This window comes from Diadema setosum, chromosome 7 (genome assembly GCF_964275005.1).
Source record: "Diadema setosum chromosome 7, eeDiaSeto1, whole genome shotgun sequence".
In the NCBI taxonomy this organism is placed as follows: domain Eukaryota; kingdom Metazoa; phylum Echinodermata; class Echinoidea; order Diadematoida; family Diadematidae; genus Diadema; species Diadema setosum.
Genome location: NC_092691.1, coordinates 23,588,951 through 23,728,555, shown reverse-complemented (window position 1 = coordinate 23,728,555; position 139,605 = coordinate 23,588,951). Strand labels below are relative to the sequence as shown.

Below are 139,605 nucleotides of genomic sequence, written 5' to 3'. Positions count from 1 at the left end.
TTATGAATATCTCGCAAAACGTTAAAAGCTAAATCCTCACCTCGACCAGAAATGTACACACCTTTTAATCGACTTATGTCTCCTTTTTGATACCATTAGGCCTGTACAATGTTTGCCGCAACATATAAAAATGTTTCACATTGTTGAAGTGAAGGTCGATTTACGTAACTGTATCTATCTATCTACCCGTCTATCTACAATTACAACAAAGACAGCAACGTCACCAACTCAGGATTAAATCAAGACTTTTTGATTTTTTTATAAGAATCATTCATTGATTCACGTCACTTTGAATTCAGCTATATTTGTAATATAGCCAACGTGTGCGTTATTTTTTTAGGTTTTATGTACGAAAGACAGGCAGAGTATAATAGAAGGAGATAGTTAGGAGTAGAGAGATGGAGAGAGAGAGAGAGATGGGGTTTTAAGGATTAGATTCCGCTTTTTATATGAATATTTGCATGAAAACACCCACAATGTCTCCTAGAAATCTTGACTATCCAATGTTTAAAGGCGAAAATGAAATGTTATGACATTCAAAGCGCAACTGCATGCAGTTGGCGTTCCAGATTGCAGTCTCTGATACTTATATCATTATCAATTATTACTGAAGCTGCATTTATATCATCAGAAAGAACGATTTTGTTTAGAAGCTGCAGCATTTTTGTCTTTCACGTCGTGATCTCATCCGATCGGCCTCGTGGCGTCTCATGAGAAATTATGCAAATTAGATAAAGGTCACATCAGAGTCATCTAGTCACAAGTGGGCAATATATAAACTGACTAGCTCAGAAAAATGATGAAACGATACGTCCCTCCCTCTATTGCCATGAATTGAAATAGACAAATTTATCCATCACAAGTATCGTAATCACTGCAGAGCTATACTGATCTTGAGAGATTGCCATTTTAAAATGGAAATTTAAATTTAAATGGGAAATGAAACCCAAATAGTACACACGTGGATTGACTGAATGCCATAGTGGAGCTACACATCAGTGAAGTTTGAGGAGAATTGGAATATCCGTTAAAAATCTATTAATTTTTAACAAAGTTTTGACTTTTGAGTTATCTTTGGATGAGAGAACTGTAGCGGTTCGTGACGTCAGGCATGTACGACAAAATAAAGAAATATAAAGAGAATTCCACAGAATGTCTTATTTTTTCTTCATTGAAAAATACACATTCACTCGACTTGTTACTGACATCATGCTAAGGGTTTGTCATTCTCCGCTGCTTTCTGAAGAGGGAAGCCAAGTGCTCTTTCAATATGCTGACGAAAAATGGAAATGTATTTGAATTCTTGTTATTTATATTTCTTTATATCATTGTCCATGTGTGACATCACGAATTGTAATGTAAGAGTATTCTCATCTAGCTATGGCTGCACGGAAACTTGAAAAATTCAAAGCTTTGAACTAAGTGTCCGAGTTTTCTTAAACTTCGCTGATGTGTTGCAAATTGCTGCACTCCCTCTTTCCGGATATATTTTGAGCTTCATTCTCTCTTAAAGTCTTGATGATATAATTCTGTCTCTGATGTTTTCTATAGACATAATAATTTAAAGGGGATGGAGGCATGATGGCACCCTCCGCTTATTTGATTCGAGTTTGTTATTGTAAATTACATTGCAGCTGTATAAAAAAAAACAAAAAAAAAACAACTTTGATTAGAATAAATGGGTGAAATTGTATACCTTTCCTATTTCTTCGTTATTTCCTAAACATTCCTTATTCCTATTCAGAATTAGAGCACTAAACTTAGAATCTAAAGGGGGTACGTATACGAGACCCTTATATAAATTATTATGTGGAATGAGTGAATGCAGGTAGCACGTGTTGTTTTCGAGAAATAGGACAATCCGATCAAAACATGAATTTGTGAAGTTTCGCTATTGCCATTGCTTGATATGAGAAAACTTCAACAACTTGCGCTGTTACAGTATAGGACATTAACGATATATCGGAAATATAAAGGGAATTCAACATATAATTTTTCTAGCATAATGGAAGTACACTTCTCAAACATTTGTAAAGTTTCAAAAGACTGGGGAGTTATAATATTAACAAGTTAGTGGAAAGTCGTAATGTTGGTATACTTCATAAGTTAAGGTATTATGTCCCTCAGAATATTTTGTTTATGCTATATGACATTCGTTAATATTATCGTACATTTCATATTGCAACATTGTATGGGCAACTTCAAAAAGTCACATTGATAGTATATTACTTCTACAAAAGAAAGCTGTACGTATATGCACCAACTCAGAATATCGAGACCATTCAGATCCTTTATTCGCAGAATTAAAAGCACTTAAGGTAAATGACATTATTTTTTTTTGCAAAACTCACTCTTTATGCTTCGCTTACATAATGGTCAGTTGCCATCTTCTTTCTTCTCACTATTTCAATTAAACAAGGACATACATTCTTATCCCACAAGACAATCTGATAAATTTCATTTATATAATCCTAAAACAGTGATAGCTCTGAAATCTGTCAGACACACCGGACCGGATGTTTTGAATTCTCTTCCTTCTGAAATTCGAAGTTTAAAGTCCATGTACTCTTTTATAGCTGTAAAAACAATGTTGCTTTCTGGATATCAGTAATTTCATTGTCATTGTTAGTGTGTTATACACGATTTTTTTTTCGCAGAAATATCGACGCATTTAATCTCTTACGTAATCATGTCATCGACCATGAACTGTATTGACTGTTCACCTGTACCTCGGTGAGAAAATATTTTGTCATGCCAAGGAGGTTTAAGAGATGGAGTTCCAACTGGCTGTAATCATTCAAACAGTTGTCACTTTTCTATTGATGTACAAAAGAATTCCACAGGTGCATCTGTGCCTTTGGTGGCGGGGTTTGATGCCGCCGTCTTGCTGAGCAATCTGAAGATTCATTTTGAACGTGAACTTAATGTTGGCTATATTTTGCTTGTTTATCTATTAAATGAAACGAAATCTCACTTAATGATAAAGCTCATTAAACAAAGGTCAATCCCTTCAAGAAATATGTGCAAAAGTGTAAATCAGAGCTGTATCATGTGAAAGTGTTTAAAACTGTACCCTCCCGGAAAGCCGATTTTATCACTTTTCCTAAAACTGATATGGAATAATCTTCGAGTATAATTCTATATTAATAGATATATCAGATTAGTGGCCGGGCACGGCCAGTTGAGTAATTTTCATTTTCATTTCATCGTTTTTTGCGCAATTTCTATTCGCACATCCCTGTGTCTTTACCATTATATACCACCTATCTTTTATAAGTAGGGATGGCGAAAAGTAATTACCATCACAAAGACATATTTTCGTTAGAAAGTGGCTGATGATTATGCAATGAGACATGAGTCAATTGTCTTCCTATCTGCCCGGCAGATCCAGTTTGCCACATGCTTCAAATACTTTCGAGTGGCGGCATCAAACGTGACTTCAAAGGAAATACGACAGTTGTGACTCCATTCTCTTGAACCTCCTTGGTCATGCCTTGCTAATCAATGATCAGTGATCAGTGATACAGGTGAACTTACTTTGTGTAAACTTTTAGTTAAAGCAGACAGACCTCTCCTTTCCCTTTCTCCTTTCTACCATCCTATCTCTATGAAAGTCCTCCCTCCCTCCTATTCTCCTTCCGATGTGTATTATGTAAGGGGGATGCACGCAAGTCAAGCCACGCTTATGCTGTAGCCCCACTGTATTATTCATTGTTGTATTACTTATACGTTTTGCTGTACATTGTGTAAAGACAATGAAGAAGAAATATTCTGTGAACAACTTAATATGTTTATGTATGTACATGAATGTGCACGCGCAATGATGATACAGAAATCAATAAATCAAATCAAATCAAAACTTTTCATAACTGATGTAACTGACTGCGGGACATCATGATAATACGAGTAGTCTTCATAGCGTCCACTGATCCTGGCAGTAGCGAAAATTAGAACAAAAAAGAACAAAAACAATCAAGAGATTGTACTCTGTACTAATACTGCTGCGTTCACTCACTGCACATATATTTGGGTTCATTTCCCTTTAATTTTGTTATTGTTCAAGTACCCCCTTTGCCGTTGCTGTATAAAATAACTATATTGCTTGAATGCAGTTTAAGTAGCAATAATATGTATGAACTTCGATAGGTGTGGATGACCGTCCATGATATAAAGTTGATGAGAACTCTCATAATTTTTGTTGGCGTGGACTATGGCAAATAGCAAACTTTTTAGACGGAAACCAAAATAAGACAATGGCAGCAGCAAAATGTGCAGCTGCATGCGTAAATTATTCGCAGGAAGAGCCCGAGCATGTGATCTTATCGTACCGTTCAACGCTTTAGCACAAATACGCTTTAGCACAATTATGAGTCATTAGTTTTTCGCTGCTACTTTCATCTATGGCAGTACTGTAGTACTAGTCTAGTATCTGCATCGACCTCATCTTCCCTGCCTGTACTCGTTATGCTAGACTGAGGATTTTCAGCATAACAAAGCTTTTGTAAAAGGTGCAAACGCGCAATAACGAGATCATCGCCTAATCTAGTTTGCGTTATGTGTTTGTCATCAGTGAAGTGCCACTGTTTCATGAAAAGATGAGAAACTTAAACAGGCCTAAACAGTGCGTTTTTCCCAATTCCAATGACACATTCATTGTTCTGATCAGTTAGACAGATTTTACGGCCCGTGCTTCTCCAACGTCCACTTACCTTGTTCATAATAAGCACATTCTAGACGAGTTGCCACAGACTGTGCATGAAATCAACTAAGTTACCTTAGAATCGGAGTAAATAGAGAGAGAGAGAGAGGGAGAGCCAATCTAAAGTAGGAACCTATCACATTGCTTTGAAACTATTTTTTTTTTCCAAACCAGTTTATTCTTTCTCTGCGTATTGCTGGTCGGCAATATTTCGTTCTTAGATACCACACATGATATGATTCCAATAATCTCCAGTTTGTTTTTTCTCTCGTGTTAGAACATTATTTTTCATATGCCATTCTTATCTGCACCCAGTGGCGTATCTAGGGGGGGGCAAGGGGGGCACGTGCCCCGGGCGCCACTCCTCGGGGGCGCAAAAAAAAACGGGAAAAAAAACGAAGAAGAAAAAAGGAAAAAAAAAAACGAAGAAGAAGAAAAAAGAAAAAGAAAAAGAAAAGAAAAGAAGAAGAACAAGAAAAAAACTCGCCCGGAAGAGGGGGGGGGGGGTGGGGGAAGGGAGAATGGTGGGGGGGGGGGACAGCAAAACCAAATCAAACAAGATAAAAACAAAACATGATGATGACGCGGACAAAATGAGAATGTTTATTATCTGTGTTCACACAAGAATTCCATGTTCTGTAAGCTGAACTACAAAAATTTTCGGCTCCCTCGCTGCGCTCGCTCGCCAAAATTTGTATAAAAAAGAAGGTAAGAACAAAACGTGATGATGACGCGAAGAAAATGACAATGTCTATTGTGCTCACACATGTCATTTTATATTTAGCAGGCAAAATGTTTCACAGAGCAGCGGCTGCAATTTCTTTTGTTCTGAAGCGATCGCCCATTGGATCAAAAGAAGGCGCCAACCGTTTCGAACAAACGGGGGGGGGGGGGCGCAAAAAGACCCTAAATCAAACAACATAAGAACAAAACGTAATGTTGACGCGGAAATATACACAAATTTTGGCTCACTCGCTCGTGCTAATTTAGAGTATTTTTTCAAGTCCTCAGTTTGTTGGTATAAATTGTTATCTATATAATGTCGTCACCATATCTTGATTGAATAAGAAAAAAATGACAAGAATTCCATGTTTTGTAAGCTGATATACAAAATTTTTCGGCTCTCTCGCTGCGCTCGCTCGCCAAAATTTATCAAAAAAAAAAAAAAGGGATAAGAACAAAACTTGATGATGACGCGGAAATATACAAATTTCAGCTCACTCTCGCCTACTAATTTAGAGTATTTTTAAAGTCCTCAGTTTGTTGGTATAAATCGTTATCGTCGTCACTATATCTTTATTAGAATTGTAAGATTTATTAAGCAAAAAAATGACAAGAATTCCATGTTTTGTTAGCTGAAATACAAAATTTTCGGCTCGCTCGCTGCGCTCACTCGCCAAAATTTATCCAAAAAAAAAAGAAAAAAAAAAGAGAGATAAGCACAAATCGTGATGATGCCGCGGAAATACACAAATTTCGGCTCACTCGCGCGTACTAATTTAGAGTATTTTTTCTAAGTCCTCAGTTTGTTGGTATTTCTGTTATCTATAAGGCCGTCAATATATATCTTTATTAGAATTGTAAGATTTGATAAGCAAAAAATGACAAGAATTCCATGTTTTGTAAGCTGAAATACAAAAATTTTCGGCTCGCTCGCTGCGCTCGCTCGCCAAAATGTATCAACACTCTTTACATTTAAATCAATCTCAAAAGATCCCTTTTAAGTGCTTGAAAAAGCATATCATGTGGACTTTGTTTAAAGTCCCTATACCGGGATGGGGTTGGGGTGGAACACTTTGTCAGAAATTAGGGGCGCAATTTTCGCGCTTGCCCCGGGCGCCGTTTTCCCTACATACGCCACTGTCTGCACCCTAAAACAACAACAACAACAACTTAAACCCAAACCGAAACAAAACATACTAAACTAAATACTAAATGTAAATCGCAACCGATCGATGAATTGTCCTACATTGATATAAATCAATTGTCAAGACTCCTGGGCCCCGTCTTGTAAAGACTTGTGATTGATTCAAATCAATCGCAACTTTACGATTGAATGCAAATCCATCTTATAAAAAAGTTATGATTGAAATTAAGACGGAGAAATGCAATCAATCAATCACAGGTTGCGATTGATTGCAGCTTTCAAGAGATTTGTGATTGATTGATTTCTATCACAAGTTTTATAAGACAGGGCCCTGAAGAAGGCATAGGACGCCGAAAATTTGAGTCAAATAAACTCATGCTTTATTGGCAAAAAAATGCATTGCCAGTTTGCTTCTTCAGTAAATATATATATATATATTTATATGTATGTATATATGCACTTTTGCAGTGGTATATCACCTGTTACGATATCCTTTTATTATTTGCTGAGTGGAGGGCGTTTGCTCGAAGTTATAACAACTTTCTTTGCAATCGTATTATGCAGGTCTTGGACACTGGAGGATAAGAGGAGGAAAATCAATCTTCTCCTTCTTCTCTGCCATCTCTGGTACTCAGCAATATCCACCCGAGCTGAAGAAACTTAGGTTGCGTGTGAAGCTGCTGAGTAGTTTTGCGAGGCAATCAAATAAAAAAGTACTTTTAGTATGCAGGCAATCCAAGCAATCACATGTGAGACGAGAACAAAGAAAACGAAAAACACATAGTACAGTGCTGCAGAAAGCTTCGTGATTCGTCCAAGCTTTGACTGACGACATAATTTTATCGACCAATAGCAATCGGTACACATCAAGCAGGTGCGATAAAAAAAAAAAAAAAAAAAAATCGCGTATCGATAGCACTCGATCAAGTTTGGAAAATGGAGGCCAAAGTATGAAACGTTTCCTTGTAGGGACCCAGCTTCCTAAAGAAGTCTTTGTATGATCTGTATGGTATGAGGGTTCCACATTCGATGTTGGTATCATCTCATAATCGTAGCACCCATCCTAGTACCGGTGTGACTGCAACGAGTTCATTACTTACTACGTTACCGGCCCACTACTTACTACCGACCCAGCCAGGCAGGGACTCTAACGTTACCCAGCAGACTGCAAGACTGCCATCTGAGCACACAAGGTCTGTACTAGTATACAAATAATGACTGCTTATGAGGGCACAGTTAAAATTATGGGCCCAAGGTGATGTGAAAACCGTAACTATGCCCGAAGCGAAGCTGAGGGCATGGTTAAAGCCCAAAGAAAGTTCTGGTACCGGTACGCCTGCAAAAGTTGTCAAATTTTGCTCCAAAATGTGAACGTATGCCTAGGAAATGTGCGGAATAACGCTGTAATAACAAGATATTCGATGGGTAACGACGAAAATGGGAAATATTAACCAAAAACGCTCAGTCTCAGAACTTACCCGAACGGGGTCAGGCTAGACTCGGACTCGGGGATAACTCGGCCTCGCTTTGCTTGACGGCAGGATGAGTTGTATTGATTGTCCCTCTGGATTGTACAGCATATTGTATGCATATGGGAGCGGCCTGTATAAACTACATTGTAGCGTTCTGGCTACCCCTAATGGTCCGAGTTGTTACAACGCGCGCATCAAAAACCTCTTTGGCGCGCATGCAAAATTAGTGTGCGCCCCTCAAGCACCTCTAAAAACAATCAAAGACACTTGATAAACAACAACAAAAACTTCAAAGACCGCGCGTCTCAGCAACTGAGGTGATGTGCGTAGATCCTATATGCTTGAGGACCGCGCGCTGTCCATTTGTTTTGTACAGGATTAGCACGCACTTTCCTGTCTGCTCATCAAGGCCTCGTTTGGTACCCGTAACTAACATAGAGCAGATGAACATGGCGATCACGAACTGTGTGTAAATTGTCTGAAATAGGGTCGAGTTTTCCCTGAGACCGAGTTAGTCTGGAGCCTTCTGGAATAAAAGTCGGTCTACCGACTTTTATTATTTTTCTCAAAATACTCCAAAACGACTCATCATTCCGGCAAACCGCGTCAGCCAGGTAAGTTTCTTTGTAGACTCTTTCGATATATTGCAAGCAAATATGAAATGGTGCCAGACGGGTTCTCAGGCCCTTACCAGAACTTTGTTTTCACTTTAAGGTTTTCACATCACCGAGGGCCCATAATTTTAACTGTGACCCGAATGTCAAGCAGTTATTATTTGTTTTATATACCGAAAATATAGATTCCGAAATATAGATACCGAAAATATAGATTCTAGTCTCTTTTACAGCATTCGTAATCAATGCTGATCGAGAGCGCGGCGGTCGTATCACTGGTGCGTACAGTGATGTGTACAGTGTACATTGTTAGGTGTACTACGGGGTTGCGATTGTCTCCAAACCAGTCCGCTAGTCTCTTTTACAGCACGCTGATTGAATGCGTGGCGGTCGTATCATTGGTGCGTACATATGAGCGATCTACGTGTACGGGGTCGCGACTGTCTCCAAAACCTATTTACTAACTGTGCCCGGGCCCCGGTCACAGTAACTCAAAAATAGGGCACAGTTATTTTCATGACTCCCCTTTTAACCAATCAGATGAGAGGATTCTAGAAATGAGGTACCGTGGTATATAATTTAGTCTACAGCCAGGGCCCTGTTGCATAAAGCCTTAACCAGAGTTTTTTTTTTCCAGAAACTCTGGTTAAGAATTTTTAACCAGAGTTTTTCTATTGCATAAAGCTTAACCATAGTTTTTTCTCAGGTTAATGTTCAAGAAAGTTGCTAAATTTCTCTGGTTAGCCCCACTTAACGTTAGTAGGCGACTCGGAGCTTCCAAGGCTGCTATTGTGTCTGTAGGCTACATAATGTGTATACACAAGCAATTGTACCATCTCATCATGCTATCATTTCACGATCACTGCTTTGGTCACTCTATCCTGTCTTTCTCACGGTCAACCTGACACTCCTTTCTCCAGCCACCACCATGCCTCTATTACCTCACTACGACTACAATTATAAACATCGCCTCCTGTTCATCTCACTTCCTCTGCCACCCACCCTCTTCATCCCATGACTGTAAATACAATACGGCACTGTTCTCCACTGGTTAAGTTATATTTAAATCGGCCATACTGGCTGCAATAAACAGATTCCCTCCCAGACCTGCACAGAGCAAGACATGTCTGACTCGTCTCTCTCCAGTTAGTCCTCTCCATTTGATTTATACACATACACAAAAGCTGCCATTCTGGAAACAATTTAGCTGGGAAGATTTCGGTGTAGGAGTCGGAAATGCAGTACAACAGCTAGTAGACTCTACTAGATCTAGGCCTAACAGTTAGATCTAGTTCTCTAATTATAAATTAGTACCCCCCCCCCCCCTGTCTATCTATAATATCACCTTTATCAATGTAGGCCTACTAATCGATCTAACGTTAGATCCAGCTAGGTTCTTACTTCCTAGACTAGTTAGATAGAATCTAACGTTACTCATTAGACACTTTAGTTTTAGACGTATACTAGAACTAGATCTAACGTTAGACTCTAGAACATTCTAGTTCTAAATTCTAGAAGGCCTGACTTTAGAGCCCTAGATACGTGAATGAAGGTAGCACCAAAGAGTTAGATTCAATAGTATTAACGTTATTAGAGGTAACACGTTAGACCTAGGCCTACTGCAAGTAGCTGTAACATAGACTAGATGTAACCGTTGGGTACAAACTGCAACCAGCCCGAACGAAGCTAATGTTACAGTACTAGTATCTGTGTGAAGGAGCGCCCCGGGGTTAGATGTAGCCGTAACAGTTGAGTTAGATCTACATAGGCCTACAGGTACTTACTGTGCCTGTAGATGTGTAGGGTGTTTGCACTTTTGTATCCATGTCGATAGCTCAGCTTCCATAATGTCGTATTGCACCAGAATCACAGATAAATCCCTATAACTCATAACTTATTTCCGAAAACAGATTGGCTGTCGGGAAGCTTGTAGCAGGCTCGCTAGCGGATATACCGCTACTCGTACTAACTGTTACATGTTTGTGTGGCATGGCAGCGACAGCATGCAGCGCGATACAACTGTCATGTACTACAGTACATTGTACATTTAGACAGCGCGTAGCGGTGATCGTTAGCTGCGCGCGGAGCGTAAAACTGAGAAAATCACTAGCACTTCCGCATTTTATCCTCGTCCAAGTTTATTTGACTAAAAGAAAGCCGAAATACCGTAACCTTAGTTTTTTTAACCAGAGAAATTGACTAACCATGAAACTCAGGTAGGCACCCGCCTCTAACCCAAGTTTTTCTCAGGTTATTTGTTGTAGGCAAAGCCCAAGTGTGCAGATTATCAATCCCATGCCCATGGCCTAGCCCTAACGTTAGTTGTGAAGAAGTTACAGGCCCTGGTCCTAGTCCTGGCTCAGCTCAGCAGAGACCTTGTCCTGTCATGTAACAGCAGTTAGGCCCTGAGTTTTGTTGCGTGTAATTAAGTCACTTGTTTTGGCCCCCTATCGGTATGCAGGCCATAAAGTGCTAAATATCTGTGCTGTCACTTTCAAATTGATCATGACAAAGACAGGTCTAACGTTAGATCTAACTGTAACGTTTAAATAGACTGATATACCGCTATGTTGCCTATGGTATCTGTCCCCGCGTTCACATTGGTCCCCGCAACGCGGGGACAGCCACAAGAGATCTTATCTTTTTTACGACTGACCGTTCACATTGGTATCTCATCTGTCCCCGAGCTGTGGGGGCATTTTGGGGCTTGGAGCGAGCTCTGCCACTTGAATCCAGGCATAGCGCATGCGCACATTTGATGACCACAGCTGGACGCTATCAATTGCGCCCCAAGGTCACTCTCCCCTCCAAATCTAGCCTTTAAACAAGGCGACTAGCTCTGCGTGCCCCCGTATAGCGCGTTTACCCCACAAACCTGTTGGCCGGCGAGTGGAGCGAGCCGCCTTTATCCACTCGTTCATCAGGGATGTGTACTTTTGTCGTTGTTGTTGCTTTATATTCTTTGACAAATTTGCGTACAAATTTGACGCAGAAAATACACACGGCACCAAGGCAAGCCGCGCGCGCGTGCTAACAAATTTATATTCTTTGACAAATTTGCGTACAAATTTGTTAGCAAGCGCGCGCGGCTTGCCTTGGTGCCGTGTGTATTTTCTGCGTCAAATTTGTACGCAAATTTGTCAAAGAATATAAAGCAACAACAACGACAAAAGTACACATCCCTGATGAACGAGTGGATAAAGGCGGCTCGCTCCACTCGCCGGCCAACAGGTTTGTGGGGTAAACGCGCTATACGGGGGCACGCAGAGCTAGTCGCCTTGTTTAAAGGCTAGATTTGGAGGGGAGAGTGACCTTGGGGCGCAATTGATAGCGTCCAGCTGTGGTCATCAAATGTGCGCATGCGCTATGCCTGGATTCAAGTGGCAGAGCTCGCTCCAAGCCCCAAAATGCCCCCACAGCTCGGGGACAGATGAGATACCAATGTGAACGGTCAGTCGTAAAAAAGATAAGATCTCTTGTGGCTGTCCCCGCGTTGCGGGGACCAATGTGAACGCGGGGTTACTCTTCACAGTGGGCTTCTATATGTTGGGACATGTATGGTCAGCCCCAGTTCAGATGATGAGCCCTAACGTTAGAACCATCAAATCAAAGCAACATTGATTTTAGCAAGTAGATCTAGACCGTCTAGACTACACCTTGAATGTCCTTTTTGATCTCAACCTACATAGGTTTGTTTTATTGTTATGGCAAGTTTTTATCTTAACGATGCCATCTCTTGGAAAATATTTCAAGATTAAAACTAGAACTAGAATCTAACCGTTAGACTACTAATTACCTCTTCTGCATCCTACATTAGGCCACCTCTATAACAGGGTACAGATTTAATAATACGAAAGTTTGATCCTTTGAATTGTAATCTCAACCTCTGAAACATATAGACCCCTAGAAGCATTGTATTTTTTTAAACAAAAAGTGCTTTTTGACCATTTTTTAAAGGTTGTGCTAATATTCCAGTTGTGATGGAACAAAACTGAATGTAGACTGTCTACTGTTTTTGCATGCCACTATATTCAGCACAATTTCATATTATAATTTCAATTTTGTGTTACACCTAATATTAGACATTCTTTTCTATCTTACATGTATTTTGAAAGAAGTTGAGTCACTCACTTTCATAACAATGCCCAATGCAATTGTTTATGGCATATTTAATAGAGTTCTCTCCCATCTAGAAGAACATGCTAAATGTTTATAGATCACTAGATGAATCTTTGCCAAAAGGAGAGCATAACTTTCAACATAAGGAGAGTACCAGTATTTGTCAGGGAGGCCATTCAGTAACTGGTAGTGCCAGACAAGGCCAAATATTAAAAAAAAAAAAAAAATCTATCTTGCGCATACTAGACACAGCATATGTATTCCACTAACGATCAAACATGCTGGCCTCAAGGTCTAAGTTCTGTAATTCATAATCTAGCTAGGCCTAACAGATGAAGTTACCAAATGGTTTATAAAGTATTGAAAGAAATCCCAAATAGGAAAAACAAGTCTCAATCTAGCTGAAGCCTTATTACTTATTACTCATTCACTAAACAGGCATGTATTATGCTTGATTTTTTACAATTTCGTCACAGCTACCAAGAAATTCAATGCAGCTCATCACTTTATCATGTCAAAAGGATATTACTTAATAAGCAATCAAAATTTAGTATAAAGTTGAATATTCTCTGACATTCTTATTGCTGAACTTTGTAGAAATCTCAAAATATAGCTTCTATGCAATGTCCATGCTTACACCGGTATTTGTTTATTAAATGTGTTTATCAAAATGTTCAGAAGATATTTACATGTATTTCTTTTTTTTTCAGACAAGCTGTCTTGTAGGACTTTAGTAAAGAATGATAAAACACTGTTTATCCAAGGTTTATATGTGAGAGTCAGTTTTCTCTCAGTTGTCAACAGAAGATGCTAACAGATCTAGCAACAAAAAGTAGCAAACAACAAAGACATTTTCAGCATAAGAAATTGACCCATGCTACTCTAGTGCTAATTTTTATCCATAGATTGCATGTGTGGGAAAATTTAGACTTTCACTGAAGAGTTTTCACATCCAAATTTGGAAGTAAGTTGATGTAATGTTCAATGTGTTCATGTACAATGCCACAGACATTTCAAGATTATACATTCAAGAATGTGCTGGGACTAGTGTTCACAGCTTTTATTATCCATTAGACAGTTTTTTTGTTTTTTTTTCAAAGTAGCATGTCTCACTTGTGTGTGTGTTATTTGTTTTTGTTATTTTTACTCCTCTTTGCCTTTTTTTTTTGAACTTGCAGTCATACCTTTTTCAATTCAAGTGATTTTATTTCCACATAAAGTAATACAAAGCATTATACATAACGCTTACATGAGTACATAATATTTCAAGGAACTTTGAATCACATAAGTTTCAACAAAACATGGATACAATTGTAATAGTATCAGCTTTGTTTTTAGATAAATAGACAAGTAAGCAAGCAATTTTATTTTGTAACTCTTGTATGGAAAAGAGGAATTCACAAGAGAAGCATAGCTTGTAAATTTTGTGAATTACTCTAGAAGATGCCATACCTCATACATGTAAGTGTGGCAGAGATATTACATTGATATACCAGGGAGGTGCTAGAGAAGGAGAGGCAACTAAAGCTCTCCTTTAAAGTCATGCGCGGCACCGCCGAGAAGTTATGCGTTCAACTACAGGTGTTACCCATGTGCTTTGACAAAAGAGAGCATCAATAATCGGGACTAGCGCTCTCACATCTAGAAATATTTGCTCCTACTGCAATTCGCTCTCTCTTTCAATGTGATGGCAACAATGAATTTGTGTACCTTGAATTGGAGCAGCGAATCAAAATACAGTGTAAAACTCACAATTTTAACAGCAAATAGTTTAAAAACACGCTGGAACACTCTTTAACGGAGTACTTTATTTTAAAGATCAAAATATCTCCTTATCAACAGATAGAAAATTAACATGCGGAAATGTGCGCATTATAGAAAAAATTAGGTTTTTAAGAGGGCCTAATTTTCATTTCCTTTCGATTTGCGAATTACGAAGAAACTAGAAATACATTTTAATAATATTGAATTCTTTCCTAAACTATTCTAAATCAATTCGAGTATTTCATTTAAAATTTTGCGGTGAAATAAAGCTTGTAATTCAACGAAAGGTGAAATGCGTTCTTCGTCTCCGAACTTCGTCTTGCAACTAGAGCGGTGCCGAGCATGATTTCAAAGCGTAATGGAATGCTAGACATCCCATTGTAACGCCTTGAACCCAAACATGTGTTTGCATGAATTACGAAGAGCTGCCACTCCATCTCTGTAACACCTCCCTGGATATACCAATGATATTGATATGTAAGTGTATTGTAAATAATGCACTTCTGTGTGAAACTGGATTCAAGGTATTATTTCTTTGTGTTTGTATAACATATACCCAACATAACTTTTTTTAAAAACAAATTTGTAATTATACAAAGTGTTATACTTTGATGTAAACAGTTGAAAAATTTGACAAACTTCAGTCAAATGTATACTAGAGTTGATGTGATTACTCTCTTTTCCTAGAAGGGCTGCTCTGTATGTGCGAGACAAAAATTGAAAATAAACTTGGGGAGGGGTATTCAAATGCTATCTCACTGAAATATTTTCTCTCTTGATATATTTGCTGGCAAAGCTTTTAATAAGACTCTGTAGACAGCAGCAGCTGTGAGCTGAAATATTTGCCTCGGACATTTGATATTTGTTTTGCATCCTGAAGACTATTATTACTCTGCTGTGCTTCAAAGTTAAAAAGACCCATTTTGGAAGTCCATTCAGCTTTTATCTTGGAAAGTAAGTGTCATGTATCAATTCTGATAGATTGATTTCCTGTTGTATTGCATCAACCATTTTCTCATTACCCCAACAGGGAAGTTGTGTTTTTAGTTGCTATGGTTTATTTTGTTAATTTGTTTGTTTGTCTGCTTGCAAAATAACTCAAAGTTGCTAATAGATTTTAATGAAATATACAGAAATAGTGGATAGTGACTTAAGGAACAGATCAAATTCTGTCTAGAACCAGGCACTGTTATTTTTACATTTTTTAAGGAATCTCTTTCTTTACATTGGCAAATGGGGCCTACAAACCAGGGAATTCAAGCTGCATGTATTTTATTTTGATGTGCGCACATGCCCACTAATGAATGTGCGCTGGAGGCGAAGCAGGAAGCCATGGTGGAGACACTAGAAAGGATTATCTATCGCTGGGAAAAAGGGCCATTTTTAGTATATTAATTACCGGTATGTGGAAATGAGCTGCTTGGTGGAGGTCTGCACTTGCCAAGTGCTTTTGTCGTTTTATAATCCATCAGTGCTTACTTGATGTCACCATTCACATTCCTCTCAGCTGTATCATTTAGTCTTGACTTTTGTCTGGGACAGCTTCTTTATCATGAGGTGAAATACCGGTGAGTTCATAAGTGTAATTCGAAGACCCTCCAGATGTCACACATGATTCAAGGCATTGAATTTGATACACATTTCCATCAGTGAAATGTAGTTTCAAAATGATATCAGTGAAGTGTAAATTACTCTCTAGAGTTCAGTAATCAAGAAAATGTGTTGTCTGAGTGCTGGAGGTAACACTAGTGTAATTCCAATTCTGCCTTGTTTCCTCCCCTTGTTCCTTTGATGACAGCTATTTTAATTAGCAAAATGTTGCCAGACAGTCGGTGATATTGTTAAACATTCTTCCCCTTCGCATTTACAGAGTACTGCATGGGCGGTCATTTACAACATGTACTTTGCATGGATATTTAAACATCACAAAATATATGAACAGAATACACCTTTGCCGTAACAATGATGCTCACGCTCCACAATAACAGTGTATATTTGATTTCTTGTGCTTGGTATTCACTTGACATCCAAGTCAAGCCTCGAATCCTTCATGCACCAAGTTTACTGAACTTGAACAACAACCACAAATTTTACACTGGGCACAGTTTGTGATGACAATATTTTGAGTTGCTCAATGTGATTGCAGTCTGTACAAGGACTGTTTAGGGAGTGGAAAAGGTTCTATGAATAGGGAAAAAGTATCCCTATGAAATATTTTAGTTGGTGAGTTTGTTTCCTATGCAAGTGAGTGGTACAGATTTATAGTAGTCTGAAAAAAAAAAAGTGATAGGAAAAGAAATGTATCGAGAAAATGTGGATCCAGGGTCTGTTTCATGAAGTGATCCCATAAAAGTCTTTACATAAATCATAGAAAGTCCAAAGTTGCTCATATGCAGCTATGAGAGACTTTCAAAAAGAAGTATAATAAATCATCCATTTCATGAAGTCTCTCAAAGATGTGGTTTATGAGGGAAAAGTCTCTGATAAGACTTTCGTGAAAAGGACCCCTGTTGTGATATGAATTTCGGAACTGTCTGTCTGACTAAACTTGCTACATTTATAACACCTCCTATCTCTCTTCTTTTTGTTTTAATTCCCTAAATCACAATTAAACAGTAAAAATTCAGAGTAGACTGGTTCTTATAAGTACGTTTAAAAGGAGTTTTAATTTGATCTACAATGTAGTCAGCTGGTTTTTCACAAGAGATAGAGTTTATATGTTCCTCTTTTTTTTTTTCTGCTTTAAGAAGTTAACCTTAGATTCAACTCGTTGAGTGAAGATTGGATAGATTCCAGGCAATCCTTCTTGGCTTCCGTTTATCTGCTCTGAGGTTGTAATAGTGACAGGTGTGTGACTCTGATATCTACCTCAGCCATCCATCAAATAGCTTTCAATACCTCACCATGAAGAGCATCAATTCGTTCATTTTTTTGTGTCTTTATTGTTAAGCATGGTGTTGGGGTAGATAGTACAAGTTACCGAACAAGCGGAGATCTGGGGAATGAAATGCAAATATGTTCATGTGGATTGAGTGAATGCAGCAATAATAGTTGAAACTTAGCAAAGTTTGAGGAAAATTGAAAAATCTGTTATGAAAAGTTTTGAATTCTACAAGTTTTGGTGCAGGCATCAATGGATGAGAAGACTAAGTACTACAGTAAATGATGCCATGTATGTACAACGATTATAAAGAAAATATAAAGAGAATTCCACAAGATTTCATTTTTGTAAAATGAAAAGTACACATTCCCTTGACTTGTTGCTGACATATGTTAAGGGTAATATTATTCCCCCTGCTTTCTGAAAGAGGTTATTCAAGTGCTGCTAGAAGAGTGAAAATGTGTTGAATGTTCTTTATATTTTCATTATATTGTTTTCCATACATGAGGTCACAAGTGTTGTACATGTACCTCATCCAGCATCTACATAGCACCAAAACTTTAAAAATTCATAACTTTAAACTGTCTTATTTTCCTCAAACTTTACTGATGTGTTGCACTTATATTGCTGCATTCCCTCAATTCACATATTTAGTTTCATTCTCTTTTAACATATGACCTGAGACAATGTTAAAGGGAATATGAACCCCAAGAACAATGTGGATTGAGTGAAAGTAGCAACATTAGTAGAACACATCAGTGAAAGTTTGAAGAAAATCGGACAATCGATGCAAAAGTTATGAATTTTTAAAGTTTTAGTGTTGGAACCGCTGGATGAGGAGACTACTAGAGGTTATGACGTATGATTGGACTACAATATCAAGAAAATATAAAGAAAATACTACAAAAATCAATTTTTCATGAAAATTACAAATTCCATCAACTTGATATTGACATATGTTAAGGGTAGCAATTATTCCCCCTGCTTTCTGAAAGCGATTGGTCCACTGCTCTTTCATAATTCTAGAAAAGTGAATTTTGTTGAATATCCTTTATATTTTCTTTGTATTGTTGTCCACTCATACGTCATATCCTCTAGTAGTCTCCTCATCCAGCGGTTCCAACACCAAAACTTTAAAAATTCATAACTTTTGCATCGATTGTCCAATTTTTCTCAAACTTTCACTGATGTGTTCTACTAATGTTGCTGCTTTCACTCAATCCACATTGCTCTTTGGGTTTACCTTCCCTTTAATGAGACAACTGTCTTATCAAGTGCCATTGCATTTTGTTCTGGATCTTAGCAGAGTGGATTGTTGCTTGTTAGGGAAGGGGGGTGGCATTGTTAGGTAGATTGGCAGCATTTTCATGATTTATGTGGTGTCTGATAAGGTCACCTGTCTAGACAGTGACAACGAAGAACTTTTTATGGCAAGGCATTCAGAAGGAAATGCCAGAAAACTGAGTTGTATAAACCTCAATTTTCTCATTGTGATCCCCTGTTCTAACTAAGGCAAACCAAAATGTCACACCTTCTGACAAAGCTTTCTTCAGTTCTTTAGGCACCAATAATCATAACAGTATTTTTTCCAGCCTTTGTTTAGAGGTGAGATAATTGATATTGTGTTTTGTTTTGTTTTGTTTGTTTGTTTGTTTGTTTGTTTGTTTTACAGAAAGATGGACATTATGAGTCAATAACGTTTTAACAAAAGGCATCTTTTTTTTTTTTTTTAATAGCAGATCCCTTCTTTGTTAGAAGTGACTTTTTCAAAGCAGCATGAATGTAAACAGTAAACAAAATATGTGTCTTCTTTCACTTTCATCCATTTTTGGCCTTCTTTTTGAATCTCAATGATACATGAGATTTCACAATGATGTTATACTGATATACTTGTATTGCAGATAATGCATTTCTGTTTGAAACTGGCCTATGAATATCATTCCTTTGTCTTTGCATTAATGTTTAACCAACACTAACTTTAATAAATACAGTATTTTGCTGTGAGAAGTTGCCACAAATTTCACGAATTTAAATCAAATGTATGTATCCAGATTTTATGTTATTGTCTTTTCTTGGACGGGCTGTTCTGCTTTTGCAAGACAAGTAGAAAATGAACTTGGGTGTGTCTGTGTGAGTGGGGAGGGGTGGGTGATTGAAATACTATCTTACTGAAATATTTTCTTGTTTCATATGTCTATATTTGCTAGCAAAGATTTTGGTAAGACTTTGTCGACGGCATCACCTGTGAGCCAAATACATGCCAAGACATGTATTTGTTTGCATCTTGCAGAACATTGCCATGTGATTGAGACTGAAAAAAGGGAGAGAGACCTATTTTAGACGCAGCCTCAGCTTTTATCTTGGAACGATGTCATGTATCAGTTGTGATGGATTGATTTCCTGCTGCACTGCATCACTGCTAGTGAAGTAGAAAATTTTCATGAATGGAAAAAAGAGACCTTTTATGAAATGTTTTTGATGGTGACCTTGTTTTCTATGCAAATGAGTTGTAGGGGAACATAGTAGCCTGGAAAAAGGTGATAGTAAAAGACAAATTTCATATAAAAATTGGAATCTGTTCGAGTACAATGATATAAAGTTTGGAACCGACAGACTAAACTTGCTGCAGATGTTAATAACATGCCTTATCACCTCTTTTCTCTTGTCACTAAATCACAGCAAACGTACGGATAAGATTGGCTCTAATAGATGTATCTTTGTGTAAATAAGAGCTTCCCATTGATATAGACTGTAGAATTTTCACAGAAATAGGATTTGCATGTTGTTTTTTCTTTCTTTCTGCTTTAAGAAGTTTACCTCAGATTTAACTTGCTAAGTTGTGATTGGAAACATTTCAGGCAGTCCCGTTTATCTACTCTGAGGTTGTAACAGTAAGAGGTGCAAACTCTGATATCCACCTCTGCCATCCATCAAAAAGCTTTCAATACCTCACCATGAAGAGCATCCATTTGTTCATTTGTTTGCTTTGTTCTTTAAAGGGACTGTACTGTACTGGTTGAGGTGGGGATTCAGGTTTAAAACATTAATAAGTGAGATGAGGAGATACCTCTTCTGAAATATGAAAGAGCATGTAATTTTAAGAAGGATTCAACATTTATTTGATGAAAATTGTTTTTCAAATGGCTGAGATATCCCCCCCCCCCAAAAAAAAGTGATAATAATAAAAGGCGACAGGCCATGCCTTTTATTCGAATCTCTTTGTTTCACCTTGTTTATTGATATCTCAGCCATTTCAGAATCAATTTTCATCAAATAGACTTTTGATACCCCTTAGAATTGCATGCTCTTTGACATTTCATAGAGTGGTTTCTGAATATCTCGCAAAACATTAAAAGCTAAATCCTCACCTCAACCAGAACTGTACACACCCTTTAATTTGTGGCATGATGTGCGGGTGGATATCAGTACAGGTTATAGTGCAAGCTGGGCATCTGTAGTTTAGTAGTTGGGGTGCTATAGGTAGAGCAGCAACTTTTTGTTACCCATGCAAACACGTATTTGGGTTCAGATGCATTGCAATGTAAATGTCTTAACATTTCTATGCAGTTTGAAGTTCTTGTTCCAAGATAAAATTTGAAATTAAGAAATAGTGTCACATTTCATTAGATTACAAGCTGTTTTTCAATGCAATTTTTAAAATGAAATACAAGAATGTATTTTGAAAAGTTAAAGAAAGATTTCAAAGTTATACACTATGTATTTCTGTTCTCATCATAGCATGCAAATTGAAATGAAATGAAAATGAGTTTTTCATAGAAACTATTTTGCCGTGATGCACACATTTGTATAGTTTCCCGTCTTTTAACCTGGCATACTTGATTGTTTAAGTATCAGAAGAATTCTGCACAAGCGCATTCCATCAGTTTTTCCCTATTTTTTGCTTTTAAAAGTGTAATCTTTATACTGAGTTTTGATTTGCTGCTGCAATCCACAGCACACTGTACACCAAAGAATTTCAAAAGATGGAGTCACAACTATCTTTGATATTTCCTTTGAACTCATGTTCCAAGCCACCAGGCAAAATATTTGATGTGCCAAATTGGATCTGCCCCACAGATAGGAAGACAATTGATTCATGTCTCAATGCATTTTGAACAGCCATTCTCAGTCTATATAGGGAAAAAACACAATAGGGCGTCAATAATAAAAGAAGAGTGATACATAATGGTATAGTCATGGACATGTCTCTGCACTAATCTTTATGCTAATTTATAAATAACTATACATAAAGATTATACCATGAAGGTAGAAAAATGATAAAATTGGCTTTCCGAGGGGGTAGAGTTTCAAACATTTTCACAGCATACAGCTCTGATTTACACTTTTGCACATATTTCTGGATGGAATGAACTGTTGTCTCTATGTTTTTAGCATCAAGTGAAATCTTATCTTATTCAACGTATAAAGAAGCAATAGGACCTACATAGCCGATGTCACATTGACGTTCAAATGAATCTTCAGATTCCAAAGAAAGACATTGGCTTCAAACCATGATCATCAAAGGCACAAATGCACCTGGAGAATTTTCCTTAGTATAAAACTGACAGCTGCTCAAATAATTATAACCAGTCGGAAATTCAGCCCTTGAACCTCCTTGCACACACGTTCGTGGTTGGCAGCACATTGAAAGAAAGAGTTAACTGCACCAGAGGGAGACCTTTTTTTTTTTTTCTGTGAGAATGCTAGTCTTGATCACTGGTGCTCTCTTTTGTCAAAGCAGCTAGGCATGAACTGTAGCTTAACTTCTATGAGGTGTTGAGCATGACTTCAAAGGAGAGCAGTAGTTCCTTCTCCATCAAAACACCTCCCTGGTTTGACAAAAGTCAAGTAACAGTGTAAACGAGACGAGCATCTTACTGTATTAAGTGGCTTTGAATTCTTTTTGGGATCAGAGAGGGTGTTGTTGGTTAGGGATAAAGGGGGGGGGGGCAGTTTTGGCAGTTTTGCTGCAAGTTGATGATTTGCGTGATGTCTGATGAGGTTACCTCTCTAGACAATGACAAGGGAGAATTTTTTGAAGGCAGAGTGTGAGAATGTATAAAAAGTACATATATTTCAATATTGTTTTTCAGAGCAGTACTGTCCATGTAATTTTTTTTTCTTGGTGTGATGCAATGTGATGGTGTTATGTAGGAGGTTTTTACTTTTTTGAAATAAATCAGAAAATTCAACTTTTTTTTTTAAGGTTATGTGTAGATTTGTGAAAATAAAATTTAAAAAATCTTTATATTTTCTTTACATTATACATTAATGTAAACAAACTCTATTATTCTTCTAATCAAACAATGGCTGCACAGCAACTTCATAACATTCATAACTTTCCAACTGATATCCTGGTTTTTCAAACTTTGCTAATTCACTCAATCCACATTTTACACTGTATATTTTGGTTTAATTCCCCTTTATACCCATCAGGTCCTGGGAAATTTTGCCTTTTGCAACTCCAACAATGAATACTACAAACCTGATGTGTTTTACTGGTATACAGATACATCACCAAAGACAGAAATGTGATATTTGGGACTTGATAGGTTAAGTTACCAACGTACCGATGTGTTGGCTCAGTGAGTAGAGCGGCTGCCCTCACAATCGGGAGGTCGTGGGTTCAAACCCCGGCCGCGTCGTACCAAAAAGACGTTAAAAGATGGGAGTTGCTGCTACCTTGTTTGCCGTTCAACAGTTGAAAAGGTTAGAGCAACGTCGATCTGGCGCTGCTCAGTGGCTGCCGGGCCCAGATCAATTGGGCAAAATGAATTTCCATTCTTGGACAATAAAATTTGGAGTTTATATCCAAAACAATTATTTATTAAAAAAAAAGAAGTAATTATGATATTCATATGTTCTGCATTCATACCATGTTGATAGCGTGCAATCTTATACCTGGACTGTACTTGAAGCAATCTTGGTGGCAGAAAAATAGAAACAGAATGCAATATGATCATAGAAGTCTCTACAGGAGGTAACAAGTGCACATGACCTGTGACTATTTCATGGTCTGATCAGTAACCCTATTTTCATAGCAATGCTTACGGTTTCATAGAAATGTAGCAAAAAAAGCTGCTGAAAACTGCTTATCCATTAGTGGCGAGCCAAAGGAGTAAAATGGGTCAAAAGGGGCCTGAGCTTATGATCCTAGCAGAATCTTCGTCAGAGGTAAAATGACAAACAGGCAGGGAAAGCAATCACATAAGGACTTCACACAACAAGAACAGTCAGGGACAGGCAATGGATACAGAACAAAGAAAACAAAGGAGAGGGTGGGAGGTCACTGGCAAGGAGCCCAACAGGTAAAGGGAGGGGGATTAGAGCAGGAGGGTGGACAGACAAAAGGCAGAGGAGGGTCAGTAATGATCCTTAGGACAATGGGGGCAACCATTGAAGGAAAAGGATGAATAGGGAGGCAACATCAAACAAGATAAGGAACAACAGAGGGATAAAGAAAGGAAAAGAGTGAAATAGCATCAGTAGGGGGGGGGGGGGTGGCTGAGCAAACAGCAAACAGCAAGGTGTACCAAGAGGAGGCAAAATGAAAGTGAAAGTCGAATGCAACAAATGCAACAAAACAAATGCAAGTAATAAAACATATCACAGTACATATACACAATAATGATAATAATAATAGCAAAAATGATAATGATATTGATAAAAGAAATCAAAATAGTAATAATTAAAGCACATATGAAAAAAAGGGGATGGACACAAAATCCAAGAGAGTTGATAAGCAAGCGTAAATGGGCATAGTAAGCACAAATATGTATAAATATAGACAAAAACAAGTGTGTGTAAGTGTAGGTGGAAAGAGGCTGTATAAAAGAGACTCTGACAAGAGGAAGGAATCAATCGGGAATAGAAGGTTCTGCAATTGGAAAAGGTGCAAAGAAAGAACAAAATAAAATTAAAAATAGAAAAGAAAATGATGATAATGAAAAAATGTAATATATATAAAATAAAGGTAGTTAGTCATTTCCCTCCTGGATATTGAGGCCATGGGGTTGGATGGTGTGAAGTCGTTTCATCCAGAGCTTCTCTTTGCTGGTTCGGACTGTGTCTGGAGGAGTGACTAAAGATTCAGTGCCCTGTAGAGTCATATCAGTGGTGGAATGATTGGAAAGATTGAAATGGTGGCCCACTGGAGTATCGGCCTTGGCTGTGTTGACAGTAGATCTGTGTCCATAGAAACGTCTTTTGAGTGTTGTCTTGGTTTCCCCAACATACTGGATCCTACAAACTGTGTAAGTGATGAAATACACAACATTAGTGGTATCATAAATGAATGAAAACTAGCCAAAATTCCTTTCCACAGAAAGGGTGGATTTAATGCCAACCATCGGACCTACAGCTACTAAAAGTGAATAAATTGACAGGATATGAAATGTGTATTATCATAACAAAAATATCTTAACAGAAAATTGTTTAAAACCTGTAGATAAGTTCATATCTAATGGAGATATAGATTTGTCTTTTTTTTTCCTGGCCTGTTCCATGCTTTAGCTTCATACTGGTTTTAATGGTATTACTCTTTGAGCCCTTGTTACCAATATTTGTAATGTGGTTCAATGGGAATGACATGCAATTTCATATTTGCTTTTCTCAGTAAATCTTAACACAATTTACATTACTTGTCCAATATGTTTGTGAATCAACACCAAGGACACAATAGACATAGTTTTAGGCTGTTTCATTTCTTCCTCCTTGACTGTTAAAGTATGACCATTGAAATCCAACAAACTTGTGCCATGGATACATTATATCTGTGTAATATTATCATGGGGGAAAAGTGCAAACTTAAAGGGAAGGTAAACCCAAAGAGCTATGTGGATTGAGTGAAAGCAGCAACATTAGTAGAACACATCAGTGAAAGTTTGAGGAAAATCGAACAATCGATGCAAAAGTTATGAATTTTTAAAGTTTTGGTGTTGGAACCGCTGGATGAGGAGACTACTAGAGGATATGACGTATGAGTGGACAACAATACAAAGAAAATATAAAGGAAATTCAACAAAAATTCACTTTTCTAGAATTATGAAAGAGCAATGGACCAACCTCTTTCAAAAAGCAGGGGGAATAATTGCTACCCTTTACATATGTCAATATCAAGTTGATGGAATTTGTAATTTTCATGAAAAATGGATTTTTGTAGAATTTTCTTTATGTTTTCTTGGTATTGTTGTCCACTCATACGTCATAACCTCTAGTAGTCTCCTCATCCAGCGGTTCCATCACCAAAACTTTAAAAATTCATAACTTTTGCATTGATTGTCCGATTTTCTTCAAACTTTCACTGATGTGTTCTACTAATGTTGCTGCTTTCACTCAATCCACATTGCTTTTGGGGTTTATCTTCCCTTTAAAGAGGAATGAAACCCCAATACATGATGTGGATTGAGTGAATGCAGCAATATTACCAGGGAGGTGCGTCTTGCACCTCCCTGATATTACTAGTACTAGGACACATCAGGGAAGGTTTAGGAAAATCAGACAATGCGTTGAAATATTGTAAATTTTAAAAGTTTTGATGCAGCCATTGCTGGATGAGGAGACTACTACAGTTTGTGATGTCACATATCCACATTGATGTAAAGAAATATAAAGAGAATTCCACAAAATGGCATTTAAAAAAGAAAGAAAAGTATGCAGTCTCTTGACTTGTTACTGGCTATGTTATACCTGGTATGTAATAATTTGCTGAATTTTCTTTATATTTTCTCTATATTGTTGTCCATACGCAACATTACAAACTGTTGCAGTCTTCTCATCTAGTAATGGCTGCACCTAAACATTAAAAAAAGGTCACAACTTTGAACAGTCCAATTTTCCTCAAGCTTTTAATACTAATGTGTTCAACTAATATTGCTGCATACATTCCCTCAATTCACATGTGTTTGGATTTCATTCTCGTTTAACCCTTTGAGGACGAGTCTCATGTAAACTTGGGCAAGTGTCTATGGAAAATGTATGTTGTAGCAATATCAGCCTGTCCTCGACCGGTTAAAGTCAGGAGTGGAAGGGTTGTGATCACAGTTGGAAAACAATGGGTGCATTCAAGTGCTCTAAAACGAACCAAAGCAAACTGAACCAAAGCGTACTGTACCGAACTGTGCCAGATTTGAAGCGTTTGAAAGCTCTGTTGAGAAAGCGTACCTCATGAGTTATTTTTAGGAAAGGTCACACATTTTTGTAGCAAGAATGTCATTCACCTGGTGCTTGAACTACTTACAGCTGTCCCGAACAAAGAGAATGATGTCTTTGCATTATGATCTATGTGCATGATACATGCATTCTCACCTGCAAACTTTTGGTACGCTTTTGGAGCACATTGGGAAGTGATCCACTTTTGGCTCGGTACAGTACAGTACGGTACACTTTCGGAGCGCGCAAGCGCTCCTCTGGCGTGGGTACAGTTCGGTACAGTTCGCTTTGGCAAAGCGCTCGAATGCACCCAATGACACTTTTTGTAAAGAACATCAGGAGAACTTTGATGGGAGCTTCTTGGAACTGTTTGATCTTGAATTTTCAAACTTAAAAAAACAAATTTAGAACTAGCAGAGCCAGTGTTAAAATGTTGTGGTTAGCAATAAAATGCACACACACACACACACACACACACACACAGACACACTCAAACAAGGGGATGAATTGCACCATATAACCCAAGTGCATGATATGTAAACCTCAGATATGCGCAGCTTGAACTCCTAGGTTCATTGACCCTATCTGCCAAAAGATAAACAAATTCTTCAAAAATCCATTAAAATTCCCAGATCACTACCAAAATTTAATCATCTATTCCTTCTGTCATTATCAACTTTTCCTGCAAGTTTCATTTAATCCATTTACAACTTTTTTGAGTTATTTTGCAAAAAGACAAACAAACAAACCAACATCATTAAAAACATATTGTAAAACAAAGAATGTTCGCATGCATTTTAATTTTCGTGAGAGAGAAAATTCGTGAAATTGAAATGCACGCTAAAGAACTTGTCTGCACTTAGCATTGAATGTCAGAGGCAACTTGCGAAAATTTCATGCTGCGAATGAGGCTGTCGGCTCCCATTCGCGAAAATTTCATGCCGCTAAAATATTGTGTTTTTAAAGTAACCTCCTCCCTTGGCAGAGGTAATTATGCCTCACTGGGCCCCGGTTTAAAGCCCGGCCACCATTGCTCCATAATCAAGTTGACGTCAATGAATAGAGTAAGGTCAGCTTTATTAGAATCAGATATAGAAAAAGAAAATTAATGGGATTCTAAGTTTACCTATTTTGATGATATTGGTCACAACCCCAAATGCAAACTAGAGGAGACAATAACATCTTCTGTTGTTGTAATTGTGCTCCACTCTTTTGGCTTGTCAAAAAAGAAAGAAAGAAAAGAATCAGAAAGAAAAAAAAATTACAACACCCATGAACTTCCAAAGGTTCTGACCTTAGATCCTTCCTGTTTATGGGGAATAACCCTGACCCCTCCCCTTCCTGGAGCCCCCCCCCCCCCTCGAAATCCACCCTGAAAAATGTTCTGTATCCCCTGTAGACCATAGATAGATATGATAAAATATACTGTAGCCAATTACCAGAGTCTCCTTTGCAGTGGCAGGATGTTAAATGTATCAATACATGTCTCCGTAATTATGCAAGGGATGTTCCATTGTGAGTCAAGATATCTGCCATTGTCATGTAAATCTTTGATAGATGGAAATGTCTAAATGAGGGCATCGCAGTCAAATGAATGTTCATTAAAAGGAAAAAGTGCAGTCTTTTATTTTCCACTGCTGATGATAGAAATGAATAATCACCAGAGCCTTAGGCTAGCCCAGAACAAGTTTTCATAACAGAAACTGATCATCAGTTTCTGTTATGAAAACTTGTTCTGGGCTAGCCATCATTTTATTTTGTGTTTTTCAACACGTGGCATGCTTTTCTTGCTGTTTTATCGATTTTCATTGCTTAAGCCTGGCCGGCAGAGGAGCACAACCATTTGTTCAGCGTGTGATTTATTGCTTCATAGATCAGCAGTACAGCATGAAATTTGTAATTGCACTCAAAAGCATCAATAAAAACTAATTTTAGGTGGACAAAGAAGGGCCAACTGCAGCTGTAGTTGCCATCATTTAACTCATACCCCCCCACCATATTTTTATGCCTCCGCCACGAAGTGGTGCCGGAGGCATTATGTTTTCGGGTTGTCCGTCCGTCCGTACGTACGTCCGTACGTACGTCCGTACGTACGTCTGTACGTCCGTACGTCCGTACGTCCGTACGTCCGTCCGCTTTCGTTTACGCGATAACTTGAGTAATATTTACTGGAATTTTACCAAACTTGGTCCAAGTATGAAGTATGATGGGGCAACGATTTGATAAGATTTTGGGTGAAATCGGCTAAAGGTCAAAGGTCAAAGGTCAAGGTCAAATCATGAAATTGTATCCGTTTACGCGATAACTCAAGACTGTATGGAGCAAATTTCACCAAACTTTGTTGGAGGATGATGTATGATGGGACAATTACTTGATTAGTTTTTCAGTGAAATCGGACAGAGGTCAAAGGTCAAAGATCAAGGTCAAATCCTAAAATTTATCTGTTTATGTGATAACTCAAAACTGGATGAAGCGGCTTTCACCAAACTTGGTCCAAGGATGATGTATGATGGGACAATTAGTTGAGTAGATTCTAGTGACATTGACAAGAGGTCAAAGGTCAAAAGGTCAAGGTCAAATGCTAAAAATGTTGCTATTTCCCCCATATCTATGCAATGCCCGCAGTTATTTTCTTGAAACTTAGTGTAGACATGTACTACTGTGTAAGGATTCCCCAGAGAGAGTTTCATGTCATAAGGTCAAAGGTCAAAAGGTCAAAGGTTAGGTGAAAATGTTGCAATATCACTTTTCTCGCAAATGGTTCAATGTATCTTCATGGAACATGGTACATATGCATGTACTGACTGGCAGGGATTATCTAGGGAATTTAGGGGTCATGGGTCAATAGTCAGGGGTTCAAAGGTCAAGGTCAACTCCTCAAAATGTTACTTCTGTATTTCCCTCATACTAGTATATGCAATGATTGCATTATTAGTTTTAAAAGTGTTTAATATATGTACATGTATTACTTGATGGAGATTCTCTTGGAAATTTCCAGCCAGAAGGTCAAAGGTCAAAGGTTAAGGGTCAAAGGTCAGGTTTAAATGAAAAAAAAATATTTTGTACTGTAATTACACTCTTTCTTCATACCTTGAAAATTATACTCAATGCATAAACTTATAATGAGGTCGGTCAGAAGTCAAGTAAAAATTTTCAATTCCCCAAATATGTGTACCTGCACTCTTTAATAGACAATTATAGCAAACCCAGTTCGTGGAAAGTGAACATTCAAGATATTTCTGACAAACCTGTTATTTCAATATTTTGCCAGTTATGTGAAACTGTCATCACACATTGTCAAGACATTGTACTATACACCTATTGGGAGAATCATGCATTATGGCGGAGGCATCAGTCGCCGTAGCGACATTTCTAGTTATGGTTTGGTGCTGTTTATTCTGTTTGCTGCTGTCATCTTTTGTGTTTCACAAGATCTAGTACAAAATTATCTTTTACATATGAGCCCTTTGTTGTTTACATAAATTGTTTTGATTGCAGAAGTTTTAAAATCCTCACGATAGGCATATCTACAACTGATCGCTAAATTGGCATCATATTTAAAAAAAAATGTCAGAAAATTTGTTTCTCTCTCAAGAGTAGCAAAAGGTTATAAATTTCCTTCTGATTTTGTGCAGATTTATTAAATTTTACCCAGTTCCATAAATGATGTTTTGTGATAATAAGGATAGGCAGTAGAATTCAGAGTTGCCAATTTAGTGAGGGCATTATGATATGATTTGCTGCAAAATCTCCCCATGACTTGGTAGGCTAAATGTGTTTTGAAACCTGCAAAGTCTGAGCAGGCCCCCACTTGGCAGCTGCTCAGAAAGGCCGTTGCCCTTCTGTAATCTGTCATTACATCGTGCAGTAATTAGTGTCGTTCTCAGAGTGGAGCTGCTATCAAGGATCGATGTGATTAGTCACTCTGCTTTTTAACCTCACTATAACGTTCCGGCTGGTGCCCACGGTTAACGGTGGCTGATGTAGCATATAATGTGCAGCAGTCTTATTGGTATCATAAGCACATATCTTTAATAGCATCTGGTTGACATGTCCCATTGGCTTTTCGTGGAATTTATCTTGAAGAGCAAATTGTCTTGAATGCAAGCCAGGAAAGCAGGAGAAAAATAATGGTGAACTCTGAGGCAATTTGATGAAGAATTTAGATAGCTATGACCTTGTAGAATTTCTGTTGATTATCATGTCCTGTTGGTTCATAAAAATGTTGTGTCAGTCATGTTACAAATTATGTCACCTCTCATAATGCCCTACATGTCAATTGTATTTCTTTTCATATACTTGTTTACTCTTTTCTCATTAGTTTGGAAGGTAAGGGTGCATTTTTTCCTTTAAAACCAATATTCAGTATTTGACAGTCTAATTATAGAAATTGTCACACTTCCTTGACTGTACAATTATGTTCAAGTGGCTGAAGAAAGACTCAAGCCTACCTAAAAAAGAAATACAGAAGAGAAGAAATATGCTCTGACTGTCAAAATATTTGAAAACAAATATCGGCATGGAAATAAACTTACGAAAAGGTTTATTCTATTGGCACAACCATCTATGAGAAAAAATGGCAATTGCAAATTAAGTTACTTGCAGAATTTCACTTCTTTGAAGCATAGCTTCATTCTCATGAAATCAGAGGTGTTGGTTGCACGTAGGATCATTGCAGCTCAGACTATTCAAACTACAGGAAAATTGCTTGAAAGTGCCTTCAAAAGTGTTCAAACTGAGGTGCTGGTAAAGCAATCATTATCCTTTCATCAGCTCATTAAAATGATTGGCACCATTTTATGGTTCGTCGATCATCTAACAGTGTGTCCCATGAGCTGTAGACATGGTTGTTATGGTGGTGTGACTATGACAACTTGTGCATAGTAGTCTTGTACACACACAAAAAACAAACAAACAAACAAAACACAGTTGGATAATTAGAAATTGCTTAATGAGCGGTTAAGACTTCACTCTTTTATTAGCTTGTTTCATCTGGCTCTCCCATGTCTGTTTTGCTCCGTTACGAAATCTTGCACTAAGCAATCAGTTTTGTTCTGTTCATTATTATTACTATTATTATTTTTTTTAGAACATGGGAGAAAGAAGTCTTGTCATCAAGAATAATTGCAGCCAGAAAGGAAAGAAGCAAGATCAGCAATGGAACAAGTGAGTAGTAAAGATGCGGGTTAAAGGCAGAGAACCCTGGAGTCATGATAAGTCGAAAGTTTAGCAGATGTAGCATAAAGCATGATATCAGAAAACCAGCAGAAAAAACAAATTATTCTTACAGATGTAACATTTCTCTTATAATGATATGACAAATGTTATTCAGATTATTTGTGTGTAGAAAAAAAAAATCACACTTGAAGGTTGGGTTGAGGCCTGAATTTTCATCATCATGTTGCTGAGAATTTATATCTATTTCTTTGCCCTGAAATGCATATAATGACAAAACAGCCATATCAGTGTTGGCATGTTCCAGCCCACAAAATATTGAGTATACTTGAATGATTTTCCCTTTACAAAGTGTACCTGTAGAATAAACCCACATGATCAAGGAGATACACACGTGTAGATAGAGAATCTGTATCCTTTTCAGCACACATAATAGCTATCTTTTCTCATCTTTCACACTACTGTTGTATGAATACCGTACTTCATGGTGGTGTATTTCTTAGTTGGATGTTGACTGAACATGCTAAAAGATTGCCTCTTTATGTTATGAATGTGTTCATCTGTGTTTTCATCATCATTTTCATTATTTTTGTGGGTGAGGAACATCTGACTTCAATGACTTACCCATCACTTTGATATTTAGGGTGCATATTAAGGGTGGGGTATGCAAGAGGTCAGGTTCAATAATGGCTTGTGTGCCCCCATCTCTGTGAACTCAAGACATGTTACTATTGCCAGTAGCCAAACGCTAATGTTTCCTTTTTAATGTCACTTGAATCCACCGGTATAGTTCAGTAATTAGGAACTGATTGTCTCTATTGAATGTTCTTTATTTATGAACTTGTTTTCTAGTGATTAAAACCGTCTAACAACCGTACCTATAACAATACGTTTCAAACAACTGTGGGTCATCACAACGCAACTAACACTACCAATCTCCACATCGGGGGCATTTCATGAAGCATTTTGTCAGATATATATTGACAAACTATTAAGTTACTGAAATCCTTGCATCTGACTGGCTTAGAGCAAATTTGTTATATTAATTTTTGTGGGTTATGGACATAGTAGCTTGATGAGTTACAGTGTATTTTTAAAGATGAGAATCTACTCTATCTGCACTTCATTGTAACCAACTACAAAAATCTTGTCTGGCATTTTTTCAGAGTTGGTTATGGAGGTTCAAATACTGCAAAACAAGGAATGTTCACTCGCATGTAATTTTTTGTATGTGGTGAGAGCCAAGTTTTGCGAAATTAAAATGCACGAAAAAGTTCTGGTCTACCCTATATTGATGCCAGAGGTAATTAAAGCAAAAATGTCATGTTGCGAAGATATCTTGCATGGCAATATATACAGAGTAAGGTTTTGTGGATGCAGGTGCTTAATTATTAACCGAAGTCATGACTTTATTATTATTATTTTTTTTTTTACAAACCTTTAGGAGTTTAACTTTTAACAAACCTTTTAAAAATAGAGTTCATGCAAACTATGCCATATACTTAAATACTTTAATGTGAAGTACAGATAAAAATAAGTAATAAAATAAGGTTAAAAAGATGAGAAGAGAAAGGAAATCAGATGTTGAACAATTTGACCCATAATAGGAACAAACCACAAACCACAAAAACTCAAAGATAGATAGGGCCATTGCAGGAAATCACTTAACGCTTTATCAAATTACACTAACTCTGTGTTCCTGTTCTTAAATCTTTCATTGTCAGTCCTATGTCTGGGTAAAACACAAAACAACTTAAAATTAACAAACCATAGTATTGACTGCATTATAACCAATATACATCATGTACATTAACCCTGGCTTGACCTACCATTGACTTTCTTGACAATACGTCGGACTGTTCAAGCCAGAACAAAGAGTCCTTTTGGAGTGCCAAAAAGCTCATTATTGAGAATTGATGTGTTTAAAATTTCACATAAAATCAGTTCAGTTTTGCAAGCCTGTAGGCAAACTTGAAACATGTTTCTCCCAAACACATTCTCAAATCACATTTTGCTAGTTGATCTGGCTGTGTGTCTGCCAATTGAGTTTTGCTCTATTCTAGGTGTTTATCTTCAATTTGAATGATTTGGCCTCCAAAACATGTTTGAGTAGGCAGAGCTTAGCTGGACTTGACCTTCATTGACATACTTTTGCATGCATTTGTCCTTGGAACTGTATGTCTGATTGACAGGCCATGGACTTTGCAACACAGCTGTCCTATGGAATACTGCTTGTAGTTCCACAGTGGGCAGGGAAACTCCTTTTAGTAGCTGAACGACGGAACAGAATAGACCGCTTTGGTAATGAATTTGATTGTATTTGATTGTATGATTAGTTCACAAAAAAAGTTGTCCGTAAACAACCACAAAGCTTGCTGTAGGCTTGCCCCACCTAGCAACAAGTATGTGAATTCCTGCCTAGGAAGCTTAATTTGAGGGAGCAGGTCAATGAAATGCTATGGTACCAGGCTGTAGGAAAGAAACACTACAGAAACAGTCTATTAAAAACATGTTTTCAATTAGACATTATTACAATTTTTTTTTTTTTTTTTTTTTTTTTTTTTTTTTTTTTTTTTAGTGGAAAAACTGACTGAGACTGGTAAAATTTTGTGGAAGACATCAATAATCTGCAGCTGTATACTTTATGTTTTCAATTAGATGTTATTACAAACAAGTTTTGCAGTCTAAAAACTGACAGACTTTTTAAATGGTAAAATGTTGCGGAAGACATCAATAAACTGCAGCTGTATTCTTTGTTTTCAATTAGATGTTGTTTTAAACAAGTTTTGCAGTCTGAAAACTGACTGAGACTTAATGGTGAAATGTTGTGGAAGACATCAATAATCTGCAGCTGTATACCTTTATGCATTAATGACAGCTGTGACCTTGAGACTTTTAACCCGTTGAGGACGGGCTGATTTTGCTACAACACGCATTTCCCATAGACACTTGCCCGAGTATACTCGGGACTCGTCCTCAATGGGTTAACATATCACCATGGTGTACTACCACCATTTTTACACTGTCCACCTGGAGAATGAGTCCAAAGTGGAGGGAGATCCCATTACTGTTTATGCCATGTGAATAGGGACAACATGACTGCATTTAAACAAACAAAATAGTGGGATAGCAGTCATGATCCAAATATGAATTTTTTTCTTTTTTAGCCCATTCAGATGGACAGAAATATCCCACTAATTGCTGGTTGCGATAGTTCATCAACCAAACTGCACATGCCCGAAATGTACCAGAATGGTGATCTGCGCCCTTGTGTCTGTGCACTATCATGATACGTGTTTGGAATAACTTAAAAAAAAAAAAGAATTGACACGCTCTATTTCAGATTATAGTGATTATGTTCAAATAATTGCAAGAATACTTGGGATATGGATCATGATGCTGACGACACTATTCAGCGGGATTTTCATATCCACACAGGCAAAAGTCTTAACCCATTTGATTTTGCTACGACATGCGTTTTCCATAGACACCTGCCCGAGTATACTCGGGACTTGTCCTCAACGGGTTAGCATTTGGATCACAATGCAAATCTCAAGATATGTAAACCAAACTTGGCAGATAGTGTCCTCAGGGTGATAGGATCTCAAGTTGTTAAAATGGCTGACATGCCCCCCCCCCCTTAATGGCCCCATAGCCCCCAAATTAAAGTAATATTAAAAAATCTTCTGTGGAACCAGAAGTGACAGATCTGTCGTTGCTGTGGTTGAGTACATTAGCAAGTGTAGTTTCAAGTTTGTTCATGGCAGATGGGGGGGGGGGGGATCCTCTTGGGGGCCAGATTTGATTTGGACACGAGAAACCAAAGTGGGGCCAATTTTCACATTTGCATGTCTTCCTTGAGAATACATTGTCAAAATTTCACCAAACTTGGTAGTTACTTTTACAGGTGAAGTTTGTTATTACAAAGATTTGTTAATCTGAAAAAGAAATAATGTTTGTTACTCTGAAGGTCATTATTCTGAAACACACAAAATATACAGAGATGTTAATCCAAAAATGAAAAAAGTGTGCATTAATCCAAATAATTTGTGTGCATTATTTCAAAGGTTCATGATAAGAAAATGAAATAGGGTTTGTTATTCCAAAGGTTCGTTTATCCGAAAATGAAATAAATTTGTTATATATATTCCGATTATTTTGTTATGACTTTGTTAATTCACAAATAATATAAGGTTTATTATTCCGAAAGTTTATCAATACGAAAGTGAAAAGAAGGTGCAGTGTAACGAAACTTCGGTATTACAAACCTGATGTTGTTTTTATGCCTCCACCACGAAGTGTCACCGGAGGCATTATGTTTTCTGGTTGTCCGTCCTTCTGTCCTTCCGTCCGTCTGTAATCAATTTTGTGGGCAGGGTAACTATAAAACCGTTTGAGGTATCCCAATGAAACTTGGCATGTATATGTATGAGTAGGCAAAGTTGTGCCTATCAACTTTTTGGTGCACATGCTCAAGGCCAAAGGTCAAAATTTCAAGGTCATATGCTCAAAATTTCACTCTTTCCCCCATATCTATGTAATGCCAGGAGGTATTTTCTCGAGACTTAGTGTATGCATGTACTACCCAATAAAGATACTCTAGAGAGAGTTTCGGGCTGAGGTCAAAGGTCAAAGGTCAAGTGAATATGTTAAAATTTCACTTTTTTTCTCCATATCTTGGAAGTGGTTCAAGGTACAGTTGTATCTTCATGGAACTTGGTACATATGCATGTACCAACTGGCAGTGATTATCTTGGGAATTTTGGGGTCATGGGGTCAAAGGTCAATGGTCAGAGTTCAAGGTCAACTCCTTGAAATTTCACTATTTCCCTCATATCCATGCAATGCCTGCAAGATTTTTCTTGAAACTTACTGTGTTATACACATATTGCCCAATAGAGATTTGCTGGGAAAGGTTTTTGCCAAAAGATCAAAGGTTAAGTGAGCATGCTAAATTTCAGTTATTCCTCCATATCTCGAAAGTCGCTCAAGGTATCATTATGAAGCTTTGTACATATTTATGCATGTACTGCCTGATGGTGATTTCATGGGAATTTCAGTGTTAAAGGGGTCAAAAGCCAAGAGTCAAATGCAATGTTAAAATACTAAGATTTTACTATGTAATACTGAAATTATACTTTTTCTCCATACCTTGGAAATTACTCAATTCATAAAGGATTAAAAGTCATGTAAAATTCCTCAAAAATCCAAATACCTGCTCTTTTTGATATACAATAGCCATTCATCCAATTAAACCTGGTTTAAGGAAAGTGAACAATCAACACATTTGTGACAAACACATCATTTTGATATTTTCCCAATTATGTGAAACTGTCATCACGCATTGTCAAGACGTACTATAGACCTATTGGGAAAACTGGTGGAGGCATACCAGTCGCCATAGCGACATTTCTAGTTTAATAGATAAACCTTCAGAATGACAAATTTTTTATCATTTTTGGATAAGCAAAGTTTTGAAATAACAAACTTTATTTCATTTTCAGATTGACAGACCTTCAGAATGGCAAACCTTACTTCATTTTTGCAATTATGAACCTTTAGAATAATATATTCAGAAAGACGAACCTTCGGAATAGCAAATGTGTGGAATAAGGAACTGTAACCATTATCGCAATCTGTGCCCTATGACCCCCTTGGGCACCCCCGGCCCCAAAGATGGCAATTGAGGCAATCTTAAAAAAAAAAAAAAAAATGAATCCAGAAGTGATATTGCTAAGTTAATGCACAAGTAAATAAATTGGTGGGTGTAGTTGTAAGTTTGTTGACAGCAGATCCAGGGGCCTAATGGAGGGGGGGGGGGGACCAAAAATGGAAGCCATATATATGTAACATTTTCATCCCCTTCTTGAAAATATATAATCAAATATTTCCCAAAGTCCTCAATTATTATTGCGAGGAATATGGAATTACTATTTACACAAATGAGCACCATGACCCAAGGTGGGCACCCCATCCTTTCTCCCACCCCAGCCTAAGATAGACAATCTTGAAAAAAAAAATAGAAAAATCTTATCTAGTTATTCACCTGAGCTGAATGGCTCAAGTGAGCTATTGATATTGCACAGTGCCCAATGTCCATTTTGCCTCGTCTGTCCTCCATTACTTTTTCACTTTTTCATCCTCTAATTGCAAACTTGTGGTTGGATTTTGACCAAATTTAGTAGGAATCATCAGTGGGGAGAGGGGATCATAAGCCGCATTTACACCTGTTAACAGCACGATTTTTAAAATCGCGATAATTTGGTTCCACCGTTTACACTTGCGCAAAAGCATGCGAAGTTTGAGCTTCACGAAACATCGCGATTTTTTGGTCGGTAGTGCGCATGTGTAATTTACCTCTCTTCAACACGGTAGACGAGTGGAAACGCGGGCTATTCGTATTCACTGCAGTGCACAGTCTATTTTGCTCACAGCTAGCTAGCTAGCTGGTTGGACGTTGAGCCAGGGCTTTTTATCAGTCCAGTGCACACATAAATTTGTGTTTCTCGAGAGTGTAAACTTACGGTATAGCTTGCTATATCAGATCACATACGTAGCGTGTGTGTAAAACTTCAGCTTAGTATGAGAAAGTTGATGAAAATTGCATTCAGGAGGATCATGAAATTTCGCCGATATGACGAAAGTGAGAAGTAGGACTTGAAGTTAGGACTGGTATTTCATCAGGCGACAGCAAGAACTCCCCATTGTTTACCAACACTTGTTACGTACTCCTGTATTCCACAAAGTCAACGTATACCGAGAGCAGTATGGGTAGTGGGCACTCCCAACATCAAAGCATTTCTGGGAGAACATTATTTTGTTAAGTCGTTATGGGGCGATGATGCGTGGTTGGAGAACTTCAGGTTTGTTACTAGTTTTCATATACAATATAGTTTCATCAGGGAGGTGAGAGACCACGAGCCGAGGATCGGCCGTTTACCTGTACAGCATGTACCCTGTACTCTGGCCAGCGGCCGACATACTCTCTACATGTTCCACAGAGTGATCGGGAGCGCGCGTAAACGACCTGTGTAATCCGATACCGAAAGTCACGTGATGAAAAATCGCGATATTTCTGCAGCTTGGGTTTCCATTTGCTAAACTTTGCCTCAAACATCGCTATGTTTCAAAAAATCGCACTCCTGCTGGCGATTTTTCTGGCGATGTTTCGAGGGCGTTTGGGTGTAGTTGCTTAGCAACTTGCACCCAAATGTCGCGATTTTAGAAAAATCACGATTTTTCCAAGCAAGTGTTAATGGGCCTTCAGATTGTAGAAGTGGTGATGGTGCCCCCATGGAGCTGGTGCCCCCAAGGAGCTAGCTCCGTGTGCCCTCACGGGGCTTTGGGGGGGGGGGGGAATCCCAAATACCCACAATTAGAAGGGTGTTGCCCAGAGAGGGCCTTCAGCAATCCCTGAATGTCAAGATTTTTGAAATGGTTTACTTCAGGTGGAGTGCCATGAAGGTGAAGTGCAATGCTCAAGTGTATATGTGGATATTGTGGTCACAGTTCGTTTTATAGCTCACCTGAGCCAAAGGCTCAAGTGAGCTATTGCGATCGCCCTTCGTCTGGCGTCCGTCGTGCATCGTGCGTCATGCGTAAACTTTTTAACATTTTCATCTTCTTCTTGAAAATCCCCAGACCGATTTTCATCAAACTTGGCAGGTAGCATCCCTAGGGGGTTAGGAACTCAATTTGTTAAAATGGGCACCATGCCCCACCCAGGGGGCCCCCAGGGGGCCCAAACCCCCCAAAATTAAGGAATCTGTAAAAATCTTCTTCTCTAAAACCAGAAGTGATAGAGCAAAGTTAATACTATGAGTTATACATTGATGACTGTAGTTTCAAGTTTGTTCATGGCAGAATCAGGGGTGCCCCCCTTGGGACCCAGGGCAGGGGGGTGGGGAGGGGTCCTAATGGGGCCTAAATTGTACATTTTCATCTTCTTCCTGAGAACCCCATGACCCATTTTCACCAAACTTGGCAGGTAGCATCCCTAGGGGGTTAGGATCTCAATTTGTTAAAATGGGCACCATGCCCCACCCAGGGGTCCCCCAGGGGCCCAAACCCCTAAATGAAGGAATCTTTAAAAATCTTCTCTAGAATCAGAAGTTATAGAGCTAAGATAATACTATGAGTAAGTACATTAATGACTGTAGTTTCAAGTTTGTTCATAGCAGATCCAGGGGGTGCCCCTCTTGGGGGTGGGGGGGGGGGGAGGTCCAAATGGGGGCCTGTACATTTTCATCTTCTTCCTGAAAACCTCATGATGGATTTTTGTCAAACTTGGCAGGTAGCATCCCTAGGGGGTCAGGATCTCAATTTATCAAATGGGCACCATGCCCCACCCAGAGGGGCCCAGGGGGCCCCAATCCCCCCAAATTAAGGAATCTTAAAAAATTTGGGCCCTTATTGTACATTTTCATCTTCTACTTGAGAATGCCTGGTCAAATTTTAGTAGAGCTGTGAATAATTTAGATTAGTGACTGCGAGAAAGGTGAACTTGCGATACTCAGGTGAGCGCTAGACCTGCGGGTCTCTTGTTCTGTTTTCCTATTCCTAAGGTTGCATACCTTGTTAATCTACAAACAAAGTAAGGTTCGTTAATAAGGGTCATCTGGAAATGAAAAAAGGTAAGTCCATTGTGCGCGTGGCAGAATGTTGTTAACGTGCTTCCTTGTGCATGCAGAATGTTGTTAACCCTGTGCGCACTCCCACAGCCTAGCGACAATCTGCCATGCGCAGGAAAGCGCATTAACGACCATCTGCCATGCGCACGACGAGTTATTCTGAAGAAATAACAAATAAGAAATCTGTTGACAAAGTATGAGATGAAAATTAAGAAAGTTATGAAATTGTTAAGTTTCGCTATAATTTGCGAAACAGTTCTTGAACAGTCAATATGAATATGCAATTAGTAAATTGGTGATGTCATCCCCTCACAACTTGCACTAAAATTTGTATGTAACATTTTTATATTTCCTTTCTTTTGTTCAAATGCAACTTTCATCAACTCATCTTTTGAACAATGCATTTTATGTTTGAGTTATGTATGTCGTGATTATTACTTTGTAATGCGCAGTAGAGTATATTATTATACTAGCTGCGCAATATAAATATCTTTTGTTATTATCATTTTCTTAAATCCTGATAAATCTGACTGGTCATTATTTTGAAGCTATTCAACCAGAAATAACACTTTGTTTTACACTTTTATATCGGAAAAGTAGATTTTTTTTTTTTCACACAATCAATGTAAAATTGTGAGGTAATGAGATCATTAGCTCACTCATTTACAAAGGGCAATCATATCAACTGTTCAAGAACTGTTTTTGCAAAAATTAGCAAATTTTTGAAATTTCATAGGTCTTTGTTACTCTTATTCTGATTTAGACCCAATTTTCACTGTTGTGCTGGTCATATCTTACTCAATTATTTCCAGACAACTATTAACTGATTCAGAATTTCCCTACTTCATTTACAAATGACTGCTAAAATGAGAGAGTCTGTAAACATAGACTATCACAGCCCAAGCCTGACCTAAAGAAGCTGTACCACTGACCTCGAGAAGGTGATTGCATAATCATCATCCTGGGGCATGTGTTATTGACTGTCTGGACAGTTGGTCAAAGAGTAGTCTACTCTACTAGACCCCATTATTATTATATAAGATTACAGTATCATGAAAGAAAATCCTTTTCCAAGAGAGAGAGAGAGAGAGAGAGAAAGATAGAGGGGTGGGGAAGGGATGGGGGAGGAGGAGGAAGGAGAAAAGTGATAAGGAGAGATGTACTAGAGTTGAGCTACTGGTGCTCATATTTTTTTATTTTTTTATTTTTATTTTTTTATTTAAAAAATAAAATAGACTGTATAATTTGCAATATACCTGTGGGCCCTATATAATTCAATGGCAATGGTTTCCTCAAATGTTCAGGTTATTTTTCATCATCGATAATTGTGATTTAGGCTAATTAATCTTATTAGACTTGGCAACAACTGGCCGTTCACTAAAAAAAAAAGAAAAAAGATGAACAAGGTTATAATGGGACTCGACTGTTGTTTCGAGTCGATACATGATTTTACCTTCTTTTTCCCCATCAGTTTTATGTGGAGGCCACATGTATTGTACTAAGTTGTAGGCCTTAGATAATTTTCTCTGATACTCCCCTATTTTGTTTTTTCAGTTGTTTGCATCTGAGCTTCATATAAGGTGATTTACTTAATCATCTAAGATGCCCTTTTTTGTCACATTTCTCTTTCATTCTGCAGAATGTGCAATGAAACTCTGAAAGTAGGACCTATTGAGTATTGGAGAAGAGAGACGTGGGAGCAACTGCTTCTGCTGCCCCTACCCCACTGACATTCTTATCGCAAAGCTAATTTCTTTGTTAAACATGTCATATCTCTGTAATATCGAGGCACCATTGCAAGCAAACCCCCAGAATGAGAAAATATTTGTTGATCTGGAATAGTCGTATTACTTTGTTCAGAATAGTCCACCCACAGCATTTGGAAATTAATGGGTTTTTTTTTTTTTGGTTCATTTTTGCTCCCAGCTTCTTAATTTTACCAACCATTTGTTCCTTCAATAATCAGAAGCTATTCCGATGTGCTGCATGATTTCAGTATCTACATGACATTCAATGTCTGTCGTGGTTTTGTCGATGTTGTCTTGAGGTAAGACTAACACAAGGTTGTCCTGACCTGTATCCAGACATCTCTTTCTCCTCCACTAAGCCCAGTGACCAACACTGTCTGGCCTGCATTCACTCAAGCGTGTCTTATGTCTGATATATTATTATCCCTTTTTTTTCCCCTCCTAAACCTTATTTTTAGCAGTGGGGTATTATAATACACACAGCAATGGTGAGGGCTGTGTGTGCGCAGTGTGTATGCATGGACAGGAGGGTAGGCAGGGATCCCCGAAGGCAGCCATGCATTCGTGTTGCCATCTGTGCAAGGTCACCTGTATGTGTGTGCAGTCAGCTAGCAGACGGTGCTGCCTAGCAGACGAAGTGTCTGGATGGGGAATGAATGTGCTTTGCGAGCCCGCCCCCGAGATGTCAAGCCCAGCCAATGCACTGCACTGCTGCACTAAATAGCTGCGCCCTCTCTGTGCGGGAACATTAGTGTGTACTGTGTGACATTCGTGCGTCTGGCGTCTCCCTCTCTTCGCAGGGGATGAAGTACATGGCCAGCGATTGTGGATCATCAAGTCCTGATATTGTGGGCTCGAGGCGGCGACATCACAGTCTGTCTGTCGGTTCGTCTGCTGTTTGCTGGCTCTCACCTCTCGACACCGCCTGCTACTCCGTCCTGTTGACGAGAGCGGCTCAACAGACCCCAAGTCAGCTGATTATCACCCTCTCGTCCTCAAGTCTCCCTGGGAAAACAGCTTTCGGCTCTCATTCCATTCCTGCAGTTGTGCGCTCCGTGATCCGTGATCAGCTGATTCTGTGAGCAGGAGAGGAATAATTTATTGATTATTGATTAGACACTACCATGGCACAGTGTGCATTCACTCCAATCAAATGTTATTGATCCTGCTTACAAGTTGACCAGTCAACCATCACCAATCTTGGCACCCGGTCTTTTGTTGCCGTTCCTCTTTGCAGAAACTTGTCGACCCGCAGATTCTTAGTTATCATGTTTTCAGTCTGCCGTGAGTTTTGACGAGCAGAAATCTGAGCGAAAAACGACCTAACCTGTCACTGCTTCTGCCCACGTGTAGTCTTATTAACCCTTTCTCTACGCTGACACAGTAGGCTTTGGAATTTGAGCATCTGTTTGGGCGTGTTCTCTCATTAAATTTTGGATATTGTCAGTCGGACACGATGCGCTTCATACTAGGTTTGCTTCATACAGCACAGACATCTGAGAAGGTGGGTAATTTTACCCTGTTTGTGTTTGCCTTTGTATTTGATACTCACATGATATGTTGTCTTTTACCTAATTCTGTTGGCATTTTAGAAATATGTTCTGAAGAGAGGGAAGACGGTCAAGCCACCCTCCCTTTTTTTTTTTAGAGCAGAAAAGTGCTATACAGACTTAATTGGAATGTTGAAAACATGAATACATGTATATCTTGAAAGAATCTGACTTTGATCAAGATGATTGACTATGTTTAATTTGAAGCCCAATTGTACTCATTGAGGCATCAGGAGTGTGATCAGTTTATTCTTTATATTTTAACTTTTCTAAAATTTTTACCTGACTTAGAGAACAAGCATTACATGACCATCTGGTACAAAACAAGTTTGTTTATTTTTTTCTCAGAATGTATATATTTTTGTGCCCATCCATGACATGACTGCAAAAAGGACAAAGACTTTGTAAAACTCATGAAACCCATGTCATATTTTCATCCACCAATGTTGTTGAAGTACTTTATATTCAGGTTGGATTTGATCTGTTGTAGATTGATGCTGATGATATTAGATCCCGTGTTTAATACATTTAGTAATAGGGTAATGTAGAAAACCAGCAGCTATCACAGCAATAAACACTCCTGCCAAATTCTGCACGCATGAATAGTTGACTATAAGTATGATTGGATTGTACTTGGCACAGAATGACCAAGTTACAAAAAATACCGGGTATTCTTCCTGAATCAGGTGCCTATTTCTTTGATGATGTCTCAGCCAGTGGGGCGGTGAATTCAGAGTGAAGCTTTTTAACTAAGAAAAATCCCTTTTTCTGAAGACTGTTCAAAGGTCAAAGAGTGTGAAGTGATTTCGGTGTCTTGTAAAGATTTACGTGCAAAGTAGAGAACTAGGATACATTAGTTGCATGCAGGGAGATAGCACATGTGTTGTACATAGTGAATGGTGCAAACATCTTTGTGTTCAGCAAGTTAGTAAACAATGAACAGACAAGCTGTTTGTTTCCCAGGTAGCATACCATGAATTCATATTTTTCAGGGGCGGGGCTTCAGACAAGTATAAGAAAAGTTTTGCTTGTAAAACATGTCTGGATTTTTTTTTTTTTCTTTTTTTTTGCTGTGAGGTGAAGCATATTTCACATGAATAAATGATGAAACCAAAATACTCAGCTCATAGTCGACGTGAACATATCATACCTTCATTACAGAGGAACTTTAAAGAGTAGGCCTCTATTTTTAAATTAAAAAAGAAAAAAATTAGCAGAAATGGTACCATATTAGAAATGTAGTCTTCACTTCGCAACAATATTCATGATTTGCTAAATACCCAGTCACTTTGGCTATCACAAGACGACCTCTGCTTTGGTAGACGCCAATTCCATGTGTGCACACATGAATGTCAATGGTGGAACCAGCCATGAGCATGCTGGTGAAAGTTTGAGTTCAGATGTATAGGCCCTACTTCAGAATCAAGCATGTACAAAGGAACGTCTCATGTGGGTTAAAGTTCCTATGATGTGGCTGTTCTACTGCATTCATGTTAAAGGGGAACATCATGCACTAGTGTTAAATCATGAGTCACATTTTTTTTTTTATTATTCACAGAGCTGAGACACAGTGCATTCATATATTTGAAGGGTTTTCCTTTTGAATGGTTAGTATTGCAAGGTTTGAATTGATACGCCTGTGGTAGTAAAATGACATCCATTATACTGCATAGTAAAGATAGCCTTTGAAGAAAATATGATGTTCCCCCCCCCCCTTAGAAAAAATGAAAGTTATCATACTTGTAAAGTCTTGCATTAAGTTTTCACTTAAAAGGTGTATTAGCCAAATGCATAATAGTTGCAAATTAACTGAAATGATGTCATCTGCTCACAATTCTCTCATTGGTTTGCATAGAAAATACCATAATCAAATTCTTAGCACTTAGCAATAATATAGCACCTACATTCCTGTGCCCTGTAAAAGTCATCAATGCTAGGTTGTCACATCAAAACTTTTTTTTTTCTTTTTTTGCGACAGATACAATTTTAATGTATAGGTCTGCCGGTAATGCATCGTCACAGCCAACAGTACACCCAGACAACCCCATAGGGTTGCATACTGTATACGCCATATATTTCGCGAGTCTAAATTTTCGCGAATCGGGAATTCCCGACTATTTCGCAAGTGGTTACATTCACGATCGCTGGAGTCCTGTACTGAACGGAGAAGTGTACACGCGTACGTCACATAACATCGGGATCAGAGTCAATATTTTTGCGTGTCTTTAATTTCGCGAATAGCACCCGACTCGCGAAATTCGCGAAAATAAAAACCTTCAATTTTTTCAGGGTATACAGTATTTGGTACACGGTTTCTTTCATAAAGCAGCTTGCTATTGTTACGACCAAAATCACTCTGAGAATGATCGCACAAAAGAAACAATCAACTGATGTTCAGGCGGTTTATTAACAGTGATATTGTGGGTACAGACTCGTAATCGGTTTTCACATCAGTACAATAATGATCACTATAAACAAATATAAGTCAGTAATGGAATCACTTACTCAATAAATCACGAAATCCCTACAGTTTCCTGGTAGTGTCCAAATACGATGCTTGATGCACAAATGAATGATCCGTGATGCACCGATGAATGATTCCTTCGACGTAAATCCAGAGGCACAGGTTACAATAGTCCGCGTTATAAATCCAGGGTATAGTCCACGATAGATGTTCACGGCGAAACGCGCAGAATCCAAACGTTGTGACGACCACGTCCAGTTGATGCGTTTAATGATGATTCACTTTATAATGTCCAGCGAGGAATCCAGCCCGTCACAGCTTTGCCGTAACAATGTCCGTTGACACTAAAATATGGAGTCTATCTCCAACGTCGGCAAATTAATTCTCTGCAGGCAAAATGTCTCCCAGGCCTTATCTCCACAAACACAGTTTGTATAGCAGGTCAGCAGGTAACACAGGACTGACTGTAACAAGTCGTTTCAGAGCCAGAAGTGACGTAACTCTCAGAGCAGAGGTGTTGGGTACTCTGCCTACCTCAGAATTTCTCCGGCTTATATATTCATTCACCCCTTTCTAGTACATTCTGTAATTTTCTCCAACCTGGGGCTACATACCTGAACATACTAGCAAGTCCAAATTCCAGGAATCCTGGATGACTCACTGCCTAATATGTGCATAACATCATTGCCAAAATTAACTACCAATCACATTGGGTTACAAGGGCAGTGCCTCACTCAGCCAGCACTTCCTAGAATTTTCTGGAATGGGTTAAATCATTCTAGATTGAGTGAGCTATAATGTATTTCCTGTCACATACATACAGGTACTGTAGCTACATTGTATACCACATAGAAAATTCTCCACTGATCTGGTCAGCCTGTATGTACTATCTCTATATCATATAGAATGTTCTCCATTATTCTGGTCACCCTGTGTACATACACATTAAAACAACCATGCATACAGCCTTGATACATGTACATAACTACTTGTGTGTACATTTGTGACACCATCCCCCATGGGAAAAAGAAAGCCTTGCCGTAGCAAGGGTTTCTTTTACCTTCACAATTTCTTATTGTTATTTACAACGAATGTGAGGTAAAATCCAACTCAAACAACCATAATCACATACTATCACATGCCTTTTGAAAAGCTGCATTGATTCCATGTTCTCTTTTCATGGATACTATTTACAATGATATTGCTTGGATTCTCGGAGCTTATACATATACAATCATGTCAAACTGTTTTGCATACATTAATGAATATATGCTAAACACATACACTGTCAGTGATATGCGGTGAAAACTTTTCACCCTTGAATTCTACTGTGCTATCCACTACCTATGTCACACCAACTGACTTTCGGTCATAGCACTCTTTCAACATATTGACATGACACATTCTCTGATCTGTGCTCCTGTCTGGTGTACTGATCACATAGTTCACATCATTGAATTTCTTTTTGACACAGTATGGGCCACTGAACTTGGCTTTCAGTGGTTCACCTTGTATGCCGGGCAGCAGTACAAGAACTTTGTCACCTGGTTTGAAGGTTCGGGCTTTGGCATTTTTGTCTGCCTTTCTCTTCATTGAGTCTTGTGACACTTTCAAGTGTTCCCTAGCTACCTCACAAGCCTTTGAAAGCCTTTCACGAAACTTTGACACATAGTCAAGTAGGTGGACCTCATCATCCTCAGTCATGAATTTCTCTTTGATGAGCTTCAGTGGGCCCCTAACTTCATGACCGTACACCAACTCAAATGGGCTGAAACCCGTCGACTCATTTGGGGAGTCCCTCGTTGCCAACAGCAGGAAAGGGATGCCCTTATCCCAATCCTCGGGATACTCCTCACAAAATGCCCTAATCATTGTCTTTAGGGTCTGGTGGTAGCGCTCCAACGCACCTTGGGATTGGGGATGATAAGCTGACGACTTCAGCTGCTTCACACCCAAACGATACATCACCTCTTGAAATATGCCTGACATGAAATTTGACCCTTGGTCAGACTGCACTTCCTTGGGCAACCCATACCTAGTGAAAAACTGCACTATAGAGCATCTACCACAGTCTTGGCAGTGATATTTCGTAATGGGATAGCCTCTGGGAACCGTGTAGACATATCCATGATTGTCAAGAGGTACTTATGACCCGACCTAGTCCTAGGCAAAGGTCCAACACAGTCAACTAGAACCCGACTGAATGGTTCTTCAAACGCAGGTATCGGAATCAATGGCGCCGGCTTCACTGAATGCTGTGGTTTACCAGCCACCTGACATGTGTGACAAGTCTTACAGAACTCAGCCACATCCACATTCAACCCTGGCCAATAGAAATGCCTCATGATCCGATCCTTTGTCTTTCTGACGCCTAAATGGCCGCCAACAGGTAACTCGTGAGCAATCCTCAAGATCTCACCGCGGTAACTGGGAGGGACAACAACTTGACGGACCACCGTCCAATCCTCATCAGCTGGCCTATGGGGAGGTCTCCACTTCCTCATCAAAATGCCATCTTTGACATAATAGCACTCAGGGACCTTTTCAGCCTCAGCCTCAGAACACGCCGTCTGAGACAAGCCTTTCAACTCAGAGTCTGCCTGCTGTGCTTCAACCAAGGAAGACTTGCTAAACAGCCCATCACTGTTAGCCTCGGAGCCTAATACAGCAACCCCATCGTTCAAATCCTTGAAAAAGGTTTCTACCAACCAAACACCGGAATTCTCCTCCACATCAACAGAATCCACGTCATCTTGAACAGCTCTACGAGCCTGAGACCTAGTCACAACACAATCTGGGAAAATCCCAGGAAACTCCTCCTGCAACTGCTCAGTTTCAGCAACCACCACTGGTTTATCCGAAACAACTGGAGACGCAACCACCTTGTCCCCAGCCAAGTCATTCCCCAACAGGAAGTCAATGCCTACCATGGGCAACTCAGGAACAACTCCAACAGTGACAGGACCAGAAACTAGGTCACACTTCAAATCCACTCTATACAGTGGAACTGACATATAACTGCCATCAACAGTCTGAATCAAGACTTTTGCATTAACTGCACTATCTGGTGGAAAAGTCATACCACCATCCACCATCAACGACTGAGAGGCCCCCGTATCCCGCAGGATGACTACTGGCTTACCTGCCTCACCAGAAGTACATGGGGTCACCTCACCATCAAACAAAAAGCTACGATAGCTCTCATCCACCTGCTTAGTCCTATCTTTGAATTTGGGAGATCGACTTTCAATGGCCTGTGTTTCACTGAACGGGACACTATTTTCGGGTAGGACACTTTTTGACATGACAAATCCCATGTCCTTCTTTGTTTTGTTTTGCAACTTCCAACACTGTGACTTTACGTGCCCTGTCTTGTTACAGTGAAAACATTTGATGACATTTGCACTTGTACTGGACCCTTTGTCAGATTGAGGCTTTGGTGCTGATGAAGTTTCAGAACTCGTGCCTTTTTCAGAACCAGCATTCTTTGGATTGCTCGACTGATTTTTGTCTCTCTTATTTCCAGAGAAATTCCTGAAAGGTGGTCTGTTGTCATTTCTGTGGGTCAGCTCATACTCATCAGCCATCAAGGCTGCTTTATGCAAACTTGTCACTTTGTGATCATCCAAATGTGACCGCACACTGAAAGCAACACTCTTTTTGAATTCTTCCAAGAGAACAACCTCACGTAGGTTATCAAAATCCTGATCCACTTTCAGGGATCTGTACCACCTATCAAACATCATTTCTTTTTCACGAGCAAACTCAACATGTGTCTGGCCTGGTTTGCGGTACGAATTTCTGAACTTATGTCTGTACGCCTCTGGCACCAACTCATAAGCATTCAACACTGCCTTCTTGACTGTAGCATAGTCACGTGATTGCTCTTTTGAGAGAGATGAGTACACATCGGCTGCTTTGCCGACAAACACACTTTGAAGGAGCAAGGGCCAAAATTCCTGTGGCCAGTTCAAACTGTCAGCCACCTTCTCAAATGACACAAAGTATGCATCAACTCTGTTTTCCTCAAATTTTGGCACCAATCGAATGTTCTTGGCCAAATCGAATTCAGGGGGAGCCCTTTCACGATTTTCAACAATCTGTGCATGAGCCAATTCAATCTCACGCAATTTCATTTGGTGCTCCATTTCAAGTTTCTGCATTTCCATTTCCATTTCTCTAGCTCTTTGCTCTCTTTCTATTTCTCTAGCCCTTTCCCTTTCCTTCATTTCCATTTCTAATCTCATCTTCTCTTTCTCCAGTTCTAGTTCCCTTGTTCTTTCTCTCTCCTTGATTTCCAATTTAGCAAGCTCAAGCAGTGTTTGATCTGACATTTGAGCTTGAGCTGGAGTGTCAATTTCTTCTTTGAGCTCCATGTGACCAGCTACCAAGTCAAGAATCTCTGCCTTTCTTACACCTTGTGGAACATCAACATTCAAATGCTGTGCAATAGCAGTCAAATCACATTTGCGTAACCTTTGCAAATCTTTGAGGGACAAATCTGTCCTCTGAACAAATGCCTGAACATCCATTGTACTGATTGACATTGTCACAATGTATACACACAATGTACAATTGAGCAATCAACTCAACCGGTATTTTGTCTATACCAATATTCTGGATTCCGGAACGTTCCAAATTTTAAGTTTTGGCTTTAAATTCACTTCCCGGACAAGCCCCCAATTTTGTTACGACCAAAATCACTCTGAGAATGATCGCACAAAAGAAACAATCAACTGATGTTCAGGCGGTTTATTAACAGTGATATTGTGGGTACAGACTCGTAATCGGTTTTCACATCAGTACAATAATGATCACTATAAACAAATATAAGTCAGTAATGGAATCACTTACTCAATAAATCACGAAATCCCTACAGTTTCCTGGTAGTGTCCAAATACGATGCTTGATGCACAAATGAATGATCCGTGATGCACCGATGAATGATTCCTTCGACGTAAATCCAGAGGCACAGGTTACAATAGTCCGCGTTATAAATCCAGGGTATAGTCCACGATAGATGTTCACGGCGAAACGCGCAGAATCCAAACGTTGTGACGACCACGTCCAGTTGATGCGTTTAATGATGATTCACTTTATAATGTCCAGCGAGGAATCCAGCCCGTCACAGCTTTGCCGTAACAATGTCCGTTGACACTAAAATATGGAGTCTATCTCCAACGTCGGCAAATTAATTCTCTGCAGGCAAAATGTCTCCCAGGCCTTATCTCCACAAACACAGTTTGTATAGCAGGTCAGCAGGTAACACAGGACTGACTGTAACAAGTCGTTTCAGAGCCAGAAGTGACGTAACTCTCAGAGCAGAGGTGTTGGGTACTCTGCCTACCTCAGAATTTCTCCGGCTTATATATTCATTCACCCCTTTCTAGTACATTCTGTAATTTTCTCCAACCTGGGGCTACATACCTGAACATACTAGCAAGTCCAAATTCCAGGAATCCTGGATGACTCACTGCCTAATATGTGCATAACATCATTGCCAAAATTAACTACCAATCACATTGGGTTACAAGGGCAGTGCCTCACTCAGCCAGCACTTCCTAGAATTTTCTGGAATGGGTTAAATCATTCTAGATTGAGTGAGCTATAATGTATTTCCTGTCACATACATACAGGTACTGTAGCTACATTGTATACCACATAGAAAATTCTCCACTGATCTGGTCAGCCTGTATGTACTATCTCTATATCATATAGAATGTTCTCCATTATTCTGGTCACCCTGTGTACATACACATTAAAACAACCATGCATACAGCCTTGATACATGTACATAACTACTTGTGTGTACATTTGTGACACTATCCTTTCTCATTAAAGGCTGGTAGGGAAGAATTTGTTAAAATTATTTAGCTATTCATTTATTTACATATTTTTGTTTTTTGATTCATGATGATAAAAAAGATTAAACTGAAGTAAAAATCATCTAATATGAGAGCCCTAATAGTTAGCCTTATCAAAATAGGTGAACACAACAACCAACACTGTTTAAAGGTCATGACATTACATTGGCAATAAATTGTAAATCTCATACTGTACCATATATTAGCATTATGAATTTTGGCAATTAAGGATCAGATGATTTGATTGACTTCCTGACACTTTATATACAACTGTATAATACAGTAGATATTGGACTGGTAATTAGACACTAGATGATTAAAAGAAAAGAAAAAAAAAAAGTTCCAGAGTGTGTGAACATATTGCTCGAAAGTTGTCAGCTCTTTTATCTTCCCTGTATACCCTCCTGCTAGCTAGCCGGCTAGCTATAAAGCACCAGGGTTGTGCATGACCTTAAGTGACCCTAGATGGTGCTGAACTATAGGACCCTACACATTACAATCACTCTACATGTCAATTTCCCTTGAGGTTCCCATGCATGTTGTTTGAGGCTCGGGCTGTGGTTGCATTGGAAAAGCTCGTTCATCATTCATCACTTCTGTATGTCCACTTAAGACTGTAAATAGTGTCAAGTAGTTTTTCTCTTTGAGCACATCATGCTCTCTAGTTTTTGTTCCTGTAGACTACAAAAGTGGTAGGCTATGAGAAGCATAAGTTATCTATAGATGCTCAATTGCTGCGTGAATGTCTCAGTTAATCTCATGCAGAGCGCGAAAATAAGTGTACCAGTACCTTATGTCAAGTTATGTGTGCCAATGTCTGTTACCCGTTGCCAAAGAAAGCGGCCACTTTGCCAGATACTGGGCCCTGTTTCATAAAAGATGTTAGGATGGCAACTCTTGCTGGAATGACAACTTCCAATAGCAACAGCCAATCAGGAAGCTGGATTCTCATTGTTACCATGACAATTGCCGTTCTAGCAAGAGTTGTTATCATATCAACTTTTTATGAAACGGGGCACTCCAGATGTGATGAACTTTGCAAGCATGCTTTGTCCCTGGTCTTGTGTAGTTACTGTGTGGTTTTCTGTGTCTGCACATTAATAACGAGCTCACTGATATTAATGATGAAGCAGCCAAATATTGTGATCACCATGGAAACCACAAAACAGCACAAATAATGCGTAACTGAAGAAGGGTGAATGGAGATCATCTTGTGGGCTAGTCTATCCAGTTATGATCGTACAAACTTTGTGCAGTGCTGTTCCCCCACCCCCCCCCCCCAAAAAAAAGTCCTCATACACAAGCAAGGGTGATCAAAAATTTTATAAATTTATCTTTACATATTTTTAGCTGATACAGCTTGCCATCTAATGACAGGCGAACAGCATATATTATAGATTCTATTTTGTTTTCTTTTGAAATGACAGCGGGTATTAAAATTGTGCCTTTGTTGATTAATCGTATGGTGATGAGTGCATGCTCATTTACAATGTAGCAACAGCTGCCATCCACCACCGATATCATTACTCAGCTTGCTATAAATGCATGGAAGAGGGCAGGAAAACTATGTTAAAAGCCACATTAATCCTGGTCTTAGGCAATCAGCAAGTTTGCATGCTGCAGTGTAAGGTTCACACACCAAGTTGTCAGAACATTTCCAGAACCATACTTTGGTTACGCGATCACAAGACAACCTATGGCACCAATAATTTTCATAGTCTCTGAAAATATTCAACCCTTCCTAATTGCTATTTTGTTATCCCATACCATATGGCCTACTTGTGTGGTAGCTTATTTTGCTAAGTAGGCTATAGATGCTTTTGCCAATGTTTGCTTGTCTGTCTGTAGCCATTACCACTCAAAAAGTCTGAACAAATTTTTATGAAATTTTCAGGATAGGTTAGTTATTAAGAGACAGGTGATTAGTATGTGGTGGTAATCCGAATCCAGATTTTTATCTTTCATCTTTTTTTTTCTTTTTTTTTTTTGTTAAGGAATGCTTTTACAGTCCTGTGGCATTAGTGACTCTATCATCTGTTTCTCTCCTAGTGCTTCTAGTTTTTCCTTCAATTATTGCTCATGATGAAAGTCCCCAAGACAGTGGAGTGGTTTCTGTGAGTGTTTCTTAATTAGTATTTCTTAATTGCTCATGAATGAAGTCATATAGACAGTGGAAATAAAGACAAGCAAGTAGTAGTCAAACTCCATGTCATTTTAGCCACCTGTATCCTTTTGGTTTACTTCAACCGTAATTGATCCTATCCCCACCCTGTCCCCCCCCCCCCCCAACAAAAAAAAAACAAAAACAAACAAACAAACAAAACAAAACAAAAACAAAAACAACCCCCCCCCCCAAAAAAAAAACAAAAAAAAAAACCCAGAGAGAAAGATAATACAATGTAACTATGGTGTGAGCCTTAAAATGTATACTTCAAGTGTATATATACATGAAGTACATGTATTTCTTGTCAAAATTTTGGGGAAATTCACCCCCAAATAGATCAGTCTTGTCATGGTTGTGTGACTTCGCAGCCCGCTGGTGTGCCGACAAGATGCCGTGTTAGATGATTTTACTGATTTTCATGTGGTGCATTATCTTCAAAATTTAATCAACCTGTATTATTTTTCTCCCCATTTTACATTCAAAGCAACTTTTTAGATGGGTAATTAATTCCTGATATTTTGTTTTACTTGTTGAATATTGTCATAGAAGGATAAGTCTGGAGTTTGCTCTTTTGCATTTGCAGTATTTTGGTGCATTGCTGCCATGCTTATCTGTACTGCTGGGGGAACAGGTACAGTTACTGGTTAAGGGAGTTTCTCATCATGGAAAAAGATGTGATTAGAATTGTTGTCACCATTATAATTTTGCTCATTATCCCTACTCACAATTTGTCATATTTTTACTGTCATCATAGATACTACTAGTAATATTACTCTCTTCTTTGATATTACTGTGTGCTCCTATTATCATTTCATTGTCTGGAACTAAATTTTGCAGGGGTGGCAAAGTCAAATAATGCAGTATCAAACAGTAAATTTAGTTCTCATGTCTACATGTCTACAGCCATGCCTCTGACCAGGGTTTTTTTTTTTTGGGGGGGGGGGGGGTGGAGGAGTAATTAGGTAATCAATCTAATATATCATTGTGTTGTTTATGGTTGATGGCATGATACGCTTCGAGTGTTTTTCCCACCCATGGATCTCTGGTGTGCAGTTACATGACATTCATAAACTTTCTAATATGCAGGTGACAAGACAAGAATAATGAATGGGATGCACATCCCCCCCCCCCCCCCCCCCCGATACCCTAATTTGCTTTATTTGCTAAAAGAGATGGCGTATACAATTTCATGGTCACGCAGTTCATGATATTACATCCATTTCCCTTCTGTCAATGAGAATCGTTTGGTTTGATGTCATGGCGTACTAGTAAATCCCCCTGGCAAATTAGGTCTTATGTTGCTATGCAACTGTCCTGATGAATGCATAGGTGTTAAGTAGGGACTCTTAGATGGTTACCAAAGAGCAAAGTTTGAACATCTCTGTTTCATTGTAGTCGTGACCCAGGGAAAGAATTCTGTGAAATTAACAGGCTTTTCTTCTGCATTTTCTTCTTTTTTCCTTTATTTCTGTTCATTTCCTTCTCTTTATTAGTTTTCTTTTATGCCCATATTTTGATGTAAACGTACGGCTTAATAGAACCATCTGTCTATATCATTTAGGTGGCAGCATTTTTCAGGTGAGATTTTCTACTCTTTTGCGTTGCAGCAATTTTCCTGAGCATAGAAGTAGGGGTGTTTTCTTTTTTTTTTTCCTGCCATATCTCATGAATCAGGAATATTAAGACAATTTCACAAGTGGTTGAATTTGCGATTGAAAACCACAACACTGGAATAAGACAGACAATGTCAGTGGTAACCCACCCTTGTGATGATATACATTGGATTTGTTTGATGAAGGGGGATATTTTGGAGTGCTGTCAATTTACACATATATCGGCAGATTCGTGAAATTTGTTAAAATATAATGACCATGAAATAAGTGGAGCATATGGCAGTTTCAATAATGTTCAAAGTTGCTTTTTTTTTTGGGGGGGGGGGGGGATTTATGCTAAAAGGTTTGACATACAAATTCTCAATACCTTTGAATAATCACAAGGACTCCTAGAGCAAGTGAACGAGAAACCATATGAGTACACTCAACATTTTGTAGGTTAAAACATGGCAACACAGACATGTGTTTTTGTGTGGTTCTTTTCTTTTAAAGGGAAAAATAAAAATGAAAATACATTTGTAGTGTAACACATGGTGATATTTTGCATTCAGTATACACTTTTCAAGTAAAGGTCTGGCCCTTTTCACAATATTGCACTCTATAAGATAGTGTATGGCCATACTGCTTACTGATATTCTTTGTTCATTGAGACACGTATACAAGTATATGCTTTGCAAACTACGGCACATCCTTTCAGTATGCGGGAAATATGATTGAGATTGATACTCAAAGGTGTGAAACTAAGTGGGGAACTGCATAGTTTAATCAAGCAACCTTCATATGAAATCCAACATTAAAGTTATTTATCAGGAGACCTCTCGCTAAATAATTATGTCATTATTTTCTGTGAGCATTGTTGAAAGCTTCCTGCATTCGTCCAAGGTTTCCGGAGAGCTTGCATTCTGTCTGTTGGTTACTGCTACAAATATTATTATGATATGAGTTTATTCACCCAAGTTGGAATTTTATATTTTATGATGGTAGGCCTAATCATAATCAAATTGTGATGTACAGTAGGTTCTCGTTTTAATGGCCTTATTCAGAAGTCGTGACATTGAGTAAAGTGCATTAAAAGACACAATTTCTTGTGTAACTGCTGTTGATAAAAAGCTAAGCTCAAAATTTCCCCCTCAAATGTGTATGTCCAAGGACATTTTATTTCATTATGGTCTTTTTATGTAAGATGTGCTTATCTTTTCTTCTTTAATAAAACATTGATTGACCCAATATAACACAATAATAGTAATAGTAATAATTTACATTATTTGGAAAGCACTTATCACATTAAAATGTTTCTAAGTGCTCAGAAGGAAGAGAAAAAGGAAAGAAGAAAAAACAGTTTCAGAATGTTCAGACATTACAATTACCAGTTGTACATGCTGAGGCATCTTTTTAACATTGATTTGAATTTTTTGAAGAGTCAGTTTGTTTTATACATTCAGGTAGATTATTCCATGGCTGAGGGAATTCTGACAAAAAAAATGTCACTTTCACAGTATGTTGAATGTATGCATACAGCGCCACAATGATCAGCTTAAGACCATGCCTATGGTCAGCATATGTATGCAATGATAGTATCCTATTTGCATCCATGGCTTTGTCCAGAACTGTACTTGAGATCTTTCTTTGCTCAATCAATTGGGGAGAAAATCAAAGGGTGAGCTAAATTTCCAGACAAGCTCACTAAGGGAGTGTGCCCCATAACGAGCCTGCCCCTACCCAAGCACAAGAGGTAATATGGCAGCTGAAACTGACCTCAGCTGAGGTCAGTAGTGGCCTGGACAATGTGCCCTGGACATTGGTATGATGGCTTTGTCCACTGCCCTGCAGGGTCAGGTCACTCTGTAATTGGTCAGCTGCCCAACTGCTAAAAAGCCTGCTGGGAGACCAGAGGACAGACAGCCAAGAATATGGTGGTTTGTGATAGTCTACTTTTCAGACTTTGTCTGGCCTGACTACTCCAAGCATACTGCTTGCAAACTGCTTGCCAAAGGCATCATCCATGCTAATGTACAGTCAGAACAAATCAGGTCTTTGTGAAATATCACATCTATAGCAGTGACAATCTGTATCCGTGTATCACAGTGTACATGCAGTGGTAGACTAAACATTATGCCAAAAATGTTGGTGGATCTGCCATCCAATTTACATTTTATGTTAAAGGCATAATTTACCATTTGCAGATGAAAGCAATAGTGCTTTAAAATAGTTCTAAAATGTGAGTTAGGGATAGAAACAACCACTGTCAAAATTTGAATCCGTATAATCGATGTTAAGTGTTGTTAAATACACAAAATGTGAACAATAGTTATAATAAAAATGTTCCCAGACTAAACTGTATACAGTTACGGTTTACTGAGAAAAACCCTGATATCTCCTTATATTTTAGGTTTTATTGCAAATATTTCATATGGTAGGATGTTTTATGATACAACAGACCTACACATATGCATCAAATGTGATATCTTGAACATTTTTGAAATCACTGCTCCCAAAGGTAAACTGGACCTTTAACTTCCCTGTACTTATTTCTCCTTTAGTCTGAAAAACTAAACTGTGTACTGTTCTGCAAGAATACTGTGCATTGTATATTGTGTTTTATGCAAATTGACCTGATAGAAGGCAGTTGGGGATAGAAATGTTTAATGCAGTAATGAAAAAATAACAGCAGCAAAAGTAGATGCTGGTGGGTACTTACAGGGACTGTACAGTACTGGTTGAGGTGGGGATGCATGTTTTGAACATTCCTAGGTGAGATAATGAGAAACCTTTTGTGAAATGTGAAAGAGCATGTAATTTTAAGAAGGATTCAACGTTTATTTGATGAAAATGGGTTTTCAAATGGCTGAGATATCCAAAAAAGTGATAATGATAAAATGCTACAGGCCACGCCTTTTATTAGGATCTCTTTGTTTTACCTTGTTTTTTGATATCTCAGCCATTTCAAAACCGATTTTCATCAAATAAACTTTTGATACCCTTAGAATTGCACGCTCTGTGACATCTCATAGAGTGGATACTGAATATCTTGCAAAATGTTAAAAGCTAAATCCTCACCTCAACCAGAACTGTACACACCCTTTAATCTTGCATTCTTGTTATTTTGATAAAAAAAGCAGATGAACTTAATGATAGTACGAGGAGTAGATACTGGTTTGGCATATTTCCCATGTTGGATCAATCTTCCATCAATTCTCTGTGTGATAGTATTAATCCACATTTTGGCATTTCACTTTGTGAAAAATGTTCAAAGGTTTTTCATCTTGTCGTACAGAATGCTTCTGCCACCAGAGGGAGTGTGAGTCTACAGTGTATCTGTTTTGTCCACATGCCAGACTTCAGATGCATGCCTTATTACTTTCTTGTTTTTCAATAGTATTTTGTAACAACTTTTGTCAACATCATCATGAAATTTGGTATGAATGGACCAAACACAAATGAGTGGATTAGACTTTGGGTCAGGTCAGCTTGCCAGTAAGCATACTGTACCCCAAGGTAAGCTGTCAAGAACGATTTGCCTCTAACTTGAGGATAGATGTGAGGCTTGAAGGTCAAAGTAAAATTGCTAGCACGCTGCAATTTTTCTCAAGTGTCATGATTCAGGACATGTTTGATGGAGTTTGGTCAAACTTGTTGCAATCATAAACCATGACAGAGGAAATTACTGGTGTGATTTCAGGTGAGAGCCAGGGAAAACAGTCTATAAAGATCTACAAAATATTTGTATTGTCTGGGTTTTTGGTACTGTAAATGTGGACTTTTAAAATTTCATTTTAAGTGAGTTTTCACAATCAGTCAATGAGATTAATTTTGCGCATCTTTGATTTTGCTGATTGGCAACTCTTTGCTTGTGCTGTTTTACATGGAAGTGGATAAAAATCTAGGGAAAAATATTTGCAAGCTTTCAATTATGTGCCAGTGTTAGGTTACACAAAATTTGTCGCGATTTGTATATACCATGGAGCTACAATTGTAGCTCTATGTACATACTGTGAAAAATTCTAGTTTACTGTTTACAACTCAAGTTGATACAAAGACATTTTTCAGTGTAATTTCAATACTGAACAAAATCAAAAGCAAAACCATAGGAAAATATTAGAATTTTAGCATATGGGGCCAACATAATATCAGCATGTGTGACTACACATAGCTGCATGGAGGCAATATAATATTATTGACCTCAGTAGATTTTAGTTTAGATACAGTGAGTGCAGCATGTAGCAGAGGTGTTTCCATGGGCATCATCTTGTGTAATACTATGACTCCTGTGGGTTTCGATGGTAAATGCACTGAAATACACTGCACTTGACGATATGCTTAGATTTAACTTGCCCAAATATGCTGGATTCTGGTACCTTACTTTTGAGTCTTTTGTCTTTGTTTGTTTGTTGTTGTTGTTGTTTTTTTTTTTTGTGTGTATGAATTAGTGTGACTGGCGCAACTACAAAGAACTTCTCCATGGATTCAGGTTAATTGCTCATTGTGTTCATCTATTTCCAATTTCATATTTCTTGTACTATTAGCGCAACAGTTGCTGCAATTATGCGTAACAAGTTGATGTGAAAGTCCATCAGAGAATCTGTGTTGCTTATCAGTAGATCTGCTATGCAATCGGGGCAGACAGTACACTCATGGCGAGTGACGAAATCACTCTGTGATATACCTCAAATATTAATGAAAATACCACGATCCCCTAGTGTCTGTATGTTCAGGGCATCCATCTCACCTCCCCCCATTTCCACCTGGAGTTTGTGTTTGAAGTATCAAATAATGCATGATGTCACTATTCTTTTTGAAAACTTGATAGAGCAGGTGGGGAGGGGGACTGCGGAATAAATACAAACTACAAACTTACATTCAGTTACAAAGAATATCGAGTGCAGTGAACCCTTCAAGTCATGGGAAAATTTTTAATCAAATTTAAATTGCTGCTTCTCTTGTAGAGTTTTGGATTTGAAGTAGGACAAAATTATGTACTTGTGGAAAGCCCAGAGTCTAGTGACTTTCAAATGCCAATATCATAAAATTGATGCTTGGCAGCTTCGTCAGGCTTGTAAATCACATGCATTTGTGAGCTTGGTGCCAGATTTTCCTCACACCGTGTGGCCATTTTTTTCACCATTTCTATGGAGAACCTTTATCTCTCAAGAGGTTATTTTAAAGAAAAGTAAAACCTATCTATGATGGAAATAGAGCAGTGAGATGGGGAGGGGGGAGGGAAGGAGACACACAAACACTGATGCAGTTCATGCGAATTTACGGAGACTATAAGTTAGCCTTACATTTCTCTATCTTCCTTGAGGCATACATCGTATGTTTCCATACATTCAATTAGATTGGCATATGAGACAAAGGTTTCTGGAATAGCTGCCTCTGTCTGATTTTATTTAAACATATCTTCATAGAGAAATAGCTTTACATTGAACAGTACTTTAGCTCAGCCAAGAGTTAAACAGTGCCACTTGCAGCCTCCCTCATTTTTGCTTTTAATGAAGAAAAAAAACCCAACAACAACAAACAAACAAATGGGTCAGCTTTATTAAGGCCTAAACACAACAAAAATTTCACAATTGACAAAAATTTTACAGGCTTCCATAGAGTTGAAAACTTGTACTCAGAACAGTGAGATGACAGATCATTTAAGTCTTAACCTGTTGAAAGCTAGTCCCAAGTATACTCGGACAGACCATCTATAGGAGATGTGTGTTAGTTGTCCTCAATGGGTTAACAGAACAAGTTCTGCCGAAGATTAGATGATAGGCCTATATACAAGGCTTCAGGGACAGGTATAGTTGTACTCCCAGTACAGAACTTTGTAGACATTAAGTGTTTTTGTTGTCTTGACAGTGCTGGCCCACATACAGGTAAAGTGCCTTTACATGATTACCTGATCAAAGGACAGCCTCACAATACTGTCTCCACTGTCTCAATTCACTAGAATCCTCTTACCTTTTTGTCTCTGAGCAATGGCAGTCTACCTCCTTGGAGCTAATGTAAGGCACATAGGCTCCAGTAAACTAAGTAAAGACGTATGAGCCCCTGCTCTTTTGGCATAAGTGTAAACATAGCTGCATCACATGGGTTAACAAACCTACAAGCTTGATTGGTCTGGGCAGGCTAAAACACAAATTGAGTTTTAAGTTAACTATACAGGCATGTGGTTGGTGTTGCCAAGGAGTCGATAACTCCTTGGTTTTGCAAAGGTAATCTGAAAACAACAACATTATTCTCTTCCTCAACAGCATCATCATCATCATCATCATCATCATCATATTACATTCACATTTAACTGAATTATCGGAAGATGTGGTTATTCCATCGCTGTGACATGCTTGCACAAACAGCCACTGCATGTGTCCTCATTGATTTGTGATAGCTGCAAGTGCATGCATTGATCGGGTAGCAAGGACATGTAGCATGCGCAGAGCAGATAGACCATGGTGATTCACTGATATTTCAAACTAGAAGTCGTCACGTTGGCCAGTGCCAGTCATAGACGTCACATCACCCCATGTGCCAGGCCAAGAATGGACCACTCTCACGATGCATTCAAGTCTCATGCATATTTTTGTGATAAGTTCACTCATGAAAACTGCCGGGCTTGCCAGTGATATGCCATGCCGAGCAGCAACTAATGTGCCTTCAGGTGAATTTTGTCAAGAGAACTTCCAATGCATGTAACCAGTATGAAATGGTTGTATAACTTAAGAGAATTTTTTTGAACAAACAAACGTGCACATTTTTGAAGGCGTTATGAAACTCATGGACTGATTGAATTTGATGGATCATAGATGCTATGCTTCCATCACAATGAGAGAGCCATTTTGCATATTCTGCCAAGATTTCACAATTAAAACATTTGCACCAAGTTCACATGCATACATTCATGAAGACAACCCAGAGCGCAGATAACATTCAGGTAGGGTCCTATGAAGTACCATACCCATTTGTAGTTTTAGAATACTGATATCATTTCTGAAGCTTTGGTTCAACCATGGACCTATGTTGTAGGTCCATGGTTCAACTCTTTTACTTCTTGATCTATGGGCACTCTGTATTTGTTCATATGGTCATCCATTCATTCATCCGACAGTCAATCTGTCATTCATCACTCATTCATGCGTCAACTCATTCATTATTCATTCATCCATTTGTCATTTTCTTAGTCATTCAGTCATGCATGCATGCATTCATTCATTCATTGACTAATTCATTCACCGTTCATGCATTCATTATTCATGTATTTTCCACTCATGCATTCTCTAATAGATTGATTGGCTCTCATGTCATCCAAGTCATTCATGCAAGCATTCATGCACTGTTCAATGCAAAGAAGATTGTTTGGTCACACACGTCCAGTATGTTTCTGTTTTTCTGTAAAAACTCATATGGTGCTGACATGGATTGCCTATTCATGTATGCATTCATTCATTCATTGTCTAATGGAGAGAAGATCATTTGATCTCACATGTCCAGTTAGTTTCTGTCTGGCATCAGCTCGGATGGAAATGCTGGATACAAATTGTTTGTGTAGTTATAGGGATGGTATAGTTTTGGTTGAGATGGGGATTCATGTTCTAACTTTTTGCTAGATAATTAGAAACCACTTATATGGAATATTAAAGCACATGCAATTCTAAGAGGAACAAAAGGTTATTTCATGAGAATTGGTTTTGAAATGGTTGAGATAACAAAAAACAAAGCAAAGCAAATTGGTCCTAATAGAAGGTGAACCCCACCTTTTATTAGAACCTCTTTGTTCTTAGATATCTCAACCATTTCATTTTCATCAAATATGTTTTAAATTCCTCCTAGAATTATATGCTCTTTAATATGAATTTAACATAAATGGTTTCTAATCATCTTATAAATCTGAATCCCCGTCTAAACCAGAACCATACCATCCCTTTAAAGCATATATTCAGTAGTTTCGGGACATTTTCTAAAACAATATTCAAGTGCAATTCCATTCTAAGTTCAAGTTGATTGTTGTTAAAAGTGTGCAATCAGATGAATGGAATGATTATTATTTCATCATGAAGACATGGAGTAGGAAACGTATCTATGGAATTTTTACAGATATTTTACTTGATAGAGATATGAGTCTCAACCATATAGGCTATAGGCCAGTTGATTGAGACCATTAGCCTGCACTCAAATCGTCAGTGAACTTCCTTGATAGTGAAGTCAATGCAATACGATCATGTATCCTTTGCTTGAAGTGAATGTAGTTTTTTGATGGCTTGGCAACAATTAGGTCTACTTAGGTACTTGAGTCAATTTCAAAATTTAGTAGAATGTTGTATTTTCCTGCTTTATTTCAAACTTATCATACTGAAGACAGATATGTCTTCTGTGAAGGTAAAGAGGACATGTCACCTATGACCTGACGGTCCTTAAAGATTACTATTGTCATTATCATCATCTTTAAATCAAGTACTGGCAAAAAAAGTAAAAGTAAAATAAAAGTGCATAGAAATTTGTGCTAGTTCGAGGAATATGTGCTACTCACCAAGATTTTCACCCTACCTGCTCTGGACACGCAACACAATCTGTTGCCAAGGTATTTGTTTGTTTTTGCTTCATATGTCATCAGGGGCGTGGGATGTACTATTATTGCATTTTTGAAATACAGTATGTTTCTGAAAATGTAAATGGTGTAGTGGTAGATTTGAACCATGCAACCAAATGAGGTAGGACTCATCCTTGAGGGATAGGAATTTACTGAGCCATGGTTTGTAGATAGTTGTTGATTATCAATGAAGTTTAGCTGACAAGCAAGTGACGAGAGAGACAAGAGGCAGCAGAACATCCTGATTTTTTTGGGGGGGGGGGGGTGGGGAGGGCCGAGGGGGGACGGGTCGAGTGTGAGATACAGGCAGTTGTTTCTCTGAGAAAAGGCATGGAGCCCTCTGCTGCATATTACAAGTTACCAACACAAAACACATTCCTGTAAACTGTGTCAGAGGCCATTAAGGGGTAGTGTAATGAAAGTGTGTCAAAATGAATCATTGCAGCATTTTTAGCAAGTGAAAGTGGCTTTATTTTTCTTTTTCAGCTTTCTTTTTATAGACAAAGCATGACAAGTTTGGCTGGATATTTCTTATTCAGTGCTTATTTTTGGCTATTAATAGGCCAATGTCACACATGCATGTATGTGGGCCTACATATTCATACATGAATACATAAATACTGTATACCCAAAGATATTGTACATGCATACATAATGCATTATATGTGCTGCATGGAATGTACACACTCACACAGATAAACACATTTTCTGGACATTGGTATGTGATAGATCTAGGTTAGTAAGTAGGTGGCACATTAGTTACTACTACATGTACATGAGGTGAAGTTGAGACATGCTTGTAGAAAAACAAAAGGCCAAACGAACCTTATCTGTAACCTACGTTTTGTTCTTGCAGAGAAATAATCATAACCTGAAATTTCTGAGTCACTGTGTAGGCATGTTGAGTTCCGGGCTTAGTTGCTGTGTGGGGAAATTGAGAGAGACAGGCAACCTAATCTGACCCGTCACATACTGTAGACGTGACAGCATTGAGAGGAAAAAGAAGAGAAAGGACTTTGTTTTCATTTCTGAAACTTTTTTTTTCTTCTCCCCCAAACGCTGCTTGATGGTGGGAGTCTGTGCGAGATAAACGGGACCATCAACATTTATGTTCAGATACGTGGAAGCTATCGCGTTTATGTTGATACAAGGCAAGACGGAAAGACAAGGTGCAATTTACACGTTTTAGTAGAGTCTGCTCGATTAGACAAGGTTATCTATACCTCATAATTTTAGTCAATGCTTTGTGGCCTCATATCCAGGCTGTTGGCTTCTTTTTTTTACTCCCTTGCTTTTCATGTGAACATGGATTAAATTTGTATCACTCCCATCTAGACTAAATATGTGACCCGCCACATCAAAAGGATCTGACATTTGGGGACGGCTGAACCAAGAATATCAAGTTTGAAGTGAGATCATCAAAATCAGTCAAAACCATCAAATTTCTGTTTTTGGCATAATTTTGTAGTCAATGTTTCATCTATCATCTGCCGAAATTTGAAGCTAAATGATCAAAGGAAAGGCAAGATTTAGCGTTTTTCTGGGCCATGATTTTCTGACTTTCAACGGAACAGAAATGTGTCCGACGATTTGGATTTAGCACCGCGGATAGACTCCGCCCCTAGCAACGAGGGAGTGTTCTTTTTGGTCAGTGCTTGGCATCCTGGTTACTGATTGGTCATGCGTAGACCGCTGGCACTAAGCTTGAATGAACATTGTGGAGGTTGCTAAGAGTGTGCCTTCTATTGTTAGGAGGTGAAAACTGCGTTACCTCCCTTTGAGCATGAAGGAAAACTGTGAAGGCAGTTTTCTCGAAAATGCTGATTTCCTAGACCACTCGACATGCTTTCATAAAATCACTGATATCTTCGCAACCAAGTACTTTTATGAGTCGTGTTACATGAAATTAAAACCAGAAGAGTAAGGGAATAATGTTGTGTCATTTTCAGGAAATCGACCTCCCCCAACTTTTGGATCCTCTTGCTGTAGCAGGTCACATATGTTTTCCCCTCAGTCATCATTAGTGGTGGATTAGCAGAGGATAAATCTATTTCATCAGTACCACTAGAGAGGAATTATCATTAGTGGAGGATAATATTGTCTCCATAGATTTGTACCTATCTGTGAGATTGCTCAAGATATGGATTTAAGTGAGAGAGATAGAATGTACGAATCAGAAAAAGAAAATAAATGCCTAGACTAGAGGAGGCCAGTCAATGCACGTATATTAGTGCATAATACCAAACCTTGTTGTGTCTAGGTTTTTGTATTGTATTTGTAAATATACTTTCTTCAGTTGATAATACAAGTCTGTGTACGTGCGCATCTGTGTGAAAGGTTATGGATGGGTGAGAAGCGTTGTAGTCAGGGATGATTCAAAACAAGTGAAATGGACTTTGCCTTCTGAAATCACCTGCGCTCATTCAAGATGGTGTGTGGTGTTCCTCAGATCCTGCCATCGTTACAAACCTGCTGCCAATGCCAGCTCTGTCAATTACTTGTGCTGAGCAGAGCCTTTTTAAAACCTATCAAAGGGAGATTTCTTTGAGGTTGCAGACAAATTATGGGAGAAGAAATTCTGAAGTAAAAGTTGCCATTTCCAACAAAAATTTTAGACCATATTAAAGTAACAACTTATTCATGAAAGTTCTAGCAAAATCATAAGTCATTAAAATGTCACTGGAAAATACAGCGGAATGACTCTCTTTGCAGTAAGTAGACCTATTCAGAGTATGGTTTGACTCAATTTCGTCGCCGGTCACACGAACCGACGAATCACTCGATTTTGGGTCAAATTTTCGATTTTGAGATTTTCACTCATTTCGATAGTAGACATTCCAATATTCTGAAATTCTCAGTGTGTAATTCGGTGTAATTTTTACGTAGTTATCACTTTTGTAGAAGTATGTAATTCAATTTGTGAAAATCATTTGTTTTCCCCATAGACGCGTGTGTTAAACAATCAGGCGATTCGACGGTTCGGTGACCGCGCGTACTAGTACGCGCGGTCACCGAACCGACGAATCAGTGCACATTGACTTGCGTGTAGTTTTTGAGATTCAACAGTTCATTGACCGCGCGCACAGTGCGCGTACTATGTAATACATGCGTTGACAATAGCAACGCTCAATGTACATGTACATATGGACACACATGGAAAATGACAACGTTCTTTGCAGACCGAAAATACATGCATGCAGCTCTTTGACGATTTCCCACTTATTTGTTAACAATACAATTCGATAAAAACTTCACAAGTTAGAGCAAGAATTGAAGTCTGATGTACTACAAAAATAATTGGAAATTATAGACATGAAAGTGTAGCAACCTTAAGTCAAAAATGGGTTAACTTCAAATGCGATTTTCTCGAATTGTCATTCTTACGCAAACCTGAGGGATTCGTAGGTTCGTGTGACCGGCGACGATTTTTTAGGAATATGATCCAGCTATGACGGTATTTCCCTCAAAGACAACCGTATTATACACATACTGGGGGGGGGGGGGTTGTAGAATGTCTTATATTTTAGTACATCATTAGGTTATCATGATAGGAGCATTATAATTCATGCATATACCACATTTTATCCTGGTGTTTGTGAATGCAGAAGAATGATGTGATGACTCATGGCTTTGAGCTGTAATGAACCAGAGGCTTGTCTGGTTCATGCTCTAACCAGAAAGGCAGCACGCCTCATTTTAAAGAGGGTTTATCTGAGTAGAAGAGCATGGTGTAGTGTAACTCGACTCTACTAACCCTCCCTGTGCCAGGGATGGCGGACAGTATGTCCAAGGCTGTGGGGTTTTCTGCGCCAGTCAACACTCATAACACACAGAGGGTTAAATCCCAAGCTGCTGATTCCATCAAAGCCGTCATGCTTTGGTATAAGTGTATGGATGCTACTGTACCGCAGAGCCAAATGTCATTTCTGTGGTTCTAAACATTTTTTGTGTAGAAATATGACAATATAGGCCTATGCCTGTGGGTCTGCAATGTAAAATTTTGTCAAACTTGCCATAGTTCCTGTTTAGACAGCAATTATCTACATTTTGTGATCAGGCTTTTGATTTCATCAATTTTCTTTAAATGAGATCCATGCCTGTAAAATGTATCGTCAAAGCCATAGTTTTGAACATTATCATCAAACTTTGCTATCTAAATAATTGCATGTACTTGAAGGGTCTATGTTATGTTTGGGAAATGCACTACATTGACATCAGTGTGCCATTGAAATGATTATCTTGTTTTTAGACCCAAAGTGGCATGTTCCCAATGTCTTCTAAAGTTGTCATAGTACTTTACACTTACAGTTGACTTGGCCTTGAAAGATGTACAGGAGATACTGTGAAGCCAGAAATTTTGTGTGCATGAAACTTTCGTGAATTTTGCAAGGAGGTACAATTCGCAAAAGTAAAATGCATGCAAAAGTTTTTGTCTGCAAAATCTGGTATGCATAGTATAGGCCTACTAGTAATTTTTTTCATGGTTGGCAATTTGCAAAAGTTTCATATGGCAAAAAAAGGTTTTATGCTGTGACTGTTTCCCTACAATATCCATTTTTTTCCAGCTCACCCTTAGCAAAGGCTCAAGTGAGCTATTGTGATCACTCATCATCTGGTGTCCATTGTGCGTTGTCCGTCATGCATAAACTTTTTACATTTTCATCTTCTTCTTGAAAACCCCATGACGGATTTTCACTAAACTTGGCAGGTAGCATCCCTAGGGGGACAGGATCTCAATTTGTTTAAATGGACTTCAAGCCCCCTGGGGAACCCTTAAAGCTGTCCTCACCCGTAAGTTTGCTATGTTCTTTGGTAATAGTCTGCAAGAACGTGTGGAAGGTGAACTTGCGATACTCGGGTGAGTTCAAGACCCCTGGGTCTCTTCTTAATGACAGACATTTATTACTGCAAACATCAAACTGCATTTCTTACATTTTAGCATAACAAATACTAAAATTCAGTAGCTTGGAGTGCAGTTTGGCCATTCTTGTATTTCTCGCTAATCATCTCTTGTTTATGGAGAGTTATATGAAGAGTGGATTGCTTGGTGTATTAGGGACATGAAAAATGGAATCAAGTGTTTGTGCAGAATCACAAGGTTAACTTGCATACGCTGTATATTATGTGGCTGGTTGGTGAAGTGTCATTCCATCTCTTATGGAAAGATGTTCTGGATCAGATTTTGTCTGCATCATAATAGCTATTTACACACAGTCGTTTTGCAGTTGATGGTTATCCTCCCAGCGATGATAGGGGAAATTGTTCCTGTAAATGTGGACCTGCCCACGCATTGCTTTGATGCCTTTGATGCTGTCCGCTTGCCTTTCCACATAGTTTGAGCCCATTTTGATTCTTGCTTCATGATTTGAACGTCACTGCATCCACTACCAGACCAGGTATTCTGATATCATATTATATCATTCATCCTAGAATTAAGGGAAGCATGAAATTTTACATGGACAGTGTCATACATTCCAGTTTCTGTCACTACTGTACTTGCATTAGAGAACAAGGCCTTGCATTACCATTTATACACAAGCTTGAGTTGAGCCAGGTGCATTAGCACGGCCCAAGCTTTGGTGTAAACAGGGTTTTTGTCACAAGTCTCTTTAAGTGGTGGCATATCTAAAGACTCGAGTAGCAGCAGTGCTATTTAATTTCCATAACAATGTATTCACAACACTCTGCCGATGTAAGCTTTATTTGATCATACACGAAAAGCATGGAGCACTATCTCTATCTCCAAATTACCATAGTTTTGTAGATTTTCTCAGCAATTGTTACATGTTTATAAAAGAAATATCAAATGATAAGATCTGAAAATAGCATTTACAATGTTTTGATTCATGATAAAAGAGAAAATTAGATGCAATTTCTGCAAATATTCTCTGCCCGTTCCGGGGTGCACAGTAACTCCACAGTACTGGATGTGCACGAGTGAGCAACGAAAGTATAACCCTGCTTGACTTCCTCATGTTGCACGTGGGTCCATAAGATCACCTCATTCATTTGTAGGTAGCGTACAGCACGCATATCAGGACCCGACTGCTAGACGAAATGTTTTCATATATCTGTGTTAAAGGCCAAGTTTTGGGGTTCAAGTAAATGATCATGACAAAGCATTATTAGTGTTATATTAAGTGCCTGGTCATAAGGGTTAATGTGTACAAAGCCACCACAGTGAGAATCTCCCTGTTAACGGTATGTTTGTTTACTCATATACCAGCCCAACTTCCTCCCAAGTCTTTTCATTCATGATTAAAACAACAAGGACAAAAATAAAACAAATTTACCTTGACCCAAAGACATATTCCCTGTTGAGTCTGCTTCCTCATTCATGGGGTGTTTTCATTTCAAACCCATGAAATGTGGGTTTTCTCACAATTTTTCTAAAAATAAACCCCAAGTTTCCTGCTTTGTTCCCATGTGGTATATTCTAACCAAACATGAGAGCTTTGTGCTGATGATAATGGGCGCTGGCTTATAAAGTGAACTCCCGCTTCACTATCAGAGCACTTTACATATTTTTCTCAGCAGCCACTGATTGCATTCAGTCAGCATTGAGGTGTTTTTGAACCTTTTGTTTTTCATAGTTTCCATGTACATCAATGCTGAGAAAGATAAAAAGGAGGGCTAAAACATTTGAGTATTTACTCTTGGAAAAGAAAATTGTATACAAGGTATATTTCCCACATTTGGCAAGTTGACAATATTATTAAAAAAAAAAAAAAAAACAAATCTTCCAGTGAAACTATTGCCTCTCGAAACACCACTGCTTTTATTTCCAAGGTGGGATATTGCTAACTTTATTGTTGAAAAGGGGCGATTTTTATTTCTCATTCTGCCAGTGTAGTACTTGATCACAAATTCAATCACTTGTGAAATTGCCTTACAAGTCCTCATTCACGAAATATTTGTGTTGTACTCGCAAAATATATGCCACATACATATCGTGCATAGCACCCTGTGTCTTGCATCTGTGATTGCGACACAGCAACTAGCACTGATGATATTCAGTTTGAGAAAGATACATGTACTGCGTAGGGTGACTGGAAACACCCTTCTCAATTATGTGAAGGTCAAATGCTGTATAATTTCACCCACAATATTGGACATTTTCATCAGGAATGATTTCATGGAGAATTCAATGGTCAATGACCCTTCATTTTTGGCAAAACATTAAATGATTCTACCTGCTTTGCAAACATTTACTCGACTTCATTTCCATGCTGCTGAAACATATTCGGCCAGTCATTTGATGAGTCATTTTCTTTTATCTTTAGAAGTGTATGAAATATTTGTAGCCTTTTGATACCACATCATTTCATTCAATAATGTACAGTGTGCATTCTGTAACCCTTTATTTGTACTCCTGTGCATTCATTCACTTATTTCATTCAAACAGTATGATCATTTTTTCTAACAGGATATTCATTTCCACTGTGTTAAAGGGAGGGACTGAATATGTTTCACAGAATGTAAGATATGGTAATTCTTGTTATCTATAGAAATGCATTTAAGGCACATTTTTATCCTGTCAGTGAGAGGATTTAAATACTTATTGTTGTTAATTCCTCCACTTTAACAGTGTTGGAGACATATTTAATTTAGATATTTTTTTTTTTTTTATGGTCAGAAAAATGGAACTTGAGTACTATATGTCACCATGAAAAAACTAATGTGAAGGTGAGTCGCAATGTATACTTCAAACAGAAATATATGTTGAACACCCATCATTTATGTACATGTGAGTGTGTACATGTATTTGTCAATGATAGGATGTGTGTGCACTGTATGTGTGTGTCTTTGAGTGTAATAGGTTGTATGCCATGTTTTAAGATGTCACTGACAGATGGTGCATGTTTTACCATTCTTACAACTATCCCCATGCCACAGAGGCACGTAGACTGCTGCAGCCCACCTCATGTTTGCGTGTTAGTTCACCAGGGTGACAGGAGAATTTTTGCACGAATAATACAGAGGTGTGTATGGTGCAAGATGGAGGGGAAAAAAAGAGGTCTGTCTCCTGGCGCTCTGGTTTCATTTGTGTATCACATGACTGTCGGAGAGAGAACATTCACGAACATGCTCCTCCTGTTTGACACCACCAACCCCCTCCCTTCTGCGATGCCCCTTCCCTCTCCCTCCTTTATTTGCCCCCTCCCCAAGCTCTAAAGATCTGGGCAGCCTCTCTTACATGAATGCCTGAAATGGTATTACTCTTGCCTCAGAACATTTCCTGTTTGATACCACCTCCCCGACTCCTTCCCCACCCTGCTCATTTCAGACTCCCTCCCCCCCCCCCTTTATGCTCTTGACTGAAGCTTCCAGGGCGTTAGCAGCCTCTTTCGCAAAAACGTCCCATTTGCTATGAATTTTCCCTCAAAACATTTACAGAGGTTGCAAGTTGCTAGACTTGTCATGGAGAGTCTCCCAAGATCAGGTAGAATTAATTGAATGCACCATCACACGATCACATTCGAGTTTTTATGCACTTTTATGAACAAAGATTATTTCCTTACAACGTGAAGGCTAACATGTACTTGAGCCTTGACTGGCATAGCAATAGCTAATGCATGGAAAGTATAAGCTGTAGTTAGAATAACAAACATGTTTAATTGCCTGAAATAAGGTTGTTTTTTTTTTTTTTTTTTCTGTTTTTTTTTTTTCTGTTTTTTTTTTTTTTTGTTATAGGATTGGAGATACAGTTGTAGACTTGCCAGAGCCTCAAAGCTTTGAAGACTTGGAGACACATGAACATCCAAGTAGCTCCATATCTACTTGAAATCCTGTATTGTCATATGGAAATGAAAAGCAAAAATACAATACAAAAAAAACAAAAACAACAAAAACTGGCATATGTGTTAAACCATTCATTACTATTCTGTGTTTATATTTAGTGAAGCAAGACCTGTAGACATAATATTTACTTTTCTTCACTCTTTCATATGAAACTTCACATCTAATTATATATCTAGGTCAAATCAAATGTGGCTCCATTTTCCTATTTTCCCCTATTTCCCTTGTATCTGCAACTGGATCAGAAGGTAGTCATGTGATCATTTGGTTGTAAGATCTCGGTGGTGGTGTGATATTGATGACATTGCTGGTTGTATTTCCTCAAAGGTTATTCCATCAATTTTGTATCACTATTCATTTTGCTGAATGCTTATAAGATTGTATTGGTAAGAGACTTTGACCCGAATTTTTAGGTAGTCCATGGACTAAACCCAAAACTTGTGCATTTTAGGTGGACCTTATCTGCCCATGTTTACAAGCAAGTCCTCCTTATTGGATGCCTGTTTTAAGTGTATGTGATGTGTAATGCATATAGCAACAATCAAAATTTGCATTTTTTTTTTTTTTTTTTTTTTTTACTTCTTATTGATTCATTTTAAAGTCCTACATGAATTCTGGCCATTACGTTTGAGTGTACAGACATTTTATGACTTAGTTGATAGAGGACCCTACTGTTTTTCATATAAAATGGTGAGGGAGTACATGTATAAGGGTCTGCCTTTCATGCCTTGACTAATCTAAACTGTTCAAATGCTCTAAATACTGAATCCACAGTATATATGTAAAGATGGCTCCTTTTTAAATTCCTGTATCATTTGCAGAAAATACAGTATAGAAACAGCCTGGTTTCTATAAGAAGAAGATAAGATGATTCTTTGGGTTATGGAATGAGTCAGGTGCATTGCTATGTCAGTGCATAACTTAAAGGTACTGTACAGTTCTGGTTGAGGTGAGGATTTAGCTTTTAAAGTTTTGCGAGATATTGAGAAACCACTCTATTGGGGTGTTGCAAGAAAGTTGCAATCAATTGCAAATAATTGCTAATTTTGAAACAACCATTCTGATTGGCTCAGTGTCTGCCCTATTAAGAAGACATGCATGCAACAATGATTTTTATTGGCCAGTGACATGCATGCAACAATGATTTTTATTGGCCAGTGACAATCAGTTGCAAGTTGCAATTGATTGCAACTTTCTTGCAACACCCCCTATGAGATGTCAAAGAGCATGCAATTCTAAGGGGTATCAAAAGTTTATTTGATGAAAATCGGTTTTGAAATGGCTGAGATATCCCAAAACAAGGTGAAACAAAGAGATCCTAATAAAAGGCGTGGCCTGTCGCCTTTTATTATTATCAGTTTTTTGGATATCTCAGCCATTTGAAAACCAATTTTCATCAAATAAACATTGAATCCTTCTTAGAATTACATGATCTTTCATATTTCATAAGAGGTTTCTCATTATCTAACTTAGGAATGTTATAAACCTGAATCCCCACATCAACCAGTACTGTACAGTCCCTTTAACTATTTTTAGAAATACTGAAGTGCCCAGTTGTGGCTAATATCAAGATCAGCATAGAAGAAACAGCACCCAAATCGAACAGGTCTATATCAAGCAAGGATCTTGCCAGTTTTTTGCTTGCCATGAAGAACCCTTTGTATAAAGGTAGGCATAAACTTCAAATATTTGTTGATAGGCCTATAACCCCAGCACACCTACTGTATTCATTGTAAGATTCTAGTAAATTTTTTGTGAATGTTATTCATATGTTGAAATACTTTTGTGAATCTGGAGGACTGACAGAATTATACACAGATCATGGGACTTGACATCCACAGATATAAAGCATTCTTCCACAGCTATGTGTTGCCATGGCAATGAAAACGCTGATGCCAGGATTTTCCCCAAAGTCTGAAACAAGAGATAAGATTCTTTGACATAAAGGTCCTCTTTATTCCACCTGCAGAGTTGCTTTTAACTGGCTTGTTACACACACACACATACACACACACACGACATTCAAATTTTATGCATTTATCTTTGACACAAAGGTTGCATTTGACAACCAGATACAGGTACAGGTGAATGGACTAGCTCATTAACAGGTCCTTGGAGAGACAATGAAAAGACAGTGAAATTTGATGCAATATTTGGTACCCAGTGGTGCTAAGTAAAACATTTGCCATTTTGTTTAATTGTTTTTTGTTTTTGTTTTTGTTTTTGTTTTTTTCAGTGCCATACCCTGAGTTACCCAAAAAATGTATAAAATAATTTTTAGGATCATTTTTATGCACAAAAATGTTTTCTTGTTTGTGATTATGCAACAATTGGTGCATGCAAATAATAACTAATTAGATCACACAAGTTGACATGGAAGGGAAATTGGCACTGGGATCGTCATCGCCGCACTGATTTATGCTGGCGCTGATGATGACAAAAATGTCATCATGACAGCATTGCATAACTGTATGATAATGGACATGAGATGGTGCTACACAACTCCGTACCCCGGGTTACCGCGTGCCAAAGCATTTGCAGCTTTCAATGATATATGTGATTTTAATGCACAAAAAAAAAAAAAATCATAGATTTGCATACTTTCTCATAAAACTGATACTCGGCATGTCTTTTCACTAAATTACTTAAATTCAAGGTGTTTAGTGGGTCTTCGCATTTTTCACAGTTTATGAATTGCTTTGATTTACAAAAAAAAGACATCAATTTCATTGTACTAGAGCCTATGTATTTCACATTCATCAGTTAACTTTTTGTTAAATTATCTGGGAAGATTTGGTCTATATTTATACTTTGAATAGATTTAAGTAAAATTTGTTATTTGCTTTTCACATTCAACTGGGAAAAAATCAACTTGAATTTACAGTAATACGTACTCTTAAATGGATTGAGACTGTGGTAGTATTACACGTTCAAAGGTTAAGAATAAGTAAACTATACAATGGTGAATAGATACATTAAGTAATACTATGAATCAATATGAAGGTGAAACAAAAAAGACTATAATAAGGCTGAGAATTAAACAAATGTGTGATTACATATCAAAGTGTAGGCTAACAGTATCATTTTAATATCATTTTCATGGTAAATTTTGTAGTCAGACAGACATCAATGACAATGAGCTGAAGTGATCAACACAAATAAAAGTTGTGCAAGAGTTAGTTTTATGATAGTCGAATATAATCTCATGCAGAAAGAGGAAGTATGAGGCGACAGAAGTGAGTGTAGGAAAGTAATACAAATGAAGTTAACACAAGGAGATAAAAAATAAACGTAAAAAAAAGCAATAAAAACTATTGTTAGCATCAGAGGTAACAAAGAAATAAATCTATTCTAGGCACTGTATAGTGTGTATGTATTATTCTCTGCTGTCGTACACTCGTGCTTTGGTCAGAAATACAGGTTTACTGTATAAGTGGTTATTTTCATGAGGATTAAATTTTCACAAATTTCACAAATCAAAGTTGGATCGTGAAGTTAACAACACACGAAAATGTTGCCATACACTAGACTAACAATGCATGCAAGATAACATTAGTGTCAATTCGCAAAAATAACATCTCGCGAAAATGTCTGTGACCTTCTAATTCACGAAAATACCTGTGCGCTAAAATAACAGCTTATACAGTATATAATGTTGCTCGCTGCAAAACCAGTGAACCTACAAAAAGTAACGTATACAGTAGTCGTAGAGCCTTTACTGGCTGGCACCTTTCATACATTTTACATGGTTACAGATTGCTATCGGGGGGGAAAATGAATAAGGAAAAGAGAGAGGGAGAGATGTCGATGGAGTCTTGCACAGTCTATGCGGAAATCGCAAATTGGTCAAGCATGTTTACAATGTGGAACGCCGACTCGCTTTGCATGTGGAAATTTTGCCAGACATGAATGTATGCTGGCCGTTAGTAACCGGGGCATCGCACTATACTTGGGGCGCTTCTGTAGGGCTGGGTGCTTCCGACCATGCAGAGAAATTAGAGTAATGACTTCAGCGAGGAGAGAGACACAGAGAGAAAGAGAGAGAAGAGAAAAACAGAAGGGAAAAAATAAATAAAAAGAAGCGGGGGACGTGTAAAGGGCACATAGTAAAACCAGTTCTCAGATCCCACCTCTTCTCGGCACAGCTATCTTCTTCCGGAGATGCATAAATTGTATGTGGGTCAATTACATTATCAGGTTGTGGCGATACCTTGTCTCAGGTGGGCTCATTTTTCTCCCACTGGTAGACCCATTATGTGTACAGTGACTTAGCCTTACTTCCAGTCATGATATCCGTTTGGTATCGTCTTCTCTGAAACTCGTGTTTTCATGTTGTTGCTCTTCTTTCAGTCTTGAGGTAAGGCTATTCCTCTTAAGATCTCAATGTCTGCTCATGACTTTCTGTTTTAATCAGGTGTATTACCTGGGTAGTCTCTACTAAAGATTTGTGTATTAAAAACCTAGGGGACAAGATTCAGTGGTGGCATGATGTATGGGGGGGGGGGGGGGGAGGTATTAGGGGGAAGGGAGGCTAATCAGGTGAAAATGTACCATGAATTGAATTTGTAAAATCAAAGCAATCAGGTAGAGTTTAGGCAAACTAGAATGTGCTATGAACAAGCTGTAATGTATTTGTGTACATTGACACACTCCCCCTGTGACTTTTTATGATTTTTCCAACTCTTTTCTGTTCAAAGTTGCATTGATCTGCATACTATCTTCTTTCCTCATGTCCATGTCATATGGATTTCTTTTCAGGATTTATAGGGGAATTCCAGACCAGCTAAGATTCAGTCTGAAAAGAGAGAGCAAAATTCTACAAGCACAGAAGTGAAAAATTGACCAAAATCTGATTAAAAGCAAGGAATTATGAAATTTTGAACATACGCTAATTTCTGCAAAGCAGTTCTTAAACAAATGATATGGATTTGTGTATGACTGAGCTGATGCATCACCTCGCAATTTTCCATTAATTGTGTGCAAAAATTCAAGTCTTTTGCTGTCAAAGTGTAACACATTGTCATTCCTGGCTGAATTTAAACTTAATGACCAGTCAGATATATTAGGATTTGAGACTTGTGCAAAATTGCATTTGGACAAAAAACTAGAAATTTTTCAAATTTCTATACAAACTAAATTGCAAGTTGTGAGGCAATGACATCAACTCATTACATATTCACAGCCCCGGTGCTACGGTGCAATTAACTCACTGATAAGAGGCCAAAGCTTTTGAATTCTTAACGGTCATCGAAGCGCTGTGCGGAGGGAAGGACAAAAAATCTCGAAAGTTCACCTCCTCGTATCTCCCTTATTTTACCACCAAATCCCTTGAAACTTCACACATATATCAAATATGAATATATCATCCTTCATATGATTTTTGGGCGAAAACGCTGATGTATCTTTCGAGATATGTGTATTTTTCTGCTTGAGTCGACTGTGGGAAAGGGTTACGATTTTTTCCCGACACAAGTCTGCGCCTGCATGAATATGCATTTGATCAACATATTACTAGTCTGTATACACCAGACTCACTACCTGCGAAGTCTCGTGTTTGTGCAATTAGTAGTTAGGTAAAAATAAGAGCAAAAAGACAACCAACTTTAAGAGAAGATACTGGACATGCACAACTAGATCATCCTCCTGCGCATGCGTTTTCTACTGGTGAGTGCACGCTTAGCCAATCAGCGGTGTCAGGCTCGGCGCAATGCGACAGAGGTCGATTTTCGGTCAGCAGGGTGGTGAGTGGGCAAGAGAGGAACCCTGCTTTGTGCTTCAACTGTTTCAAGCAGCAAAAAAACCAATACATCGGACTGCGTATTCCTTACGCCATGGATTTTACGTGGGTCACAAGTGACAGTGATCTCGATTTTTTCCAGACATAGCTGTGCGCCAAATGATACAGAAAAGATATTTGGAGAGCAGCATGGATATACTACCATAAGTCATATACCGAAGTTTCATTTTTGTGCAATGAAGGAAAATGTGAGAAAATAACACTTGTTTTGAGACCAAATTTTCTGTTTTGGAAGCTAAGTTTCGACATTATTTTCACACGTTTATCCTCAATAAAACCCCAAATAACTAACATTACGAGTTAGAGAATAGTTTCTTCTTCAGTTTGCTGTATAGATTTAATCATTTGATGGCTTTGAGGTGAGATATTGCGATTGTCCTGCAACACTTCCCCAGCGGTTTTACGCACACAAGCTGTCTACTTTTTGCAACTGAGGCTTCGAGGTCATAAGCTTTTGGCGAGTTAATTGCACCCTAGCGCCGCGCCTGTTCATATTATTGACTGTTCAAGGACTGTTTTGTGAAAGTTAGCAAAACATCACAATTCCATATTAAACTTTGGTAATCTTTATCTCATCTTGATCAAATTCTCACTGTTGTGCTTGTAAAATTTTACTCTTTCTTTTCAGACATCTTTTAACTGGTCCATAATTTCCCTCTAAATTTATTCACTCGACATGAATGGCACATGAGAATCCCGTCAAATAGCCAACAACTTGTTTTACATTAAGGTACATGTGATGTACAATGTGTACATGTATATTTTGCATGAAGCATGTCTTGTAAATGTCAAAATGTGGCACTCCCAGGGGACGAGGAATGCTGGTATTCATCCAGAACGGCGGCCAAGGGGGGGGGGGGGGGGCAGCCTACCCAAAATGAGAGTAAAATTGTATGCTCTGTGGTTAGATGAGGTTCTCGTCTGTAATCAGTTTCCACCAAGCTACATTGAAGAGTGTGAATAAATTTGTCACCTTGTTGACGTCCTTTTTGAATGTAGTGTATTAAATCAAACTGGATGCATAGATAAATATCACCTTTGGGAGGGTAAAGGGAATAAAGAAATTAATAAACTAAGAAATCCTTGTACTACATGTATGTTATGAAATGTGAACCTAGCTAATCAGAGGACCCATATTTTTTTCTTTTATTGACTTACCGCAATTTTCTTGTTCATGATTACTTAATTGACACACATGTAGTATTTCACACATATTGATATTGCTATAAAAGTGCTGTAGAGCGAAGACATCAAACATAATATTTCTAAAAACTACTCTTCCTGTGGTATTTGAAATTTCATCTAAAATTCTGTGGATCTGATTTTGATATTCTGCTTTGTATAACAGCCTCCATATTTAAACACCTCAGACACTAATGTGTAGTTTAACCCATAAACTATTGCGGTAGTGTGGGGAGGCTATTGTGAAGGTTGGTCTGACTCAAATATTCTCGTAACGAATTGTGTGTAGCCTTATACTCAGTATGCAGCACAAACATGGCCGTAGAATCTCAACTGGCGTCAAATATTACTGATGAGCATATGCTTCAGTGCACATATTTGCTTACGAGCAATTCTGTTCTAGTAGCAGGCCTATGCTAATCGCAGATTTGGAATGTATCCCAGTGGGCAGTGAGTGAAGATTGATGCAATCGCGTCAACCTTCCCATCACAAAGTCTCCCCCACGCTATCGGGTCTTCATCCGGTTGAGGACGGACTGATTTTGCTACAACACGCATTTCCGATAGACACCTGCCCGAGTATACGCGGGACTCGTCCTCACCGGGTTAACACTGTCACTGAATTTCTCCTGAGATGTACCTGAATTTCACCATGATGCCATTTGATCACATGGTAATGGTTCAGAGCAAATTTGCTGTTTGCTTTGAAATTGACTTTTAAAATGTGAGTTACTGACAGTTTCAGAGCTGAAAAGATATCTTTCAGCTAGCGTGAAGGGCCTGGACAAAAATTGCTCTGTCCAGCTGATGGGAGTATAGTCAGCTATATTGTGTGGCGTTGATCAATCAGATAAAGTCTGTGCATGTTAGGTGTAATATGAAATGAATATCAGTGTATTCATGTTCAGAGAGAATAAAAAAAATGTCGTAATGACAGTGTGCATCAGAGTGAAAACTAGATTAATTTTATTCAGAAAATTAGTTTTCTATGAATAGAAGTAGGAGAAACAGAGGAACAAGACAACTTGTGAGAGTTTGAGCCAATTTTGATCAAAACTGAGAAAATTATGATTTTTTGTTTTAATTGTTATCAAATTGGTAACTCTGTGATGTGGCATGTGAGCTCATCTTACATTTGCCTTCTGTGTGAAATTCCAAATCTCTCTTTCTTCATTATCGATGATTATTAGATTACAAACATGTTTGATGTCAGACAGGGCAAAATATATGAATGCGCATTCTCCTGTCTGTGCTTCATTTCTTGCTTGTGCAAAAAGTGGCAACAGACCATACTGTTGACCTTATAGGAGGCCCTATCTGTACAGCTCCCTGTGAATCCTGTATGCAACCTTATTACTGGAGTCTCCTTCAGTCAGTCACATTAGTGTAAACATCATGTGTTGAATAAACAGTCTGGGCTCTAGCAGTCATCAGTGTACAAACCTGGCTTGCTGCTGCATGTGTTAAGTGTCTTCTGCGATCCCCCCTCCCCATTCAATCTACATACTATTAAAGTTCAAAATCCAAATGTGCACTTAGTGTGGATCCTACTATGACATAAATCTTTGAACGGCAGACAAGAAATACAATTAAAAGAGTGCATCTGATTTACAAGTTGTTTGATTTCCCAGTGCACGTCTGCTTCTCCTAAAGATGATGCAGTATTCAGACGTCAAAAAGGTGATGCTGTAAATGTGTACGTGAGGTGAATGTGTGTCACAGAAATATTGAACGAGTAATGTCAATTGTGTCTGGAGTGCGGAAAATATATTCTTTTATGGTTGGCACAACCGGCTCCGAAGTCACACTCTATGGAAGGGTGAAGCAGACACATTGTCACATTGTATTTGCCATGTTAGTTCAGGCAAACACAAAAAGAGCTATACATCATTTTGTCTCGTATTCTTCTTCCATTTGTCGAGACAATGTTTACTTGATTGACGGGGGCAGTGGTTGGTTAGAATACCTTTGAGCATAGTACATGTAGAAGGAGTTTGTTTGCATGCCTGCTGTGATGCCGGTGCAAAGATCGTCAGATTGTCTGAAGAACTTTAGGTGATACGCCAGACGTCTCCAACTTCTTGAATTCCAGACAGCCTAGCAGGCTGGCAAATCATTTGTTTGTCTGGAGTACGCGATTCGTGGGTGCTGCGTCAAGTGATCTGAGTCATTTTTTATTCACGGAGTTCCCTCCGCGAGACTTGGGTCAGAGTTGATGTGTAGGTTTCTCACCGGGACGTGCACCATCGTCAATCAAAGATAGGAATTAATATGTGAGAACATAACAGGGAGAGTTCTGAATTACTGAAGGCAGATGAATGGTAGCCAGCAATCATAGTGGAACTTGGAATATAGAACAAATAGGAAAAAGTTTTCAAATGGACCAGAATGTGATCAAATTTACAGTTATGCCTTGTGTGGAGGTCATCTGTCATACTATATCCTTTATTTACACTAGATCACTTGAATCTCATGTGAATGTAACCATGATTTCTTTGGCACTCATTAACCATTGTGGCATTTCACTGTAAAGTTGTGGACATGCTGTGTGCTTCTTACAGCTGACACTAGTGACAACATACTCTGGAACATCTGAGAAAGAAGGGGACATATACACTGTATATATCACAATATATTATACTCTTATGATTATGCTGCAGTGCATCAAAGATAATTTTATATCTCAAGCACTTAAATGTTAACAGCTATGGCTATTGCCACTTTTTCATTTACTTGAACATTTTTCTGTGCCTATTATGAATGTGAGATGTGTCTGACCATGTCATTTTCAGCAACATAGGAAATTCCTCAAAAAAAAATCTGCAGTCTGTTATCATCATAGGGAACACAAATATGCAGGAACTGCTGCGTGTAGGATTTTGATTGGCTAATTTATAGAAACATGATAATATCGAAATGCAAAACAGAATCGCTAGAGTTTTGATGCTGCACACATGCATCTTGGCACAGTGACTGTTCAACACAAGTGATGTATGGTTGCTAACTGTTGTATTTCTGTTAGTAAAACAATGTATATTCTCATCCAGGATTGTTTCCAAAGTGAGTCGTTAGTGCCCATATAATCATGTCTCCCCAATTTCAGTTACCATTATCTAAATCATAATTTGATTAAAAAACCGAATTGAAAGTAAAATGATATTATAGTTTTTTATCAATTAATTCAGAAATTGTCTAATTTCTACTTTAAAAAAGTCATCAATTCTAAAATCATAACAAAAAATATGCTTGGGCTTTTTTGTCAAGTACATCTGTAGTTTTTCTGCTTGCTTGATTTTTCTCCACTCGTCTTTGTTGACCATTTAGTGAGATGCCCATCATATGCCTTATTCAACTCACAGCTCTACAGTGAGTTGTAGCTGCAAAGTCAATTTGTGGCAATGCTACATGCAGTTAGAGTTTAGGGCCATAGAAACATTTCTGCCTGCTTGCTCGTAAGTAGTCATATTTCACATTCAAATTTACTTATACATCCTGATAGAAAGGAAGTGTGACAATAATACAAATGAAGTTAGATTGACCCCCCCCCCCCACCTCTTTTCTGTAGCTGAGAACTGTAGATTTGAGTTCTATCTTGTACACTACACTCGAGAGTTGAGTTTCTACAGTGCGGTTTGAAGGTGCAAGAAGACAAGCCCCAAGATGTCAACCACTCTAGTTTTGGGGGCTCAAGGGAGCAAGCATTACTTACATTGTATGGGTTGGAAAACAAACCACCCTCCTTTTGTCTCTGCCAAGATGAATTTCAGGTAGGAGCATCGGTGCCCAAAACCCATTGCTGCTGGCGCGGTGCCACATTTCGCAAATTAATGTCGAGTTCTAGGGCAGACTGTTACAAAATGCCCGGCATCATGCTGAGGTGTGTCACAATGATATTGTTGTTTGATTGGTGAGTTATATTAAAAGAGTAGAGTTTTGATGTGTTTGGTTACCAAAAGGTGTATCAAAGTTGTTTATTGTTCACTGTCAATACCAGTGAACTTGAGTATTAAGGAAATGCAAAAGCAAGAGTTTTTCTTTTTTTTATCATTAAAATATTATTTGGAATATTTTCAAAACACATATAAAACTGTCTTTTTGAAAGTGTATGGACAGGAATAAGAGGTGAACTAATTGCAAAATATGTGAGTAGGAATTCTCATGATCATGAAGGAGATGAATCAGTAGGCGCCTATACACAGTAAAACAGTCACAGGTATCAAATGCTTCATATGGTGAGACATTTTGATTAAAAAAAAATATTCAGTACTGCTTTCTTCCTCCTGAGATCCAATAGATATTTTCCATTTGTTTGCACTCCCTCAAATGAAAGCAACTTTCTTGTAAATACAATAGATTATTCTGAACTACAATGAACGCATATGAATGTCTGGCATTAAAAGACAGTTGGCAGCTGTGTAACTTTTTTTTTATCATGATGTTTGTCAAGCAGTCAAAGTTGGCCGATATTGAGACGGAGAGAGATAAAGAGAGACAGACAGACACGCACACACACGCACAGGTTAGGGGAGAGGGTAAATGTGGCGGTTGATACCAGAGCATGACAGAAATTTAAATTGGTCTGTACTGTGAGTCAAGGAAACTTGTTCTTTGTAGAATCAAGATTAGCAAATAAAATTCTGTTTGCCTCCATTCATTTTTCAGTGTAAAAAAAAAAAATAAAAATAAATAAAAAAATGGGTAAATTTTATAAAGTTACTGCTGGAAATAACAATTCATAACATTGGCTTTTGAGCTTAAACTTTGATCTTTTACTAGTATAGATAACTGCCAATTTCTACCATATACTCCAACTGCCATCACTACTGGACTGGACAGTCCTGGCTGAGGTAATAACTGGAAATGACCGATTATTGCAGAAGTACAGTGACCATTCAACCTTATTTTTTTCATACAAATAGCTAATGCCACCCTGAAGTTAAAGCTGAAACCATGCAAATTTTAGCTAAAGTTCAATGACCTTAACCCGTTGAGGACGAGTCCCGAGTATACTCGGGCAGGTGTCTATGGGAAATGCGTGTTGTAGCAAAATCAAACCGTCCTCAACGGGTTAAACATGACAGGACTTCAGCCAAAATCTATTTTGAGTGCATCTTCACTTCTTTTTGCATGTATCTGGCCCAGGTACCAAGATAATTCATTTTTATAAGTTTTTTTTTTTTTCTTCAATGGTGATAATGAGCTGTGAGAAGGATGAATGGACAATATAATGTGTCCTGCACTCTTTAGAGTAAAGGCATAAAAATAGAATTGTGAAAGTGTCTAGAAGCAAGACTATTATGTACCTGATGCAATAACTAGTAGTCCCTTGTGACCTGATGTCAACGCCCGTACATCACTGATGATTCTATCTGGTAGCTTGATATAAAAGTGTTTTTTCCTTTTAATTGTCTCCGCAGTGGGCCAGCCTAGCACAAGTGAGCACCAATAATAGCTAGCAGTAGCTGCACATGAAACTAAAGTGAAAGATAAATTATTTAAATCCATTACTATGTTACATGTACTTAAATTCAACATCTAAAAAAAGAGAAAGAAAAAAAAAAAGTCTGTCGCAATATTGAGCTCCTAATTTGCCACTTTCAAGCTTAGACTAATACCCCTTTCAGATAATCGCGGTTCAATTATCCGCATCCAAATAATGCGGATGAAGTATTCAAAATCGCGTTCATATATCCCATGAAGTGCGCACTACTTTTACGAGCGCCCGTTCATATAACGGTGCGAAAGACGGGAGTATTTGTCATGGTTACTGCGCCTGCCTCTATAATGACGTAATGTTTCCGGTGCTATATACTCACGTGTATGCACAGCTCTCGCTCAAGCTCAGCAATCAGCGGTTGTGCGGGAAATCGAGTGACCTTTGACCGAACTGTGGAATGTTAGTGCGCATAAGTCGTAAAACGCGTTCATGTATTCTCGATCTACTCCTCATGCTGCAATAATGCGCATAATACCAGCATCAGAATAATGCGCACTTTTTTACTCCTCTCCCGTTCATGTAATCGAAATTTTACGACTTATTGCTCCTATTATCCACATCCACGATTACCTGAAAGGGGTATAAGAAAATGATGGCTTTTATGCTTTTAGGCTTCCAACATAAGATTAAAAGGTGATTCAATGGGTTATGCAATGAGTCAGGTGCATTGTTGTCTCAGTGCATAAATTAACTATTGTTACGCATACTGAAGCCCCTCAGTTACGGCTGATATAGACATTATTAAAACCAGCACCCAAACTGAATCAGTCTATACATTGTAGTTTTAATATTTGCACGTGAGTACTTTCTAGCCCAATTTGCTTTGTGAACTGTATTGATGTCGACTAAAATCGAACGTTTCGCAAGGGTTACTACCGCTGGCTAGAACTGGGACCACAATGCAATTCCATAGATGCAAAGCTGATGCAATGTCTTGTCCAATTGTAACAATTCCCCCCCCCCCCCCCCCCCCCATTCAAGCGAACAGAAATGTGAGTAGACAGACATCGCTTTTAATGATTATCAAGTCTCATCTTGTTGACTCATTACTGTGAAAGTAGACTAATGAACAGCAGGTGATGGGTTCATGAGCAATTTGAAATAGGCTGGAATGGTTCCAATGTCATAGTGTCTGCTTTCAAGAGATTTCAGGTCATTTATTAAGCAAACCTTTGAAAAGAGTGTGTGTATGTGTGTGTGTGTGAGGGAGAGATGAGAGGGAAAGAGACAGAAAGAGCAGTTTGTAATTCAATCCAAAAATAGTTGAATTTGGAGAGAACACATGTTTTCGAGGTGTTGATTGGTGAGTTGGCCTGTTTCTGCAAATGAATGTGAGAGAGCTGAAGAGGATGTACCCATTGGCTGAGGGGATTTCATGCTCGAAGTGTACGACCTCAACCACGTTTCTTGCGAATTGAAGTTGACAACCAAGCAGAATGCTTGACCCATTTCGAGGTGTCTGCATGGCCGCAGCTCTCGAAAAACATCCAAATTTGATTTACCCTGCAAATCGCCGAGTCATTTCGCCACAGAGTACAACAGGAAAACTGTCAGAACTCAATTTAGAGTTTGAATTTGTTAAAGGCACTTTGTGATTGTATGATTATGAAGACATGTATAGGGAATGCTTGTTAAAGTTCTGGCTCAACATCTAATCAGTAATGATGACTGAGGAGAGTATGCTGATGTTGGGGAAGTGTGCGCAACCACAAAATTTAATCATAGAGTTTATGATGCATTACAACAGAAGAAGTTGCTTGAAATCATCAAATGCTGATGAGAGCCAGGTGCTATTTTTGTTGGCAAACTTGTTGAATTCATAAAAATAATCACAAAGAATGTGTTGGGCATTGCATTCTAACCAACTTGAAGTCAGCTTGCCTCGTATAGTAGAAATAAGATATAAAAGTACTCCCCTACTCTTACTGTATGCCGTTTGTTGTTTATTGTTTTTCTCGAGAGAGAGAGGCATACTATGGTGGTCTTGATATTTTAAAACCTGCAACAGATAATGAGAAGTGCAAAGTTTTCTAATGGCTTTGTTACAGAAAAGATTTAGTGGAATAGTTTTATTAGTTTGATAGCACAATGGCAGCTGTGATAGCATTTTTGCAAAACTTAACAATGGTAGTTACCAGTGTTGAATGTCACTATTTCTTAAATCTTTTCCCTCTAGCCCTCAGATCTGGGACATTTGTAAGATTACGAAAGCATGATCGTGTGAGAATGAATGTCGTGCTGACTTAAATGATAATGTCTCGACAATGTGTGTCCAACTTGGTGTTTAATAGTCTTCCTTGTCAGCTTAGTCATATTGTAATATCATCAGCAAGGACCAACCCAACTTAGTCATCATGAAGAAGTGGTCGCTGAGACTGTTTTTTTTTTTTTAAAGGAGACCTCCGGATGATTTTCAGATTTTTACATTTAAACAACTATAAATTAGTTATACTGAGGACAGAGTTTCAGAATTTGTGATAATTGGGATGAAGAATAAGAATATTTTCAAAATCCAGAACAAATTGCAATGAACAAGGATGATGACATGGCAGAGTCACCATAAGAATGCATGAGTTGGGGCTCAAGGAACCAGAACAAAAGAAGAAGGCATGCATAGATTATACACAGGTGAACTCGCAAGCAAGAGGTATTGTAATGGAATTACACTGCTACATTTCTGAAATATGTGAACCTCCTATGTCATCATCCTTGTTCAGTGTAATTTGTTTAAAATTTTTCAAAGTATTGTTTCTCTGCTCAAGAACCACAATAAATTCCACAAATCTATACATGGAGTTGTCGATTTATGTACTACATGATGTGAAATTATGAAAATCATCTGGAATGTCCCTTTAACATCTTTCCTTCTTTAAAGCAATCTGAAGGATTGAGAAGTCTTTCAACTGCCGCAATACCTTTTGCACAAATGCCTTTCCTTATGTCTCAGTGCAGTCATTAGATTTGTGCATCCATATACTTCATTTTTTTTAATGGCTGTAATATAAAGATATAACGAGTGTAAGATAACCATACACACAGACAGACAGACAGACACACACACACATATAATATACAATACTAAATGTAACATCTTAGTCATCTCAAGCTATGAATTTGTGATACATCATGCCAATAGATGTACACGTATGACTCTTTTAGACTGATCTTATCAAAACTTATCTGGAGTGAAGTACTGTCGAGGTCTGCACACTTTAAACAAAGTGACAAATTTTCCTTTGAACATTCCTGACTATAAAAGAAACATGGCCAGTGTTTTGTTAACACTGCATTGGACATGTATGTCAGTTGGTGGTCAAGCCTTTAATGAATCCACTTTATTTATGATATCCTCTCCTTCTGACACACAGGATAGCCCTAACTGGACACAAGGCCAGGAGATGGAGATAAGCAAAGTGTCGTTGAGCAGGAAGGAGGCTGAACAGATCTCATGTTCCCACTTGCCAAGTCCGCACAAGGCGACTGCAGTAAGGAGCGATGGCTGCAGTTCAAATGCGTATGTGCAGACCAGTAGTCAACCATTGCTTTCTGGTCATTCAGACTCTCCTCAGGAAGATAGGTTGCATCTTGAAGAGCCAGGTGAAAGCAGCCACGGAGTTCCTCACAGCATGGACGAAGAGATGGCCCTTCTCCTCCGGGACTTTCCCCATGAGCTGGATGATGGTGGAGTCAGTGACCACCAGGTAGGACAACCCTTGCGAAGATCGAGTGATCCCTGCCACGGTAATGCTGATCCTCAAGTGGCGTCTGTCTCCAAGGGACGATCTTTGTCAGTATCTTCTAGGACAGACCTGTACCACGTTCGGGAAATTTCAGAAGACACCCCAGGACAACGTAGTGTTTGTCGAGATGGCGAAGACGTCTCTGGCTCCCAGCCTCGATGTGCAATCCAACCCGGCAGCCTCATCTTGCCTTCCCCTCCTCACCACTCACACCCCTCTTTGCTGCCCACAAGTGGACACCGAAGTCCTGAAATGGCCAGACTGGAATCCCCACCCTACCATTCCACAACTGCATTCCCTTCTCTTCAAGACACGGCAGGTCCGTGCCATGCAGACAACCCTGTGGTGAGGACCTGTGTCGGTCCAGTGCCTTGCTGCCATGGTGAGCTCAAGGAGCGATTCGTGATAGTGAACGAAACCAACACATTTCTTGCTGGGACAGATTCGTTAAAGCTTGCACAGTTACCCAAGCCATGTGGAAAGCCCGGCATGGACGGAGTGGCATGCATAAGTCTGAACAGGTAAGCATTTAGTAATTTCTTTCCTAGCTTCCACAATCAAGAAATCACCTTTTTCTCTCTTTTGCTCTGGGTTTGTTCCATATAGGTCATTCAGCCCCTTGTTGTGTTTTCCTTCTGCTGTCTTAAAAACAAAAATGATTTCAAAATGTAACAAATACCATTTAGAGCAAGCAATTGATCTCTCTTTTAGAGATGGAATCAATATTGTAAATACTTTTAAATCTTGATGGATGCAAAGTCTGTAAAGCTTTCTTGCCTCCTTAAATATGCTTTAAAATAGTGAAGATGGAGAAAACAAAAATCAACAAGGGTACTCAAAGAATTGTCCATGTGTGCAGCTATTTTTTTTTTTTTTTTTCTTAGCGAGATCTTTTTTGGCATGAGAACTAAATACATTTTGGGTTAGGGATTTTTTTTTTCTCTCCACCATGAAATACTGTATCCACCTTACATAGTTAGCAAGTCTAATTTAAGGGCTTTTTACACTTGCAAATTTTTGGCGAGTGTAAAGAGCTGAAAAAATTGGTACTAACGATAGTCCTGGGTCAAAGAAAGTACGGGGTTAAGAAACACAAGTGTAAAAAGGGCTTTAGAGACTCTAATTCGGAATCCCCAACAAATTTGCTAATTGTTTTTAACATTTGCAGTTATGGTGTAGAGTTATGTCATTTATTATCAATTAGTCTACAGTATACATATGTGCATAGGTAGCCACATTAACCTCTGCTACTGCAACAACAGAATAGCCTAGACTGTGTCTTGACACTGGCATGACCAACGTTTACTAGGTTGGGGGGGGGGGGGGGGACAAAAAACATGCATGCGCATGCACACACAATTCGCATATCAGCAAAGCACGAAGGCAAATAAAGCATGCCAGTAAAGTATACTCTGCCTTAAATGCTCAAAGCATGAACAATCATGTCAAAATGAGGTTCTGAACTCTCACATATATTCTATGCCAAGAGAAAGCTAAAATTTGGTTACAATAAAGGATTTTCTCTTTAATTGCATTCTTGAATTTTTGCTCCATCAAAGTCCGCAGAAATTAGTTATCAATTTTCCTGTTGTGACAATGTGTGCCCCTCTAAACTCATTGTTTAGTATAAGTGCAGTCGTATGACACTCTTTATTCCAAGCCAGTGTCTCGGGTTTTGTTCAATATTTGAAAAAGAAGAAAAAGACTGTTGTTAATTACTGCTGCTGTAATCTGCATGTGGTGATCTAGATTCTTCAGTGAGAATCATGTTGATAGCTGCATGATCTCATTCGCTAGCTTCATGCATGAATATGTCTCAAGGACAAGATGTTTTGCAAGAAAAGATAGCTCCGCATGCGAATGCGTAGGAGAAACTTGTTTGTTCTTTTGTTGTGTTGCATTTCTTTATTCCTTCTTTCTTTTTGCCTGTATCAATACATGCATGATCTCTCTTTTTCTCCATCTAGTTTTATTACAAAGGGCTTTTGGCCAAATCTTTGATAGCATTTATGCTTCAGTGCCCATTCTGATGTGAATACTGGTACTTTGTAGACAGTCTTGAAATGTTCACCATGCTACAGCTATCTTTACTGCAACTGTACGAACATGCTGTGCAAACGGCCATCTAATATCAAAACATTTTTGCACGCAAAAACTTCTTTACTTATAGGTACATCTTTACCAAGTGTTCCTATTCTAGATAAAGAGAGTGAATGCGGTTGGTACATTTTTGGAGAGAAAAACCAACATTTGACCAAAAAAAAAACAAAACTGCAGTTTATGACCAGCCACTGTGTAATAGTGTAGAACTGCAATTCATGAATATGAATGTTCAAAGGAATTTACATTTCCAGTGTGATACCATTAGCAGACATGCTACTGATAGCGATCAATTGCTGACATTCAAGTGATAGATCATATTTGTTCTTCGCTTCTATATGATGACATAAATGGTATCCCGGGGTACGAAATAAAAATCGGCCATTTTGTTGAATAATTTTTTTAAAAAGGTTGTACCCTGGGTGCCAAAATGAGGACATTATTGTGGTGCTGGAGCTAGTGCGCGCTAGCAACTGCACTGCACTGCACTAAAGCACACGCTAGTGGTATCGCAGCTTCCATGCACGCATAGTATAACATGCAAAGGCATGGGAATGACTATGTACACGCACACACAGTGCATGCATTTTTCTCTGGCTGTCCTCGAGTGGACGTGAGGTGGCGCTACACAACACGGTTACCCAGGGTACTACCCGGGGTAACGCATGATGCATCATGTTCACATTGGTATTTCAGCCTTCAATTTATAAAAGAGATTAAAGTACTGTACGAGCAGAATTTTTTTCACGACAGATTTGTTTTTGTGAATTTTGGGAATCGACTCTGAGCCAAACACACAAAGACAACAACATGCTAAAGTGTAATTTCTCAAAACAAAAAAAAAAAAAAAACAAAAAAACAAAAAAAATCAAGCCATGCCAGCTCTGGATTGTGCGCAACTAATATTCACTGTGTGTGGGTCTAGCATACTGCATGGGCCATGATGTCTGGGTCATAACGACATACTGCTAGTGTGCTTTGAATGCAGAACACACTAAACCTACTTGTTTATGTACAGAGAATCACCACGAAAAAAACATTTAGTGCTAGTATTGTTGCTTCTTACTCACTCTTGTCTATTTGAAATTTAAAGAACGATTATTAGACCATCACAACAATGAACTTAACAACACACAAAAATGTCTGACAAGTAGCAATTCGCAGAAAAATCTGTATATGCAAAAATGGCAGCTTGTACAGTATTACCCATTTAGTGCCATTTTGTGTCATAGTAGTCTCTTATTCTAGGGCTCTGTAGCAATTTATGAATTGTTCTAATTGCATTTAAACAGGATGATTACACAACATGGGGCACAATAGCAGGAAGCCCAAGTAAAACAATATGATCTAATGCAAACTTAATGACAACATTTTTGGCTCGAGAGTGAAAGTGTGACTTGGATGGGGGAAAAATACTTGAAAGAGACCTAAACAAACAAATTACTCTGTGTTCAGAAACCGATTCTGTGTGGCACCGCTGCAGGGAGTCTGAATCTGTCACGCCACAGCCATTCATCAGAGCTCTAATTGGACATGAAAATCCAAAGCTCATACACACAAAAAAAAAATAAAAATAGATCTCGTCCACGCGTGATGAGATACAGGCCTTGTTTGTCCAGGGTCTGTCTGGCAGGGATGGGGGGAGGGGGTGAGGGGGGGGGGGGTGGGGTGAGGAATCAATAGCTTGTAGGTCATTCATTCATTGCAAGTGTTGTAGAATCAATTAGAGATGCCTTTATCAGTCTAGCTCACTCTCCCCACTAATAATCTACACTGTTGTTTGAGTGGTATTCTTAATTTCGAGTGAGCTGCATTGTAATTAACCCGTTGAGGACGAGTCCCGAGTAAACTCGGGCAAGTGTCTATGGGAAATGCGTGTTGTAGCAAAATCAATCCGTCCTCAACGGGTTAAAGAGTGCTTAACAGGGAAAGCATCATATAGGTGATGACGAGAGCATTTTAGGATGAATATGCTCTAAAAACGAGCATGTTTAGTAGAAAATATATGTTAAGACATGATGCATATATAGAACAGATGTATGTCAGTTAATCACATGGCATTCTTAGGAAATGCCAAAAAAAGGAAGTTTGTTGAACTCATATTATATTTGATGTCTTTAATGATCCTTACAAGCATAAGAATTGCTTAAAAAAATTGCTTTTGACTGAAATATTCATAATCATAAATAAATTTAATGAATTGTTCTGTAATGAAAATGTTATTGATAAATCATCCTTGTAGTGTACAGATATACATGTATATCTTTGCTTCTTTTGCCACATTTTTACATCAATGTCTGCATATCTTAACTTGAAAACTTATGGAAGGAAATTAGTTCTACACCGAATGCTTTCACAAGCTTCAGAGTGATTTGAATTTTGTGTCAAGTAAAGGTGTATAACTTTCTCAACAATATTTTCATCAACACATGTCAATGTTTTTACCTCTCGGTGGTGTAGAGTATGTGGCAGAGGTAGTTCCAAGAGAAAGTACATCACCTGCTTTTTATATTGTGGGACCAATCTTCAAACACATCCTGTCTCCTGTCTTGAAATCTATAGAAGATGATGATGTAGTATCCAGACAAGAAGAGATAGTGTGAGGCAACAGTCGTGATACACCATGTACCAGAAGCCCTACTTGTTTTGTACAAGCCGTTTACAAATCCTGGGTGTGCCTGTTGTTACAGGTTTATCTTCACTCCGCTGCAGACAAAAAAGTCAATGAAAAGTTTGTTGACACTGTGCAGTGCCCAAACCATCTTTGAACACAAAAGGCTATTATTTTCTGATTCTCAGTGTGCCCAATGCCATCTGCAAAGGAAGGGTCAGTGTATATCAAGTGCAATATCTGTATTTTGAATATGAATTTATACATATTATATACAAATACATGTACATAACGTGTATGGTCCAATCCAGTGTGATTTGTGTGTCAGGAAATTAAGATAGTATACTACGCTTGTCTGATAGAGAAGAAGGCATACAGTTCTTAATTATGTCTATCTCCATGAGTGTAATTAAGGCAGCTTGCAGACAATTCCCACTTGCCTATATGCCTACAACTCGTGCATAAATACATACATGCAGTCCAGCAGGATGTTTGGACAGAGCGAGTCCAGGTTGATTGGGCGGTTGTCTGAGGTCAGGTGCTATTGTGTCTGACTAAGGAGGCCATCTCCATTGATTGGCGCAAGAGCCTGGTGGATTAAGCTCCTGCCCTCCAAATGGGGAGGGCTTCGCCTGGCTTTAGTGTATTGTCTTGTCTGGCAGGCTGTAGCCCAAGGTGTCAGCTGTATAGTCTCCATTCAGACCAATACGCTTTACTGAAAAAAAAAAAAAAAATGTGTTTTACATGGTCTGACAAGTATCACATGGAGATACCTGCACGTTCCATGTGCTCAAACATGTGGCGTGATTGGTGACTCTGATGATATCATCACAGGAATAGAATATATCAAACTGTAATAGAATATATCAAACTGTGATAGAATATATATATAAAACTATATGTATGGCATTATTGTGTGGACAAACAAGACAGACACAAAAGAAATGTAGACATGATTTTTAAATCTTCTGTTTGTGATTTTATTTTTTTTTTTCCTGTTTCAGAATTCTGTTAGGAGGCTCACGCTTCTGGGCATTTACATTGCAAAAAAAAAAAAAAAAAAAAAAAATGATAGAAAATGGAATGGGAGAAAACCTGAATGTTTCAATGTACCTACCATTCACACTGCTAGAAAAACCAGAAACTTGAACTGTATTTTGGCAGGAAATGCACATGCACAAGAAAAACAGGAATATTCTATTTTTTTGGTAAGGAGTGCACACTGATGCGCAACTTGCTGTTTGCTGTCTTTGAATGTAGACAGGTGGGCTGGTATGTAGGAATGTATGGAATGTAGGCAGTTTTCCATGAAGGGGGGGGGGGGGTGATGTATTAACTGGACAAAAATGGAATTAGACTGGTGATGCAAGGAATGAGCATTTATACTAGCAAAAAAAAAAGAAGGGGGGGGGTGAAACTGCAGAGTTTCAAAAAATTCACATCAGAGGAAGGTTTTTGAATTCCAGTTTTCACTCACATACAGGTAGTTGCCTAGCAACTTCCAATGAAAAGAAAATATGTAGAATACAAAAAATAAGTGTTTAAAAAAATTATGGCTTTTCGTTGGCAATGTAAGCACCCCTACTATCATGCTCTTTTGCTTCTACTGCCGCCCCCCCCCCCCTTCCCGAAATTGCAATAGCTTACAGTGTAGTCAGTGGAAGTTGTTACAGCCACAACTTGGATGTTTCAACCTGGTCTGTCTCACATTAAAGGTCGATGCTTATGCATAGCGAGCTGTAATCGGCCGTTTGCCATTTTGTAATGGCACTTATATGCAACCAGTTTGCAGTTTCCATACCGTTTTCTTTCCCTTCCTCTTCATGCTTATCTTTTTCCTCGTTAAACTGTAGACTATATTTGTCTGACCATGAAACCCTGATACTGTTGTCATACATTAATCTCCTAATTTAGGTATTAGTGTGTTCTTCAGACTGTGCAGTGATTTGTCCCTCTTTACATAGAAAACCTTGCACAGAAACTATAAAGAGAGCTACAGTAGCAACCTCATATGAAGAGTTTGAGTGCAAAATGAGCTAACTCCATTTTTGTCTAACTGAGATATTTGCTATTGAACCTGCTAAAAAACAAAGAAAATAAGAAATATTGGATATTTTTTAAGATTACTTCAGGAATACTACTTGTGATCATGTGAGGTACCATTGGAAAGGTTTAAATATTTTGCTCTGTCTGATGGACTAACTTTAAAATGTTTGGAAATGGCATGTATCCCCCAAGGTACACATGCAGCTGACCTTGTATGGTCTGGATTTCACACGATTGTAATCCAGTTGGATGAAACGATTTTTCCATCATTTTTTTTTTTTGAAATATACACTTGCACATGAAATAGGAGGGGAGTGCACCACAATTGTAATGGAAAAAAAAAACAACAACAACAACTGAATGTAGGCATGGCCAAGACCCTGTCAAGACAAATAATTATGTGCATTTTCAAGACTGCTGACTTGAAGAGCAGGCATGGCTACCAAATCACAAATCCACACCGTGTTTTAAAGATAACACCTTTGTACGTTGGTTTGATACACTCCTGGCTGGGTAGTATTTGTACAAGGTCGCGTCATGGAAATAGACACACACTTGATCCAGATTCGGATAATCAAACATCATTATGACCTGATTGATTTCTTGTTAATTGTGCCCTCATTGAACACTCATAATAGATAATTTGCATTTTGAAAGGTTGACTTTTTTGATGTCACAATGGCTTTATCTCACTTTGCATAATAAACTATCATAGCCAATTTGATATTCGAGAGAGCACGGTCGCAGTTGCTGCTCTGTGATGGGAAGCTTCTATCAGGCCCATCTTTTTCCTGTGACCTTGAGGATGGACGTTCAAGGACACATGCTTCCCCCTCTACCAGTTGCTCAATGTGGAAGACAGAAAAAATGACATTCATAAAGATTGTATTGTGTAAGCCTTGATTGGGAAGCTCAGATGGGGTATACGTTTTAACTCTTTAGCAAATAAGGATTCTGTATATAATGGCCTGTTGTTCCCTCGAAGGTACAGCAATATTACTCTCATTTAGACAACTTTCTAGATAATGCAAAATAGCTCACTGCTTGTCCATTATAAGTCATGTTTATTTGAAAGCCTATTAAGACTTCACGAAGGGACTGATATGTCATAGTTCAAGTAATTCTAGCATACTTTTCTTGACCTTTAACCTCTTTCAAATTACGTAATTATGTATTCTATATGAAAACAAAAATGGTAAAGCATGAAACTATTTGAAAAAAAAAAGTGGACGGGCGGTTTCGGGCAGTTCAGTTACTAATGGGTTAAACAGGACCTAGTGATATGGATTCCATCTTGAAGAAAGAATCCAATATAGTCTAGCCTTTAGAGGAGTTATCAGACATAAGGTTTGCAGATGGGAAAATCAATGAATGAAGTGGATGAAAGAGGGCAAGAATGCACCTTTATTTTGCTCTTTACTGAAATTTAGATTAACATTGTGATACGGATGTTAATACTTCCAGGTCTGTCTTCTGACACGAGCATCTCCTTCCCAGAGAGCCAAACATACTGTGCACAAATCCATTACTACTGTACATTCTGTAGAGAGTAAGGTGATAGTGTAAAGTTGAAACTTCAGACTTCATACAGATGTTCATCTGGGTTATTGTTGTGATATTTGACATGCTTAAAGCAGAAATTTATAGGGGGAAATAACCCTTAAAATATTATTCTGTCATTTGATAATATTTTAAGCCTTTTGAACTTAAAAAAATGTAATTAAAAAGTGTCTGCTTCGAATTTATGAGTATTAAATTCTACCATATTTTGGTTCCCAAATCGCCAACTCGAAAGTGCATTTTAGTGTGACGTCACGGGTTGGAAATCGATGGCTCACACGCGACGTGTGCGTGCATGCGAGGTGAGAGAGAAATGCATGTCCATGCCATGACATAGTATACAAGTCTGCCTAAATTCATGTATATTCGATCGTAATTCGTATGAACAGAATCTTGCATCTAGAAATATCTATCAATCTCACATAAACGCCGTTTGGTGGGGCCGCATTCACGAGTAGGACCCTATTATAGGCCCTACTGTGGAAGAAGGCCCCACCGCCGTGATCTAGCGATGAACGCCACACGGTGCAGTGGGGCTGAATTCACGAGTATAAACAGGCGAGCCGCCGTAGTACTATTAGTACGGATACGCAGTGGTGGGGACTATTTCACGAGTATATTCTGTAGAGTCCTATAGAATATTAGATCTAAAAAGTTACCTGTCTGGGATCAAAAACAGGATGAAGTTGTATGAACCAAATCCAACCCATCTGAAGCGATGTGAATCTTGCAGACCCCGCCAGCATCTTCCCGGGCACTTTATGTACCGTAGGCCTACCCGTAAGATGAGTGGTGGTACGTACAGTGCATAACCATACACAGTCTGCCACGGCTATTTCCATTACTTTTCCCCACTTCTGTCTCTCCATCAGCTAGCCTCGAAGGCCCTCCATCATGTCCATCTTCATCCATGATTTTCCTCCGATTTTACCGGGAGAGACGGCAAACAACAGCAAAAACAACTGTGACTAATCTCGTCATAGTCGAGTCGCGTAGCGATCGCTAATAATGTGCGCAATAAATGTAATTCCTCAACGAACATTATTTTACATGTATTATAGATCGGGGTAGTGATCCATGATGATGAGTAATTCGGTCATCACTAACCGCGGATGGATCACAATTGATAACGTTGCATTGTTCCCATGCCCAGCTATCTAGGCCCATACATGCCAGTGCGCGCGCCCGGCCCCCTCTGAGTGAAAGTAAGGTCACACTACAGTGAAACTCTTCAGATATTGTGAAAACCGGGTAAAAGGCACTCTGTATGTGATTTCTTCAATGTTGATATTTATGTTCAAAATTGATTTTAATTGTTTGTTTTGGAGTAGAAAGACAATTTTGTTAGCTTTGCCCTTCCACACCTAATTTCCATTCCCCAACCCCGTTCTTTCGTTTGGTATCCAGTTCCGTTATAACCCCGGCAGAATCCTCCTTTTTCTTCTTTTTTACTTTAAAAATTCTTCTTATTTTTTAATCACAATATAAAGTCCCTGCAAAAGCTAAACTGAAAACGGGCTTAGTTATTTTGACATGTTATTGTGCTTATGTGGGGTCAGAAGATGATTGTTCTGTTTGTTGACCGTGAATGGGAATGTCATTTTATATGATCATACACTGCATACATGCATGCATGGCCGGCAGTGCTCGAGACGGAAGAGCCGGTCATTTCCAACCCATGACATCACGTGAAAAGGCAGTTTTTTGTAGCTATCGTGTGAGTCAGGGCCTGTGAATTCGATGACTTTTCATCTTCAATATTTATTTTAAATTAGTCGGACATCATTTGAAATGCATCCTATCTTTGTATATAGCCTCTAAGCTGTTCATAGATATAAATAAAGCCGTATTTTCGGCCTCTCAATAAATTTCTGCTTTAAAGATTGAAAATGGCAAAAATACAATAGGAAGTATAGAAAAACTGCTTAGATTTTAATTAGAACAAAAAGCAGTATCATCTATTCAAGAATGTTATCATCAGTTTAGGAATTCTTTTTTCACTGCCCATGTTTCTTTCATATATCGTACATTTCCCCCTCAGTTTTAACTCCATGGTCAACGACGCTCCCATGTGCAGGATATGTCATGAGGGAGCCCTCCCAGGCAATGACCTCATAGCACCATGCCGGTGTGCAGGGAGCCTCAGCTACCAACACCGCAAGTGTCTGGAGCAATGGCTGCAGACGACGGGCAGAAGCGCTTGTGAGCTGTGCCACTTCCAATTCGCCACGGAGCGCAAAGGGCAGGCCTTCTCGGAGGTATGGTAACTGGGCTGACCACTTCTTGACCACTGCAGATTTCATGACGTGCTGGTCCATCTCTGTTACCTTCTGACAAATCAGAAAGGGGATTTGTGACCGTGAAAACGGATTTTTCGTTCTCATTTCATTCTGAAACCTTCTTAATCATTGGCAAGACAGAAGTTTTATTTTAAAGCAGTCTCTACCACATCAGGGTGGGTGGTAGCATTGAAGTGCACGTCACAAATTATGTTTTTTCTCTTAGTATGCCTGCATTTATGATAGCTATCCTTGTGAAATGTAATGAAAAAGAAATAATTGCATCCCTTATATTATGCTATTGTGGAGATGTAGTAAGTTTTGCAATGATGACTTCTAAGAGGGAAGAGGTAGTAATTGCAAAGATATTGACCAAAACCACCAATCACCCTTTTTTTTTTCTTTTTTTCTTTTTGAGGGGGGGGGGGGGGGAGTGGAATGGGAACCAATCAGTCAGGTAGTCTTTTAGAGGATGACATTGCTGCAGTGCCTTGGTTGCATTTATGGTGTTATGAGTGATGTGACTGTTTATGAAAACACAAAAACTTTTAAAATCACATTGCTTTCCTAGGGTCCAATTTCATTGAAACTTCTGTCTGTCTGTTTTGTGCATGTTAAAACCCTGTTTAATAAAGTCAACTTTAACATTGAATGCATAATCAAGTTACTGCATTTGAGCATGAGGAATTGAGCTGGATAAAACAGATTATGTTTCCTTTTTTTTTTTTTTTTGCTTTCCTTTGAACATTTGTGACCCGCTGCAACAAAAGGATCCTAAAGTCGCTGACGGGTGAGCCTAGAAAATCAAGTTTGAAGTCAGAAGACCAAAATCTGTCAAAACATTCGGATTTCTGTTTTTACATAATTTTGTAGTCTAATGTATCTTCTATCATCTGCCAAAATTTTGAAGCTAAATGATCAAAGGAAAGGCCAGAAAATAGCATTTTTTCTGGGCCATGCTTGGCTCGCCCGTCAGCGACTTTATGATCCTTTTGTTGTAGCGGGTCACATTTATTAAAGTTTAGTTTCAGCAGACAAAGAAGAATGCTACAGACTTGTGTAAATGATATGAAGCTGGATCCTGTGTGAAGTCACTTACTTCTTCAATGAAACTTTAGTGGGAAACCATGCTCATGAAATGTTCACTTTTCCAGTACAGTCACATAAACATGCAGTCAATGACATAGGAAGGAATCAATTTGTAGATTCTTTGATAGCACATGTTTCATCTTTTATCTTGCGCAATTGGTGTCATGCACAGTTTATCGGGTGATAGTAATGTGTGATTGTTAAGGTTCAACTAGTCATAACGTGAAATCTTGTCAGACCCTTGTAACGCTGTAACACGCTTAAAGTCTGAAGAACTGTTTTTTTTTTTCTTTTGCTCATCATAGATGTGTGTGTGTGTGTCTCTCTTACCCTCTTCTGTCTTTCCTTGTTTTATTGTACCTTTTTACCTCCACCAAGAAGGTTATGTGGTGGTGTTGGTTTGTTTGTCTGTGTGCAAAATAACTCTAAAAGTTGTGAACTGATTTGGATGAAACTTGCAGGAAAAGTTGATAATGACGCAAGAAACAGAGGATTAAATTTGGTAGTTATCACAGAAGTTTTATGAATATATGAAGGAATTTGTGTATTTTGGCAAATAGGGTCAGTAAACTTGGAAGTTCAAGCTGCGCATATTTGAGGTTTGCATATGCATACTAAAGCGCACGCTCTGCTCGAGGAACCGCGCAGCAGGAAGCTGATGAGGTAAAGACCTCTTCTTTTTTTCTATCATTGGAAAATTGGGCGATTTCCACATGGGTGCATGGGTGGAAATGAGCTGCTTGGCAGAGGTCTGCGATCTCTTGAGTGCTTTTCTAGTTTTTAATGTTTTATTGGTACTCTCTCTATGCATGTGTCTGTTCATCTGTTTCCATTTTGGGGTCTTTGCTTCTGTTTTCCAGGATCTTTTTCCTCACTCCTATCTCCTCCCTTTCACTTTCAGGATTTTTTTTTTCTTCTGTTTTCCTGTTTATCTGAATTATCAGTGTAAATGTTTTTCTGCATGTCCATCTGTTGTTAAGTCTCTGCTTGTCTCTATCTTTCACTTTCAACTCTCTCCCTCTCTCTCTCTCTGCCTGACTGTATAACTGACTTCTTTTTCAATTCAATAGTTTATTTATTTCCATCATCACAAAGAAAGAAAAGAAAAAGTTGACATAATCCAAAGTGATACAATTTTTTTTTTTTTTTTGTCTTTGGTCTTTTTTTTTTGGTCTTTGTTTCTAGTTTTGTTTTGTTTTGTTTGTTTGTTTTTTGTTGTTTGTTTGTTTGTTTGTTTGTTTTTTTTTTGGGGGGGGGTTATATAATCACTTCCATCCCTCTCTTTCACTTTCACTTTATCTCTGTCTTTCACACTGTTTTTCCTCATCTCTTGTCCTGCAGTGGATAACCCAGCCGGAGAGGACCAGAGACCGAAGAAACATCCTGACAGATTGCGGATGCTTTGCTCTCCTCACTCCGCTGGTGTGCATCTCCGCCTGGCTGTGTTTGAATGGCGCCTACCACTACTTGAACGTCTACCAAGGGCGTGGCCTGGAGGGCCTGGGCCTGGTTGTCCTGGCAACCATCCTCATCCTCATCTATCTCTTCTGGAGCCTGGTAAGAGACAGGAGAATCATCCCCGTGAAAAGAAAGTAGACATGTGATGTGTTCATGAGATTTGATCGGTAGCCACTGACTGTTGATTCCAAAGTAGCATGCGTCAGGAACAGTATCACAACCATCTACTGTAAAACCAGAAATTTAGCGTGCATGAAACTTTCACAAGGAGCCGAGATTCGCAAAAGTAAAATGCATGTGAAAAATGTTTGTCTGCACAAAGCATTGAATGCCAGTGGCAGTTTGCAAAAGTTTCATGCCATCATGACGAAGGCCATCGGCTCTTAATTCGCAAAAGTTTTATGACACGAAAGTTTCTGGTTTTACAGTACCCTCTCATATTCAGAATGGGTGCATGGCGTCACTTGTTGCTATGCTGGGGTGGTCCTGCCATTGTCCTCCGTGATTCTGGGGGTTTAGCGTGGTAGTAAAGTGGGTCATCGGGATTTCTTTTGGGATCGATGAACAGTATGGCATGGTTACGACTGCAGGACATCTTCCCAAGAAAGTCTGATGTGCTGCCTTGGCGATGAACTTCTTGCAGGTGGCTCGAAGCAGAGTTCTACGCACATTGAGATGGAAAGTGAAAAATATGTTAGTCCTGTCAAACTTTATGATAGCTGAACCTGTCTGCAATGCTAAAGTAGAATACTGAAATGCTCATGGAAGTGAAGTGAGTTTGTACAATGAAGGGACCAGGATACCTTTGAAGAAGTGTCATTTTGATCTGTTTGGTGTCAGAATTTTTTTCCCCTGCTTTAAAGTGAAAACAAAGTTCTGGTAAGCGCCTGAGAACCCGTCTGGCACCATTTCATATTTGCTTGCAATATATCGAAAGAGTCTACAAAGAAACTTACCTGGCTGACGCGGTTTGCCGGAATGATGAGTCATTTTGGAGTATTTTGATAAAAATAATAAAAGTCGGTAGACCGACTTTTATTCCAGAAGGCTCCAGACTAACTCGGTCTCATGGAAAACTCGACCCTATTTCAGACAATTTACAGACAGACAGTTCGTGGTCGCCATGTTCATCAGTACTCTATACTACGGGTACCAAACCAATATGAAACGAGGCCTTGATGAGCAGACAGGAAAGTACGTGCTAATCCTGTACAAAACAAATGGACAGCGCGCGGTCCTCAAGCCTACTATAGTATACGCACATCGATCACCTCAGTTGCTGAGACGCGCGGTCTTTGAAGTTTTTGTTGTTGTTTATCAAGCGTCTATTGTTTTTAGAGGTGCTTGAGAGGCGCACACTAATTTTGCATGCGCGCCAAAGAGGTTTTTGATGCGCGTTGTAACAACTCGGACCATTACTGCGAGTAGCCAGAACGCTACAATGTAGTTTATACAGGCCGCTCCCATATGCATAGTACAACGCTGTACAATCCAGAGGAACAACCAATACAACTCATCCCGCCGTCAAGCAAAGCGAGGCCGAGTTATCCCCGAGTCCGAGTCTAGCCTGACCCCGTTCGGGTAAGTTCTGAGACTGAACGTTTTTGGTTAATATATCCCATTTTCGTTGTTACCCATCGAATATCTTGTTATTACAGCGTTATTCCGCACATTTCACAGGCATACGTTCACATTTTGGAGCAAAATTTGACAACTTTTGCAGGCGTACCAGAACTTTCTTTGGGCTTTAAGTTATTTCTTTTTCTTTTACTCAATTAGGTATAAATCCCAATTTACACTCACTCGTCATTGTCGTCGCAGCATACTCTGTCAGAGCATAGCTTCTCTTACGGCATCATACTGTCATTGTCGGGTATTAACCCGTTGAGGACGAGTCCAGAGTATACATGGGCACGTGTCTATTTGAAATGCGTGTTGTAGCAAAATCAGTCTGTCCTCAACGGATTAATGGTGCCATAATAATGACATGCAGAAAGTGGAAATGCTTTACAGATCAGATTGTCTGAAGCAGCAAATGATTTGCCTGCACCAATTAATCCACTTTGCTGTGCAACACGTCCCTAAATAGAGTTTCAGCATATTGTTTTGAAATTTAGTCACTTCAAATCATGTTCCAGAAGGGGTGTGGCACGTAATATCTCTGAGCAATGTTGCATACATTTCGGAAAAGTGTCAGTGGATGCTCATGCTCTCTCAACAAAAAGTTTTTAAAAATATTTCTGAAAAAGCAAACATTACGTATTTATGGCATGTGTCCTTTGACTGAGAAACACTTTATTGCTATATTGTAAATTTTGTTTGCTGTTCAGTATTGTGTAGTGAATGCGTCTTAATGTCGCACATCCACCCAAAATCAAACCAAAAGTTTCAGAGTAGTCATGACAATGGGCTCTTTGAACGATAAAACACGCACTGGCAATCAAGGTCGCCTCTATCACTTTTGAGACGCCCTCAGCAGATGCTGTGTCAGGAAACCTCTCGACCTGATCATATGCTCATCAGACTGTGTGATTAATGGATCCACAAAATAATTACCTGCCTTATTAGGCAGTTAGATATCGCCACGATGATATTGGAGGCGATAACAGTTGATGACGTTAATGATGCTGGCTGCTTTGCAATCCCTGGCATTGCGTGCTCCCCCGTGCATTGAGGGGTGATAGTGCTTTCAATAGTTGATGGGTAATCTATATTTCTGAGAGGCTCATCTGGAAATGTTTATATCTGTCTGTCCACTGTGTGTATTGTCTGTCTGTGTGTACTGTCTGTCAGTGGTGCCTGTCTGTCTCTGCCTTCTCCTTTTTACCCGGTTTGCATCGTATGTTGGTTCGTCTTGTCTGTGCGTGTGTCTTTCTGTCTGTCAGTTTGTTCTATCAGCCTCTGTCATCCATCTGTTGACTGCGTCACTGTCTATCCCCTGTCTGTATGTCATGTTCCATGTGTCTTGTCGACGTTGTCTACCTGCCCTGGCCCGCCTGTCTGTTCGTCTGCCGCGTCGTGAGCCCTTTTAATGTTATGTGCACAGTACATGTTCTCTGCATGCACAAGAGCCATACTCACACACACACAAACACACACACATAATGTGGAATGCGTGGCGCTCATGGGGGAAACATATTTATGGAATTGGATAGCAATGATGATTATGAGCCCTGATTGTCTGGTTCCCACGGTAACGTCTCTAATAGACCGCATGAATAATGTGTATTTGGGTCGGGGGGGGGGGGGGGATGATTCGGTTGAAACAGATCAAGCAGACCCTGGATGAACAGGAGACAGAAAGCAGGATTGCTTTCTCACAACAATGTAACAATATCTTTGACTCTTTCATATTTTATAATATAAATATATAAACCAGAATTTATGTAAAAGATACATTTTTCCCTCCATCATTTTGTATCCCTCAACTGTGGGTTTCTATCTTCATTGGCAAAGCATTCTTTCCGTTCCATATGTGACGCAGGATAAACGCACTCATAGGCCGAAGTTACGTTTCATCTCTTTTTATTCCGCTCAAAAGTAAATAAAGGAAAAAACCTGTGTTTGGAGTAAACAAACAGCAAAACAAGTAAATGAATATTTACAAGTTATGGAAACACGTTCAACATGAAGAAAGATAAATAACATGTGTTACTGCACCAAAGAGGTAATATGTACTGTGAATAACAAACTGAACGTATGATGTTTACTCAACAATACATCATAGAACGTAACCATGTAAAAGGAAAGAATCATTTCAATGAGTAATTCTCAGCTAAGCCAGCTATCAAACCAAATGCATCACTGCATCAGTCCACATGGAACAGTGTATGTAAAAGACTATCAAACCCATCATTCACTCAACAGAAGTGAAGATAACAAATACAAAGCAAAAAGAATATCATGTCAAATAGACTTCAATATCAGTAAACTGTAAACTAGGCGTTAACACTGTTTACCAATACATTATATTCAATATTCCATAATGATTGTATCTTTGTAGTCTGACCCATCAACTAGTCTCTCCATACTAAACACTATTTCCCATCCATCATAGCTAAATGCAAGTAAAGCGTGAGAAACCATTGAAACAGAAATAATCATAGCTCTGGATTACAGATAATCCGATTGAAACATAGACAAGTATAGAATTATATAAATTCTATTCACTGTCTAGAAAATACATGTTGACACAAACGCATGACCTAAGAAACCAATAAACATCTTTATGAGACTCACCCTGGCTACCTAGCCTGTGCTCATATGGAATATACAGTAACTGGCGAGTGAATGTCCAGTTACAGAATTACAGGAATTCTGCCGGCTCCATGTTTGTAGAACCTAGTAAATTAATAACACAGCATGAAATCATAAACATATGGTCAAACTGTAAGTGGCAAAAAAAAAAACATCAAAACTCTAACTGAAATTAGCTCACAATATACCACTGTTTTGGAGATTATAGTTCCACTTTCATGTGTCGTAAACCAAATAAGTTGTTAAACAATTCAGTTTGACAGAAGAATACACAATAGCATATAGGTTAAGAAATGCTACAAAAAGCCATGAATCTAAGTTCATGCTAATTCTTTTGACCAGAAGCCATGCAACTTGAAATTGCTTCATAAATACATAAATGACTAATCTTATTCTATACTCTTACTAGATGACTGATAATATACAAGTAAGGTACATATGGAATCTAAAACACTAAATGAAACTGGCAAACTAATGTCCAAGAAAGTATTAACATCACCTGTTTACAACTCTACTTCAGTAAGAATGAAGGTAACAAAGTATTCAGCCACACAGTGCATGTGTACAAAGCACACTCCTTCCTTGGCTGTACTGAATCTAATCTCATTGCCATAGTAACAAGAGGAACTGGTCAGCGAGAGTAGGCACACAAAGTCACTGCACTCTGTGCCATTGCACTCTGCATTATCATGTCCTATTACCTTCACATAGCTATATACAATTATGTACAACACCTTCCTACACACACGCTCACTGAGGTATAGCCAATCTCTCTCTCTCTCTCTCTCTCTCTCTCTCCAGTCTCACTCATCCTGTCTCTCCCTCTCCACCTCCATCTCTCTCTCTACCAGCTTGCACTCTCCACACACATCCAAACTTCCATCTAATTTGCATATGCTCGCTTCCATGTAGTAATCAGTAGGCCTAGACATTGCCTATGAGGCAAAACATATACACACTCTCTTTCATACACACAGACACACACACGGCTTAGCATCAAGTACAAACAACTAGTCCTTTGTTTTTGCATCTTAGAGTTCCTTGCAACACAGCATGGTATATGAGACAACTCTTCGAACTCTTCAAAAGTTTCATCAACTACACACGCATACTCTAGCTACAAATATATAAACGTATTAGCATGCATCATATAATTTTGTACTACTATGTAACGCACTACTAATATATATGACTGACACACAAATCCAATTTTGTTAACTTGTTCCCTCCAGTCATATAACATTTAACTATGCACAAGTTATACAGTACATCACTCAAACTTGCATGAGTTGGAAACTTTCATCATCAATACTTGAAATATTACTTTTAAATTAAATTGAACAAGTATGCAACTTTCAGTATTTATACTCTGTGAATGGAACTAACAGAAAATCAATAAAAAGATACAGAAACATACCGTCGGGCTGCAGATTTTCTGGGCCAATTTCAGGTTTGAGATGCTCTGTGTGAGATGTTAACCTTGGTAGAGCAGCTAGAACAAATGGCAAATTTGGGGTCTTTGTGCACCCACAAAGAACTCTCTAACAGCTCTTGGCTGGCTTGGGATTAAATATGCAAATTAAGATACTTGCAGACTGCTCCACTCTTTGGAGGGGGGGGGGGTACTTATCAGGAGGGGGTACCTGCAGGGTCAAATATACTAGGGACAACTTCACTGCTGCACTTTTGCAATGTTACACATAACTTTTCCATTTTTTTTTTTTTTAAGCTGTTGCAAGAGAAATGAAGTATTATATATTTATCTCTGTAAGCAGTGGTGAGGATGGCTACTGTGATTGTGGTACTCTCTAGAATCTGTTGTAAATAAACTGATTGCTCATGTGGTAAATGTTCAATAGCTGTTCTCCAGGCTTATAAAAATAAGATTTAGTCTTGTAATGCTTACTTTTGAAAGGGAAAGTGGGAAAAAATTTTCTTTTCTGCAACTACAGATCAGCACATTCAAACGTGATTGGGCAAATATGCTGGGAAGATGGCAGTAGATTGGAAAATTCAGTTCAGTGCATATAAGCTAATCTTTGTGCTGCACAACTCTGATGTTGAAAGTTGTCTCACGTGTGAGGCTTGTTCGGAATAAGTTTGATTACTGAAGAGAACTTCTGTTTTTGTATCTGATCATTCCGTCATGCAAAAATCAGTGAGTTATAAGAGGGTACCTGCCAAAATGGCTGCTACCTGTTAGTTGATTTTAAATTTTTGACCCTACGGCCAGAGAATTATTTTGGGGTATAGAATTGCACCAGAATGATGCAGTCATTGCTATCATTAAAAAATGCACATACTCTAAAAGGGGGGTAATTGACACCATAGCTCTCTCTCCCCTGCCCATCAGTTGTCTCTCATTTCCGGTCCTACTGTGTGTAAGATGGACGTTTGTTGTGACTGCTCTGTTTTTCCCCACACTGGTGTAGGTGTTCCAGGGGGGTCTCTTGTTGGTGGTGCTACTGTTTTGACAGAAAGGTATACTTTCATGACGCTGAAATGTATATGTCTGGTTCCTTCAGGGGGTCTTAGTGTCTTGTCAGGCATAATGAGAACTGGTGGAGGCACTCTTAATGTCTGGAAACAAGTTGGCAATTATGTGCAGACAAGGTAACACTTTAAAAACCAGTTTCACAACGCTATACATGTCGCAGCCTGGCGCCTGCATGCTGGCTGATTGTGTCTGCGAGAGCGTGGTCGGACCCTGGCGTGTGGGTGAAGGCTTAAAGCTATGGTGTCAATTACCCCCCTTTTATCTATCGCGTGTGCGGTGTCTACACTCCCATCAGCACACCGTGAACAATAGTTTTGAGAGGGGCCTGGATTGGCAGCAGACGATGATGTGTAACCATGGTAACAGACAGGCATGAGTGATGGAATTCATGGAGGATGAAGTGATCACATTTGCATTGCTATCAGAAGAACGGAAAGGGAATCAGTCATTCAACGTCATGCGTAACACACCTCGCTCTTTTCAACACAGCGCAATTTACCTTCTTGTTTTTAAACATTGTAGACCCATCATTCTCGTCTGGTGCATGATAGATCCATGTGCAGTCTATTCTTCTTGGTCACTCAAATCTTAAGTAATAATGTGGTGAAATGAATCTTATATCTGAAAGGTGTTGACACATACAGTAATTGTGAAAGTCTCCCAGACTGTGGTATTTAACTGTCCATGAGTAATGGTGATAGTGCTGATGGCATTCATAGGGAAACCCGTCTTATGTGTGACCATGTGTGGCTTGGGTTTCATTTAGAGATATGACTGTTCAATATGTAGCATTTATATTCTCTTTAAAGTAAATAAATAGAAAACAAACAAACAAGTGAACATTAAAGAGAGAGTGGCTGAGAGTCACTGGTAGATCTAAATGTATTCGTGGATGAGTGGTTGTCTGGAAATTGGCCGAACTTCTAGAATCCTAGCTTTGAATTTATATTCTTAGAAGTGGTTCTTCTCTATTTGATTCGTTAAGGATCAATAAATAGGTCTCCATGCTTTCTTCAACAAACTGTATTTGACAAGATAGTGTAAATCAAATATATGTGCTTGTTTGTATGTATGAATACATATCACATATACATTAATTAGCCGTTGGTATGTGCAGACATAATATTTCAGCACAGCTAACAAGGTAAACAGCGAATCAGACAGTCATAGGAAAGCAGCATGGTTGGTACCACACAGTAGAAACTTTTGTTTTCAGTTGCAGGGACAGTAAATATCAAGTGTGACAATGCCCAATTCCCTAAGTAGATCCACATACTAGTCTTTTGGTAGTCATGTCTGTTTTTCTATCAAAAAAAACAAAAACAAAACAAAACAAAACAGTACATTTTTTATGCTGATACCATTAAGCCATAAACCTCCGTACAACAAACTAAGCGAATCTTTCTTTCAGTAACATAAAATTGTAGGCTCAAATGTATTGGACACTGGTTCATTGAGCCCTTGTGTCAAGTGGTAATATTTTTTTCACACCCTGCTGATGCCTGGATTTCTCAATCTCGTTATTTGCACTGTGTATGCAAACAGCCTTTAGTGTGCGTCGCAAACGCAACAGCTGTTGCATGTTCCAGTGATGGAATGACATGATGCATGCATTCTCAGATCACCCTTTCTTTTTTTTTTTTTTCCCAGAAGCAAGTGTTGTTGGGTGCATTTATTGATCACTTTTCGAATAAGGCAGAATTAACATTTTGAAATGGTGATCCAAAATGCTGATCTAAAATGCCATTCATGGGGCTACTGTCAGGTCAAGCCCAAGTGTAATATGTGGATTGACTGAATGCAGCAATATTAGGAGAACGCATCGGTGAAGTTTGAGGAAAATCAGACAATCCATTCAAAAGCTACAAATCTTTAAAGTTTCAGTGCTGCCTTTGCTGGATGAAAAGACCACAATTGTTTGTGACCTCACTGCAGGACAACAATATGAAAGAAATATAAAGAGAACTCAACATATTTTCACTCTGCAGGCATAATGAAAGAGCACTTGATTTACATTGTACCTCTTTTACAGAAAGCAAGGGGTAATGTATCACTGATGTGCTCTACTATTAAAGAATCCTGCTGCAATTACTTGAATAGTCCACATTGGGTTTCCTTGTCCTTTAACACTGCATGCCACATTGATTTCCTGTCTATACGTTTGTGTGTGAAATGTGTGCATGTTTGACTTATTGGCACTGAAATGGTTAAATGATGGACCCAACAGAGTGATCGAGATGAAGCACAAGTCAGCATTTAACAAGTTGATTTCATCATTGATGCACCAGTAATGAACATTTGCCATGAATGGATTAATGGTTCATTTAACCATTATGATTTGCAGCAAACCTCGCATTTTGACAAAATTATGCACAACAGTTTATTGTATAACAAAATGGTAAGATAAACATGTGGTGTACAAAGAATACAAATTGCTCCTAGCAGATATTTTGAATTTACATCTAGTAAACAGACAGAAAATCATCAAAATATATGGTTTTTTTTTATTATTCAGCATAAAAATTCCTCTCACGGCACAAATGTGTGTGTGTGTGTGTGTGGGTATGTGTGTGTCTCTTCATATTTTAGACACGCTGTGTAATCTGTACCCAGTATTGTGATACCACCCATTTTTTTGCATGTGTGATAACACAGCAGGGACACAAGTGTGAACATAAGAGTTCTTGATGAATGACTATTTCCTTAAACGGTGAGTGGACATACAGGAAGATGGAGATATGTGCAAAAGGTTAGACAAAGACAATTTCATCGTTAATCGAAACTCCCGTCTTGTTTTTTTTACCCAAATGTCTGAATGCAAAGCGGGGTGTCGATTTCACGTGGTCCCTTCCAGACCACGTCTGTCGTTGGAAGTAGGTCTCCAAAAACGATCAGTCATCAGAAGGTCAGGCAAACCCGAGGTAAACCTTTGAATACTAGTATAAAATTTACTATAAAATTTGAATACTAGGTACATTAGTACATCGGTTGCTAGTAATTGCTGGACTTTGAGCGAACATGTGCATGAGTGTGTTTTGCGCAAATATAGAAAGAAACGTGTTTAGATATAGAAATATTTCGTAAGAATGACAAGTCAATTACATGTAGAGCAAGGACATGAAATGACAAGCAGGTTGAAGTTCAGTCGAACGAAATCAAACCATAAGTAACAGTGTTTACCTTTACATTTCCAAGGGCACTTGATGGTTTATATTGCATATTGATACATGTACAGTAAGTATCATACAAACTGCCAGGATTTCATCATTTCTTTCAAATTGCATGAAGAGATCTCTCCTAAGCGTATAACTATACATTCATGTGTTTGTGTTTGTAAGATAAACTTTGTAGAAGCTCATGTATATTTCAAGGAAGAGATATTTCTTTTCTCTTTTTCTCTGCAAACCATATCATCGAATCAATATGCTGTGAGAGTGAATTTATGTAAAAGTTTAATCATGCACATTTTGTTGCAGTATGGGTGACCAATTTCTAAGAAGATTTAAAGGGGTAAGAAAAGAAAAAAAATAAAGGGCAATTTTTTGAAGAGTAAACTTTTACTGAGTTTATTCTTAGCCACCTTACCTTCATTATTATCTTCATCATCATCATCATTGTCGCCCCTCTCCATGACAACAAATCCATTTTCACAATGCTCTCCACTTTCCTAAAGTTCTCTTTAACGCTGGTAGCTTATTCCCCATCATTCTGGGGTCAGACCACATTGAGCTGGAGCCTTCAGCTGATAATCTTTCCCAATGATTGGTGATGCAGTGTACCCGTGGGCACTCCTAATCCAGACAGGAGTACGTCATCATCAGGGCAGATACGTGTAGGGGACAGACACGGTGACCACTTATATGACAAATATGACACACATGATTTGGGTGATTTGCACTGATACTGCGAGCAACATACTTTTAAAGAGCAATTCTAGGAAATGTCTGTATGTATGTCATTATTCATGTGACTAGTCATGTGACTAGTCATGCGAGAAGAATTTCATATCAGTTAGCTGAGAGCTGCTTTGCTTCTCCCCAAATGGTATTTCATTGTGTAGCATTATATCTACAAGTTTGTTCAGTCTTACAGGAGTTTTCCCCATGTGGATTTCTTCCATGCCTCAAATACCTGGAAAGAATTCTCATTTCTTTCTTTTTTCACTGTATGACGTGTATATTGGGAAAGAGAGTGACTCATCAGAAGTACTGTAAAACATGTACGATATATTCGTGGCATGAAAATTTCGCAAATTGGAGCTGATGCAATTCTCGTAGCATGAATTTTTCGCAAATTGCCACTGGTATCCAGTGCATATTGTGTAGGCAAGAACTTTTGCGTGCATTTCAATTTCGTGAATTTTGGCGCTCACGAAATTCATGAAATTAATATGCATGTGAACATTCCTCATTTTACAGTATTACAAACAAAACAAAATACATTCTTAAAGGAACACTTAGGCCCGAATTCACGAAGGTGGTGCAAATGAAACCATGGTTTAAACCATGGACAAAAACCATGGAGCGCCAAGTGTCGCACGGAATATTTCGTTACTAAATTGGTAATTTCGTCGACAAAATAACTGTTTCGTTAATGAAATTATTATTTCGTTGACGAAATGTTCATGTAGTTACAAAATGTTGTCATTTCGTTACAAAATAATCATTTTATTGAAGAAATTACTGATTTTGTATGAAATATTCCATGGGACACTTGGTGCTCCATGGTTTAAACCATGGTTTCATTTGTACCACCTTCGTGAATTCGGGCCTTAATGTCTTCACAGTGTTTCAATTTCCTTTGTGCATACCTGAGTGAAGTTATAAAATGGATTATTTTGTTTAAATACTGGCAAGAATTTTGCATCATGCCTCTTTTGCCCTTTAATTTTCCAGAAAAAGGTAGCACATGATGTGGAATATGTGTGGAGAATAGATTGAACTGGATCAGTTTTTATATTTTTTTTGTTTAGCTACCTGAAATGAAAATGACAGAACATTCCTGCTATGCCACAATTTTGTCAAAAAGGAAATCAGGTGATACCTGTTGAATGAAAAGAGTAGACTTCACTTTTCTTTTTATACCACGTATTTTAACATCATTCACAAACCCATATCCACCATGATCTTTACTCTCTGTCCGTAGGGTTCAGCAAAAGTTCAAAACACTGGAATTACGCTGTTAACATTACATTGGACAAAATTTCAGCAATTTCCATCAAAATGCTAAATTGGGCTCTTGCACTGGCTTTTGCAAGACCAGAGCACCAACATCCCAAAATATATGGCAATAAGTTTACCTTACCATACCTGTTGCAAATATCATTTAAGTTTTATGCATGTTCAGAACTTAGCATGTTATTGTAATGGGAATTCTGAACAAGTTAAAAGTTAGTCTGAAAAGAAAGAGTAAAATTTTACGAGCACAACAGTGAAAATTTCAGCCAGATTAAATGAAAATTAGGGAAGGTGTGAAATTGCTAATTTTCACAAGTCATTTCTTGAGCAGTCATTATGAATATGGAAATGAGTGAATTGGTGTCATTGCCTCACAACTTGCCATCTAGTTTGTATATGAAATCTTGACATTTCCAGATTTTTTTTTTCAAATTCAATTGTACTCCTTTCTCTACTCCTATCATATCTGACATATCAATATTTTGTATTTATTAAGCCAGAAATAACGTTGTTTTGCATTTTTATAGCAGAAGAATTGAATTTTGTCAATTTTTGTACACAATCAATGGAAAATTGTGAGGTGATGGTGTCATCAGCTCACTCATTGGGTGATCCGAGTATCCTCTCGGATCACCTTCTGTATCTGTACTGAATCTTTCTTCTTTCTTTGTTTCTTTCTTTATTTCTCCTCAAAAGTTGTGCAGAGGTTAGCTCAGAAAGTGCATTGCCTCTCAATGTCAAACTTATACCATATATGTATCATGTCGCAAAGACGACAGCGCAAGTAAAATCATAGTGATCAGTCGACCGTGACGTCACTATGACGTCATTATATGAAAACACATTTTCAGGCATATCTCATTAATGGAATAGAATATTTCAGTGAAATTTACGTCACATATATTTCAAGTCATGCGAATTCTACTCATATTCTCAAAATTCATTGTAATCTCAAAACGCGCGCGTACGCGCGCGTTGAAATATTTGTATGCTCAAATCGAGCTCAAAACTTTTTTGCACACGTTTCAGACCATTTGGAGCATTTTTTGAAAAATTGAAAAAATTGGACGGACGCGTACGCGCGCGCACATATTCGCACGCACAGCTCATATGAAATAGAAATTTTCAATTTTTTCACACGGATCGGATGTCCGAAATGTCAAGGAATATTTATGCCAAGTTTCAAGTCGATCCGATTCAATATGACGTCATACAGACCCGTCAAATTCAAAATTCCGCGCGTGCGTCAATGGGGATACACAGTGCAACTATGCCAAAAAACCGCCAATTTTAAATCGGATTTTACTCGTCAGGATGGACGGTGACCCCCCATTTTCTTGACATATTCTGAAAGCTGATGAGTTGTACATGTCATTTCATGGGCTGGCTATGCTGAAAAAATGATTGAAAGATATCAAATTTCTGAATAAAGTAAAAAAAGTAAATTTTCAAAATGACGTCATCAAATTTCAAGTTTGCTCGAGCGTATCTCACTTATCCTTTGCCAATTTTCACCTAAATTTCAATATGTTGTAGCTTATGAAATGCTCTTTCATAAATGTAATTACACAAATTTGATTAGATGACGACATCACCTCGAAAAAAAGGATTGAAGGTAACCTTGTCAAATTTGACCAGTTTACGTGTAATCTCTATGGGAGTGCAATTTTTATGGAAATGAAAATTGACATGACTATCTTTATCGAGCACTAGCTCACTTATGCTTCGGTGAATTTCTCTAAGATTTTAATATGTTGTAGCTGAGACGTAGGGCTATCGTAAGTGTGCCCTTCGTTTTTTCATACGTTGTCGGGATCACGTGAAAAAACTTGGTTGAAATTAAAGCTTATCTTCGATGTATTGTAATATTTCTTTCTTTTTACAACTTTATGTGCAATAACTCAAGAAAAACATACCCTATCACCACCATATTTTGCACATGTTTAGTTCATGTCACGAACATTATTTCATAAAATAACACCTACTTGATCAGACGCCATCTTGGGTATGTAAATTAGGGTCAAAGGTCATAAATGTTTTATCCTGTATATTGGTGAATACATGTCCTGTCTTTCCCATATTTTGCACACGCAAAGATCATGTTACAAGAATCATTTCACAAAAAAAAAAAAAAAACACTTTTTGCTCAGATGCCATCTTGTCTGTGCAAAGTGGTGTCAAAAGGTCATATGTACTTCTTTTTGTTTCTTCGTTATGACGTGTTATCTCTATGGGAGGGAATTTTTCTAGATGTGAAAATTGACATGATTGTCTTTATCGAGCACTAGCTCACTTACCCTTCGGTGAATTTTTCTCAGATTTTAATATGTTGTAACTGAGATTTTGCGCTATCGTTCCGTGCCCTTTGTTTTTTCATATGATGTCGGGATCATGTTACAATACTTGGTTGAAATTAAAGCTTATCTTCGATGTATTGAGCTATTTCTATGTTTCTGCAACTTTCTTTGCAATAACTCAAGAAAAACAGCCCCTATCACCCCCATATTTTGCACATGTTTAGTTCATGTCACGCACATTATTTCATAAAATAACAAATACTTGATCGGACAACATCTTGGGTATGTAAATTAGGGTCAAAGGTCACAAATGTTTCATCCTGTATCTTGGTGAACACATGTCTTATCTTTCCCATATTTTGCACACGCAAAGATCATGTTACAAGAATCATTTCACAAAATAACCACTTTTTGCTCAGATGCCATCTAGGTTGTGCAAAGTGGGGTCAAAGGTCATATGTACTTGTTGCTGTATCTTCGTTATAGTGTATACAGATTTGGTACCAAAGATGGCAGATATGACTCCCTTTTCTAAATGAGAATCCAAACATCATACTACATGGAAACGTCCCCTCCAAGATGACGTCAACACGGTTTAATCAGCCATGGATTAATACAGATGTCAAGCGTCTGTCCCGACGTAAGAAGCGTAGCTTTGTCAGGGCTCGAAACAGTGGCAATATTAAAGACAGGGAAAGATACCATGTGCTGAAGAAACAATCAAGAGTAGCTTGCAAGAGGGCCTTGAATGAGTACTTGACTGACATAATCAGTCCACAATCAACCAGCAACCCAAAACGTTTCTGGCAGTACATCAATAGCAAACGCTGTGATGCAAGTGGAGTTGCTGCCCTAAAATCACCAAGTGGATCCTTGCAGCTTGATAGCATGCAAAAGGCCAATGTCTTGAATCAACAGTTTTCCTCTGTCTTTAACTCGAATGAAGATATATCTACGATCCCTTATAAGGATAGAAGTCCATATCCAAGCATGGGAAACATTTCAGTCTCCCCCGCTGGTGTTTTTAAGCTCTTGTCCGAACTTGATCCCCACAAGGCCACTGGTCCTGATGAAATTCCTACCAGACTTCTGAAGGAATTAGCCAAAGAATTGACACCAATCCTTACCATATTTTTTCAAGCATCTCTTGATCAAGGCAAGATTCCTCTTGACTGGAAAGCAGCAAATATATCTCCGGTCTTTAAATCAGGTGACCGACATGATCCCTCCAACTACAGGCCCATCTCACTGACATCAGTAACCAGTAAGATGCTTGAACACATCATTCACAGTAACATCATGGACCATCTCGACATACACACCATCTTGTCAGATGTCCAGCATGGATTTCGAAAGAAGAGGTCTTGCACATCCCAGCTCACCCTAGCAATCCATGACCTTGCAAAGGGTATTGATAATAGAGAGCAGATTGATGTCATACTGCTTGACTTTTCAAAAGCATTTGACAAGGTGCCTCACTCCAGACTTCTCTACAAGCTTGATTACTACGGCATAAGGGGAACACTCCACAACTGGCTTTCTGACTTCCTCCACAACAGAACACAAAGGGTGATCCTCGAAGGTTCCATCTCGAGCTCTGTCAACGTTGCTTCAGGGGTACCCCAAGGAAGTGTCATAGGGCCATTGCTGTTCCTTCTGTTTATTAACGATTTGCCTGAGTGTCTATCCACCGACTGCACTGTGAGGTTATTTGCGGATGATTGCATGATTTATAAAACAATCAAGTCAGAAGCAGATGCCCACATATTACAGCAAAACCTTGATGCCCTACAGTGTTGGGAGACCGACTGGTTAATGCAGTTCAACCCAAACAAGTGCAAAGTGCTTCACCTCACCAACAAGAGGAAACCACTTCTTAATTCATACAACATCCATGGCCAGCCACTGGCAAACACCAACACAGCCAAATACCTTGGTATTCACATTCAGAACAACCTTAGCTGGAACCACCATATCAATCAAGTTGCCAAGAAGGCCAACTCCACCAGTGCCTTTCTTCAAAGAAACATCCATGCATGTCCAAGAAAGATCAAAGTGCTGTGCTACCTGACCCTCCTGAGACCAATCATGGAGTATGCCAGCATAATATGGGACCCTTTTACACAGGTCAATATCAACAGGTTGGAGATGGTACAACGCCGTTATGCCCGCTTTGTGTTTCAGGATTACCAACGAACAAGCAGTGTCACCGACATGCTTCATAAATTGGGCTGGCCCTCACTCCAGGAACGTAGAGCTCAAGCGAAAGTCTACATGATGTATTGTGTTATGAACTCTCATGTAGACATCCCATCCAATACAATTCTATCCATGAATCCCAGGACCCGCAGGGGCCACTCCCAGATGCTGAACATTCCTCATGCACGTACCCTCATCTACCAGAGAAGTTTTATTCCGGACACAACACGACTGTGGAACAGCCTACCAGACCAAGCCATCAATTGCACCTCTCCTTTAATGTTCAAGGAAGAGGTGAAACATCTCCAGCTCCGCTAGATGGCAGGAGCAGTTTTTAGCAGCACATTTTAACTAGCACTGTACATATGTGTCTTCATGAGCAAACGTTTTGAAATGCACTGTACATGCATGGCTGCACCTAGCACCACACCAGTACGCTGATACACCACAAGGTGGCCTGTACTTTATTGAAAGAAGAAGAAGAAGAGAATCCAAACATCACACGGCCAATGTCTCGAACACAGATGAAACCTGCATGGCCATGCCTATTGCGATCAGGACTTGAATCATTGATTAAAAAAAAAAAAAAAATCGGATCACCTTAATTTGTCAGTGATGACAAATTACAATCTCTAGTTTACATATTGTCGCTGGGGTGACAAGACCTTGTATCTCAAATTTTTGTAAAAATGACTTTAAAAGGAATTAGTGGTCAGATAATCAGTGTCCTGCTCAAATCTTAGTTGTCTTAGCCCCCCAAAAAGAAGCCACCACGGCATGTCATAGGAAAGTCTATCCCATTTGATGTAGTGCTTTGGCTGCCATGTTTTTGTTTTGTTTTGTTTTTGTTTTTTTTGCTCCCCCTGAACATTTGACATTTTGTAGCAATATGAGGTCTTGTCGCTCCAGTGACGTTATTCATATTGACTGTTTTTAGAAAATGTGCGGAACTTCACTATTTTATAATTTTTGTCTTTTAATCCAATTTTGATCAAATTTTCACTGATGTGCTTGTAAAATTCTACTCTTTCTTTTCAGTCAAATATTTACATTAACAGCTACAGATGAGTTTTAAGAAGCAGAGTGTTTTGCTGTCATGGATGGCCTCTCAGTTTAGCTATCATTAGGTTATAAATGTGCTTCTTTTTTTTCTAGTTTCTTTTTAAGCTTGAAGTATTCTTGGCTGTCCTCTTTTAATTCATGAAGCAGATTCTCCTGTGCAATAAGGTGCACTGTTTAGTTTTCCTGGACAAATTTTGTTTCTTTCCTGCGATGGGGGAAAAAAAGAAGAAGATGAGCGCGATGTTGTATTCTGCATCGCGTTCGTGTGGCAGACAATAAGAAGCAAAGCTGGCCTCATTTTCAAGTGCCGGTGTGTGTGCACTCCACTGTTTGACATTTGATACGTCCATGCTCTCTTCTTCCCTTTACCAATTACACACCTGTTGTGTTCTTTCCAATAGTTCAGCATCTTAAAACCAGGCTGAGTGTTGTTCTACGTGTAATTGTTCTGTTTTTTGTTTATTTTTCTTTGTCTGTCACTTTTTACCCATAAATATGTGACTGATATAATCATGTCCTATGTACATGTTATGTATATATTCATGGCTGTATTCAACTTTGTAAATGCCACTTCCTGTGACTGCACTTAAAAATGCGAATGAGTTACTATAAAGTTCATGTGTGGGTGTGTGGATGTGCTTTTTTCATTTGTTAAATCTGTTTATCTGTCTGCCTGCCTATCTATCTATCTATCTGTCCATCTATCTGTCTGTCTTTCCTTCAGAAGTGTTTATCTCACAGTCCTCCACTTTGCATGCAACTGCTATCTTGATAAAGGCGTGGTCGTTCTGTGTTCAAGTTTTTCTTTTTTTTTTGACATTGCCTGAGTGCAGTAGTATCAAGAGATCTCGTTTTCCTTCCTGCAGACAACAGGGCTTCTTGGAAGTCGATTATATTCATCTCACGAGCATTCTTCTCTTTTATGTTATTTCTTAATCGATGAAAGGCTAAAGATTGTCACTCTGAAAGGTTACTTCCTATCCTGTGCATTATACAGTGTAGAGCCATACCTCGTCTTTGTTGTACCGTGGCTAGATAGATAGCTGGGTTCTTGCATGCCTCATTTTCTATGCGTGGATATAGATAGAGAGAGGCATAGCATTACTCTGATAGATACATGACATGTGCCCTCTCTGCACTGGCTGCTCTACTCTTCCAGGTTATTCACTCCATGTCTTGGCGGGGCGTGTTCACACTGACAATGTATCATCGGCCCTGCAGCTGAGCGTTCAGCCAAGGAGTTATCAGACACTCCTTGGTTTAGCCAGGGAGGTGGGACCCCACCTCCCTGGTTTAGCATATGGATGAAAGCATGCACAGGCTTGGCCGGCTCTCTCTGTTTTCCGTTCAGACTTTAAAAAATCAGGAGAAGTTAGTAACTGCACAGAGAACAAAATATGTCGACACTTCTACCTGTGGTCTTGGTTTGCACAGAGTTCTTCTAATTTGTAGATTTCAGTGAGTGTAATTGCATCAAAGTTTTGTCGATATCTAGGTTCAATTTTGGTAAGAATATGCACAATCATTGTCATCACTTTATATGTCAGGATGCAGTGTGCAAACTTGTCATGATCATAAGTCCCACCTATAGCATCTGAGCATTTTTTTTTTTCAGTCCTTTTTTTCACATACCGTTATAAGTTTTATTTTTAGGGAATGGAGCATGACTGCACCTGCAGCAGCACCATAAGTTTTGTTTGTTTGTCTAAACGTCATGAAGTTTTTTGAATGTAAGGAAACGCAGGGACATTTCTACCTTGAGAGATTTATTTTATATTGGGATGAACAGTTGTAGTGTCTCGTCTCTAAAGAGGCACAAAATTCTCTGCTAGTGATGCTCTCTCTGTCAAGACAAGCATCTAAACCTTGCGGAAAGCTGCCAATGTGAATACAGCGAGGGGAATCAGACTTAATGCGTGGGTAGAACAACATCACTTGCCGGGATCTAGGCCACGAAATGAGGCAGCTCATAAACGTGGAGAGAGGGATCGAGACATATTTCCATATCTCATGAAAAGTCGTCTGTGCGTCACATTCAGCCCATTGTATGGTAATTGCCTGCGCCGGGGAGAAAGGAGGGAGAGAATCTAATAATGGAAGACGGGCAGAGCCGGGGAAGGAGGTCGGTGGAGATCGGGAAGGGGTGGGGGGATGGGAAAATCGCATCTGTGTTACCGACACCAGCACACTAACCAAGGGGCTGTGGTTTGCAGATGCCTCTTTCCATTTCAATTGGACAGATGTTTTAACAAAAGACATTTGATTTGCTGCCCCACTTCCTCAGCAAATGAGTCAACGCGCATGCATTCAGCCGTCAGTAAATTAGAACTGAAGAATATGATTTCATTCAGTGGTCACCCGAATGAATTGATCTCGATTCTGGAATAAGTATGTCATTTTCCCCTATCTTCCATGCATTCACCATAATCAAGGGATTACTGCTTGCGAAATATGATTTGCAGCATCGAGGAGATTGTCGCATCCGTTATTTGCAAAGAAAGCGAGAATCAGGAACAACAAGCATTTATTTTTTTTTTATGTCTAGCAGACAAGCCGTTCTACCCGTTCCAACAGGATATGCACAAATGTCTTGGTTTGTTTCACATGCTCTATGGAAATGAGGCACAAGTTTCTGTCCCGATATGTAATTTGATAACCTGTAGTAGGGCATTTCTGAGTAGTCTAAACATGAGTTATATTCTTGATGAGCAGCAAATCAATTTGATTGGCATCTCAGGAAATGTTTCATTAAGATTATCAGTGTGACTTAATGTTAATAGTTTGGTGATGATACCAGACAAAGCATGAAATAGATATAAAACTTTGTTCCTCATGTCAAGTTTTCTGTGTTAACATCATTCTTTGCAATGAACATTGCCTTATCTTATGTAGATTTTATTTCCTCCTTTTTTTAAGCACTGTATTGTTGTATGAAAGTACAAATGCTACTTGAAATTCATATTTCTTGAGTATCAAATGTCTTTTGAATGACAGTAGAAATTAGTGTTGTTCATAGTTGTATAAAAAATCCTGTCTGATTTCCCCACACACAGTTGCTGTGGACTGCAGTGGTATTTTTTTACAGCAATGCAAAATCTCAAGACTTGAGCTTGTAAAAATACATAATGTGCTAGAGCGCCATCTATTGTCTTGTGCATTACAGTGCAGCCAAAAAACGAGTGTGATTTGATGTGCAGATTTTAGCATCACTGCCAGAGAATGGCAAGAACTCCACCAGTCAGAGGACCAAATCTCACATGGTCAGAACTCTAATAAGTCTAGTAGTAGCCAGACGACAATACTTAACATTATCTGCAGATATCTTTTTTGAATGAGTTATATAATTTAAGCATGTCTGACCTTTATTCATGGTACATGCTCTTTGTTTCTAAGAATGAAATAGACAGTGAGCATCAGCATATCAAAAACTGGTGAAGTTCTAATAACACCAATAATTGCATGTTGTAATGGTCAAGAGTTAGATTTGTTTGTGCTATGTGAAGTCATAATGCTAAGTTTCGAGCATTTTCTTAATTGTTTTGCATGAAATAAAGGAACAAATTTGTTAGGTATTTGTAATATTTGCTTGTGAATATTAAGTGCAATGTAGTGATTGTAGGTTTTGAGTTTTTCAGTCTTTGTAGTTCTTCTCTCTTGATATCAGATAGTGGCTCATCATTGTCTTTTTACTTCCAACTTTGTTTTATAACCTTTTTTTGTGTGCAAATATCCAAGTATTTAATATTAAAATGTGTGATGTATTTTGATATTTTCGTATCATTGAGATACCCAAAGCCAGAATAGTAGAGCTTTTCTACAAAACCACACCCTTTCTAGAGTTAAAATGTTTTTATGAACCTTCCCAATATTGGTAATCATTTGTCGGATAATAAGTAAGAAGTTTGTTTTATTTTTATCTTTTGCTACTTTCCCAGATGTCGCTACGATACCACTGTGTGGTGTGGAAGAGATGGAAGCAGGAGCATGAGAGTATCCATGTCGTCATGGCGATGCCGGGCTCCGGGCAGAACCACACCAAGTCCCAGCTCCAGAGCCTCCTACTCCCACTACATCCTGTGAAGATGGACATCCCCATCTCTTTGAAGAGCCCCGCCCCACCCTCCACTCCATCCCTTCCAACGTGACTGGTTTTTCCCGAGGCACGGGGGCGCAGCCAGGGGGGCATCACGATGTGTTGGTCCTCATCCGGAGCAGCGTAAAGACACAAATGAGCAACCAGTATGATTTGTATTATATCCTCTGCTCAGATGAAATGCTCACTGACAGTGGCAAGCCCCTGGTATCACAAGGAAGATACTGTGACTGACGGTAGAGTGTCCCCTTTCTTCAAGTTCAAATGAGTTCTACACGAGTGTACATTTCATCTTTGCTCCACGACTTGGCCCTTCACATTCGCTGTATTTACTTTGTTACTATTAAAAGTAAAAAGTGTACATGCATTCATATGTCTATTTATTTTTAAGAGTATGCTTGTGTGTTTTATTTGTTCATTCGTTTGTTTGTTATGGAGGCAAGGATATCAATATGATATTATCAAAATATAAATGCTGGTACCAAAATTCACCAATTTGAGAGAGAAACATAGCTGTGAGGGCCCCATTATATGTGTTGCCAATATGAAGTAAATGCAAATTGTACTAAAAAGAACATGATGCCAAACCACCACATGTGGTGTCTTAGAAATGGGGTATTGCTATGAAAGATACAGGTATGCCCAAAGAAGAAGGCATTTGTGACCCGCTACAACAAAAAGGTCCTAAAGTCGCGCACAGTCGAAGCCGTGAAAATCGAGTTTGAAGTCAGAGCATTAAAATTGGTCAAAACTTACAATTTTCTGATTTTGATATGTTATTGGAGTCTAACATGTCTTCTATCAGCTGTCGAAATTTTGAAGCAAAATGATCAAAGGAAAGATAAAAAAATAGCGTTTTTCTGAGCCATGTTTTTTTGGCGTTTCAACGAAGCAGAAACTGGTTCGAAAATTTGGATTGAGCGCCACAGATAGGTTCCGCCCCTAACAACGACCAAAGTGATCTCATTGGTCAGTTTGCTGCTTGCTGCTAACCGAAGCGTGAAGCTCGCACACTGCCCAGTCGACTGGTGCGTGCGGGCGGGGTGTGCTATGATCAGCCGCTTCTCACATCCTGGTCACTGATTGGTTGGTGAGGAGACCGCCGACGCTGATGTGCTTGAATGAACTCTTCGGGGGTTGCTAGGGCTTACCTTCTATTGTCCAGAGGTGAAAACTGACTTGCGTGTCCCTTGATCGCGATTGCGTCGAAAGGAAGACTTTCAGGGCGCTTTTCTCGAAACAGTGATTTTCCAGATGTCTCGACATGCTCTCTTTTAAACGTCGATATCTCCGCAGCCGATTATTTTTATAAAATGTGTTATATATCAATTTAAAGCAGAAAGATTAGGGGATTATATCATGCAATTTTCAAATAATCGACCTCGCCTGACTTTAGGATCATTTTGTTGTAACGGGTCACATTTGGTCATGAAATGGCAAAGTGTGTAATGGTATTAAAACAAAACTGATGAAAATGGGATTTCTTTAAACAGAACTCGGTAATTTCATGGAGGCAATCCTGTGGAAACTGATATTCCAATTATGTACTTGTGTCCCTCAAAGTAACATGGATTTGCAAAGTGATGATAAGGTTAATGAAAGAAGAAGCACAAAGATTCTTTTAGTCTTTCAGTAAATGTTTGTGTGAAGAAATGGAACCCTCGATGATGAAATGTTCACTTCCTAGATGATATCATTAATTAGAGGCACTGTAGGTATGGATGAATGACAAAGACTGCGGATATAGTTTGACGTGCAGCTGTTATTTGTTACATCTCGCGTGCAGAATTGTTTCTGTATTGAAATGTTGTTTCTCTAAATGTTGGTCTTGTGGGAGTCTGTCCATGATGTCTCGAGTGCGTGGCATTGTGGGGTTCCATTCGGCATTGAGTTCTAGTCGGAGCTGTTCGTACTGGATTGTGAAAGGAATATAGTTGTCTCTTCAGTGTCTCTGCGTCGTGTGGATACAATGTGCCTTGTTGTCTCCTTGAATGCTTTGTAGGTCTCGTGAAAAAAGAATGATATGACAGTACCATAGAGGGAGTGCTTGTCTTTGAAAGGGAGGTCAAGATTCGGTGATTGATTTTAGGGTGTTGCATTCAGGCCTTGCCCTGTGGCCCTTTCCTTCAGAGAGGTCTTCCTCGTCCACCAATCAGGTGTGGAATTTTAATTGTGTAACACACAGTTTGGAGACTTCTTGAAGTGGAAAGCTCGACCAAGTTCCTCCTAGAGATCGTTTGACCACCAGAAATAGAAACCTCCAGCAGAAATATCAAATGAAAAAGCAGTGAAAAATGTGCAGCTCGGTGAAGCTGTGATCAAAATTTGATGAATACATACTGGTGGTTTAGATTTAAAAGTCAATTAGGCACATGTTCTACTTGTTCATTTAGTATCTCTGAGATGATTGCAATTTTATGAGTGATAAGTTTGTCTGTGTTATGAAATTGTGGCCTATAAAATATTTTGGACATCTATTTGTTGTGAAGAAATTTACATTTTTGATAATTGTGCAAAAAACAAATGCCAAAACAAAAAATTAAATGGTCATACATTTGTCCATACTTTCCTGTTTTTTCTTCAACATTTCTGATGCACTATCGCTTCTATGTCACTGCAGTAGATCTTTACAGGAAGTCATTGTGCCGAAAGTATACAAAACACTAAACTTGAATAGTTAAATGGTTCATATTAGGTGTGGAGAAAACTGTTGTAGGCATTTTTATGCGTCCAGAAAAAGCAAATGGGTGTTCTGTGTTTAACGAATAGCAAGCTGTTGAAAGCAGTACAGTGGTAGCTTGTTCATTGTGGAAGGCAAGAAAAGTCATTTGTGTGGATGTTTGTGAAGAGGTCAAGAAAACTGCTGTGGAATGAACTCCATGCAATGCTTTAAAGCTAGTATACTGTGGTACTTGACGATTCTCTAACTGCTATCAGGGAGATGTCCAAAGTGTTGGTTTTTGTTTGTGTTCACATTTGTGTGATTAAGGTTGTTTTCACACGTACCGAGAGTGCGTAATTTGAATCATGATTCTAGTGATGCATTACTTGAATCATAGTTCAAACAAAGCATTTTGGTCATGTGTATGCAAACTGGAATCGTGGAAGGCGATTTGAATCATAAATCAAATTGCTATGTAAATGACGGTCCAGAGGTGTTTTCCAGAGACAATTCTCCAGAAAAATGGAACAGTCGTGTGTAAAAATTGACCTTAAAATCATGTTCTTGGGGGGTTAGAGCTTAAAGTGACCTTTCAAGCACTTCTGCAGAAAAAACTGCGCTCCTTACCACCCAAGAGTAATTATGATGGGAACTCGGAAAGAAGCCACACCTCCTCTCAAAAAACAAAACAAAACTGCAGAATCGGCGAGCCTCCCTGGTTGTGTGTACGGACGATAATTCTAATTGTAATTGGAATGGTGATTGCAATTCAGCATTGCAATCACGTTTCTTGACCTGTGTGAAAACAGTCAAAGTCATTTCAGTCTTGAATGAAGGCCAGTGTCCCCTCTGCCTCCTGCCATTGTCTTTTTTTTTTTTTTTTTTCTGGAGCAGTAATACTCTGAATTCTCAGTGGATTGTCACTTTTAGAAGGAGGGAGTTTACTCTCTCACAATCCATTCTCTCAAAAGGACTGATAGGGTTAGATCTATCTACCACAAATCGATGGGGGATCAACAGCATGTACAGGTAATTAAATGACATGAAGTCTCTCTTGTGATTTAAATTTGAAAGGATGGCTATCATTTCCCAAGCACAAGACACTGTCCTTTTTGGGATTATCTCATATCTGATAATATGTGCTCAGATCTTTCAATAAAATATACGGGGAAAGAAATGATTTCACCGTATTCTTTGTTTTTGTTTTATTGAAGCTTGTTTTTTCCAGTTGCTGAAATCTTTGGTTAATTCGAAGCAGACTGTGTAGCACCTGGCTTTCTGAAGTTTGTGAGTGACATTGATCTGAATGTAATAGTTTTCATAAGTAATGACATATCCGCATTCATATGTCTCAACGTTTTGCTTTATTTTTTAAAATTTACATTTGGGGTTGACCTGATGAGAACCCACGCAAAAATTTAAAAAACATGCTACAATTTCTACTGGGATGATTCGGTTACGTTAATATTCCTATATGTGTTTTTCATTGGTGCATTGTGTGAGAAATTATATCTATGAGAGGTTTAAAGGTTTATAAAATTTATATTGGACATGTGTGTGAGTAGTGAACAAGCGATAAGATACTAAAACCCCATGTGAGGTGAAACTGGTCTTATTATATATGTCAGAATAATTTATAGATTTTGTATGTTTCATATGGCACTTCCTTATACAAAAAAAAAAATGCTCCCCTCACATTTGTACAGAGTCAAAAATGCAATGCAGTCCCACAGCTTATGGAGTGGCTTGGATGATAGTTCTGAAGCTGTACTTGAAACATGAAACAAGCTTTTTCTGTGTACAATAATGCATTGTCTTGATCGAGGACTTGCAGACACCATAAAAGAACTCGGTTCTTTGTGCACAAGAGCTGTGCAGAGAAATACTCGGAAGTATGATCCTATTCCAGGCATATACATGATGAGCAAGTATGAGTACAAAATGATGTTAAAGTGAATATGTCTCATTTAACAGTATATGTTTCAGTCTGGATGTCCCAGTGATATCAGTTTGATTTCTTTTGACTTTTTTTTTGACTTAAGTTATGTCAGTATTCTGGCAAAGACTATGGAGTTTTTCTCTTCAAAACAGATGATATTTGTTTTTGCTCTAATTTGTGGGAAAAAATAGATCGTCAAGCTATTACTCATGGCTACGTACATATTATGTATTCCTGCCGATGCAGAAGTCTGAAAAGCAGACAGTATGAATTGGACGCAAGAGTGTACTGAAACCAAACAACTCATTGTCAGCTCTCTAAGAATGTGGTCAGCTCTTCCAAATCATATTTCTCATTTAACCTGTGAGACATGCTGACATGTGAGGTGTACCATTTTTTTTTTTTTATTTATTCCTTTGTACTGGAGGAGAAATGGATATCTTTGTTTTTTGTTTTTTTCGCGCAATGTATGTGTGAACGTGCCTTTGTGTTTATACTGGTGCAGTATGGATAACCTTGCAAACTTGAGGTTTGAGGCAAATCAAATGTTCATCTTGTTGGCATGGACTCGGTGATTTAGGGCAATGCATGACTTTGAGCAGACTTTTTCTGATGTAAATATTTTCCAATGCAGTGGTAGACTAGGCAGGCTTCTTCTATCCGCCAAGTCTTGCTCGATGAGGGACCTGCTACTGTACATACGCACCTCCAACTTTGCGCCAACACTGACACTCAAAACTTGTGTGGTACTGCCTGCACACTGCTCCGGCAATGAAGGAACTTGCACTCTGCTTCAAATTGTTTGAACTGGTCTGAAATCTATATCATTTACATTGACAAGTTTTATACACTTTTCGTTCAGCAAAAGAGGTGATCGGGGCTGTGCTCTGTGCACAGGTGTTGAGAGTGGCCAGAAGGTGCATTATTGCTCCCCCTTTTTTTTTTTGTTGTTGCCGGAGTTAGGAATGTCTGCACTGAACCCCATCAAAAGTTTTTTTTTATTGTAACTTTGGTTTGGTTCACTGCATGATACTGCCATAAAAATTTCCAATATTTTCCTTCAACATTACAAGGTTGACATTTTAGCATCTTGAAAATTCTTTGAATAATGGTTACGTGGCTTTATGCAGAAGAACCCTTCAAGGAGTCTGGTGATTTAGTACTTTTTGTTGGGTTTTCTGCTCTCAGGTAGCAACCAATTTCTAGGTTCGGTACCACAAGGCCCCAAAGAGGCTGTCTTTATCTGACGCCTACTATTAAAAACTATTTTATAACTTTTCATTATTAACAAATGATGTACCAATTTTGTTACGCGATTTTATGCAGTCTTATGCTGGAATGTCTGGTTCCCCTCTAACAAACCCTTTGGGTGCTTTGAGTACCATTTGGCACAGAAGACCCCACAGCATTGCACACACTGTGTGAAATAACTGGCACAGAAAGAGTTGATAGCAATCAGATCAATAACTTGATCGCAACTTGATCGCATCATGTTATTGAAATCCTACACTAATTTCTTATCAGTCAAGAGTTTACTTTGGTTCTTTGTTGTGTTTTGGTATCAATTCATGATATGATATGTTGACAGAAAAGGAGGGAAAATGTGTACCAGATTCCTGGAAGTGTGATAGGAGTGTCACAGTGTAAAGCTGCTGCTTGACGATGGCATATAATACTAGTGTCATGCCCAGTCCATATGCCAACCTGAGTGCTATATTGCTGTAACTTGTGCAGAAAGTGAGAGAAGCTGAAAAACAACAAACAAATTGATAGTTCAAACAGGAAGGGTAAATTAGCATAAATGAGCTAACAAATATTTTTAATGTTAATTTTTAGGTGCAATTTTCTGCATCGTCTTCAACATACATTCTCTTTTTTTTTGGGGGGGGGGGTGGTGGGAGGGGGTAACAGTGTCTGCCCTTTTTTTCTTCTTCATAGACCAGTAGTTTTCTTTTTCTATCATTTGTTTGTTTGTTTGTTTGTTTGTTTGTTTGTTTTTTACGGTAGTGGCAGCCAAATAGGCAAAGGCATGCCATCACAAGGAAAAGGCAGAGCAAATGTGAATGTGGCGAACAAATTGTGGAGTCATTATATAACCAGTGTTGGGAGAGTATTAAAATATGTTTAACAAGCTGCTTCCATAGATAGATGCTTTGCATTTGATGTTGATATGGAGCATTTGCTTTCTTCGTTCTTGCTTGGAGGAATTAAATTTGTCCACTTCATGTATGTTGCAGTATCATATGGAGGTTATGAATACCTGGCAAAGATGGAGGTGTTTGAATTTATTTATTTTGCCTTATGAATTAATTGTGGATTATGATTTGATATCTCATCTATTTTTTTCCCTGTTGAGCCAAAGTATTTATGCAGAATGTTGAGGATGTGTATTTCGTTGTTTTAAAAAAATGTATATTCAGTACAAAGTGTATATGTGGATACACAGCAGAAGAAAAAAAATAGAAAAAACACAAAGTGTTAAACAAGAAGTGTAAATTATAAATGCTTTAAGTCTCCAAGAGATGAACTATTTTGTTATTGTGAACGAAAAAGTGGCTTGTGAAGTTGTTTCTACGAAACCAAACCAACTTTGAAAAAGTTTTTAGATGGAAAAAAAAAAATGAGTATTGCATATATTATCTGTGCACCACACACAAAGTATGTGTCAAGATCACTATTCCATGGGTGTTGCAAATAAACTAGACAAAAATGAAAACATTATAACAACCATGTCTCTTTGATGCCCATCCTTGTGAAAGTCTACTTTTCTTGAAGCCATTAAGTGAAAGGATAACCTGAGAATATCTTTTTAAGGCCACTGCACACTATACGACTTTCGATCACACGACTGACCGACTTTGGATCCAAAATCAATCACAATAGCCTCAGAATGAACACACTTGTCTATTTCAGATCCAAAGTCGGTCAGTTGTGTGACCTAAAGTCATATAGTGTACAGTGGCCTTAAAGCATGGGTGATTCATGGGTGGCCCAATTCATTCGCTACCCACTGGGGCACATTGAGAAACTATGGATGGCAACCGGTCAGCAAATACATGCATTGAAGCATGTGCTCATCAGTAGAGGCTGACTCCATACAAGATTCTGTGCCCTTGTGTGTACTTTGATACCTAGTTGTCACTGACAAAGCTGTACACAATTCTATACATAGATTCTCAAATACATGTATATCCAAACTAGTCCAGCCTTCACACTCCATGATTCCCCCATGCTACAAGTCCTTGGTATTAGAAGGACCGGTCAATGGAGGACATTTCTAGTGTGAGATTCTGCCATGAGATGAACACATCATACCTCAAGATTGTATCGATGCAAGTGACTAGAATACAAAACATCCCATGTCAGGGTACAATGTACATGCAGCCAAAGTACTGTAAAAGTGGAAATTTTCGTGGGTGCGAGATGAATTTTGCGCATATTTAATTCCGCTGAATCAAAACCTAAAGTAACATTACATGTAACAAGCAAAAAATTCTGCATGGTTATATTTGGGATTTGGTTATTTTTAAGTTTTCTAATTTTCTTGTCTAAGCTTGAAACGCACACTACCACTACCTCTACTTCTTCTACCGACAATTATAATTATATACACTCAGCAAAAAAAAAAAAGAAAGTAAACACTTTTTCAAGTTCTTCTTTCTCATAGACTATTTGGCTAATAATGATGTTTTATATACCATGTTAAAGGTAATTTGATTGGCAATCAACCTAGTAGGTCAGTAAAAAGGGAAACTTTACGTATGAACGAACACATTCGTTTTTCTCTTCCAAGGCACAAAAGTAACAAGGAAAAGTAGAAATTACGCGGTGCGTAATATATGTCCCCGCCGGAAGTAGCATTTTGTAGCAAAATGTACAATATAGGTCAAAAATCAAGGTCAAAGAAGTCAAAGGTCAAAATTCTGTGTAGAAGTTTTGAAGCCCTTACACATAAAGCAAACGGAATCGAAATCGGGTTAGAAATGGCGAAGGAGAAGCATTTTGTAGCCAACGTACAATAAAATGTCGGTCAAAGACCAAGGTCAAAGGTCAAAGAAGTCGAAGGTCAAAATTCTGTGTAGAAGTTTTGAAGCCCTCACCTAGTGCCATCACATAAAGCAAACGGAATTGAAATTGGATTAGAAATGGCGAAGGAGTAGCATTTTGTAGCAAAATGTACAATATAGGTCAAAAATCAAGGTCAAAGAAGTCAAAGGTCAAAATTCTGTGTAGAAGTTTTGAAGCCCTCACCTTGTGCCTTCACATAAAGCAAACGGAACCGAAATCGGGTTAGAAATGGCGAAGGAGTATCATTTTGCAGCAAAATGTACAATATAGGTCAAAGGTCAAGGTCAAAGGTCACAACTGAAATTCTGTGTAGAAGTTTCAAAGCTCCCATGTAGTGCTATCATATAAAGCAAACAGAATCAAAATTGGCTCATAAATGACAGAGAAGTAGCAAATTGAAGATTTTGATCACACACGGACGCACACAAGGACACACGGACGGACACATAGACACACAGACACACACATGTACGGAACCCGTTTCATAGTCCCCTGCTCGAACTCGTTCGGCGGGGACAAAACTTGCAAAAATAGACAAGCTGTTATTCAAACATGTATGCTCTTCCATATAACAATGAGAACAAAAGACAAATTCAACTCAATAAAAATGCAAATTGTTTTGCAAAAATCAACCTATGATCTTTATGATTCTCTGTAACCCTCCAAAGATAAAGAAAGGCAAAAAATAATGGAACAAACTGAAGAATCTTCTGTCAAATCAAAAGTCAAAAAATATAAGAGAAAAAGTAATGGTAACAAAGAAGGTTAAATTTGAAACGTTATTCCAAATTAAGAAAATTTGAAATAACATTTGGTTCTTGAATTTGTCTCATGCATTCTTGAATTTCTCAATTATAAGGTGAAATGAAGAAATTTTGTCGATTTTATCACCTTTGCGACTTACTCCCTATGTCATTTAAAGTTTGAATTGATAGAAAATTCTTATGTTCCACCTTCAGTTTTCCCACTATGTATTTGTTTTAGAATATAAAGAGAAATGAGGGAACGGAAACTTATTTCTGCTATTTCATTCAAGTCTCCCATTGCGTTAAATTGGTCTTTTGTTATCATTGCTATCTTGGAGGACATTTGCAAGTGAATTTCAATATGTCAATTTTTGCAATTTTTACTTTTCTGCCTTTGAGGACAAAACCGAATGACTTTACTCATGCGTAAAGTTTCCATTTGTATAAACCTACTAGGTTGATATTAATATGGTATATGACACAATGATTTTTATCAAAATCTTCTATGGAAAATATTAACTGGAAAAAGTGTTTACTTTCTTTTTGTGCTGAGTGTACATTAACAATATGCTGCATTTGTGTACTTCATTTCTAATCATCAACTGATTTATAGCAGCAGCTGCAATTTAATACTAACTATAGCAGCCAACAAACACATGAATCTTTTGACTGTAGTCAAGCATACCATAACTGACGGAAATCCCTCCACCCCTCCCCCTTTAATACTGGAAACTGGACGGATTATTCATTTTCTTTCATATTCCTCTCAACAACCAACCACTTGGAATGAAAGTAAGAAACACAAATGTGACCCTGCATCACAAAATCAACAAAAAGTCACCCGACATGGATTTTAAGTTAGGAGCAGGTCTCGTAAAAGCAGTCTTTAACCTTGAAAATGATGTATAGCTCAATTGAAGTGGAGTCTCTTAACCTAAATACTGGAAAGAAAACGCACACTCTGGAAAACTGTGCCCTGAGAAAAGAGGCTCCAAAATACAGGGTCTATTTGAGTGTTTAATCTTACCACACTGTGCTAGCTGTGCAGTGAATAAGATGAAAAACAAAGTTGTAAAACTCCATAACAATATCAATGAAGGGATTATCAGAATAAGCTTAATTATAATTCATTATTAATACTACCTTATAAAGCAGTAGCATCATCTTTTCCAAAATTATTAGAGTTGAAAGTGAAGAATGTGTAAAGGATTTTTAAGAATCGAAAAAGGGTCAAGACCTACCTAATCGTACTATCAAAAAAGGTTTCTAGATAAACTGCTAAAAAGGCAATTTTCCATTCATTTTATGATCCGAAACTTAAGTGCAATGCAGAAGCAGAAAATAATACGAAAAACTCAAGATTGACTAGGTTAACCCATTTCACCTATCTTACCTTTGAGACCTCACTTAAATTCAGAGCATGCAACTTTTTGTTGGTTATGTGATGCACGGTCAAAAGTAATCACAACTTGCATCCTTCATGACAAAACTTTGAAGAAAGACCCATCAAGCAGTGACACCTGCATTCTGATCTGTGTCAGTGTTTTTATTTGTACACAAACAGATTAATAGAATAATCTCTTGGTCTTGTCAATGCTATCTCTTTTTTTTTTTTTCTTTTTACTCTTACATGATATATATGATAAGCAACAACATCAACAACAAAAAACATAAAACAAATCTGGACAAATTGAATTTCAGTTTTCACACAGAATATTTACATTAAACTACCATTTCATTCAAAGGAACCCCAAAATATATCTTAAAGTGACAAGGGGGGAGAAATGTAGACTCCAAATCTGGCAAACTCTGTACAATATGACCCAGGCCACTTCGAAAGTGGCCTATTTGGAATTAAATTTTTATAGCACATTGTGCTGAACTCCAGAATGGCTTTTGACAAGATGGAAACAATGGATATTCAGTCATCATTTCTGTACATTTACATGAATAGTAGTACCTGGATTTGACTCATTTCATTCTTATTCTTGTATTACATTAAATCTCAAATGAGTACAGTTTGGGTCAATTAAAAAAAAAAGAAGAAGAAAAAAAAGAGGAATCCAGCTGCAAATGTTTTCATTTAGGTTCAAGGACTTTTGTACGCAAACACTTTTAGTGACTGCACCAAGATTTTACATTCAAAAATTCCATTGAAACTTAATCTTCATTTTCAAATATTCGTTGTCAGTTGACAATAATTACAATTCATTCAGATCAAGAATTTTACAATAAATACATCTCGTAGACAGAACTCCGTCATTTCAGTAAAGTACATACAACATGTGACCAAATGACTACTTGGTAATCGGTTTAACCACAATTCATAACTAAAAAAAGAAGCAAAAATGCATATACTTGCCTCCAATCGACAAAATCACAAATCTAAAACAGGGTGAGATATTTATAGGGCAGTGTTACTTTGTAAAAATAAAAATCTTGGGACTACATATACAATTTCATCAAAAGTAAGACAAAATTCATCCAATTAAAAGCAGAGGATTACACAGGACAAGCCACCACCCTTTGGGATATAAATTGCACCACGCTTTACAAAGAAAGCTATTTCTACGCATTGTAAAAGATAAACAATGTACATCTCTAGCACAAACTCTCTACAATTTAATTTACTCTTCCCCACTCGGTCTTGAATACGGTGACTCCCGAATGCTTCAGGTGCGACGACGGCCCCACGGTCGGCATTCCACCCTCTCTGCATCGCGTATCGTAAGAAAATATTTCCATAGAACACATTCACGAAATGGACAAGAATTGTGACAGTTCATATAGCGTAGGTTTACGCAAAAAAGAATACACCACATAAAGAAAGAGAGAGAGAGAGAGAGAGGGGGAGAGAGAGAGAGAGAGGGAGAAGGGGAGAGAGAGTGAGAGAGAAAATGACAAATTGCCTCCATCTTAACTCCTGGTATCTCATTTCTCAGTTTCTGGAACCTTCAGTACTTTCTACAGGGTTTCACCTGTTTAGAAACAAAGCAAACAAAACAAACCAAAACAAAAAAGACACAGAGAGTCTGTAAAACATACATTTTTTGTTTTTTTCCGATCAATCCACATGTTGTACGCCTCCGGTTATTTCACCTTCCCATGCCAAAGCTTGCATATGTCATTGATATACACCTATCCATCAACAGATCAGTACTATGAATAAAAATAAATGATATATACCTCTATCTGATATATTCATCGCTAGAACAAAACAACTCTTGTAACTTCTCTTCCCAGTACACACTCTGAACAGTTGTCGGTGGTTGGTTGCGATACAAAGGAATACATATTTCAATAATATACAATCAATTGTAATTGTAAGCATTATCATATCCTGTGATTTCTTTTTTTTTTTTTCAATCATCAATAGTACACTCAATCATTCAGAAAAGAATGAAACAGAATTGTACACATTCAAATAAAATGCGGCATGATAAAATTTGTAAAATTCATATGATCCACTGATGAGAATTACAACTTCATTTCTGCATTTTTCTTACATACCCTATAGACCACCGCCATTATTCTACACTAGACTCAATCTTAATCACAGCTGGTTTGAACTGGCTTGGGGCCAAGAAGACTTTCACTTATTTCAACCATTTGTACGACAATGATCACATATTTTAAAAAATAACATTTTCAGTTACTTCAAATCTGTCTTTCTGTTCGTTTTTTTTCTTTCCCCATGCATAAAATTTCAGATTACAGATGCACTTTCCATCTTCGGCATGAAACAAGAGTACCAGCCCATGTCATGGTCATCACAGTACACACAAATTATACACATCTATCCGCAAAAGGATGTCATCAATTTCAGATAATACGCCTTTAAAATTGCTTTGATTGAATGTACATGCATTTGTCTTACCTACACCAGCAGCCTAATGTTCAGCTAAATTTTCGCACTAAATGAAACAATAAAAGCCATCTGAAACTAGTTTGGAAACCTTCAAAAGGTTGCATAAGTTCACATCAACAATACCCAAAATCACAAGTTTTTGTTTGTTTTAATTTTTTTTTTGCAACTCACTTTCTTTGGTATTTCAGCTTTTTTTTTTAAAAGGAGAATATCACATCACAAAGTTAGCAACAGAGTCCTTGTTGCGGTTGCCTCTTGTCAAAACGTTAATGGCAAATAATGCGTCACAATGTCAAAGTTTCACTCAAATTACAGTGCATGCACAACAATTTGTACAAAACAGAACGTAAAGATTCCCTACTGGAAATGAGTACCGGTAGCTAAACCAATTCGACGATGAATTCATCATACACATGCACTGAACTGCACGTTCAGGTAAATTCTCCTTTTTGAATGAAGCAAGAGTTCGCTTCCCCATTAATGCGTCACAATGTCAAAGTTTCACTCAAATTACAGTGCATGCACAACAATTTGTACAAAACAGAACGTAAAGATTCCCTACTGGAAATGAGTACCGGTAGCTAAACCAATTCGACGATGAATTCATCATACACATGCACTGAACTGCACGTTCAGGTAAATTCTCCTTTTTGAATGAAGCAAGAGTTCGCTTCCCCATTTGTTGATCCCCCCCGCCAATCCAATCTTTCTCAGTCTCCACTCCCCTATGTCTTAGTAACACAAATTGCCTCAGAGACTAAAATTTAAAGCAGAAAAGCATCTGTTTCTAGGTTGAGATGTTCTAACGCAAGACCAGCAACAGAGTGTGTGCGGCAAAAACACTTGTGGCATTTCCTGCAATTTTGAACAGATAGTAAAGTAGACTAGGAGATGGCATTCATGGCTTAAAGGCTGTCTGCTCTTGATCAACCAAACACATTACACTCCCATTAGATGGGTGGGGCACAGAGGGGGAAGGCTTACTGTCTGACCAAAGATATTTCTCTTTGGGATTTGGACAATACAGATGTTACACTTCCATATTGTAATCCTTTTCTACTGTGTCCTTATTCTCAACCAATCTTAATTAATATACATTGACAATCATCACGGCAGCATACAGACACTACCCAAGCCATTAAACGTTCTGGCGTTGGACTCCTCACAAGGATTCACCTCTGAAAGCACGCATTACACAAAGTGACAAAGATACTCGCTGCCCGAATCACACCCCTACACTGGAATCCTGGTTGACGCTACCCTGATGCATGCTAATTCCATATTGGCCGGTTCGGTTGCAAAAAGAAGGTCTTCTTTACATGAAGAGACACATTGGCACCATCACAACACCTGCCAGCGCGAGGAGTTCAAGAAGATGAAATTGAGAGAGTGTGTACCGGAACCAAGGATAAACGTCGACTCACAATACGCTCTGATACAAAATGTGAACTTGCGCGGAGCACAGTCATCAGTGAGGTACCAGGTGGGCAAAAATCACACCAATGTCCACTTTGATGCTGCTCTTGTGGTGTTAATGTGAAGTCCAATTATTCAGGTCGATTAATCCCTTTCTAGTATAAAGATGCCACAGGTATGCATCATTTCATTTGTATGTGCTATTCACGTGATATGACAGTTGACTTCCATTCTACATTGTTCCATGTACAAAATCTCCCCACTGGAGCAGAAGAAGAAGAAGAAGAAGAAAAAAAAGCCTACCCGCATTCCAAGATGGCACAGCGATTTTAAGTAGTACGCCCTTTATAGATCATATAACATATCTGGTAAGCGGTGATATTGTAATGGTGGGATTTTGTTAATAAAGTGCTGTCACTACAAACAATACAGGAATAAATTATACATATTTGAAGCCTCCATTGGCACATATTTCATTACCACATCTTCAAAAATGTTACATGATTTTCGGTACTCTTAAAATAGATAGAAACATAGATTTCATCTTTAATAACACATCAACAATTCAGGTCACCACAAATCATTGCAATTCAAGTTTGTGACACGTCTAAGATCAATAAACTGCTTTGTGTGTAATATTTCTAGAACAAAAAAAAAAACAACAACACCATCTCTCTTGACTGACACTTCCCTATCTGAGCCTTCGGCTTTTTCTGTGGATCGTCTTTGAATTACAGTTCTTAAATTCCGGCCCAGCTGACTGAATTTTTTTACAGATAGCCTGCCACACAAGTTCTCAACACGACCCTCCCAGACACAC

At 38.5% G+C, this 139,605-nt stretch overlaps 1 protein-coding gene across 1 annotated transcript; it reads left to right on the top strand.

Moving 5' to 3' along the window:
* Positions 1-31,706: 31,706 nt before the first annotated feature.
* Positions 31,707-124,741, top strand: LOC140230823 (uncharacterized). Its single transcript, XM_072310964.1, has 5 exons — positions 31,707-31,732; positions 88,990-89,882; positions 99,720-99,936; positions 102,388-102,603; positions 123,929-124,741. The coding sequence occupies exons 1-5, from the start codon at positions 31,724-31,726 to the stop codon at positions 124,136-124,138; spliced, it is 1,545 nt and encodes a 514-aa protein (XP_072167065.1). The 5' UTR covers positions 31,707-31,723; the 3' UTR covers positions 124,139-124,741.
* The last annotated feature ends 14,864 nt before the right edge of the window (positions 124,742-139,605 follow it).

What these genes read in the sequence shown, in the direction of transcription:
- LOC140230823 (XM_072310964.1), top strand. An exon ending in GCATGCATAAGTCTGAACAG is followed by an intron (nt 89,883 to 99,719) that starts GTAAGCATTTAG and finishes TTTCCCCCTCAG; the next exon opens with TTTTAACTCCATGGTCAACG. An exon ending in TCTATCTCTTCTGGAGCCTG is followed by an intron (nt 102,604 to 123,928) that starts GTAAGAGACAGG and finishes CTACTTTCCCAG; the next exon opens with ATGTCGCTACGATACCACTG.